General features: G+C 40.7%; 1 protein-coding gene across 1 annotated transcript; it reads left to right on the forward strand.

Moving 5' to 3' along the window:
• The first annotated feature begins 12,944 nt into the window (after window positions 1-12,944).
• Window positions 12,945-112,419, forward strand: ADGRA3 (adhesion G protein-coupled receptor A3). The gene is made up of 19 exons (XM_090267020.1): window positions 12,945-13,189; window positions 41,916-41,987; window positions 47,287-47,358; window positions 52,337-52,408; window positions 56,093-56,164; window positions 58,476-58,636; window positions 60,306-60,519; window positions 64,862-65,026; window positions 67,842-68,043; window positions 68,989-69,144; window positions 78,643-78,804; window positions 81,081-81,284; window positions 88,508-88,721; window positions 88,922-89,130; window positions 96,434-96,558; window positions 97,649-97,772; window positions 106,849-106,994; window positions 110,583-110,678; window positions 110,824-112,419. The coding sequence occupies exons 1-19, from the start codon at window positions 12,945-12,947 to the stop codon at window positions 112,064-112,066; spliced, it is 3,954 nt and encodes a 1,317-aa protein (XP_090123146.1). The 3' UTR covers window positions 112,067-112,419.
• The last annotated feature ends 31,760 nt before the right edge of the window (window positions 112,420-144,179 follow it).

The following is a 144,179-nucleotide window of genomic DNA, read 5'->3' on the forward strand; positions in this document are numbered from 1 at the left end:
AATAGGTATCCTTTCATTACGCCTCAGTGACAACCGAAGCCCTAGAAATGCCTCCTCTGGTGCCCTCTGGCATGGAATTTTAAGCTGTCTTCTAAAAACTGAGTAGGCACAAAAAGAAAAGAAAACAATCATTCTCCCTTGATTCCTGCAACAGCTGAAAATAAGTCAGCTGGATTTTCCATGCTTATTTGTAAAACTCAGAAACAATCTTATAAAAAGCTTTGTCACCAATGGTAGGGATTCGTTAGCTCAGTGGTGAGAATGGGGCTGGAGGATGGTGCCTCTGGGTGTCCCATGCAGGACAGGTGACTTTTGTACATTTAGCATTGGTGGTTTTTGTTCCTTTGGTGTTTAAATTGGAGTTCACTTCCGTTGGTGTTCCAGAGGCAATTTAAGAAGGGGAGACTTAAAATAGATATTGTTCTTGATAAAGATTTCTTCAAATCTTACTTGTCACTAAGTAATCTGATTAACCATAAAACAAAGAGAAATTAAATGATCATAGAGATTTATCACCAGTCATGTAGTATTACAACATTTGTTTTTCAGATGCCACGCTCAGGCTTTATTCCACTTTCTCTTGTTCCTCTTTCTCTGCTGCCAACTCCTTCTCCTATTCTGTCTCTGCTGCTGTCTTTTCTCCCAAAGTTTAAAAGTTTAATCTCTTTAGGACAGATGCTGGCTAATCCCTTTTCCTTTCTTACTTTTATTATTTATTATATATATTGTTTTTACTTAGGAAATCTCATCCTCACTTATGTTTCAAATACAATTTATAGGCTCAGACAGAAAAAACAAAAACAAAAAACAATGATCCCCAGCCCCTGCTGCAAACTCCAGACTAGAATAGTGCCTATTCAGCACAGCACTTGAATGCTTCCAATGGGCCGAGGTCTCAACATGTCTCAACAGCACTCATGATCCTCCCAGGCAAACTGCTCTTCCTCCAGGGTTTCCTAAATTGAGGAACGACATGCTCAAAAAACTGGGGGCGTGGTGGGGGGGGGCATCTTTGACATCTCCCCCTCTCCAAACAACCAGAAAAGGAGCCTTGTGGTTTCTTAAATATTGTATCGTTCATATATATCCACTTCTCTGCATCCCTATCCCCACCTCCTAGTTTAAGCCACCAGGATAATTTCTCATCTCTGGCTGGAGACACCTAATTGTTTCATAGACTCTGGTCTTGCGCAGTTCCCCCCTGCCCCTCCAACTTCCACATAGGAGCCAAAAGCACATCAAACTGCAACTTGTATTGTGTCTTTCCTCTGCTTTAAACCCTTCAAGAGCTTCCAACTGTTATTAAGGTGAAAAACAACATTCTTAACGAACAAAGACACAACCCCTGCCAGCCCTTACCTTTGTCTACCTCACCAGGCTCAATGGGGGGTGGGGAGGCACAATTCCCCTCCCTTTGAATCCCAGACAAATTGGTCTTTTCTCATTTTCCCAAATGTTCCATTTTCTTTGCAGCTGCAGGAGCTTCTGCCCGCAGTTCTGTCTTTCTAAGCTCAGCTAAAACGTTACAACACAACTCCCTCAAGACCATTTAAGTCTATCAGAGAGATAAAGCCATCGAGCCTCAGAGGGGCCCTGGTCTTCATTCAGTCTCTGTCCCTAAACTCCCAGGAATCTCCTTGGTCCCTATGCAAATGTGTTCACTGTTCCCCCAGTGACCTGATCTGCATTTGAAGGGATATTAAAAAGAGCAGTTTTGGTTAACACATTTTTTTTTTTCCAACAGATGTCCTTAGGGCGATAGATGCTTCTTTTGCTTTATAGTCTTTGCACTTAACATAATCATATTTTTTAAACTTACATAATTAGGAGGCTTTGTTCAAGAGATTCTTCTTGGAACAACAGGGTATATTCTGATGAGTTGCTGTCTACTGGTGGCAAAAATGGAAAAATATATACAATTTTTGCTCTTAGTCTATTTTTAAATCATTTTTCTTTTTCTTAAAAAGTAAATGCAGGTATGTATAGAATTTTTTTAAAAATCAAATATAAAAGAAGGTACACAATGAAATGTAAGTCTCCTCACAGCTTATCTCCCTCCCAAAGGTAAGGTATCAAGTATTAGGTTTCTTTGTGTCTTTCCAAAAATACTCTTTGTACACATAGTACAAACACACACACACATTATTGATTTAGAGAAATGAGGATTTACTGTATCTCTCTTTTCATCTAACCAGATCATCACAGCACACAGGGAACCTCTTATTCTCTTTTCTCAGCTCTTCATTGGAGGTGAAGTATCATCCCTTTGTGGTTTAACATAATTGACTGAACTCATTCTCTTTATCCAACTTGTTAATAGACATATATGTAATTTCCAGTCCTTTGTCATTGCAAAAAACATGTACCATGGTTCCGTGAAATTGCTGTATCAAGGGTATTTGCTGTTAATCTTTCTGAAAGATGCTACCAAATTGTCCTACCAAAAGGTTGTATCCTTAATTTACAGCATGGTGGTTATAGCTAATAATAATATATCATGCTCTTAAATATTGTTAAGAGAGTTTGTTTTAAATGTTCTCACCACGAAAGAGAAATGGTAACTATGTGACAGGAGGGAAGTGGTAACTAACAATTAATGGTAATCATTTTGCATTTTATAAATGTTTCAAATCAAATCGTTATACACCGTGAAGTTACACACTGTTATATGTTAATTATATCTCAATAAAGGTGGGGGAGAAAGACAAAAATGCATCCATTTCTATTGCCTCCAACTATGTAGAAGGTTGGCTTCTTTACCACTGGAAGTCATCAAATATCATCTAACTCTTTAATTATTCCAATTTGATGGGTGAAAACTAGTATCTCAGTTTTTGTTGGTGAGTTTGCTTGCTTCATTTCTTTAATTCCTACTGAGGCTGACCATCCATTCATATTTCATATCTTTCATGTTTCTTTCTGTGAGGTAGCTATTCACACATTTCACCTGTCGAATGTTTTCTTACTGATTTGCAAGTTTTTAAAAATATATAATAAAGAAATTATTCCTCTTATTCCTCTACCATATATACTGCAAAGTGTGATTTTTTTTTTGTTTTGTTTTTAGCAATTTGACTTTTGATTTTGTTTTTATATTATTGGTTAAGGCAGAATATAAAATGTTATGAGATAAAATCTATCTATCTGTGTTTTGTGTTTTGTTGTGGTATTTACATGTACACACACATATACACCTAATGGGTATATGTATATGTGCATATAAACATGCTTTTTCAAATATATTTTATGATTCTTTTATATTTAAATTTTGATATCTCTGTTATGAAAGAAAGAAATCTGTTGATAAGCAGTGAGTAATAATAGCTGGTAACTTTTAAATAGCAATTACCCTTTGCTGAAAGAATTTGAAGACCTTCACAGCAGTAATTAAATGAGTGTATACTTGCCCTCCCCATCTGACAAGAAATACCTTGAAGGTAGCGACCGAGCCTTTTTATTCATTTAATTTGCCCTCAGCACTGAGAAGAGCACTTTACATTTACTCAATAAAAGGAATAAATTCTGAAAATAATCCTTATCTTTAAAATTTTAGTAATTTATGTGCATTCTAAAAAATAACAAACAACATAAAAATATAGAGAACCCATTAAAATTCGTTTGTAAGCCTCTCACCCTGAACTGTGATTAACATTTTGTGACTTCCTATTTTTTTTCTGTGTGACATGTACTATTACATGTAAAGATAGCGCAGCAGACAGTTTTCTTCTGCCATCAAGTATGTATTTGGGGAATTCACCCCATCTGACACTTGGTCCAAGAGGTGTATTTTCAGCCCAGGCCAGGTCAGTCAGAGGACGTCACTGCCCCCACCCCTCCTTCGGGGATGTGACCCAAAACAGGCTAGTCACAGCCCTCACTGGGAACACTGGGAGAAGGGACGGTCGTTTTGCTGGGATTTTACAACATGAAGCAGATGTAAGAGTAGAGCTGCCAGTGACTCTTCCATTACTGGGTGAGTAATTCTGGCCACAGAACAAAGCCAACAAAATGCGAAGAGATGAAGAGAGAGTCCTGGGGACCTGTCTTCAGCTTCTAGATCCAGCTATGCCTGAAGCAACTTCCTGTTCACCTGAACCAGTACTGTATTCCTTTTTGTGTTTAAACCAGTTGGAGTTGTATTTCTATCACTTCACCTGGAATCGCTATGACAAACATAGGAATACTCAGATAGAATTTCCTAGTGTTATGGCAAGGGACCTAAGAAATGCGTGACTCTTGACTATCCACTTTTCAGGGTCCTATTGTGGGGACAAGAAGAAGGGGTGAGAGACGCAAAGCAAAGCAGAGCAAAAGCAGAAAATAGTGTCAGCTGAATGAGGAACCCATAACCCCTGACATTCTCAGGTAAAGGTTAGGGACGGCACCAGACAGCACCCTGAACAGAATCTCCCTCTCCCCTAAGACTCTTTACCCAGGGTGGGGCAAATATAGCTTTACAGTTGGGAGTACATACACAAAACACAGAGTTTACTCTCTTATTATTACTTATTTATTATTGTATTGTTTCCCATATAAACAACTGTAAACGTACTTTTCCCCCACCTTTTATATTGCCATATTAGTTGCCAGACAGGTTGTTTTGATTATACTCCCATCAGAAGGGACTGAGTTTTATATAATGTATATTAGAGAAGCTAATTAAGTGTATTTAGAAGTTAATATACAGAGCTTTAACAGCCAGACAGGCTTCAATTAGGTGAGTAACTCTGCCTCATAGGAACAGACGTGAGAGTCAGATGGCTGGGATTTTACCATTTACAATGTAGCGACGAGAACAGCAAATACTCACATGGTTTTAAGAGGGAACTACAAGTATGAGACGTTTCAATGCACAGTCAGTCAACGGAGGTGAGAGTTGACGTCACAAAAAGAAAATCTGCTTAAGTTACCACACAGCAATTCGACTGTAGTTACTTGGCAGTCGCAAAAAAACACATTCATAAATGAAGAAACATTAGCCATTCTTTGGCTCATTCATTCATTTACTCCTTCATTCATCTGTGAACTTGACAAACACCGATGAAGGGCCTGTTGCACGCCAGGCGCTGGCTCAGGGGCTGGGGATATAGGACTAAACAAGACAAAAGCTTCCCCGCCATGGACCACACCTCAGACACATCTCGGGTACATTAAACTGAATGTGGAATGTCCACATGGTCATCTATACAGAGATGGGTATTCACGTGCAAAGGGATGAGAACAGTTAAGTAATTAGAACGGTAGAAATCAGACTCTGTGGAGACAACGGGCTTGCAGCCTCCTGAATTTCTGCATAATTGCCTCAATTCTCCATTTTGCCTTGCTAGTAGAAATAAAAGTGGCTAAGAATGTTCACAGCAGTTAGTGTGGAGGGATTTAGAAATCTAGAGATAAAAGGAGCTGGTATGAACTTATAATGTAGTGTTACTAGAGATGAAACGGTTTTGTAGTTTATAATGTTTATAATAATATGTTAGGATTACACAGGATGTTTTCCCAGTGATTTATTCCACGCATTACTTCTTTACCTTTCTAATGTTACCAGATCGTCGGGGGCAATTATCGGGCTCCTGATAGTGTAGGTAGGGAAACAGAGATGCCTGGTGAGTGACTTGTTCAAATCATAACTCATGACCAGGTTTATCAGGAAGTCTGATTACTGGTTTAGAAGGGGAACCAACTACACTTGCAAAGTTTTCCCAGCTCTCTGGCTCAGGTTTTCACATGAACCAAGGGTATGAGCTTACACACATTCATTTAACCTCAGGTTTCAGCTGCTTTATCTGAAACATGAGGCAATGGGTTAGATGAAGGTTCAGCTAACTTTCAATAGACACCTATTGTGTGCAAATCATGTGTTAGATGTGTTAGGTTTCAGGGGGTCGAGGGAGGTAGAGAAGGCCAGCAGCCAAATGTTGAACAAGCTGGTTTACTGAGTATGTGACCTGTGGGCTGGGGGCTGGGGTCAGAGGCCAGCAGCTATGGTCAGGGCAAAGTATACGGATAGGCTACACTGCCTCCTCATACGGTCAGCAGGTTGCCGACTAGCCCAGTTGCAACCTCCTGATATCCACCTGGGTCTAGGGCAGCTATGGCGGTGGGGAGGAAGGAGAGCTGCCTCCTGGCAGGCTTTTGTTTGGAATGGCGGGCTTTGGGATGGCTTTTGTTTAGAATGGCAGGCTTCAAAATGGCGGGCTTCTACCTCATAAGATGCTTTTGATGTTATCATATTAAATTCAATTACATTTTAAATTAAATTTAAATTAAAACTTACAACAAATGAAGAGACCTAGGCATCAAGAAGTTAAGTAACCTGCCTAAGGTAACCCAGTTAAAGATAGAGTTAATATACTAATCCAGATAGTATGACTTCAACAATCAATGCTTTGTCCTCTCTGCATCCGCACTTTTCTCTGTTATAGCATTCTATAAAATTATAGAAAACTATACATGCATTTTGGTTTGTTGACATATAAACTAAAACAATCCTATTACCCCAAATATATGTAATCTCAGTAAATTATTAGTAAGACATCTAAATTAAATTTTTAAAGTTTTATTAAGTTTATATGGCCAAATTGTTTATGAGTTAATAATGTCTGAGGCTTCTAAGTGATATAAGAGGGTGTTAAAAGTATATTATAGAAACCCATCGAGATACTCAATGTTTTATTAATATACTGATTCAGAGGTTGATTCAAAGTGCTAATGACTTTGTTGAGAAACGTATAATTTCAAGTATATTTTCCATTCTGTTCAGCTCAACAAATGGATTTTGATGTTACTGACACTAAGGAAGAAAAGCTACTGTTTTTTTTGTTTTTTGTTTTTTTAAATTTAGATAGAAATTTCATGATTGGCATATGCCTATCATTAAAAGTCATTAGTTAGTTGGTTGACAGATTTTAATCATTATATGTAGGTACAAAGAACTAAAACATAATAACATAGATAGCTAATATAACAAGATAGCTTTATATATTAATTATATTTGGGAAATAGATATACAGGAAATACTACTATTTGGGGAAGCTATCTACATCTCTGGTATGGATAATATATCTAAATTTCCCAAAAGTCTGTTGTTTCATCTGTCATGTAACATTTTTTTCTGTATTACTTTAAAAAATAGTTAATTATGCTATCAAAGTAATAGAGAAAAAGGAAGAATAGATGACATTAAGCAGAGAAGCAAATAGCTTGTGAGACATGGTAGACAAAGAAAAAGAAAGAATAAATGTGTGGTGAACAGGTAAAAATGATGGAACAAAGGTAAAAATTACTTCTAGGTGGAAAAGGATGGAAGGACTGTGTATGCACAAATGTTTATAATTTACTAAGTATGCACCAGGCACATGAGGCATTCAATAATTATCGGGCTGAATATCAGCTAGCCATGGGTGAGGTGTCCTCCATCCAAGAAGCACAAATAACAGCCAAAGTTGCTTACCAGGCATTATAATGTCCAGGCACAACTGCCTCAGGCTCTCTCTAACAGAGCAAGAGAGATGCTGGCCCCAGAGATCCTAAATCTGTTGGGTTGACTTGCTCTAACTTCACCTCTGGTCTTTATAACCACCCCAGCAGTGGGGAAGTTTGCTGTGTCTGAGTTAGAAGAGAGACAGACAGATGGATTAACTCAGATAGTTCACAGGAACAAGGTATGACCCAATATTCAGGTGGTGTGATCTCTTATCTGTTTGCATCCTATGCTTTGCGGGTTAATTCACCCCATCACTTTCCCTGATACTCTGTGTTTTAAGTGGATATAAAATAGTGTGTGATTAGAGCACCTTAATTTGGACTGTGAGCCTTCCTGTTCTGCGACCTCTGTGCTAAAATGCCTGGTCATGTACTTGGAAACAACAGTTACATCAAGGTAATTCCCCCATGTGGCACTGCTGGCCAATTTTTGCCTCATTTCTCTTCTTTATTTTACAACGGATGATAATTGCATCGCAGTGGGTAAAGAATATGCCATTTCAGAAAGATATTTGGTCATCTAAAAAAAGCATTTAACTGTCACAGGGCTACGTTTCAGTAATTGTCTGGCTGTAGCACACAAACAAGAGAAGAATTCATGGTTCAGCAGGATAAAATCAGAGCACTTGAAAGCTGGTTCCAATTCCAGCTCTCTCTGAAAGGTGAGATTTAGCGACACGTCAAAGGCCACTATTTCTACTAACTAGTCAGCCAGAACAGGAGCTGAGCTGTCTGGAGAGGCTCGGAGGTTATTTGAGATACTATTGCTGTTCCTGTCTGGGTCCTGGATAATGATCAAGCACACATTCTAGCACATGCTATGTAATAACTAAATATATAAACTACAGCTGTCACAATTAATAGATTAATATTAAATGATGCAAAAATAAACCGAGAATGTCAGTTTATTAACGGGGTTTATGCAAGCGTCACTGAGACACTTCAAGGGCTAAAAATTGCTGTTCTTTGTCCTGTCAACTTCATCATGAAGATACACATTTCCATTTGCTTCTAGAAGATTAAACTTTAGTCAATCTTCTCAAGTTAGTTGATTTTAGCTGGGAGTTTATGCCCAGTTACTCAAAATATTTAATTTTAAAAAGCTTTCACTCATCAGCCAATATATATGAAGAACTGTGTTAGATGTTAGGAATGTAAAAATGAATAAGATTTAAATCATGTGAATCAACAAACACTTTGGATTTCTTTTCATGTGCCAGGCACTGTTCTAGGCACTACAAACCTTCAGTAACGGTGCCTTAGAAGAGAGAATATTCACTGTCAATAAAAATAAGTCCAGAGGCTCGGTTGGTAGCTCAGCTATGACCTCAGCAATCCAAGTGGCTTTTGTCTTCCTATTTCTTCTTTATACTTTGGGCTTTTACTTTGGTCTTTTTGCTTTGTGGTCACAAGACACCTGTTTTGGCTTCAGGGATCACGTCCTTACAATACCATCTCAAAGCAAGAAGAATGAGGATGTGAAAGAGACCTCTTACACCTCTCTTTTTATCACACCAACAATTTCTACCCGAAGGCTTCCCAGCAGACTTCCGCTCAGATCCGCACTGATGACAGAACTTTCTGGGATGTCGAAGCCATTCTATAATTTGTCCTGTCCAAAACAGTACCTGCCAGCCACATATAGTTAGCGAGCCCTTGAATTGTGTCTCATGTGTCTAAGGAACTCAATTTTTAGCTGGATCAAATTTAAAGTGAAATTTAAGTACTCACATGTATCCAGTGTCTACCATATTGGACAGTACAGCCTTTGATTCTTTTTGGCTGGAAGTGGTTAGAGCCACCAATAGCCAGGAGGGTGGATGGGAAATAATGACCTTCTTCAGTCTCTAAGGGAGAAGTTTGGGAATGGCCCCTCGGCAGCATCCAGCAGCGTCTGCCATAGAAAGTAAAGAGAGAGTGTCATAGAGCTGGTATTGCGGTGCAGAGTCCAACAACATACACATGTAAACAGGTATATTTTAAAAGGTAGCTACCTTCAGGTCCCAACAAGCCATGTTATCTAAACTCAGCCTAGATAATTGGTCTAGATTCTGGAGTAACGTAATAAGGAATGACTGCAGGTGGGAGGGAGTAATTTAAGAGGTGGGTTGGGAAAAGCCTCTAGGAGCTCACAGTCTAATAGAGAAGTAAGAAGACTGGCATGTAAAAAATGTTAATAAATAGGGTGGCATATATGTATATGCACACACACGTTTATTATGTGTGTACTTACACACATAGTGAATGCAATGTCTATATTAGTAGGAAAATCAAAGCATCTTTGAGTGTTTCCCTGGCATCTCCTACAAGCCTCACATGACATAGCAAGACAGGATCTGCAGCATAGAAGCTTTGGAATGTCATCCATCTGCCATCCCTACGGCAAGAGTTGATGCAATGCAGCTTTACTGCACTGTGTGTACATGAACATGGTTAACAAGCAATTTCCAAACAGTTCCTATACAATGTTTGAAAGTGGGATGATCACAAACACAGCAAAAACTTTGAAAGGACCTGGTAAGTCCTACCACTTCAAATGGTGTAATGTTCTTGACGCTGGAGGGAAGGATCAGCAGTAGACAGACCTGTCTTGCAAGAGGCTGTCAGGGCTGGGTAGCTTAATTAAAGTGAAGATTTTGGTGGGACCGACCATAAGTGACAGTAAGTTTCAGACAGTATCATCCTCTGAGATCTTTGTGTGTGTGGAAAGGACTACTTGCCATGTCTTATGAAGCATGCTGTACAGAATGATAACTGTGGGTTGTGTGCAATCAAAGGATTATAGTTTTGAAACATATACTCTCTAAAGCCCTTTCCAGCTTTAATATGATTATTTTGTGATCTATGATTTTAATTTCAAAGATGGACTGAGTAATTTCTATATGAGTAGCCAATATTATCCATATAATAAATCATTTCCTCCATATTTTTGGTTGGACTCCTGGCAACACCTAAGATATCTCTTTTTATTCCTGATAATTCTATACTTTATATAACTTTCTCATCTATACTGAAGTAGAATGAAGCTTCTTACCAAATTGATGCAGTATTTGTGGTAAACAAAGTTCAAAAGAGACATGCATGTTTATTTCAACTCTAGGCTGAAACAGACTATGTAAAAATATTTACAGTTTCTAAGTTCCCCTGAGAATTTTTGCCTATGACAATAGTAATAGGCTATTAAAATCTGCTATATTGCTAGAGTAAGAAGTTTTTATCTTTATAAGGAAAACATAATAATGATAAGGATTTTGTTAGGGAATAATAATTCTTTAAATAAACGCAACAGGAATGTGATCGATTTCAGACACTTACACAGAAACATGTTTGTCTTCCAAGCTTACTAATAGATTTAAAGCCATTTAAGGGTTGTGACAACCTCCCACTTTTTCTGTCCCTCAGTATTGAGACTTGCCGTGTTCAACATGGTAGCCACTAGGTACTTCGGGTTATTTAAATTCAAATTTAAATTAATGAAAATAAAGTAAAATGAGAAATAATATTCTTACCTCGCTCTAGCTTTCTTCATATCAAGTGTTAGACCGCTACCCGTAGTTGCCACATTGAACAGCACAGACCTAGGACAATTTTATCACAGGACGTACTATCAGTGAGGACACAGTTATGTTTACACAACTGGACCTAAAAACTGTCGGTCCAATGAAGTGCTATTTAAATTTAATGTAATAGTGTACATTAAGTGAAGGCCATTTACATGCTTTTGAGAAAGTTCTAGTTACATAAATGGATTCCTGGGCATTGGTCCCTAAGATAAACTCTGTAGGGGCCTCAGGCAGTATTGGTCTTGAACCCTTAGACCCAGGCAAGAAAAACCCTGCATTTCAGAAGGCAGCATCTTAGCTCTCCTTTCCACGGGGTGAAAAATCTCCGGGGCCAATGGGTGTGTTGCTCAAGAGCCAGAGTCTCCTGCCTACTTCTAGACCTTGTCCAAGGTACCCAGGCCCCTGGAAATCACTGATGGAAAATTCCCAGGGCTACTTCCAAGCCCTGAGCAGGCCTCTTCCCAGTACTGCCCTCCCAAGTAGAGGTCCGAACACCTGCTGTGTGCACTCACTCCTAAGTCCAAGGGGCAGCCAAGGGGTGTGGACAGAGTTTGGTTGAGTGGGCTGGATGTCCACACATGCAGAAAGCCCCTCATGTTCAGGAACGTAACTGGTACAGGAAGCAAAGGGGTTGGCAATGTGGGACTCTCCTTCCACCATGTGTCAAGGTGGAACTTACTCCAAGGTGTCTGAGAACTCTGTACACAGGCCTGGCCTGACAGGTTGTTATTAAGGTATGTTTCTCAAGGCAGGAGAATAGAATATATTTTACTTGTTAGCTAAATACACTCCTTGGAAATATTTAAGTATAGGGTATGTGAGTCCTGACCTTGCAAATCTTACGGCAGGGGCAGGCAGCCTTCCATAGAGCAGTATGGAATCGATTCAGCTGGGGTTTCTCGGCTAGTGGCTCACTATTGCTCTAACTAGTTATACCTGATATCATTGGGTGTCACAGGGAAATTTCTTTCGAAAGGCAGCTGGTCTAGGGAGGCCCCAGTGCATCCTTTGCAGGGACCAAAGCCAGAGCTGCTGAAGGCCAGAAAGGTGTGAGTCCCCTTTCCTGGTGAGAAACCTGCTCCTAGCTGCGGGGTATTTGAGACAAATGAGATTACTCACGCACGGGGCGGCAGGAGAAGGCTTGAAATCCCTTCCTGCGGAGTGAGATGGGAGGGCGATTACTTTCAAGACAGTTGGTTTGGGACACTTGTCCCTCGCCTCTCTGTTCTCCCAGGAAATTCAGCCCTGCCCTGCTGGCCCGGTGTGCGTGGCCCCTCCGGCGGAATGGGCGGCCCCCAGGGGCGCACAGGGCGGCTTTGTCTGCAGGGCGGCGACAAAGGAGGGAGACTGTGTGCGGGTGGCCACCCCGGCTGGAGTTTGGACTAGAACTTTCTCCCGTCCATGCCACCAGTTACCGTACTCCTGAGGGGTCCCCCACAACTCCAGCCCCGAGGCCCAGGCCCGGGGGTCGGGCCCCGGGGCGGGAGGGCGGGGCAGGTCCGGGAGCGCGCACCTCCTTCCCGGAGCCGCGGGCGGCGGGAGGCGCGGGGAGGGGAGGAGACGAGGCGGAGGCGGTGGCAGAGGAGGAGGTGGGCGGGGAGGGGCCGCCGCGGGCTGCGGCCGAGGTTGGAGGAGGCGGCGACGTTGGAGGAAGCGGCGCGCCCGCCGGGCTGTAGAGCGGCGCTGGGACCCACGCTGCCGTGACCCCGCAGCTCCCTGGAGGCCAGGCGAGGCGGCAGCGGACAAAGGAGCATGCCGGCGCCGAGGAGGGCCCGTCCTCCGGTCGCCATGAGGCTCCGGGCGCCGCCGGGCCCGCGCCGCGTCCCCGCCATCCCGAGCGCCCGGCGGGCCCGCTAGGCCAGCTCGCCGCCGCTCGGCCCGCAGGCCCCAGCCCGCAGCATGGAGCAGCACGGGCGCCGGCGGGGCCGCCCCGCGCCGCCGCCGCTGATGCTGCCGCTGGCGCTGCTGGCGCTGCTGGGAGGTGGCCGCGCTGCCGTGGCACTGCCCCCGGGCTGCAAGCACGACGGGCGGCCCCGAGCGGCCAGCAGGGCGGCGGGTGGCGCCGAGGGCAAGGTGGTGTGCAGCAGCCTGGAGCTCGCGCAGGTCCTGCCCCCGGACACGCTGCCCAACCGCACGGTCACCCTGTGAGTAGCCCTCGCTCCCGGGACCCGCCCTCTGGTGCTTTCTGGGCGCGCCGTCGCTCTCCGCGCAACTTTGGAGAGGGGTCCTGCGCGGGGAGCCACGCGCCTTTGTGTGAATGAAGCTTCAGGCAAGGGTGCTGCTAGGTGGAGGGCTTGACTTGGGCGCCTTTGGGGGAAGGCAAGTGAATCAGCCTCCCAGCTGCCTTCTGGCTCCGCTAGTTTGCAAAGTAAAAGTTTTCGGGTTCCCCGGCGCGCCCCGCGCCGTCCGGGCGCAGCGCTTCTGTCGCGGCGCGGTGCCACGTGAGGAGGCGAGTAAACATGCACAGTTGGCGGAGTTACAGCTCATTCATCCTGCGCCTGGGCTTCCAGAAAACTGCGCTCCATCCCGAGCACATGCCCTTAACTCTGTGCACGGTAATTTACACTCAGGTGCTACTTTACAGCATAACAAAAATATAACAAAACAATACCGGACCCCACGCCCCTTTGTGTGATTCTTTCAACCCCCAGACTATTAATTTGATTTTTGCTATCTTCGTTTTATTACAGTTAAAGAGCACCTTTTAAAATTGAGTTGTTATGAAGGGCTAGAAATATTTGAGACGAAGTCTTGCACTTTCCAGCCCCGTTTTCATGTGCGAGAGCTCAGATTTATAAGCTGAGAACTTTGGAATTGAACACTGTGGGTTTGTTAGCTTTCCAAGTCGAGGGATTGGTTTTCGGATTGAGTTGCCACCTGGAAGGAAAAAGTTTTTGGTCTCATAACTCAGGGTGTGCTGATATTCACGGTCCAGCTTTGCAAGTGTGGTTCTGTCCATTCCAGCTGAACGGTTGGCCCCAATGATTCTGGATTTTATTTTCTGAATCCTGAATTAGTTTGGAAAATCTTTAAAGTGTTCCTAATGAATCTTTTATTGAAATGAAATATGAGACCCTCGGCTCCTCATTCCCCTATGTTGTTTTGGTTGGTTTTCTAAAAAATAATAATAATAAATAAATAAGATAAAACCAAGGCTGCCACTATACTATAAAAACACGAAGGCCAGGGGCGCAGTAGGACCCATGAAAAACTTAAAATACTGTTTTTAATTTAACCCAAATTAAGCAGGATAGTGGATACGATAAGCATAAATCTCTTTACTAACAGCTTTGCTCTTCCGTTTGAGTTAGGAAAGGTTGCACACTGAATAAGCGTGTGTGTGTGTGTGTGTGTGTGTGTGTGTGTGTTTATGGAGGCATGAAAAATGCTTAAAATAGTTTTTGTTTTGTTTGCTTTACCAGCCAACACTTGACCATTTGGTAGTGGCAGCAGCTGTATATATTTCTTAGCCAGATTCTTTGAAGTGGAAATTCAGGGTATGGCACCTTAATTTCAGCCTTGAGCCAACAGGAGAAAACCCCTGTGTTGGAGGTACCCCTTATTACTCTGCAGAAATTAGTCATCGTCGTTTGGATTCTGGATCAGTGATACTTAAGCTGGTTCAAGTTTAGGTCGAGTTTTTCCGAAATGTCAGCAGTACCAGCTGGATTGATCAACCCCTTGTAAATTGTTGATTTTGCTTTGCAGAAAGAAAAAAAAAGATAATGTTGTAGAAAATCACTTTCAGCGTATTATCAGTTAAACTATTTTACTGAATTTCTCATGTGCTCATTAAAAATAAGTGCCTTTAAAATGTCATTTTAATCCAATTTTTTTGCACCGTTTAGTTCTTTAGATGAAGTAGAAATTAATAAACTATTTACTCAATGTCAGGAACTTGTAATTTATTAAAGGATCAAATAAAGCTGATGTCCTGGATGAAGATGGTTCAAGGTGTATTGGAGCCGGGTGAGGGTCTTCTGGGCCAGTTCCTTAATTTTCACTAGGAAATGAATCCGAGGGTCCCTGTGGGTAACTGACTTGCCCAAGTTCTCGTGGTGGTGAATGAACGAGCAGTGGGAGGTCCAGGTCCCAGATTCTTATCCTCCAACTCTGATACTCCTCATCTTTCCCCTCATTGCCTTCATTTTTCTTCTTAGTTCAACACAGTTTTTGTTGAGTGGTTTGGACTAGGTGTTAGTTTCACAGAGCTGTGGCAAATTACCTCACACTGGAAACGTCAATCCCTTCTCTCACAGTTCGGGAGGCCTGAAGTCCAAAATTGAGGTGTTAAAAGGGCTACAGTCCTTCCAAAAGCCCTAGGGAACCCTTGCTTCTGTCAGCTTCTGACCTTCCTTGGATTGTGGCAAATCAGCTGTGATCTCTGCCTCTGTCTGCACAGGGCCTTCTTTCCTCTCTCTGTCTGAAATACTCTCCTTTCTCTTATAAGGACCACTGATCATTGAATCCACCGAGTCCAGGATGATCCCATCTCATGATTCGGAGCTTAATTACATCTGCAATGACTCTTTGCAAATACGGTCACTTTCAAAAATACCAGAAGTTAGGACTTGGACATACTTTTTGGTGTACCCTATTCAAGTCAGTACAGAGTAGAAATATAAACATGGTCTTTCTTCACGAGAAACTTGGAGAAGTACTTGGGGAGAAAGATTTCGTGAATAAGTCTCAGAACATGGTCAATGCTCTAATGTTGGGGTGTGCACGTAGCAGAAGAAACCCAGACCTCCTTCGGGCAGTGTTGGTGAGGTGAGGATCTGAGGATCCTGATCCAATTCCAGAAGGATGAGAAGGATAATTGTGAAGGAAATGGTGAGGGGAGGAAATGAGGGGGTGGAGGGTGGAGACCCCAGCATGCCCCCCTGCTTGGAGGAGGGCAGTGTGGCTTGCAAAGCTATGCAGTTAGTGCTGCTGGAATGTGAATGGCAAGTGACCATTGCCCAGTGTGGTTAGAAGGAAGGCCGTAGGGACCAACTGGAGAACAGGGAGGTCTCTGGTTTGAGTTTTAATCTCTTCGGCATGGCCAACTGTTTTCAGTTGACCATTGATGGGGCTGAGAGGATGACAAGGATAGGATAGGATAGGATTTATTATCACTTTTTTTTAATAATGAAAAATAAGACTGTTTCTACATAGTAGGTGAACTGGACTTAAACATAGCCTGAAGCTCTGGTTTTTCAACCGTCTTCAGGAACAACACTCATTTCCAAAGCCACGTTCAAAGAGAGGTCTGGCAGAAATTCTTGGCATGACCACACTTGTTCTCTGTATCTCATGTAGCCTTTTGGATGAAAGGATTAGATTGCATTTATTATTTTTGCACATACACTGAATAAAAGCTTAACCACATCAAATGTTTTTGTTAGGAATATAGCAAATAATTAAGATTTCCATGTTTTATGTGAAATGCTGCTGAGTATTTTAAGTTATAAAATTGATGAGGACCCCAGCGCTAGAAAGTGTTACAGATTTAGGCCTTGCCTTTCCAAATATGAGTGTTTTCCTCATGGCGATTCTAGACAAAGTTGTTTTTAAAAAACATTATTTATGATTTGTCAGGTAATTCAGGGACAAAGTCCAGATTTTGTCTCTGACCGTTTAACAGACTGAAATACTGCCCGAGTTTTGGTTTTTACTTTATAAAATGTTGTGTTTGTTTGCTATCGACACTGGCAGTGGGGCATCACCAGTGTGTCCGGCTCTGTGCTGGGTGGGTACACAGACAGGGGCGCGTGTTTGTTCAGAAACAGCGTAGTCGGGGAGAATGGACTTGCACCAAAGAAGAAGGCATTTAGGGAACAATTACGGAATGTCTGTCATGAAGTAATAAATCCTGTCCTGCTGACTATTTAAAAGCTTTAGGAAGCCAGAAAAAGGAGAGACCAGTGGGGGGGCTCTGAAGGCCTGGAAGGTTTTCTGTTTTCCTCAAGGCAGGGCTGGAGCGTGGCCTGGGAGTCAGTGGGGAGAGGCCATTCCGGGGTTACAGTGCGGGCTGGTGACTGGCTGGCCCTGCCGAGGTGGGCAGATAGTTTCTGGAACCAGTGGTCATATGCGGCATTTAGAACCCGGGTCTGGTTGAGGTCCCTTAGGGGTGAGTGTGTGGCGGGGAGGAGGAGGTGGCCCTGCAGAAGCACCCTGGGACAGGGCGGGGCCCTGAGAAGGAGCCACTGGTGGGGTGGAAAGCCACGTGGGTGTATCTGCTCCCTGAAGGCGAGAGAAGTCCAGGTTTGAAGACAGGAAAGGCGCCCCAGTGGAGAAATGCTGAGAGATCAAGAACAGTGAGACCAAGGAGGTGACCATCGGGGTTGACAGCCTGGAGCCCGGGTGCCCGCCACGCACAGTAGCCGGGACCGGAGGCCACAGAAGGCAGGTCGGGGCGGCGTGAAGTCAGACGGGGTGAGGATGGCGGTCGCAGCACTGAGATGAGGACGGGGTCTGGTGTGACGGAAGGTTTCTTCGGGAGGGATGCCAGTGTCGGAGCGTGTCTGAATCCGGTTGGCAGCGCTTCAGGAGCGGGAGATGTGAATGATGGGAGGCGAGACGGGCTGGGGGCTGGCGCACGCTGGGCGGAGGGTCGGGCTCCTGGGGGCAGCAGGGACATTTCATCCCCAAGATAGGAGGGAAGGTGGTGAGCAGGAGGGCAGAGGCAGGCAGGTGGGCGGGCCAGGGGAGTAGAGTCCCTGCCCCATTGCTCTTCCTTTCCCAGAGACGAAGAGTCTTGGTGAGGCAGGAAGGGGGCTGGGAGATGGTGAAGAGCGGTGAAGTGGTCCTTTGGGTAGGTGCGGGTTGCAGAAATGTCAACAGGGTGGTGGTATGTCCACTTCTGTCTTGTGATCAGCTTCAAAGGGAGGCGGTCACCCGGTATTTCTCATCAGCTACATTCAGCCTAGAGATGCCAACAGTTGGGGTGCACCAGGCTGCGGCTTTGCCAGGTGAGTGCAGCAGAGGCGAAGAGGAGCAATTCCTTCCCGTGGTCAAGGGTAAGGTTTCTATCTTTGAGTTCAAAGTCTTAAAGTCTTCCATACCTCTGTAGCCTTATTTCCCTCATTTCCAACACTCAGCACAAAATATTATTTCTTTCCTGCACATCGATTGAGGTCCTGTTATGTTGTAGGCACAGCGCTGAGTGCTAGGGGCTCGGGGGTCGGAAGATGTGTGTCTTTCATTCGGGGTCAGGCTTAGTAACCACACGTTCTCTGCCTAACCAGAGTGTGCCTCATTGTCCCTGAGCAGGGTTTGTACACGGCGTCCTGTGCACCTGGACTCCATTGGCCACTGTTGCCTGGAGTCCCTGCTCGGGAAAATTCTGGGTCCTTCACAGTCCAGCTCAACTGCTGTGAGCTCACCTGTCACCTTTCTGGAATTTAGATCCTTCCCTTCTCTGGACCCAGGCAGGGCTTATTTATTGTCTGTGCTCTTGTGTTACTTACCTGATGTCAATGTTACTTTCGTAACACCCATCCTCTTGGAGGGCAGGACCGTGAGGCCTGTCTTAGCAGGTGCCTGCAGTATGTTTGGGAACGAAATTGATCTTTATTGACATGAGTAATGCTAACAAAGATACGGCTGTGTGGTGGGAGATCAGGACAGATGGAGGGATGGAAGAGAGATGTAATTCAAATTTCTACCCCATTATGGCACATCAGAACATTTATTTAGTTAGTTCAGGTCAGCATTTCATGGCTGTGGGGTCCCCAGTTCTAAAATGGGTATATTAACTCTTCACAGTTACATGTGACCCACATGATCTTGTATGTGTGGTGAGCACACCCATGAGACAGTATGTTGGCCATTTGCTCAGAAATTTTGCAGCATTTTGGGCATACTTAGGCATTTGGTCTACAAGTGCAAGTGTTCAGTTTTTCCGATATGATGAGAAAGTTTTGCATGACCCCACCTCGGAATCCTGTTCCTTCTTGCCTGCTTCCAGTCCTCCAGCATCGGAAACGTAGGAGAGAAGTTGGTGGGTTTGGCAGTGGCCCAGAAACCAAAATACCAGTAACAAACAAACACAGGAATGTTTGGAAATCATTGCCCCGGTCTAGTTACAGCTTCTGTTTCCAGAAGTCTATAAAGATGGTTTAAAAAACAAAAACAAAACAAAACAAAGACAAAACACAGAAGTAAAGACACTTCAGAATAACTCAGAAAATGACGCAGGTGAAGTTTCCTCGAAGAGTATTCAGGGACTTCCCCCCTGACCCCCCATTCAGCTGCTTCTCTGAAGGCACTTGTTTTCTGTGTTTATTTATACCTGTGAAAAAAATCTTAAAGGCCAGAGAACATCAGTAGTTTATTATCATTGTGTCAACATTTTTCTCAAACAGATAAAAATTAGGATACGAGATTCTTTAAATTTTAGTGCCTTATTAACTTGGTTTTTGCAAAGATTAGGAGGCTTCAGATGCAGACATGCTCCGAGAGTTTTAGTTGCCTGACTCAGTTTATTACCATTTTGGTGCTTTATGTATGGTTTAGCTTGTGTTTATGTTCCAGTGCAGACAATTTTAGTCTGAAGAGGAAGTTTAAAAAAAAGTAAGCAATCTGTCTCCCAGGCTTGCTGCTTCTTCCATAATGAAACTTTGTAGAAAGTTTGCGTGTCTGGTAAGGGACTCTTCTGCCTGCTGGAGCGGGGTGGGACAGAGATGGAGCAGGGGCCTCCCAAGAGGCATGTGTCCCTCTCAGCCACTTTTCAGCTCCATGCTGAAGCCATGGCACGTATGGAGCTTCTCATCCAGGGAAGCATTTCTGGTGCTCAGAGCCTTCCTGTTCAAGGGACAAATGGGAAGTTTAAGGAATCCGTGTAAAAAGAATCCAGAACAACCCCCACACCACCACACCCCGCCAACAGCCTGGTCTTCTCTTCCTCTTTGCATAAGCCGCGAGCCCAGGTTTGCGACTGGGCCTTCCTCACACAGCATGGGCTGCCCAAAGACCAGAATTTACTTTGAACATTTTACTCTTCTTTAGTGGCTCGCTTGATAACTCATCTCCCAGGTTTTTAAACTGCTTGCTTTTGCATTCGTTCTGCAAATAGATATCCACTGCATACCCTTCCTGTGGTAGATTCAGGTGAGCTTCTGTGGCTTGTCATCTCTGGGCCTGACGTTTTGTGGGGGAGAGTGCTGATTAGACCAGTTGTATCCTATTCTCGTGTGCTAGTATCCTTCTCTGGGACGCTGCCTCTGGCCCTCTAGCTATGCAATAGCTGTGGGATGTCTCTCAGGTTAGACTTGACCATCCGGCTCATTTTGATGAGATTGAACTTGTATCTTTCTCCATTGCCTCTTCTGCTAGGACTGGAAGAGATAGGTGAGTAACCGGTGGGTTTTTAGAAATGATTAAAGGCCCTGGATTTCTAAAGGGAAATTCGCAAGACTGGTTTAGGGACAGCCTTGCTAAAGGGACTGATAGACCTTTTTATTCAGTGACCATCATGGCTGTCCCCGCCCGTCCATCGGTGAGCACAAACTGGCTGGGTGAAAAAAGAGAAGGGGTTAAGTAGCAAGCAAACAAAAAAACACATAGACACACACAACAGTATAGTGATTAACCTGTAACCTGTAACCTGGTTGGTGAGCTTTCTGTCGAGGTTTTCAGTCCAGCGTTAAGACTGGACTGCAGACCACACACTCTAATTTAATTGTTTAAGGATGGGCCTGGGTGTTGGTATTTTTTCAGAGCTCTGCAGGTGATTCTGATGTCACTTAGGTTGAGATACTCTTGTTCAGTAGCCCCGCAGCCCAAAGGGTTAACCATCTTAACCAGGGGTCCTCAGCTACAACAAAAGGAGCTAAAAGAAACAGCAGAGGAACCAATCGAGGGCACCTGCTGCACCTGGGAGGGAGGGACTGCTCCAAGTGGAACGAAGAAGGATCCAAGTCAGGACGTATTTTTAGGGCAGAGCTGAGAGCGTTAGCATTGGGTCTTATTCATAGGAGACAAGAAAAATAACTCTTTGTAAAGTGGGGAGTGATAGGCTGAAGCTGGGTTTAATCTCAGCTCGCGGGGTTAAGGACAGTAAGGTTTTAAAAAACGTCTTGTGCTGCTGCATGAATTAACGGAAAGGGTCTGACGGCAGCCCGCATTTGAGGGCCTGATCCTGGGAGAGCCAGCGGCAAAACATGTGTGGTCCAGCCTTGGGGTAGCTTACATCTTTTAGATTTAAGTAGAGACTCATTACTGGATAAAACTGCATTATTAATATAAAAGCATAAAACAGTGTAGAGAGACGATGAGAAGCCCGATTTTCCAAGGATGTATTTTCTCTGGGAAAATTTTAGTTCAATCTTTCTGAGTCTCACAAGTAAAAAGAGCTTATTTTAATTTGTATTCTGTCTACGAGAAAGAGATTCATATATTTTGATGTGTCTACAAAAGGGCCATTTGTATTTGGCAACCTCTGTAAACTTTTTTTTTAACAACGTTTTTCCCACCACTTGGCACTCTTGAGATGTTGAGAAACAACTCATCATCCAATAGCAAATGTCTTTCGTTGTTGCCACTTTGGTAGGGACTAAGAAGGCGGGACTGTGAGCATCCTTGTCATAGTCTTGATGTTAAGATTGACAGGCATGTTGGGCACACCACACAAGAGATTTCCTCTATCAGGGCACACCACTTTGTTGCTAGGCTGTGAGCCTGCATCAGCTGGTGTATTAGGTATTTGCTCGTTGTTTTTTGCTCATTATCAATCCAGATGACTTACATTCTTGGTTCTTAGTTTAAATAAAACTAAAAACAGACATCTTTTGCCTTCTTCCCATATTCTGCCTTCTTAAATTTAAATAATATAATATTTGTAAACAGTTGTGTGTATTTGAAATCTTTAGTCTCTGAGGAATCGCTGTGGTGGGAGGGGGGGTGGCAGGTCTGTGGAATTTAATTATATGGTCCACACACAGAAGGCTGAATTGTCCATGACCTGCACACTCGGAGTTTTAGCATTGTTATTACATCGTTTGAGCACATGGGTAGCTCTACTTTGTAAGTGCTGCTCCCCCCTATTCAACAATTATTCTTGCAGACGAAGGTGGTTTCCTACAGTGGCTGGGGAGGAGAGGATCCTCGGGATAATCGAAGCTCCCCAATTCCTCCTTACCCCTCATCCCACCAGCACAGGGCATAATGCAGCATATGCATTGTAAATTAAATTTACTCCCTATATGAAGACATTTCTGAAGTGGAAAACGAGGTTCCAAAAATGTGACTTGGCCTCATCCAGAAAATCAGTTCTGTTGAGGTCAGAGCCTTTATTTGGCAGCCTCCTGCAACTGTAGCACCTGGAATAGTGATAGGCATTTAACTGGCACTTCTGTGATGGCCTCATAGTGTGGCAGATGGAAAGCAGGTTGTCAATTGTGTTGTGTGACCCTTGGGTCTAAACCCACCTTAGATTCAATAGAAATTCACTTAGAGTGAGGTGTTAACAGTAATGCAGATCTTTTTTTTTTTTAATGCGATTGCTAAACTTTTCTTTCTATAAGCCTGTTTGAATCTAAGTCTAATTAAATTGATTCATTTCCCATCACGATAAGACTTAAAAGCATTCTTTGTTTTTATTGTGCAATTCTTCCCAACTCTTTTCTCATAAAAGAGGCAAGGAGAAATTGACTCTAGGGTCGTCTGGAGCACTGAGTTTGAGACTGATGTGCTAACTGTTAATCTTCTTTTTAACCTGCCTTTTGTTTGTTTGTCTGTTTGCTCTAAACAAAATCACGCACTGAAAACGCCCTTTATGGCCGAGACTCCAGTGCTGGGCTGACTCTTCATTCCTTGTGACCCTTCCTACCTTGTGTCTGCTTGCATTACGACAGCCGTCACACTGTTGGAAGTTATTTATTTACAGTCCTCACTCTCTCACCAGACTGTGAACTCCGTATGGTGCTCATTTATCTGTGTCCTCAGTGTATAGCCCATAAGCACTCAGGAAGGCTTTGTTTAAAGAAGTCCTATATTATTCCCTGCCTCCTCTCCCCCCAAAAAACTAAGGAAAGAATCTTGCATTATTCTTAACACAGGATGACTCTGTTGGTCTGTCTGTCTGTCTTGGATAAGCCTGAGTCTCTTCCTCTCTTCAAAGCAGAATGAATACTCAACCTACAAGGTCAAGGCTTAAATTCTCACTGTTCATTTGATAGTGGAAAGTGTCCGTCTCTTACCCAGATACATTTATTTTTCCCGTTTCCTGATCCACTTTTCTTCTTCTACTTTTGGAGAAATTATCTTGTATCTTTCCTACATTTTAAACGTCCCCCCTAGTTTGTGATGTTTGTACGTGGCATACATAGCTGTGCCATTTTCTCTGTTAACCGACCCCCCCCGCCAAAACAAAGTCCTTCCTTGTAGCACCTCATCAGAGTGGTTCCTCTCTGTACTTTATAATAAAACTTCTTGAAAAGGAGCTTGAATCCATGTTCATTTACTTCCCACTTAGTTTTGGCCCCTGGCAGGCCCAGTGTCGGCCTAGATTCAAACATCTGGCATTCACTACTGCTTGTGTGCTCCCCTGGCCCTTCAGCTCAGTGGTTGCTGTATCTGTTATCACCTGCACTTCATTATTGAATTTTGGCCACTTACATAGTTTGGGCTCAGACGCTCTTACAAGGATGTGACTGGCTTGACTGCGTGGCTTCCCCACCAGGATAGACCCAGGACATGCAGCACTGCATGTGAGGGAAGGCTCGTGGGAGTGGGTGTCATCCCCTGAGAAAGAGAAGATCGCCGGCTTAGCTGATTCCCTTGTTAAAGAACCCTGGAGAACTACTCTGACTTCATTTTTCAGGGTTCTTTGCTGGAAGTATTTGTGTTCTCTCAGGGATAAAGTTGGAAGACTTGTCCATCAGCTTACCTAGAAATTCGCAACCACAGATCGGGGCCGTCCATGACTGTGAAAACGTGGTCAGACTTTCTTTTTTTTCTTTTAATGAGTGTTTGCAGTTTTATTTTAAATTTTATTTCTTTCTCTTTTTTATTTTTTAATTACAGGTGACATTCAATATTATTTGATGTCGGTATCAGGTGTACAGCATAGTAATGTATTTATATAATTGACAGCGTGATCCCCCCAGTAAGTCTGGTACGCAGCTGGCACCGTACGCAGGGATTACAGTATCACTGAGTGTATTCCCGGTGCTGTCCTTACATCCCCATGACCGTTTTGTAACCACCAGTCTGTGCTTTTCAATCGCTTCACCTTTTTCACCCCGTCTCTCCCTGCTGGCAACCATCGGTCTGTCCTCTGTGTCTCTGGGTCTGTTTCTGTTTTGTTTGTTCAGTTATTTTGTCCTTCAGATTCCACTTTGTAACCACTAGTGTTCTCAGGACTTTGTGTTAGTGTGGCCATCTTCTCCCATATTAGTGATTCTAAGACCTTTTAAATTTCAGGTGTCCTGTGTCTCTGTGTGGCACTGGCCGCAGCAAAGACAGGAGGGGGATAATGGAGATCTTCTACACTGTCTCAGTCTGCCCCGAGTGAGAGTAAATGGTGGCAGCTTTTAGATAGAAAAGAAAATACAGGGAGCCCTGAGCCTTCAGTCCGTGGCTGACAGGCTCCCTTTGTGCAGGAAAAGTATTTCTGGGAGGTGAACATAACACTCTTCGCTCAGGGTCTCTCTTTTTTTATAATTTCTTTGATGTGCAGCTAGTCTATGGAAGTGCGTACACCTTATGGTTGTCCTGTATTCCAACTGAGTTTACGTTCCAGTGATGCATTTATTTTTCTGTTGGGATGCTGTAGGATCGTAAAAACAATATAAAGATTCTAGTCTTCTCGTTGTTTTCTCTTAAGAGAGTATTTCAGAAAGGACTTCGTAGCTTTCTGATGAAAGTAACTTGGTAGACCTGCTGTTTCTAGTTTGATGTAACCTTAATGGGACCGTGGTTGAGTTACATAGTTAAAAAGTGTATCTTTCTGCCCTAGCCTGAGTGACTCAGTTGGTTGGAGTGTCCTCCCATAAATGAAGTGTTGCAGGTTTGATTCCCGTTCAGGGCACATACCTAGGTTGCGGGTTTGATCCCCGCTCTGAGTGCGTAGGGGAGGCAACCAGTTGATGCTTCTCTTGCGTCAGTGTTTCTCTCCCTTCCTTTCTCTCTCCCTTCCTCTCTCTCTCAAAAAAGCAATGAAAAAAAAAAAAGTCTTTGGGTGAGGATATTTATCGATACATATATATAAAAGTGTACCTTTCTTATGTTGGGATGACCATCTAAAATGAATCTCATAAGTATCTTGAACTACCATGAGGAGAGAAACCTAAGGTGTCTATAGAACTTTCTGGTCTTCAGAACTTTATATATAAGCACTCTTAATTAATTTAAATGTTCTAATAACACCTGGCCTTCAGATATTTATCCAGGTACTGTGCGAAATACAACATCACGGTTGTTAAAACAACTTCATGGGGTTGGTACTGTCCCCAGTGTACAGGTGTGCCATCTGAGTGTGAACAGGTAAATTGACCCTTCCAGGTTGCATGCTTTGAAGGCTCTGGCCCAGGATCGTCACCTCTTGACCTGTAATTCTCACTGTCGTTACATCCGTAAAGTCACAGACAGCCTAAATGCTCATTGTGGCAGTAGAGGTGGGGGTGCGTCTTTGTAGAAGGAAAGATAAAAGGGACTTGTTTGTTTACGCTGAATCATTTCTTTCAAGGTGGCTGACTGATGGGAAAAGAGAGTCACTGAGAATTTTCACCTAGTACGTTTGATGTCCTACTAACTAACTGTTGAGGGAAAGAATTTTAACATCTCATTTTGCTACCTACCATCAGGCGGTTATATGGGAATCACCAGGGACGGTCATACTTAGGTCTGCAGTGCAGGGCTATTTATTATTAAATAATCCTTTCTTTTCTTATTGGACTCCTTGAGGTGGGAAATCTTATCCTAGAGTAGTAATAAATGACCCTATCTCAAACCAGGATGCCAAGTGAAGATGAAAGGAATAATAACAGCATCGGGAGGGCAGTTGCATTTTTGTTAGATCTTCATCCAAAGTGAAAAGAAGCTGTACCCACTCTCTGTTTTTAGGGAGGGTTCCCTTCTACGCATCACATGAGTGCTGGGTAGGCAGGGGACTGGCATTACTACCCCTGATTTCATAAGGGGATTAGAATAGATGATCCAGACTAGATGGATGGATACAGGACCTCCAGTTGGCTTTGCTACAGAGTAGAATTGTGACCCTTGGCAAATCATAAGTGATCTAGCCCTCACTTCCCTGAGTAGTAAAATGAGGTTCTGAACGAGATAATCCTAAGCTCTCTTTGCTTAAATTCTATGGTTTTATATGTCCCACAAAACCAAAAGAAACCTGATAAGATGACTGAGGCATTGTTTAAAAAATCCACAGACTTTACAGGTACATTTAGTAAAGTTCAAATTGTGTTATTAGAACTCATTCATTGCATTACAGTAGCAAGTAAATACAGGGGCTGCTTTCTTGGGCAGGCAGCAGTGGAGGGGCGTCCGGTCTGTGTGGTCCTGAGCTGCTTCTGGCCTGCACAGGTCCTGAGCCTTGCATGCCTTTCCCTTCCTCACCACTCTTATCCTAACGGCCCCCACGCGCCTGCTGAGGCCTGCTTGACGTTCCTAGGGTACCTCCTCGTGCTCCCTTCCTGTTAACTGGATTTTAGTCTCCCTGAGTTCCTGTCTTTAAGATCCAAACACTTGAAGAGCTATGTTAGCTTTTGAACTCTGGCTGTCTCTTTGCATATCCCTCTTTCTTCCTCTGCAACAGATTTTTAGGACATCTCTACAGAGAAATACAGATTTTTAAACCCCAGCTCACTGAGTTGACCAGCCTGCTTGTCAGAATTTCTGAGTACCAAAAGAATGCATAGCGTGTCCACAAGGTTTGGAAACAGATTTTTTTTTTTTTAGCACAATAAAGACACCCTTCATGACTTTACACACACACACCAGTTTTTTCCTTTTATTTTCAGACTTTGTGGCCATCCTGCAGCTTCTATAGCACAGGGTGATTTTTCTTGCCTGTGTGCCCCCCACGCCTGTACTGCTTTGCCTGTATCATCCCGTATTTAGTGCTAATCCTTAAACACCAGGGTTCCGGCTGATTCTGCCTCAGGGCAGTTCACTGTTGACTTTTTACCCCTAACTTTCTCCCTCTAAGTTGAACAGGCCAGTTCCTGGTCCCAGTGTGTTTGGGGTCAGAGTTGGCTCTGATATTACTCCTGTAGTACAACCAGACTGGCAAATAGATTTCCCGAAGGTCTGCACCAGTGAATTGGGAGTTAGCCATCAGGAAAGTTGTATAAGCTTATCAGTCAGGGAAGCGTGGGGACCGGATAAGGAATGATCTGGCACGGGACAAGGGGGTGGTGGCACATGTGTCATTGTTTGCCAGTGGCCCTGGAAGCCCCAAACTCTGTTAATGACTTTCTATATATACCAGGGTTGTGTGCTGTTTGAGAGTTTCAACAATAGATTTTATTTCTTTATTTACTTACTTTCAGAGAGAGGGGAATTGAGGGAGAAAGAGAGGAAGAGAAATATCCATGTGTCTGAGAGAAACATCGATCAGTTGCCTCTCCCACACCCGCAACTGGAGACCTGGCCTGCGGCCTGGGCATGGGCCCTGAGCAGCAATTGAACTGGCAATTTCTAGGTCCAGTGCTCAGTTCACTGAGTCACCCCAGCCAGGGCTCAACAGTTACTTTCAAACAGTGGTTCAACCACCTAAACGTACAGTCTTAAGACATTTCTTAACACTAGAATTATTTAGATTCCATACTTAGTAATAAGTTCTTTCTTTGTAAAAATAATTGATTTCACTCCCCAGTAATGAGTTTCCAAACTGTGCTCCCCGAGTACCTTCTAGTACAGGGTGTCTCCCTGCATTTGACCTGCAGCCTGAGGGTCTCTGGGAGATTGTGTTGGAGAAAAATGCTGGTTCCCATATATTAGGAGCTCCTACAGAGTCGTAGAAAAACTCAGGCCTATTAGAAAGATGGGCCAGTAATAACAGGTAATGTTTGCTGAGTGTGTCAGATCCTATCCTAAGTGTTTTAAGTCTTGTGTTAGTTAATTCTCATATTTCCCGGCTGAGGTCATTATTAGTCAGATCCTGAGGGAGTAGGGTGTAGAAGCTCATTAATCCCCTGAGGTCACCCAGGCAGTTAGTGTTGGAAGCAGGATTTGGCCCCAGGCAGTCAGACTCCAGAGTACATGGACGTTCCCAGACTGTCCCAGGAAGGGAACGCAAATTCACAGTGGGAAACGCAAATACATTAAAATTATGAGGCCCCATTTTTCCTAGCTCCTATTGGAGTAAGACTGACAAGAATATGTCAGAGGTGATGCACATACGTCTGTCTCCCCTCCCCTCCCATTAACTGAGGAACAGCCCCCAACTGCTGGTGACCAGGATCTCTGCAGCCAGCTCCAGGGAGCGGAGGACCCACCCCCTCTGCGCCTGGACGCCTGGCCTGCAGGACTGTGAGCCTGTAGTAAATAGTGTTGAGGTAAAGCACTCCGTTTATGGCAACTTCTTAGCAGCAACAGAAGACTCGAAGGCTGGGTTATTATCTCTGTTGAAAAAGATTTTTCCCTTCCTGTCTGCCTTTTGCATTTCAACTCTTTTTTTTTTTTTTAAACAAAGTTCAGAAACATTTTCCCAAATCTCTACGCTTGTCAACAACGTTGGAACTGTTCACTTTGGATCAGTTCCACAACTCTGTGGTAGCACTTGGCACTTAGAAGCATGTGTGGTATTCATCCTTGCGATCTGTGTTTGTATTCTTCATGTCACTCCCAGCACGCAGTAGGTGCTCAGATATATTCTCAGTTAATGAGTACTTGGTCCATTATGAATTCAGCATACAAATCAAAGATCCTAGAAGAACCTCAGTGTGGTCTCAGTAGAAAACTCTGCACTTAAAATGCCAAATAAATTTGCTTTTATTGTATTTGTAAATATTAAGCATCTAGTGTTATTTATGATATACGCACACATTGAAAAATGGACTCCCTGTGCTCAGGGAGCTGATTTTGTTCATAAAATTAGATGATGGGTTATTTAATAAACAGTTTTTCATTTTTAGGCAGTTTTGAAAGATATCTAGTATGGCATAAAAACCCTTCAGTTTTTCTTAAGCACCCAAATGTAATTTAATTATATGTAAACTTATAGTTTAAAGCTAAGGCAGAAGAATAGATTTTTTTCTTTTTACTTATGAAACTGCCAAATAAGGAACCTGAAATAATTATAAGAATAACAGACCTTTAAAAATGTCAGGTCATTAATAAAAATGCCTGGAAACTTGAAAGGTTGTTTAATGAACCATTTGAGTAGTTGACGGTGGCCATAGGCCCAGGTTGACACCTGTTGTCATAGTGTGTATATTAATGGCCCTTCCTTTTATTCTTAGGTGTCTCTTTGATGATAAATTATATTGTGACCCTCCAGTAGTATGTTAGCTGTTGATATGTTTGACTTGCTGTTTCATTTTAAATAATTGTGCACCTTGAGGGAGATAGAAGTTGGAAATCCTATTGCATACATCTTCAAGAAGGCAGTTGACATATATTGAACTCTAGTTTCCTAATTCACCAAATCTATAGAACATACAGGGTAGTGAAAAAGGTTTACAGCTGTGAGTATGTGAAATACTGAGATTATTCTTGTATTATTATTTAATTATTGTATTTTCCATATGAACAACTGTAAACCTACTTTTGCCCCACCATGTCTATTAAAACCAAATAATAAAAACACCCATGTTATCGAGTGTTTGGAAACTTAGAGATCTTTTTCTTTATCATGGAGTTCAGGAATTTTACTAGAATATGCCTGGATGTACATTTTCCTCCCATTAGTTTGCCTTGCACGTGGTTACTTTTTACAAGCCTGCCTTCAAACTGGAGACATGGCTTTCTTTATTACGGCTTCTGTATATATCTTTATTAGACACTCGTTTTTTATTGTAGTAAAAGTATATGTCGCATTTATCATTGTGACCATCCGTAAGTGTCCAATTCCGTGGCATTGGAGACATTTGCAATGTTTTGTAACCATCATCACTATCTGTACCCAGAGACTTTTCACCATCCCCAACATAAGCCCTGTACCCATTCAGTAATAATTCCCCATTCCCTCACCCCCCACAGCTCTTGGTAATCTCCGTTCTACTTTCTGCAAAGACATTTCCTTGTATTCCTTTAATTATAGCCATTGTTGCCCCCTTGGGATTCCTGTTATTTGCATATACTCCAGGTTTCTTCACAATTTGCTTCTCAGTAGTCACTGTCTTTATTTTACCTTTTGAATTGTAAGAGTCAAGTTATGTTTTTCCAAAAAGTTTTAGTTTTTTATGCCATTATCGAATTGCCTTAGGATTATTAATTATCTCTCTCTATTTTTGTGAGGTGTTATCTATGTTCCCATGTGACAGTTCCATGTCATCACAGGCAGACTTTGGATTGCTCCCTCACTTCCCTGGCTGCAGGGTCCTTGGAAGTGGTCATGGCTCCCTTTGTCTCCCTGTGGTCCCCTTCACAGTGCAAAGCTCTCCATTCTCTTGGAGCAGAGTGAACTTGTGAGTGATGGATGGGCTCCGTGGTGCTCTCTGTTTCTGCTGGCAGGTGACACGGGCACTGGCAAAGCCCCCCCTGGGAACTTAAGTGATGTCAGATCCCCATGCCATATAATTTTTGAGTTAATTGATGGCGGGCAAGCTTTGGTATATATATATTTTAAGCTTCTGAAATGATTTTGGTTTGCAGCCAGAGTTGAGAACCAGTGTTCTCTACCAGCAGTGGGCAACTCGTTTCTGTAGTAAATAGTTTAGGTGTGCAGCTACCTAACTGAGCCATAGAACAGTTTATGAATGAGTGAACATGGCTGTGTACCAATAAAACTTTATTTATTACAACAGTTTGCCGCCAGAGTTTGCTGAGCCATGCTCTAAACAAACCAGCACAGTTCTCCCGTTCATGGGTTGCAACACGAAGGGCGGAGAGGGGCTCACGTGATGGCTTGTGATGGGAGGGACAGCACTGGATTCTCAGCCAGACGCCCTGACCCACAGCCACCGCTTCCTGAGGACTTGCGCAGTTGGCTTTTCGCAAAGTGGGCTTGGCAGGCTGTGGCATTATTATCACATTAAAGAGTTTATTGGTTATATAAATCTGAGAGATGCTCAAATAAAGTTGAGTTAGTACGTATATTCCATTCAGGATGACAGTGCACACTTGGGATTTCTGAGAAGGGGCTTAGAGCTGGCAGGCAGTGTTTCCTGAATGCCTTTGTTCACAGAAGTGGGGACATGTTATGTCCTTGAACTCTCCTTCTGTCCCGTGGCCCTTTTGTTTCTGAAAATAGTAGTGCTTCCCAACCTTAGACGTGTGTGTGCCATCATCCTGATGTGTCACTGTAGACCGCTTGTCCTGTTCCTTATAAAATATTGTCTCAATTTTAATTTTACTCATTTTTAGAATACATACATTAAATAGTATTGAGGTAGACTTATTTATTTTAACAATATGTTACAATAGAAAGAAAAGAAAAGAACTAGAACACTGTTCATGAACCTCATCACTACCGTGAGTTAACAGTTGGGTCAGTGGAGCAGATGCCGTTGATCTTGTTAGAAGGCCACATGGTGGCCCAAGGTGGCGGGTCAGCAGCAGACACAGCTCAGTGGAGCCCTGGAGATGTCAGCTTCACCGCTTCCTAGTTGCAGTGCTGTCCAGCAGCTTGGAATTCTCCCGCTTGTGCATTATGTGCTGTGCCACATACACTCTTCACGGAAGGCCTGTGTTGTCTCTCAGAAACACCCAGGACGTCTGTCTTACACGTGAGGCGTTAAGTGGCTGACTGGTTAAGGAACTTGTCCAAAGTCATGAATGAAGCCAGGTCCTGGAGTTACGACTCAAATTCAGGTCCTTGGTAATCCAGAGTCTACCCTCTGCCATCATGGTCTCTCACGCTCCGTAATCATTGGAACAGAGCAGAGGGTAGAAAGTGACCCCAAACAAAAAAATGGGTTCGAGTCACTGGGCCGGGGGACAGGACTTCCCCTTCCTTCCACAGGCCCCGCGTCTGACACCCTTGCTTTACACTTGGCAGTGGGAGGTTGGACCAGGATGGCTGTGCAACTTAACGAGGGAGTGCTCAGGGATACCTGACCTTCACAGACACCCTGGGCTCTAACTTGGGTTGACATATGAAGTATTCTGTTTTAACAGGCCCCTGTGTGATTAACAGCCATTGTTCTGTTAAGTGAAAGGTAATTGAGGTTTTGGCAAAATCCGTAAAGAAAAACATTAGCGAACTTGCGTGAAGGGGACAGGGTGGGCTAGAAACCAAGCCTGCCCCCAAATCATCTAACATCCAGAGAGAGGAGGTCGGAGGGGAAATAGTCCTCTACTTTTTGGAAAAGACCCTTAACCGCCCCCCTCCCCCAAGCGGATATACGTTGAACCATGTTTGTTTACTTTTTCTCCTTTCCTTCCAAAATTCTGTTGAAAATAACAGGAAAAAAACAAAACAAAAAAACAACCCATAAAAATATGAGCAGCCCCGTAACTAACGAGGCTGGAAAATGGAAAGGTGCTCCAGTGGTCCGGAAGCATTGAGGCTGCTGTGGAATAAATAAAACACATGGGATCAGATCGATGGTGACATTACACAGCAAAAGGACATACAACTCAGTAGAGACGAAAGCGGGAATGGCTAGAAAAATGAATTTTCCTAACAGGATCCTGGAAGATTTCCAAGCCTTGAATCTGTCGGGAGTGGCAACAAAAGTGCGTAAGGCGAGCGCTGGGCCCAGGATTAATAAGCCTGAGACAGCTGCTCCCATTCTGCTTCCAGGGAGTTTGGCTTGGTGGCGGGGTTTGCCTGTGCGGGAAGGCCATTCAGCTCAGTTTTCAATAAACTGGGAGCTTTGCCAAGGCAGAATACTGGTGGGGGTGGGGGGGGGAGTTGCAGCTGGAAGGAGAAATCGTGGGGACCCCAGGTTTCTTTTGTGTCCCTGCCTTCCAAGGATATGTGACTTCTGAACCTTGACATAAAGGCATTTTTGTTCCACCTCCTTTCCCTACTTATTTACTGTTATTCTCATGTGTGCTGAAGAAACCCTCCGCAGTCCCTGGCTGGGTGACTCAGCTGGTTAGAGCATTGCCCCGGAACACCAGAGTTGTGGGTTCAGTCCTCAGGTCACATACAAGAGGCAAGGAATGAATGCACGGACGGGTGGGACAGCAAAATCAATATTCCTCTCCCTCCCTCCCTCCCTTCTTCCCTCCCTCGCTCCCTCCCTCCTCCTTCCTCTCTCCCTCTAAAGCGAATTTTTTAAAAATTTAAAAAAAGACAAAACAAAAAACATCTGCTGTAAGGGATCCTCACCAATCAAGACCCCCATTTGACAATGAGAGGAAGTCAACAGAACAATCGGTGCAGAGCTAAGACAGGAAAGTTGTGATTCCTAGTCTCAGGTCCGAGGGAGCAGCAGGAGCACCATGGGGAGGGGATGGGGAGAAGCGGAGGAGGTCTGAGGAGGTTGCCGGGAGGTAGCAACCTTAGGGAGCTCTGGCTAGGGCAGGGGGGTGGGATCAAGAGCAGAACAGGAGCTGCTTAGGTCTTAGAAGAGTGGTCTGGAAAATTGAGCAGAGGATTTCTTCCAAAATTCAAAGCAACAGGTCTAAACTGAGAATTATGAAGAAGAATTAAGAGGTGTGGAGGATGGGGGTAGGGGACAAGTACCCAAGTAAGGAGCAGACGGAGAAGGAAAAGGAGGCCAGTACTTCTTTGATTCTAAGGTGCCAACGAAGCTCAGATGCCTGTTTGCAAATAGCTTGTCAGCTGGGGAGCTGAGAGCACATTTATGAGCTGACTTCCATAGAAATGTTTACTTTTTTTCCCACACCATGAGATGCCACTTTTTTAATACTTAAGTTGGTACCCAACCTTCTCATTTAGAGCTTTTCTGAGTCCCTTGACCGTTCTTGTTAATGTGTAGTACCATTTTATCACAAAGGTTTTTATGATGTTTATTGGAAAATAATGTTAAACTTAGATGAAAGTTAGAAGAATCAGGATAATAAGTAGAAGCCCTATATAGATTCTGCGGTTACTATCATTTTATGCCTTTGCTTTATCAGTGCTTTTACGCCTATGAATGTACGATGGATATGCTTTAATCATTTAGCAGTGTGATGCATATATCATAACCTGCTGAGCTTCTTATAAGTGACCTTGACTTTTTTTTACACCTTTAGTCTTGATAATATCTTTAAATTTTTTTTTAGTTTATTGATTTGTCAGAGAAAGAGAAATATCGATTTGTTGCTTATTTATGCATTCATTGGTTGACTCTTGTATGTGCCCTGACCTGGGGGATCGAACCCACAACCTTGGTGGGTCAGGACCACACTCTAAACAGTTGGGCTCCCTGGCCAGGCCTTAGTCTTGATAATATAATTTGGATATCAGTGAAGATAAGGTTTTGTTTCTATTTTATACTTGGTTAATTAACAAGCTTTTATTTTATTTTATTTCAAATTCGAGCTAACCGTGCATCACTGGAAATTTTAACTGCTTCCCTTGTAAATTAACCAGCAACTGGGAGATGGGAGCTGCTTGCGTGATAATTCTCTTTGGCACGTGAATGAATCCCACCAGCCTCTCCTAAATGTTAACATCTGAGAGACTTAACATTTCTGCTACCTTTCATTATGCTGACTGCCATGTAATATGCAGTCTTCTATTACACAACTTTTTATTTCAGAGCTGTGTCATATGAAACCTTCATGTATAAACATTAAGCCGTAATTAAGGATCACGACTTAAAATTCAACCACAGTTTGAGCGTGTGCCAACATTGACAACCACGCTTAAATTCATAACTTTTCTTTCTCCTAGCAGCTGGAAATTTCTTTTGATATCAATGTTAAGATGGTCCTAATTGTAGGAGGTTTAAAATGTAGAAAAAGTATCTTAGGACACTTTTACTGCCCTATTAAAAGAAGAAAACTAGACCTACTCTGATAGAATTTTTTATTCCCCCTGCCCCCCAAATTTTCCTAAGCCTCAGAAAGAAGAAGGAATGAGAGGGGACTGATATGTGTACTTCTCCTCTGTCCCTCTGGGTCCCAGAACGTTATAGATTTTGTGTCATCGATTCCTTAGAGGGGGGTCTCTGACCATACATAGACCCTGAAACCCAGTCATATTTTTATTTCACTGTTTATTGAACAGATACTGTGGGCATCTTGTCAGTTGGGTCCTCTGGGAAGCACATGCCAGGGTGAGGGTAGAAGGACAACATTTTTACTGGAGAAATGGCTGAGAAACAAAGGGAGGTGAGGGAGACGTGGGCATGGGAAGCCTTGGGACTGGGATGCAGGTCTACCACCTGTAAAAGGAAAGGGGGAAGGAAGGGCCCTTGGGTTAGATGAACCTCAGACCACAGTGCAGCTACGAGAAAGTCTTGGCCAGCCCAACAGGAAGCTGTGGTGCAGGTCACCCATCGGGGAGTCTTTACCGGCCAGGAGCGGAGGGCCTCTTACCTCTGCTGTGCTCAGTCCTTGGCTGGCATTGCCTGCAAAGTGAGTGGCCTTTGCCTTGAAGCTGAGGCAGATCTTGGCAGCTGCCTGGAGATCTGAGCAGGGCGCACACCAGAGCTGTGACAGTGGCCTAAACTCTGCCACTTTGGCACTGTGTGACCCTGAGCAAGTTACTTGAACTTGCACATTTTTGTCACTCCTGTTTTGGTAAAATCACAGTACCGATACCATTGGGTTCTTATGAAGTGTGACTGACTAGTATTGACTGACTAGTATATCCCCATAAAGAACGTCGTTGCACAATGGAATCACCAGATGTTCACCATTATGTCCTTCCTTGTGGGGATGAGGTGATGGTCAAGATCTCTACACTTCTCGGGTTTGACCTTGTCATGGAAAACATGGTAAATACATAGATACCTGAACAAAATGATGTGACAGAGTGAGGGCAAAACATTTTTGACATACAAGAATTAAAATACACCGCCTAGACTTTTTTTCTTCCTGAAGGAATGAATGAGTGAATGAATGAATGCAGTGAAGAAGAAGACACATTGTTGACCAAACTACTACTACTTAGGACAAAATGGGTGTAACTGCCATTGGCATGTGGAATTAAATGTGATTTTAACATAAAGATTATTCACATTGCAGATACTCTCTTATTCTTACTAGCCAGGAAGAATTAATTTAGAAATCGGCACTTGATTTTCATTTGCCTGAAAACAGAGAATACATTGGGACAGGGTATGCTAAAACAGGATTCGACAGATTTTTTTCTTCTAAAAAGCCAGATAGTAACCATTTTAGGCTCTGCTGGCCAGCCAGTCTGTCAGTGCTAACTCAAGTCAGCCATCGTTCCATGAAAGCCGCCGTCCTCCGTCTGTGTTCCCATCACACTTTCAGAACATTGAAATGTGAATTTCACATACTTTTCATGCATCATAAAATATAATTTCTGAAGTTTTAAGCATTTAAAAACATAAAAACCATTGTTAGACCCCAAGGTCTGTCCAGAGAACCAGGTGAGGGTTGGATTTGGCTGCCCCTGGACTAGAACCTGGAAGAATTTATGGAGGAATCAGTTTTCATTAGTGGGATAAATGAAGCACAGCACTAAAGCTTTACTTTTGAGGAGTTAACTTTCCTGATTTTAGCTTATCTCAGGTTGTTCTTAAGGTTTAGTCCCGATGCGCATTGAGGTGAGGGACTCTAAAGCATGGCCTGGCTCTGTTGTCCATTCTTCCTGGACTTGATAAAGATGTAGCAGTGATAAGTATTAGTGTGCATGATAAATCTAATACACAGAATCAAATGGTATTATTACAGTTGGTATTAACTTGAGCAAATCAGAAATGTCAAGGGGTAGAAACTTCTAGTATTTTAATACTTAAATGCATGCATTCAATCCTCAGTGTGTCGTTGACCTTTCTGTGTGAATACCCGAAGAGCTTCTGCCCCCCAGTTCTGCAGCGCCCCATCTGCATGGTGTCCCATTGTGTCGACAACTTTAACCAATTCCATGTTACTGGAACCAGCCTAAATACTTGGTCATTAGCTTTTACAAACAGTAGTATAGTGAACAATATTTTATGTAAATATATAATTGTGCAACATGTAATAAACAAATATCTGCAAATGTACAAGTATGTCTTTTGGATATAATTCCAAAAGGGGAATTAATGGATCAAATATTATACTCGTATATGCATCTGGATTTTTTGCCCTCTATAGTGATTTGACTGATTTATAGCAACATATGAGCAGATGTTTCCCTCTGGGAAAATTAAAAAAAAAAAAAAAAAAGGAAATTGCATGTTTTACCCACCATACTTGATTTTTGGTATCTTGTTTTAGTTTTAATTTACATTTCTTTCATGATTGGGATTGTATATCCCTTCATATGATTCTGATCCATTAATGTTTACTTTTATTGAACTATCTGTTCATGGCTTTTGCTAGGTTTTCTATTGGGGATGTTTTTAAGAGCTCACTACATATTTGAAAAATTAGTGCTTTGTTTCTGTTTTTTGTTTTGTTTCTGTTTTTTTTTTTTTTTTTTTTTTTTTTAATCCTCACCAGAAGATATGTTTATTGATTTTAAAGAGGTGGGGGAGGGGAGAGAACCATCGATGTGAGAAACATGGACCAGTTGCCTCCCATCCGCGTCCTGACTTGGTATTGAACCCACAGCCTAGGTATGTAGGTATGTGCCCTGACTGGGAATCAAACCTGAATGACGCTCCTACCAACTGAGCCACCCGCCCAGGGCAGTCCTTTATTTTTGGCAGTAGTTATACATATTTGTTGTTCATCTTTTAACATTGCTTATGCGTTTAAAATTTTCAAAAATTTTTTTAAAAGTTTAACGTGTAGTCCTATTTGCTCCTTTCCTTAGGTCTTGAAACTCTTTAGTTCTTATGGCTTCTAACTCTGCCCACCATCCATTTTTTTCTTTTTTTCTCCTCCTGAGTCTGCCTTACTGTTCATCTGACCTTCTTTGAGTCTCCTGCCCCTCTCTTCTAAGGACACTTGTCCTTGGGTTTAGGGCCCACCCTAATCCTGGATGATCTCATCTTGAAACCCTTTTTCCAGTTAAGATCACCTTCACAGGTTCTGGGTGGACATCTCTTTCGGAGGGCCACAGCCCCCTCCCCCCCCCCCCCCCACTATAGTAACCCTGCGTAATTGTTTGTCTGCTTTTTCCCTCTGGTGGTTGACTTTAAGAATTATATTCCTAACGTTTGATCTGAATCTTTAATGCTCTTGAAATATATTTTCATTTCCTCTCAAAAGAATTATTCTCTCCTTTCTGCCACCCAGAGTGTGGGTGCTGTTAACAGCCTTCCATTCTGGGACTTGGAATGGCAAGCAACTGAGAACATGTAATACTTAATTTTTATTTCTTTCTGTTTCATAAACTGATTTTATTTTATTTTTTAAGTTTACACAGTCATACTCCTTTTGTTTGTTTTCAGCATCCATGATATACTGAACCAGCTCGGAACTGTTCTGAGTTGTAACAGTGGACATCAAACTTGTCTTCCGGTGTTAAGATTCAGGAGGCGCGAACCCAGAACAGCCTTCCTTAGCATTGTCAATAGATCATGTGTGTTAACACCATTAGTATAGAACAGAAATGGGTGTATATAAGCTTTATAACTTCGGTCAAGTTTTATATTTTTTATTGAGTTACCTCCTAGAAAGTTTGAAATTTCAGAGATGTCAGCAAAAATATTGATTATGAATGGGTTTTCGGTTTATAATGGTACAGGATATTATGCATTTTTAGTTTCACAGTCCTTCGTCTCAAAATTGAGTATAAAAACTGTCTGCAGAGTGGATTTATTCCTACTGATCCTGTTTTCTTGCACAGAATCCTTAAACACGTCAAGTAATGTGTAGACTGAATATATTAACGTGAGGTTGTAAACTATATTTTTAAGGTTACAGTTACAACTTTTTAAGTGTGATGAAATGTCTTTTTACTCTCCTCAATGAAATCTATCATTTCTTGTACTAAAGGCTTTATGACTGAGCAAATGGTGATCCTTTTGCTGAAGCACAGCTGAGCACAGCCAGTATAACGCAGTCACCACCCGGGCGCTCTTTCACGGGCCACTTCCACGTTTGGGTTGCATTCTTCAGGCAGAAACAGGACACTAACTACTGTCACCGCGCTTAGGAAGCAGATTGTGTAGTTTTCCTTGTTTTTGGTTTCTTGGTTATAGATTCTTGGTCACTGTAAAGTTCATCAGCTTTGCTCATGAATAATTATAAAACATTGAAAGAAGTTCAAAGAGATCTTGACTGTCATTCTGGTCTAGTTTTTTCCATCTTAAAAATGAATTCTACCTAGAAAAGTGAAGTGACTGTCACCAAGTACATCGTTTATTACTGATGGGGTCTCAGCCAAAAACCCTGGACTCTGCATATCCTCTCCGTTGTTCTTTGCCCTAGTTTTAGTACCGGATACATTGCAAACAGACACTAAATAAACATTTTTTGAATATAAATGAACGTGAGCCTTTAATCTCAAAGTATAAATAAAACATTATTTTGTGTTGCTTAGATATAATTGTATTCAAAATTAACTCAATTTTAAGCTAGGCTTAGTTATTAAGGAGAAAATATTTTACCATCAAGAGAAAATGTTTAAAAAATAAGAATCACAGACTCGATATTTAAAAGCTACTTCAAGATTATAAAGAATAAGGGAGAAACTAACAGAAGATAGTGATCATTTTGAAGTGCTTCTTCCAACACTTTTTTTTTTTTTTTTCTCTGTCTGGATTCTGTCTAATCAGTGGTATCAGTTTCATTGTTTGCTCTAATTATAACAGTAAGCATTTTTCTTTTCAACAAGTTTCCTTTGAAAGAATCGCTTTTAATGGTGTGTAACCTTTTGGTGTTTGGATGTATCACAACATGTTTAATCTCTTCCTCTTACATAAACTGGCCTCTTTAGCGGTTTCTCATTTTGTCTGCCGTGAATCATGCTTACATAGGTTACTGAATATACGTCTTGTCAGATTTGGTGGCTTGTTAGCTCAGGACTGAGATCTAGGCTCTTGGGTATGCACCACCAGGCTGCTCCCAGAGACGGTTTCAGGGACCGTTGTGGCCAAGTGTCAGTTGTAGTTTGCTTTCGCCCACGCTGACAAACTCACTTCTAAAAACCTTTGCGATTTTGATTAGAGAGCATGGTATTGTATTTTAATTGCAATGCTTTTGATCACCGTGTTTACTTGGTCCCTTTGTCACTGCTTTAGTAACAACTCTGGGCGGGGGGGGGGGGGTGGCAAACACTACACAGTACATAGTACACTTTGATTGCAAGAAACATTAAAATGAGAGAGGATGTGAGTCTTAGAACCAGGGAAACCGAACCTGACTTTTAATGAAGACTCACTGAGCGTGTCGTATGTTTTCCCATTTCCTTTAGCGTTTATGAGGTAGGTATTACCCTTTGCGTTTTACGAATGAGGGGAATATGATAGAGAGATGGAATGACTTGCCCAAGATCAATGTTACTTGAAAATGGTTTAAGGGCTAAGTTTCAAACAGAGATATACTTGATTTGAGGAGCTCCTAGCGATCATCCCGCATAAGAGACTCTGAAATGTTAATCTGCATGAGTAGAGATACTTTTTTAAAATCCACTTATATCAAAAGAAAATTAGATGCCACACAGGTGTTTTTGTTTTCATATATTTTTAGAATGATGAGAGGAAACAAAGTGAAAAGTACCTGAAATGTTATGACGCTGAGGTCGTGTGTTACCGTTTGCACAAACGTAGACCGGTGTGCTCTGCTGCCTCGGAGGGAGGAGGGGGTTGCCTCTCAGGGGTGCCCCTGAAGCTGTGCAGCACCCCGTGTGATGGAGAATTTTCTGCCCAAGATGCCAGTAGTGTTGCTCTTGACCAACATGGGTGTATATTGGAGAACGTGGGGTTTGGAGCAGCCATGTCCTGGCGTCACCATACGGCTCTGTCATTTCCTAGTGGAATCTTGTGCCTTTGACGTAACTCTTCTGTGCCTTGGTTTTCTGATTGTCCTATCTCCCCCCAGTCAGGGAGCTTTAGCATTTTCACTTCATGTATGTAACCTCTTTATTAGTATTCGATCTGCCAAAGGTGGGTAGTTGCAAAGCCTGGAGAGGAGTCTCCTCTTTGGCTGCGTCCTGCCATGGAGGTGGCTCGATTATGACTTCTAGTCAATTTTTCTTTTCAGTTTATTTTTTAAGAACATTGTGTTGATACATGAGGTATAATCTTGTGATACAGCTGTGATCCATGTCTGTATGTGAGTGCATGTGGGAAGTACATTTTCACACATAGATGTGTAGATTGGCATACTGTTAAATTACAAATAATAACATTATTGTAATGATATCTAGAGGGTACTGTATTTCTTTGTAAGGTCAGTATTTTATAGAGCACCATACACATTTTTCCTATGAAGTTTTCAATTTTTAAATAAGTATTCAACTTATGTAATTTGATTAAGTATATAAATGTATGTGCCATTCTGTATACTTATATGGAACTGAGAGCTATTTTGTGTTGATGTCTCTCTATTTTAAACTTTTGCTTCATTGTGACAGGAATAATTTAAGAGGTGACAGATGTGTGAGCTTTTGTAGGTGGTTTTTTAAAGAAAGACAGCTCCTTTTCTTTTTTTTGGTCAGGCAGGCATCTCAAAAATTTGGTGGTAATAAATGACTTAGAATTCCTCATAGGTTTAAATATAATGAGCTAAATTATTTTGATATTGATGGCGTGCACATTAGGCAACTTACAGTTTATTTTTTGTCGTTTTTAGGATTCTGAGTAACAATAAAATATCGGAGCTGAAGAATGGGTCATTTTCTGGGCTAAGTCTCCTTGAAAGATTGTGAGTATCTTTTTTTATTATTATCATTTCTTACTGTTATTTTACTTTACGCATTTCTATTGTAAACCTAGTACTAAACTCCCAACTTTTCAAAATTAAAAAGTGACTTTTTCCAATGTTTTAAGGATTGAATTTTTAAAAACTAGTCATGATTTTACTTATACGTGGAATCTGAAAAATGAAAGGAACAAACTAAACAAACAAACATATAGATACAGAGAACAAGCCAATGGTTGCTAGATGGGAGGGGGTTGAGGGGCTGAGCGGAAAGGGTGGAAGGGATTAAGAAAGTACGGATTGTCAGTTATGAAAACCGTCACAGAGATGAAAAGTAAAGCATAGTGAATATGGTCAGTGATACAGTAATAACTATGTATGGTGTCAGATGGGTACCAGACTTATTGGAGTGGTACCACTGAAAGGTATATAAATGTAACTTTGCAAGGTATATAAATGTAACTTTGCAAGGCATATAAGGTACATAAATTAGTTGTACAATATATATGCGAACTGTAATTGAAAAATGAATTTAAAAAAAAGTTAAAGCAAAGGTCGGCAAACTTTCTGTAAGGGGCCAGATAATATTTTAGGCTCTGTGGGCCGTGTGGCCTTTGTCACCGTGCCTTGACTCCGCCATGATAGTGAGAGAGCAGCAGCAGACAATATGTCAGTGCATTGATGTGGAGGTGACTCTATTTCCACAACAGGCCGAGGACCATAGTTTGCTGACCCCTGGCTTCTAAAGTGGAGATGCTCTTTTGAAGTTCTGTTTTGATGTGTGTATGCCTCGTCAATAGCCAAGCAGAATTGAAAAACGGGGGTGGGGGGATACTTTCAGATTAAACTCTCATATTTTATCCAGATGTGTCTGAATGTGACCATTGTGTTTTGCTTAGCAGGTCGGTACAGTTTTGCTTGTGATCAGATGTGTTACAGGTAGTGCTCATGTTTTGCTTTGCTGAGTTTTACACGATAGGTATTTCATTTGCTTGTTTTCCGAATGCGGTTCTAGGATAGTGTTTCAAATTCCCATGTTACCCATACATTTTGGATAACAGTTCAGAGTACACCAGGGAGCCACACAGTGGCCATCTTTTCTGCTGAACAGCAGACTTGCCTCATTTTCTTAGCTCTCTCTGTTGTGCGTCACTTTCTCTACTCCGAGGTGGCCTTTCCTTGACCAGCTCCCCTGCTGGCTTCTCCCACAATTGAGCGCCCCTGGGACTTCATGGCTTCCATCACTGCTGTGTTAGAAGCATATATGATTGATAGCGTTTGACCCTGTCTCCACCTACGGCCACAGTTTGAGGTATTAGAGGTTAGGACTTCAACGTAGTAATTTGGCGGGCACTCAGTTCAGCCTAGAATTTGAAACCACGTTCAAGGGTGAACTGTATGTTGTTATTAAAAGAATTGTCTAAAATTTATGCTGCTATAAACATTTTTCTCAATTTTTTTGTAAGTTATTTTTGTATTTATTAGAATTTTTAGACTGTTTATAATAGAGAACTTACATTATTTATCTATTTTTCGATGCACCCATTCATCCCTCCTCCCTGCCCTCTATCTTCCCTCTTCATTTTGTGGTCTTGTCATTCTTGGGTTGTGTTCTATATTTGTCAGAAATTAGGGGCACTCACCTGTACTCTAATTGCAGACACCAGAATTGCATCGTGGTCAGTATGTCTGACTTTTCATTGTTCATTCCGCTGGAGATGATGGGTCTAGGTCACCCAAGCATCTCTTTCTCGTGAATGATAGAGCCAGTCCTAGCCCATAAGGAGTGAAGGGTGGTTAGCTTTTAGGCTTCAGAGAATGATTTCCCAGCTCCTGAGGAGACAGAAGAAGAACGCCTCCATTCATTTTCATGACTTTGTGCTTGTAGGTGATTTTTGGACCAGAAATAGGATATCAGGTCAGCCTGAAGGCAGACTTGACTTTGTAGGAATGGGGATATGAGAGATGGATGGAACCAGCCACTAAGGCTGCCTTACTTCTTGATTTCCTGTAATGTCAGGAAATTATTTTCTTTCTTGATGAAGCTGTTTCAAGTAGAGGTTTCTGATACATGCAACAAAAAAGTGTCTTTTCTGATATAATTTGTATTCTTGCCTAAAGGAGCTAGCTCTTTTTCCAAGAGCTATTTAAATATTTGCTTAATTTTGTTTAAGCAGTTTTTGTTCACCTTTTTTCACTTATGTTTTAATAATTCAACATATTCAGATTCAGCTGCACATCCTAACATTAGACTTCTGTTCACTAGGGAAGCTGTGGGTTGGTGAGGGAAATGTTGAATGAGAGATTCTGACTATAAATATCTTTTGGCAATGCCTGATTAATATGACTCTTATTAAATATTATACAACATGTCAAGCAATTTTTCATTATTAAAGAAAAAGTGTATCTTTAAATCATATTACATTACTTAGTTATTCATGAGAGGTACTTTCTAAAAACACATGCAGTACATCATTGACCACAAATTTATGTTGTGCTTTAGCTAAATTATTTCCTGTTGTAGATGTTTTTTAAAATCTGAAAAGGGAAGCGTGTTTTTTTTTAAATGGAACTGACATTATATATTTCTATTTGCTGAGATTTTTAGCTTATTCAATACAAGTCAAACACAGGCTGATTGAATTTTCTCCCAAAATCTACTATTTGAGGTGTAGAAATGGGATCAGTTAGGGAGGGGGAGATAGGAACTAATATGTTGGGCCTGGTGATGAATTGTATTCCTGGGACTTAAAAAGTTTGGGACAAAAGCTAATTTTTATTATGAAAAATTTCAGACATACAGGAAAATTAACATAATAATGTGATAATCTCCAATATCACCAATTTACTTACCCAGATTCAGTAATTATTCACAAGTTGCAGTCATTTTTTAAAAATATTGGACTATGCCTACACATACATTCGTTTGCTAAATTATTTGACGGTCAGTTGAAGACATCATGACCCTCTACCTGCATCGAGATGTGAGTGTTATGAGTGACATACAGTGATCTCCGCATTGTCTGGCTTTATGAATATTCTGATGATTTTGTAGGTAACCATAATTTACTAAAAAGACTGACAGTGGTTTAGGTAAATGTAATTCTGTCTCTCAGCCATGGTTTACTTTTTCATCCATTTATCATCTGCTCTCAGTCTGTTCTGGCTTCTATAACAAAATACCAGAAACCGGGTCGCTTGTAACAGCAGACATTTATTTCTCATAGTTCTGGAGGCTGGAAAGCCCAGAATGAAGGCCCCTGCAGATGAGTATCCTGTGAGGGACCGCTTCCTACTTGGCTGTCTCTTCGCTGTAACCTCACGTGGTGGAAGGGGGAAAGGGAGCTCTCTGAAGTCTCCTTTAGGAGGCCATTAATCTCATCCAGGAGATTCTCTGTTCTCATGACCTTGTCGCTTCCCAAAGCCCCCACCCCCTAATTCCATCTCCTTGGGAGTTAGGTTTTCAATGTAAGAATTTGGGTGAAAGGGGCGAACATTTAGACCATAGCACTATCCACCCACCCTCTCTACCTACTGGGTTCTCTTCCTCTTCCTCTCACTAAGCAAAGAGTCATGAATTCTGCCCCTGTGGAACTTCTGGTCTCTTGGGAAAATGATTTAAGCAATGAAAGTACAGTGTGATGAGGCCATGACAGCGAAAGCACAGGGCACTGGTGTTCGCAGGCATTTTTCTGGAGGAAGGAAGGGTGTAGACTCCCAAGGCCCAAAGATAAGTAGGAGCTAGTCAGAAGAGAGAAGCAGGACAGGGGTGAGCTATGAGGTCGGGGAGACTGGGGTGTGTGTCAAGGACCGGGAATCCTTGGGCAGAGGTCTAGAGGTGAGAGAAATATGACTTTCTAGAAGCATCTCACGATATGACTAGTCTGTATGAAGAAAGACTAACTGAGGGAGTGAGTGTTAAAGGAAGGTGTTGGGACAGAATGGGACGTGAGAGAGTAGGAAGATGGGCAAGGCTGGGGCCATGGATAGCCTGCAAGTTACTCTGAAGAGTTTGAACTTGCTTCTGAGGGGACTTTGGAGCTTTTAGCGGACTTAACTAGACAGGGACGTGATCACATTCATGTTTATGCAGATGTAAATGGGGAACGGTGTAGAGATGCAAGGAGGCAAGTCGGCCAGAACCGTGTGGTATACAACCTGGGCTAGGGTGATGACAAGGAGGAGGGACGAGAAATGGGGGGGCTTTCACACATAGTCTGCAGGTGGGTGATACCACATAGTATAGTTTTGTCAACTTGTTATAAAACTTTTCAAACATACAAAGAGGTTGAAAGAAAATATCTCCTGTACCTTGATTTATTACGGCCAATTTTTTAGTTTGTTTACTTTATCTCTCTCCTTGCTCTAGGTATAAATTTGCTCAGTTCCTTTAGTAAATCGTCACTGTGTCAGTAAGAAAGATTTGTTTGTGTCCTGACATCTGGCTTGGCTACTTATAGACACCAAGACCTTGGCCAGATTTCATCATCTTTCTGCACACGAGTTTCCTTGTCTGAAGCAACAGTAATACCGTCTAGGATTGATTACGAAATCTTAATGGAATGAAAAGTGACAGATAGCAACTTATTGATTTTAGTGATTTGTGTAATTGAGGAGCCCAGAGTAAGAGCTGGACTTCAGGCTTGGCTGGATCCAGGGGCTTGCCCCCCACCCCCCTTCTTGTCTTTGGCTTCATCAGACAGGCTCTTCTGTCACGGTAGCTGGAAAGTCACAGTTCCAGGCTTACATCTGGATCTCTTATCAAACCAATTGAAAAAATGGATTCTCTCTGACCCCTATCTACCTCCTCCCCCAAGGTCTTCGGTTTACTTAGACCAAGGTTACAGTATCATGACAACTGAAAAATCATGACAGGGGTTGTTCAAGTGCCACACCTGGAGGGATGGTGTTGAGAATTCTAGGCACTATCTGGTATGCACCATACACCGTGGGAAAATAGGGAAAACAAGGGAGAAAGCTACAAAAGCAACGATGCTTAGCACAGTGACAGAACGTTAAATAATTGATAGCGATTATAGCAGTTATCGTTGCTAAATTCTGGAATCTTTTATAGTTACAATGTTTTATAGGGGCTGTAGTTTAGTGATTTCTTTTAATTTAAATAATACTAGGACACACATATCTTTTTTGGCATATACCTTTATTCTTCTATTGACCAAAACAAATGGCCGGAGAGCCAGATTCTTCAAATTCAGATTCTGGCTCTCACTACTGGGGCAATCTTGGTTTAATCGTTTCAGTGCCTATATGTAAATAACTGATTTTATTTTATTTTTAACAGGGACCTCCGAAATAATCTTATTAGTAGTATAGACCCAGGTGCCTTTTGGGGACTGTCGTCGCTAAAAAGATTGTAAGTGTTTGAATTGCTGCTTATGAATTTGAACTGTTTCTTTTATAAGTAACTGTTCATCTACTTTAAGCTTTTACATGATAAAAAATGGGCTTTTAATGATTTTGATAAGTTCACTTGGCCAGGTCCATAATAAAAAGCAGAAACTATTTAACATAAGTAGCTCAGAAGGCAGTTTGATTTGTTTGGTGGTTGTGTCCCTCTTATGCTAATAAAATCATTGCTGTATTGGCTTTGCCAGCTGCCATTAATCAAGCTCTGAACGCATTCAGATCCTATCTGTTGTACATTCCGTATCAGTTGACGCCCCTTTCTATTAATGTGGCAGAGTCTTGCCATTTTCATGTGTGCTTTAGCTTATTATATGTTATTTCAGATATATTATTATTTCAAAACCTAAAGACCAGCCTTTGTCCTGAAGCTGAAAACTCCCCACCCCACCGTCCCCTTTTGCTCTTTCACAGTTGTTGGGAAGTAACCCTACACTCAAGCCATGTGTACTGTCTGTGCCACCAGCCTTTATTCCTCCTAGAGACATTTATTACGTGCTGGCTGCCTGCCATCCTCTGACTTCTCTGGAACAGCTCACAGACACTTGGGGTGGGGGTGGGGGTGGGCAAATAGATGGATAATGAAAATGCATCATGCATATGTGCTATAACAGATACAATAATAATCATCTGCCAGGGAAAGGAGAGGGGATGGCCAGCCACGGGAGCAGCGAACATCGAGATTTGACCTCGCGCCTTGTGTGCAGACAGAAGCACAGACGGAGGTGTGAAAACATGTCTCTTGGGACAGTAGTTAATTCCTTGGCCACAGCCTAACGTAAAAGAGGGAAAAGAGTCCTGGGATGCTCAGAGCGGGCTAGGCTTCTGTAGATGTTGATGACCTCTTGCCAGGCTTTAAAAATTCCACATCTATTGTTTAGATGAGGAGGGGGAACAAGCATAACTTGATGAATACGGAATTGACATGATCAGATTTGTATTTCAGAATATTTCTGATGACAGTGAGGAGAAACCCCTTACGTGCAGAGAATCTGGGACAAAAGAGAGAGTCCCAGTTCCATGCTTGCATTCTTTTTCGTCACCCTTTGAGTGTCTGTCTGTCTCTCTTTTGCTTCTGTCATCCTTTCTTTTTATCCGTTTATTTAAGAGTTCAAGGGGCCTGAGTATTAACTATGTCTTAGTTGTTTTTCATAGTCATAAAACCAGCTACATTTGTTCTTAGTTGAATCATGCCATGTCCTACTTAAATGTTGACACTGACCTTCCATCTTGTAGCTCTTTTTCTGTCATTCAAAACCTGCTCATTTTTATAGTCAGATCCAGTTGTAAGAGTTGGTCGTGCTAAGTTTTCAGTTGTTTTTTTTTTTTTTTTTTTTTTTTTTAAATTAGCCTGTAAACTTGTCGTTCATCTAAACCTTTTTCTCTCCAGGTCCCTCAGTTCCTCCTCGTGGGCAGCCTCAGTCAGAGTAATTGTGGTTAGAAGACTCTCTCTTAGTCGTGTGAAATTTAACATTTCAGCCAGACTCTAGAGAAGGGACTAGATGACCGCGGTCTTTGTTGGAGGTGGGGATGAGTCATGGTGCTTATCTGGCTTTGCCCGCCCCCAGAGGAAGAGGCTCGGGGATGTGCGGGGGAGGTCGGTTTTCTTCCTCCCCGTTCATGCTGCTGTCGCTGTTTCCAGGGAAGCCTTTCTAGGGAAACAAGGAAGAAAAGCTGACCCATTGGGGAATCAGTCAGGGGGGCATGGAAACCAGAGTTCTAGTTCTAGAGAAGGACGATCAGAGTTGGGGGGTGGAAGGCAGTCGGCAGGCATCAGAGTTGCAGTGGGTCAAGTTAGAGGTCAGTAACAGCGTGTCGGCCAGGTTCAGTAGTAGGTCAGGTGCACGCACGTTCCTCGTCTCTGTTCCTTGCCCAGCAATGAGCCAGGCTCCAGAGACACCAAATGATCTTGGGAACTCCTTGAAGGTTTGCAGTTTGGTGGAATCATGCACACTGACCAGGAGCCTACATAGGGACTGACTTGGAATCCGTGAAGCCATGGCTAGAGTTTAGCTGCTAAGAGTCTTGGCAGCTGTTAGGATCCAGCCAGACTGGCCCAGGCCAGGGTGTGGGGCACAACTGCAAACAGACAGCAAATCTCTCCTGAAGCAGTTGCTAGGGAGCAGAGGGGGGCGGCTAAATGAGCTTGACGGACAACAGCAACTCACATTCTCCGTGCCTCTTACCAGGGGCAGACTGACTCCATGTTTGGATGGGTCCCAAAGCAGGACGCAGGGGTGTCGGTGCTAGACCTGCCCCGCCAGAAACTCAGGGGCTAAGGTCAAATCATCTCTGGTTTAACTGTCCCTCCCGGTGGGTCTGATGCTGAAGTGTGAGAACTTCTAGAGAATTTGAAGATTTTTCCCACCAACTTTTTTTTTCCCAAGGGAAGCAGGGTGACATCATACTGCCAGATAAGATTGCTTGTTTTTGTCCTCTGTGATCCACATGATCCATAGATCCACACCATTGTAGTCACAGCTTTTCTGGAAGGAAGCTTTTCTTAAAGAAGAATGCTAACAGTATCTCCATGTCGAGACAGAAGTTGAAAGCTGGACTGTTAAGAGAAAGCAGTTCCATAAGGATGTTTTAAGGACACTGCAGACTGTCTTTGGTTCTCCATCTAGTTCTCTATCCTTCGGTAAATAAGTTCTCAATTACTGCCACCCAAAGTAAATATATAAAATTTCTCGTTCAGTAGCATTTAATTACTGATATTGTACCAGGCATTGCCTTAGTATTTTGCATTGCATTACACATTAAGTAGTCTCTTGTGCTCCTGCCTAGGAAGATAATTGCCATTTATAATGTTCTTCCCACTAGAAAATATAGTCTTAATTTCAAACATCTGACTCGTAACAGAACATACAGTATACAGCCTGCAAGCCGAGAGTCTTAGATGTAAACTCAATGAGATATAAAGATATTCCGCAGCAGTAGCGGTTCACAGTTGCGTCTAGATACAGGCGCTTTTTCTTATGGGGCCTTAAATCATTCATTTCAATTGCGCATTTCACTTGACAGCCTCAAGATAAGTGTTTTTGTAAGTGTACCATGCCTTTGCCTTTATTTTGTAGAGAATTTGAATCAGGAGGATTAAGTGGCTTTCTGCAGAATGAACTGCCAGAAGTAGGTAAAACCTGGGCCCACTCGGTGTTGGTGTCTGTCTTTGCTTTATCAACAAATCCCTGCCGATTCTCAATCTAAATGAACACCCATTACCAATACGTAAACACCATTTTAAATAGATATAGCTATAATGAAATTGTTTCCTGAAGAATCAATGGTAATTACACCATTTAAAGCTCAGAATTGGGACAAGAGAATAAACAGAGCCCAGAAATGCTTGTTTAAGCAATAACTCACAAGATGACGCCTCATTTTCTTAACCAGTAAAACCTAGAAATAAAAGGAAGATCGGCTGGAATAGGGAAAAGAAAAAAGGGGGGGGCTGCACTATTAAATACTTAGCTTTAATAGTCTGAGGAGCTGGAAAATAGCAAGTGTAGATAAAGACTTATATTGCTTAAGATTCTTTTATCAAAAGTTGACATAAGAAAGCAAAGGCAAAATATGAGATTACAGAACACCAGGATTACCCAAGCTAGAAAATACCTAAGTGAAAAATTTAGTAAGTTCAAATGTTGTGTCCTTAAAATTTCTCATCAGACTAATGTGTTTTCTTCTATTACCAAGTATACAATTTAAAGTCCAATGATTTTAGTTTAGAAGTAGGTGGTGCAAATCACTTCTCTAAAGAGGGCAACACAGAGTATACCTCAAAGGAGGGTTAAATTCTCTTATATGGACATTAAAGAAAATGTGATAAAAATCGTTTTTGAGAGTCTGGTTTAGAAAGCATGTTCTCATTCTTTTTTATCAAAATTTAACGTGATGTGTAGTTCTAACTCTTCACAACTGATAAAAATTAAGATTCATTGTTTTATGGTTTTCTTGCAACGTTGTTTGCTAAGTCCACTGATAAATGATGAAGGCCATGCCATCTTATTGGAATGTTCTAGAAATTATCATTATCTCCCAGTTAAACTGTAATTGCCAGATTAAAATGTAAAATTGTGTTCACTGTCCTTGGTTGGAGAACAGTAGTGAAGAAACAATAAAATACAAAGGTGGACAAAAGTAGGCTTACAGTTTTGAGTGTTTGAAACACAGTTTATTCTTATATTATTATTTATTGTATTACAACTGTAAACCTATTTTTGCCCACCCCTGTATTTACTAAACATTTTAGATAAATAAAAAGGAAAAGGTTTCATGGATTGAGAGGAAAAAATATTTTGAAAGTAACATTTGTTGGGAACTACAAGATTTTGAGAGTGTTGGGGGAAAAAATAATTGGGCCATTACCTAGATATTGTTAAAGGATATTATTATTACTTTTTATGGAGAGTAAGTGATAGATCTGTGAAGTAAAAGCCAATTCAGGTGTGTTTTCCTTACATTGAAACCTTCTGAGTATTTAAAGAGATCAAAGTTCCAGCATTTATTTTGATAGTTTGTCCACTTAACCTATTATGTGAGATGTTGGTTGAGTTGGGGCTCTGCTCCCTCACTTTTCCCAGCATAAAGCTGTGTAAGTCATCTGTGTAAATAGATGTTCTCATTTGTACTACTACTCTAGTTGTGTCTTGAGTCATTTTATAGGAGTCAATGCTTGAAGTATGAAGAGCACTCTAAATACATAATTAATCAGAGTTAGTCTGCACATGCCAGCAGTAGGTGAGGGCAGGGATTATTCCCTCTCCTAGTGCCATTGTATTGGTATTTGTCTTGAGGTAGGTACCTCAGAGATGCTGAAAAGAAAGGTTTTGTATGGTACCTGGCTGCTGTTTTACAATATTGAATGTATGAAACCTTCATTAACCAAGAGAACTAATTGAAGACATTTTTTCCCCCTTTATCCTTAGGGATCTGACAAATAATCGAATAGGTTGTCTGAATGCAGACATATTTCGAGGACTCACCAATCTGGTTAGATTGTAAGTATGTTTTTCTTTCCTACTAAGAGATAAGGAAACATTTGAGTCAGTACTCATGTATCTATAAATACCTATGACATGTTTAGAATTCAAGTACCAACTATACAATAGCAACTAAAGTGGTAGGAGGGTAGGGAGCTTGGAATCTAGACATGGAGACACTTATAATGTCATCAGAACATGGTATCACCTGACCGCACACACAGAGACACACAGACACACAGCATAGTACAGGCCCTAGGCAACATGTTCACAGTGAGAAAGATGATTGAAAGCTTTGATATTCTGGCGACATTCCCTGGAAGAAGTGAAAGTTGAGCTGATGGCACAGAAGATTGCGGTGATTTGGATCTTTAGAAAGGAAAAGAAACCCAGCAAATGATGCTTGGAGGTGGGGATGAACGAGATCGGTTTGTTGAGATGAAGGCCCGTGATATTGGGATAAAACGACCATTGAAATCATGCCTTGTGACCTGGTGATTTTGAGTGGATTTTTGAGCTTTTCTCTTTTTATCTGCAGGTGGCATTTATAGTGCCTTAACGTGATTGATAAAGATTAGTTAAAATTTGAATTATCTGTATTTATTTCTCTTTTAATTCATGTATGATATAAATGTAGAACTTTGTATAATTCATCAGATACATTTTAAATTTTAAAAAGGAGAGGCTCTGTTTGAGAATAACTGGAAATAATGCCGATGATTTATAATGGAGCTTTGTATGGGAGTGTATTAAAAACAGAGGCATAGAACTGATTCAACAATAGGAAGCCACTGAAAGACATTTATGTGGGAAAATGGCATAAAGTCATGTTTTACAGAAGAGCAGTTTGGGAATAGGGTGCAGAATGAAATATGGGATTTGAGGTAGAGTTTCTAGTATAAGAATTATTTGTGCCTGGCTCTTTCTCTCTGTAGCTTTTTAGAATGTTTCTTCTATTTCATTCAAATTGACTTTGAAAAAGCTATTGGGGCTTAAATAGTGAGATTATTTCACTACCTGTAAAGGAGGGGACTTCAAATCAATTGTTAGTGTAGAACAAAGTATTCCTGCTTCTTAGAAAATTGTAGTATTTTTCAGTGTGTCCTTTAATTTGTGGGGGAAGATATATGTCCGAATTTATATTTCTAAATAAAAGAGTGATTTGGTGCACAGTTTTACTCAGAACTTGAAATTAATTAAATCAGTTGCATTTTTCTGTTTTGTAACTGGATTGCAAACAATTTTATTTCAGTGCTTTCATTATCTCTTCTTCAGAGTTTTGTATTTTTAGTTTTGCGGACTGCATAAGAATTGGTAAAATGGGACACCCATGAAGGAATAAACTTGTTGTATTTTTGTTTAGCTGTGACTTAAGCGATGAAGAAGAGTTTGGAGTTGCCTGATTTGTTGATTTTAGTTCCAGATGGATTGATAATAAGCGTTGGCCTGGGTATTTGACCCCATTAGAAAATGTTTTATAAGCAGAAGAGCAGGGTGGAAACTATGTTTATGTTAGGACAGATGACTATTTTCTTATCATTTCTTTTGATTCCTGCCTCAAAAACTAAAGTTTTTGGAAGTTCTGGACCTTGGGTCATCTCTCTCTTCCATTTTTTCTTTTTTCCCAATACTCTGATACCTGTCATGAGAATTTATAAGGTCAGGGAACATGATGGACATTTATCCAAGTGAATCATTGCACCGTAAAAAGCACACTACCAAATGGTGATGGAAGGAGACTTGACTTGGGGTGGGGAACACACAGTGCAGTGTGCAGATGATGTACTGTAGAATTGTGTACCTGAAACCTGTATAACTTTGTTAACCAGTGTTACCCCAATAAACTCAATAAAAAGGAAATAAAAAAAAATGCCACCTACCAAAAAATATCCACCTTCGCTGTCATCCTGCTCTCTGTCTATGAGCCTGTCTCTAGTTTGCTTGTTAGTTCAGTTTGTTCATTGGATTCCACATACGAGTGAAATCGTGTGGTCTTTCTCTGACTGGCTTATTTCACTCAGCATAATGTTCTCCAGGTCCATCCATACTGTAGCAAAAGGTAAAATTCTCTTCTTTTTTACAGCCGGGTAGCATTCCATTGTGTAAATGTCCCGTCGTTATTTTATCCACTCATCTACTGATGGGCGCCTGGGCTGCTTCCATGTCTTGGTGATTGTAAATAACGTTGCAATGATCATAGGGGTATTTATGTTCTTTTGAATAAATGTTTTAGGTTCCTTTGGATCCCAGAAGTGGAATCACTGGGCCATACGGCAGTTCCATTTTTTGTTTTTTGAGGTATCTCCGTATTGCTTTCCACAGTGGCTGCACCAGCCTGCATGCCCACCAGTGGTGCAAGAGGGTTCCCCTTGATACCATAGGAGACACAGACCTGATCTTGTGGTGGGTGGGTCATGCTGCCGTTTTTCTGGAGCCCTCAGTCCCCTTCCTGGTTAGAAGCCTCCTGAAGCTGAGCCTCACCTCCACCGAGCACCTCCTGTATCCCTCAGCGTGATGCTGGCTGCCGGGCCCCTCCCCTGCTGGAGTTCGTAGTCAAATGTGGAAAAAATACTTCCATGAAGTCATTACGCGTGTAACAGACTACTCAAATTGTCGCGTGGGGTGTTTTGGAGTTTTAATTCATACAACACTCTGCACGGGTTTAGACAGGTGTTTCTAAAGCCATCTGATACAGGGGAAACGAGAGAAAAAGCCAGCACCGAATTACAGCTCACGTCTTTCACTTTAAATCCCGGACTTGCTCCGCTCTGCTGATGTTTTTCCTCGGTTACTGCGGGTTGCTGCTGCTGATCATGCAGGCCATTGTCCTTTCTTTTCCCTCCCTTCCTTCCTTCCTTCCTTCCTTCCTTCCTTCCTTCCTTCCTTCCTCCCTCCCTTCCTTCCTTCCTTCCTTCCTTTCTTCCTTTTTTCTTCCTTTTTTCTTCCTTCCTTCCTTCCTTCCTTCCTTCCTTCCTTTTTTCTTCCTTCCTTCCTTCCTCCCTCCCTTCCTTCCTTCCTTCCTTCCTTCCTTCCTTCCTTCCTTTCTTTCTTTTTTCTTCCTTCCTTCCTTCCTTCCTTCCTCCCTTCCTTCCTTCCTTTCTTTCTTTCTTTTTTCTTCCTTCCTTCCTTCCTCTCTCCCTTCCTTCCTTCCTTCCTTCCTTCCTTCCTTCCTTCCCTCCCTTCTTTCTTTTCTTTCTTTCTTTCTTTCTTCCTCTTTCCTTCCTTCCTTCCTTCCTTCCTTTCTTTCTTTTCTTTCTTTCTTCCTTTTTTCTTCCTTCCTTCCTTCCTTCCTTCCTTCCTTCCTTCCTTCCTTCCTTCCTTCCACTCTTGCTTTCTTAAATGACTCCGAGGGAACACATGAAGAGTGCATCTGGTTGCAATGAGAGCATTACTAAAGATCTAGCTCAGTAAGGTAACTTCCAGACTCACCTGACATTTGATAGAAAAATCCTTATTTAGCAGAAATAATTTTAAAACAATTTTGTTTACTGTTTTATGTAAGGGTAAGAACTTTTTTTTTTTTTTCCCAGCCTGGGACAAATATTTACTACTTATTCCCTCTTTATAAGACCTAAACAACTTTTATAAATTCTTTGTAATATTTAATGATTATAGTATACTTTAGGAAATATGAAATAGTATAAAAAGATATATTTGTTAGTCTTTTTAAAAGTGAAATTATTTTCTTTTTTTTTCTCCCAGAAACCTTTCCGGGAATTTGTTTTCTTCATTATCTCAAGGAACGTTTGATTATCTTGGCTCATTACGATCTTTGTAAGTAAGGATTTTTTCCTTCTGTTTCTATAAATATATCTTAGGTTTTGAAAATTAAACTTATTACATGGTTTAAGAGAGTTCCTGGGGAAAATCTTGTGATTTTGCAGAAATTAGAATCTTTCTTGAGAGTATGCATTCACACTGAAAACCATACTGTAAACCTTAATATAATGAGTTTCGGATGGGGACAGACATTTTCTCTTTAGAATATTTTATCTGTCAAATCTGTATTTCAAGTAAATACATTGGTGATTCTTTCTCTTTGACTTTGTTTTCAAATTAGAAAATATTTTCTTCTTTGACTAATTAAATCACCGAAGTGTAAAATGTTCCTCTCTCTGAAGAATTTGTGCTTAATAATTTTTTATACTTTAGGGATTTAATTTTATCCTGGAACCTCTTTGCCAAAATGAATTCACAACTTAATACATTTCTAGGAATGTTTATGTAGAATGTCTGCTTTATGAAGTCAATATAAGATCATATTAACACAGTTCTCTGTAGCTTTAGCATTGACTAGATTTTTTCTTCCAAAAACAGTTTTGTTAACTCTATGATTATACAGGTGTTACTTTTAAAAGTAACTGTATTTACAGATAAACCTTAATATAATCCAAACATTCAGTTATCCTGGTTTTTATTGGAATTATAGTTAAATATAGTGTTTTTCAAGATTTTATTTTGTTTAACTCATGGGATTAAGCCTTTTTCCAGGGAAAATTGTCTTCCCTACCAGATGCCTGTGTTCTGTGTTGACTAACTTCTCTTTGCCTTCCTTTTTTCCCTTCCCTTCCCTTCCCCTTCTCCCCTTCCTGTCTCCTCCCCTTTCCGTTTCTAAACCTACCACTTAAATCTCATTAGCAGTTTCCCTGGGCTGTGCCTGCTATGTTAGGCACCCGTCTGGCTTCTCGCCCCCGTGGTGGACATAGTTCTAGTGTCAGTGGATCCAACACCATCTGGTCTCTGTTTCTGGTGCCACTACTGCTCTTATCCAAAGACTGCTTTTTACGGGAAAAAAAAAAAAAAAAAAAATCTCCTTGTGGCATATTTAGTGGGCTCAAGACAGTCATTATTGTGAAGTTTAGGAAATAAAAAAGACTGCAAAGAATAATCTGGCTTTTGAGACCCTGAGTAACAGGAATGTGGGAAGTATTTCATCCCCAAATTGGGGAAAATAGCCTGTGTTTTTATTTGGTGGTGCTAGACATTTACCAGGAGCCGGTGCTTAGGAATTAGAAGTCAGTTCGGTCATCCTTTTTTGGTACTTTTTTTTTTACAGTTACTTCTGTTGGCTGTATCTCATTTCAACTCCACCCAGCCCCACCCCCCTTATTGCCAAAACCTAGATGAAGCCTCTGCCAATGCACGGGCTGAGTTACAAGCACACATGGTTATATTTACTCTTTGCACTTTGTCGGTTTATTTGTATGGGCCATGTTGCATTCTGTTTTTGTTATATTTACATTTCATCCCCCATTACATAATGCCTTCCAGGTTGGCAGGGGGCAGCATCTGCGTCTGTTTTGTCAGCTGGACTTAGTGAAAGGCTTGGCACGTGAATAGTCCGTGCTTTGTAAAACAAGTGCGCACGAGATTATTTCACTTATATCGAAGTTATGTATGTCCTGTCTTCGTTTCTTATATCCACGTGCCGAATTATAACACTTCTTCCCACATATAAAGATAATTCGCTATTTTCTTTGATATCAAGTATGAAGTCTTATATTTTTGTTTGGTTGAGCCTATATCCCTTAAGTTTGTGAATAATTACACTATCTCTTGGCATATAATAAATGTCAAAAGTAGTTCCCATCCTTGAGGGATTTATACTCCAGTCAGACAGATGAATATGACCGTGTGAAACAATCACATAATTGCTTTATTTTACTAAAATTAATAGGAGAGTTTGTGGGCATTTAAGCCAAGAACATGGCACTAATGGCTGGGAAAACTGGAAAAGGCTTCCAGAGGCAGTATTCGTACTCCATGTTTTAAGATGAATTGGCAAGCCTTTGGTAGACAAAAAGGATGGAGCGCTGGTATTCCAGAACCCTGGGATTAAGGAGCTTGTTGCCTGGATGAGGGCTAATGAGTAGATTTTGTTTGCAAAGCAACGTTGGTTGAAAGCAGCAGGAGTCCAGGATCAGTGAGGGACCGTGCTGGAGCCAGACGCTCTGGAAAGGAGACCGTATCCGGTTGATGGTGTAGGTGAGCCGCAGCGTGCTTCCCACCCAGAGTGGAAGCCAAGGGAAAAGCGCTGTTTCATTTTGTTCACCATAACCTCCAATTTGCATTATGTACGCTCCAGGGAATTTCAGACCGAGTATCTCTTGTGTGATTGCAACATACTGTGGATGCATCGCTGGGTGAAGGAGAGGAACATCACTGTGCGGGACACGCGGTGTGTTTACCCGAAGTCTCTGCAGGCCCAGCCGGTGACGGGCGTGAAGCAGGAGTTGCTGACATGCGGTAAGGGAGAAAGAAAAGCAGAGAGCATGTACTGTGTTTTACCTGCCACCATGTGTTTCTGGATAAACTATAACATGGAACTGAATACAACCATTCAACGTCATGGATTCGAGAATATTTAATTTATGCCAACAATTAAGTCAGCATAATGGAAAAACATTTTTTCAATTGGTGTTTAAGGTTCTTAGGTTCTGAACAGCTTTATAAAAACCAAATTTGAAGAGTAACAGAGACCTTCCAATTTTCTATCATTTGACACATTAGGAATTTGTTGATAGTAATAAAATGTCAGGATGCAATCACTGTTTGTTCATGGGAGAGTGAATTGATAGAGCTTTTTTGAAGTATAGTTTAGCAATATATATCAGTGTTCTTAAGAAATTGATACAGTTTGATCCAGTAATTCTGTATGTAAGGGTTTCTTCCTAGAAAATGATCAGCTATGTGTGAAAATCTTCAAACTATTTAAGTGTATCTGAAATTCTCAAAAATAGTCGATTGGTTTTCTTATTTGTGACACATCCATTCCTATTATGTAGCTATTGAAGAATGATTTTGAAGAATAGCAAAAGACTTGAGGGAAATAATGCACTTACCTTGTGTTAAATGAAAACACACACACACACAAAACAAAAACAAAAAGAATCCTTAAGATGATGGGAGAGTTTATCTTAATCTTTGTGTTTGGAAATAAACAGTCCTATCATTTTTTTCCTTTTCTCTTTAAATTTTTATTATTGTTTCACAGGTAAAATATGCTCATTTGATAAAAATTGAAATTTATGAAAATAAATAATGTATATGTACATCAGACCATGATATATACTTTAAATATTTTATAAATTTTTTGCTAATTATTATTCACAGTTTGCTAACGTCAAAGACACATTGGTATATTACCTTCTGCACATTTTTTCTGTGTTTTGACCAAAATAGTATATTTTCATGCTTTTGTAACCCTTTTCAGTTTGAAATGAGGTAAACTTACTTATTATATAAAATAGAAGCATACCAATCCATTATATAAATGTAACCATAACTTGACAACTTCCTTATTATTGCATATTTAGGTTGTTAATAATTTCTCCATAAATGGTGCAAGGATTAATTTTCTTCTATACATCTTTGCATACATGCTATTATTCTTTTGGGTAGAGCACTAAAAGTAGAATTGTTGTGTGAGATTTTTTCCCCCTTTTGTTTAAATGTTCTAAATTTTCAGAAATTGGTATGCATTACTTTTTATAAGCAGAAACCAATGGTTTAATCAAAGGTAATATAGCCTCCAAAATGGGTTTTTAAATTGTGTATATATCGGCATTAACTTATCACCAGTTTCAGTCTCTGGATTTAGGTATTATTTTACAATTTTTCCTTTAGTATTGCTTCTGTGATCATCCGATAGCCCTGTAACGCCGCCAAGGAAGAACAACTCCGAATGTCAGAACTGATTATGAAATGATTTCATTTTCATTTTTCCAATTTTGTTTTCATCTGGGCCCCACTCCTCTCAGCAGCAGCCTTGTTTGTGCAGGCATTAGAATGCTCTTCACTGAGGAGTATTTGTTTTTCCATTTTTTAAGTTCTAATTGGGATTTCTGTAACTTGTCATTCTGGAGCATGCGATTAGTGCTGTGTTTGTTTACCGAGTCGGCTTCCCTGTCTCTAGATCCTCCCCTTGAATTACCGTCTTTCTACATGACCCCATCTCATCGGCAAGTCGTGTTTGAAGGAGACAGCCTTCCCTTCCAGTGCATGGCTTCCTATATTGATCAGGACATGCAAGTGTTGTGGTATCAGGATGGACGAATAGTTGAAACTGACGAGTCACAGGGTATCTTTGTGGAAAAGAACATGATTCACAACTGCTCCTTGATTGCAAGGTAAACTTTTTTAACTGAGGAATTGCCTCTGTGGATTTTAAATATTTATCGTTTGAGGATTGTGATATGTAGTTGGAATTTGAGTTAGTATTTTATCTTCTTGCATTTAAAACTGCCAACATCTGGTTTCCTGATTGGCACTCATCTTGTAAAATTAAATAGCCATCTTTTCCATCCAGATTTCTTTGGGGAGTGGGGGGGAGAAAGTACAGGATAAAGGGAGCCATTGTGAGAAAATTGGAGAATTTTTTGTTTCAAATTTTAGAAGGAAAATTGTAAACTCACAGTGCCAAACTTAATTTCTAATCATTTCCTGCTGCTAAGCTCAGATTTTCACTTTTAGAAATCAGCCAGTTTTTACTGTGTTATGATTAATGCTACATTTTAAGATACTTCCTTTCTCTACCCCACTGGGATAAAAGAATATAACTCTTGTTAACCCCATGACTAGTGTGAGCACTAAAATATTTAATCCAAATGAACTTTATAAAGTATAAAAAGCAGAGTAAAAATATACATATTATCATTCACCATATATTATATTTTGGTAAAATCTTAACCTATAGGCATTGGATGGTCTTTCCTGTGTCTCTTTGTCCCTTTCTGTGTCCCTTTTCTTTCCTTCCTACCAATTTCTTAAAGACAGAATTCTGCTTGAATTTTTAAGAGTAGATAGATCTGTAGTTTCCAAACTGTGCTGGGACATCCTAGGGTAGTATCACAATAGACCCACAGAAGTGACGAAAATATTATCAAGAAACTAAAAGTTCTCAAGAGTCGAAAATCATGTCTGGGAATTGCGGGAGTAGGATATTCTATTTTATAATTTGATTGTCTACTGAGATTTTTCTCTCTGATTATTAGAAGCATGTTTTTATTTATGTCTTCTAACATATTTATACTAGATGCTTTTACATCTTTGCCCGCTAATTCTGACATCTGGGTCATCTTGTGATTTTCACCACTGACTACTTTTCTTTTGCATATGGCTTACGTTTTTCTGTTTTTTAAAAAATATATTCTTTGTATGTTTAGTAATGTTGGATTGTATCCTGGACACTATGAATGATTCATTATAGAAGAGAAGTTGGCCAAGTACAGCCTATGGGCCAAATCTGGCCTGCTGGGCCTATGATCTGAGAACATTTTTTAATAATGTTTAATAGTTATATTTCAAATGGCTAACATTAAGTGCCAGTATAATATCCTCAATGTTGCCTCTCAGCCTTTGAAAAAACAGTCTGACCGCTGACTCTGGATTTTGTTCTGTTCACCTGAAGAGAGCTGATTTTTGTTGCCTCAAGCTTTTAGCTTGACTAAATTCAAACTCACAGCTCTGCCTTTTCTGTGGGAGGCTGCATCTGGAGTCAGCTGGTGTCTACCTACCTGCGTGTAGGTCAGGGTTGGGCTTGAGATCTTGGGTAGATTTGACATGCAGAAGCTTGGGCGTACAGCCAGCCTCCTTTCTCCCTTTATCCTCTGAGTTTTCAACAAGATTGTGAATTTCTATTTGAGGAGGGCATGTCCTTGGACAAAAGCCATTAAAAACAATTTTATGATTACTTCCCAGTGACAATCCCTCCTTCCTAGTGTCAGCTCCTCTCCGGTTTCTGCTTGCTTTGGATCACCCTCAGTGTGTTCAGATAGTAGTCATTTTGTTGTTAGTCCAGAGCTTATAATCATTAACTGCAGGGAGGGTGGTTTGATAGGCGCTCCTCAGCTATTGCAGGAAGCAGCGTTCCTTCCTTAGATCTTCCAAGATTGTTAGAAATAGTTTATCAGGTCCCAGGGAGAAGACTCTAATTGTTACATTATTTTTACTCTGGTGATAATTTCATAAGTCTGTACATGTGTTAAAACTCATCACTTGTGCACTTACACGGTTATTATGTCAATAGACAAAAATTGGCATATAATACAATAGAGCTTTAAAAATACATGGAACCTTTATCTGAATAAAAGAGCTTTGAGTTAGAGCCCTTAATTTTGATGACTATAAAGTAACTAGATTAACTTGATAAATTTGTATCTGTAAATCACACTTTAAATTCTTTTTAAAAAATATTTTCATTATTTATTTTTAGAGAGAGGAGAAGGGAGAGAGAAAGAGAGGAAGAGAAATTCTCATCAATGGGTGGTTGCCTCTCGCATGCCCCTGACTGGGGACCTGGTCCGCAACCCAGGCATGTGCCCTGACTGGGAATCGAACTGGCCACCTTTTGGTTCACAGGCGGGTGCTCAATCCACTGAGCTACACCAACCAGGGCAAAATTCTTTATAGGAGTACAAAAAATTCTAAGGTTGGCCACCTTGCCTAGTATTTTTTGTTGGTAGGGACACTTGACTAAAATGAAAATCTGTCATATGGAGACTGGGAAGTCCTTTACCCAGAAAAGTTCTAGAAAAAGAAAATATGGTTATTGAGTTGGTACCTGAGATACCTATTGATTCTTCATTGGTCTCCTCATATCCTTGATTCTTGATTAGAAAGATGGGAAGAGTTTCTGGTTTTCCTTAAAGATTAAACTGAAGATGCCTCTTCTTCCTGACATCTCCAAGTGTGCTGTCTTGAGAACACCTGACATTTTTATTCTGATAATTCATCGTTTTAGGTTTTGGAGTTATTGATAAAAGTGATCTTTAAAAAAATGTTTACAAAAAACATGAGGACCATAGCTCCCAACAGGTGTGTTAAGGTACCCTGGGCGGCACAGTGCGTTCACAGGGGTGCTGGGGGTGTTTTAAGTTTTTGATGAAGAATAGCAATATTTGACATTCGTCAGACTTCATGCAGCTGTCAGCTCCAGGCAGTTATGGTGTCGCGTTAGATCACGTTAAGTTCGAATTCCTTTTGCTAGTGTCATACTTCGGGATGTATTTGGTCCCTAGCTTTGATACAAAGCAAGCACCACGTGAGAAATCACTGTGGAATAAGGAATAACAGTATCCCTGTCTGATCTGTGTCTGATGTTTGATTAATTTTGTAGTGCCCAACAGGCACACGCAAGCCATTGAATGTAGTTATTTAAGAATGAAACGTTTATTTCAACTTGACGTGTGCAGTTTTTTTCAGATGGCTACTAAATTATTAGGACCTAGATACACAGTTTGGAGATTCAGTTTGGTAATTAATTTGTTAATTAGAGCCACCATCGGTATTTCTTTTTGTCTAGGGGCACCATGAAAAAGTTATCTAGTCAGTGAAGGCGCTGTGAGCCAAGACAGTTTGGGAACCAATATGATTACAGAAGGATTTCATGGCCAATTTTTTGGGGGGAGATATATAATTCTTCCTAGTTCAATAGAGTCATATTAAGTAGAAAGTTTGATAAATGTCATGGTTATTTAAATTTAATGTCAGACTCTTGTGTCGCTTTATCTTGGAATATATTTATTACAGTATATTGGTTTACCCACTTAGTAAAGATGATAAACATTTTCTTTGATTCAGCATAATAGTGCCTCAAAGACTTCATTAAAACATTCAGGGTGTAGCCATGGATGGCTGAGGTGACTAGAAAAATGTGCATTAAATTTTAAGACATTATTTTGTAAGTTACTTAAAATGAATCTTTATGTCTAATTACTTACCATTTGTATCTACTTAAAAGCAAAGCCTAATTTGTCCTGTGGGGGTGGGGAACAAAGGTTAATTAAATGTTCTGACATTTGTTCTTTAATTAAAGGTTTTATGTTAGACAATTATGACTTCATCGTGCCAGTTATATTTACTTGATAACTATTGAGAAATATAGCTGTTTTGTAAATTGAAGTATACCTTTACATGGGAACTCCTTTTGTTAAACTATTAATTAGTAATTTACTTTATCTTTTTAGAAACTTAAGTTGTTTCCTGTATAACTGTTCTTTCACAAAATATTTTACCTTAAATGTTTTCTTAATTGCAATTACGTACTTTAAAACATTAATCTTTGTTCGTGCTTAAATATTTCCTTAGAATCAGTAAAAAGGTAGATGTTGCTTAGGCATGTTCGTTGGTTTTGCTGAAGAACGTGCCACGATGCTTCTGCCTTTGCACTTGCTGTTCCCCCTCCTTGTTGTGCCTGCTCTCCCTTCTTCTGGGAGGAGAAGTCTCAGGCGTTAGGTACCGTTGCGCCTGACCCACATGTCAGTTGCTCTTACCATAGTATTTTAAGTCTCTTTACGTGCTTGTCTGGACTTGCTGCTGAAGTACTGACATGGAGGGACATTTAAACTCTAGCAAGTGCTTGGCCCGCAGTGTGCGTTCAGACGTCTTTGCTAAATGAGTGACGGACGCCCGTGTTGTTTCCCTTTTCGCCTAATCGTATTTTCTCTCTCTTTAACATCTCTCTTCATGCAGTGCCTTAACCATTTCTAATATTCAGGCTGGATCGACGGGGAATTGGGGCTGTCACGTCCAGACCAAGCGTGGGAACAACACGAGAACTGTGGACATCGTCGTGTTAGAAAGCTCCGCGCAGTACTGCCCCCCGGAGCGGGTGGTGAACAACAAAGGCGACTTCAGGTCGGTGGCGCGGGAAGCGCTGGAGACGCATCATTGGCCCGTGTCCCTCTCTGTCCGCAAAAGCACCGGAGTGGTCTCCTGTCCTCCATAAGAATAATGGAGAGATATGTGTGTGTGTATAACCTCTTTATATATCTAAGGACTGTCCTTTAGAGCAGTGATTTCAGAATCATTTACTGAGACTAAAAACAAACAGAAGAACAGGTGCCTAAACTTTATCTCAAATCTGTTGATGTATGAGTCTCTGAAGGTAGAGCCAGAAGTGTTCACTTTTAACAGGTGGTTTTGTTCTAAAACTTAAGAACCACTACTGGGGGGAAACATTTTGGAAATTCCACTAAAATAGTATTAAATTCAGACAGGCTAATGGTGTTTCTTATTTGTTTGTTTTCCTCCAAGGGCTTTTTTTTTTTTATGGATGATCTTTGGAAAGTTTTGTATTGCTAAGTCACCTGTAACTATTGGCGGTTAAGTAGACACCGTATCGGGAGAAACGCATGCAATTTCCCCCCCCCCCCCATTTGGTTCTTCTGTCAGTTACGCAAGAAAAACCAAAGGAGTAAGAAAATTGGATATGTGTTTATCTTTGTTTTTTTTTTAATTCTCCTTGACTTGAGTACGTGGAAACCAGCGTTCATTATTGCCAATACGTAAGTCTTCGGGACATGAAAACTGTTGGTGGTCTGACACTAGAGCGCCATTGGGTTGGGCTTAGTTAGCATAAGCAGACGAGTGAAGTGATTTTTGTAGGAAGTTCAGAATTTGTGAGAGGTAACACCTTTTACCTTAGTCTCTCTTTAGTTTCAAAGTTGCTTTAAAACATCTTTAAATATATTATTTACTTAATGTTTTTTAATATTCAGGATTTTCATAACGAGTTTGTGATATAAATGAAGGGAAGTATGTTACTTTTAAGAGCGGCGTAAAGATTGTTGAACACCAGTTTGTACTGTTTGTGATTGGTGCTGGTGCTGCCTCGCGCTGTCAGACCAGTTTTTAAGGATAAAATCTTTTGGTGTTAGTCTTTCAAGTTCAAGGTGAAGAAGCAATAACATCTTTAGCTCAGCTACTTCTTCATTGTTTTATAAAAAAGTTATCTTTCTAAAATTTTCCTAGACATGAATGTGGAAATCAGCATTTATTATTAATGGTGGATATCTTTTTTTTTTTTTTTTTTTTAAGATTTTATTTATTTTTTAGAGAGAAGGGAAGGGAGGAAGAAAGGTGTGTGTGTTGGGGGGAAGATACATTGATATGCAAGAGAAACATCAATCTGTTGCCTCGCACATGCCCCAAAGCGGGAACCTGGCCCGCAACCCAGGCCTGTGCCCTGACCTGGAATCAGAATGGACGACCTCTCAGTTTGCGTGCCGGTATTCAATTCACTGAGCCACACCAGCCAGGGTGTGCCTAATCTTTCACATGAATTAAAGATCAATTTATAATCCTTATATCATGTACCTTAAATTGAAATAGATAACATTTCTGAATTTTGTTACATTCAGAATCTTTTATTAAATCATAATACAGTATTTTCTGTTTATGACTGATTTTCTATTTTAACTCATAGTGTTTGAGTGTTACATTTTTAAAAATAGAAGAGGAATCTACTTATTTAACTGATTAATAAATTATTCATCTTTTGACATGCTTTAAGTCATTATTCAGTTAAACTTCCACTGCGTTAATAAGCATTTCATTTAGTGTGGCTTGATCTATTTATACAAATTTTGGTAGTGAATTATATTTTGGTGTGACTGATACTATAATTTAGCCATTCCTGTGTTACTGGCCAGCTGTAACTTTTACTACATATGTTCGGTTCCATTTCCAGTTTTGGAAAAATTGAGCTAAAATAACACGGATTTTTCCAGGCCAGTTTGTATGATCTTTGCCAACATGTTTGTGTAGTCACGTGCATAAGGAGGGGCTTCTCCCAGATAAATTCTGTTGTGTACTGTGTTGGAGATTTTTAAGACCACCCCCAAGTGCCGAAGGACGCAGGATTCAGCATTGAGTTGAAGTGACAGCTAAGATGTGTTATAATAACATAGTAAGCTACACAGCTGTATCACAGAGAAAAGAGACGCAGGCAGGTTCTGGGGGGACCCTAGTGCAGGCTTCTCCGTGCTCTCTCCTGCCATGGGGTCACACAGGGCCTTCTCCTCTCCAGCTGTAAAAAGACAACAACCTCCAGGCTGTGTTTTTGCCTGGGGAAGCCCATTGGGTTCTGACACCCAGAGTTCTTTTTGCTGGTCATATAGGCACCCTCCTACTAGCACACACCAAAGTTTCAGATCCCAGGAAGAAAGCAGGTGATCTCATAAACCATATTGCTTATGCAATTCCTGGATGCCGCTGCAGGGCCGGTGCTGCACGCAGGCCTTTCTGAAGACGACAGTCTCTGGCCTGCTTTCAAAACTATTTTTCCGCACATACACTCACTCTACTTTTGCAAAAGGCCGAATTCTAATTATATTGGAGAAGATTCTGACTTCATATACCTAATGGTTACATAAGCCAACAGTGTATTAACAGTAATTGAAAAGAAACACGAAACTGTTACATCATTTTTCTTTTTTGCTGCCTAAGCTAGTTTCCCTGTGTGTTTATAGCAACATTTAGAATATTTTAGGAAAATATTCTATTCTGTTATGCTATTAAAATATACTTGGCTGATAGTTTTAAATGGATGAGTTCATGTTAACCTTTTTTTTTTTTTTTTAATATAATTTAGTCTTTTTAAAAAATATGTTATCCTGGATTTTGCTCCACTATTACTGTCTCTTATGCTATTTTGTCCTCCTGCGTCCAGGTGGCCCAGGACATTGGCAGGTATCACTGCCTACCTGCAGTGCACTCGGAACACCCACGGCAGTGGGATCTATCCCGGAAACCCACAGGACGAGAGAAAGGCTTGGCGCAGATGTGACCGAGGTGGCTTTTGGGCAGACGATGACTATTCTCGCTGCCAGTATGCAAACGATGTCACTAGAGTTCTCTATATGTTTAATCAGGTAACTAGAAGTTCTTCAGATTTGTCGAGTCTTCAGATTTACTGAGGTTGTTGATTAAACATGGGGTTCAAACCAAGTACGTAAGATCATTTTTTAAATATTAGTCAAGCTCATGGATTTGGCATTTCTACTTCCCCTGACTGATCTGTCTTCAGAATAAGGTCTCATCTTCGCAACTGCTATTCAGGGTCCTCTGTAGCGTCACTCTTTCCTGTCACCGCCTGACATGGTGCCTTTGTTTGAATACCTTTATTATCTGTATCCGCCAGGCAAAACTCCCAGCCATCCTTCACGTCTGCCTGGGAAGCCGCCTCTTGGGTTCCTTTTTATAATCCATTTGTCACAAGTGATCCCGTGCCATACCTGTGTCCCTCAGATGCCTTTTCCTGTCTTTGCTTTTATGTGTCTTTTATAAACCATACCAGCTGGAAGGTAATTTCTGTGTTACACATTTTCTAATGACCCTTAGCACCTAAGATGCCCTCTTTTTGCAATGGTTGGTGCCGAGTCCTGTGTAAGTCAATAAATAAACAAATGTAAAACATTGCTGGCAGTGCGCAGTGATACAGGTAAGTGCTAAATAAGTGACTCAAACTCCTTTGTGGGTTGGTATTGATCTCTCCCAGCTGGAGTGCTCCGGAAAGACTTTACCAAGCAATTGAGATTGAGTCTGGGTAGAATTTGGATAAGCAACGAGGAAGAGATGGTGGGGCATGCTTATATGATGTAGTTTTATGTATTATTACGTTTCATTCCGAGTTTTAAAAAAATTCCCCTCAGGTTAGTTTCCATTACAATTTTATTTTTCTCTGGTTTGAAAAAGCATTTTAAGGAGGTTATGGTGAATAAATGTTAAAAATTTAAATTCATTGCAGTGTTTTGAAATGTCAAAAATTTCGTTGATCAACTAGTTTGCTAAGTGCTTCTTTTGCCTTTTCAATGTAGATGCCTCTGAATCTTACCAACGCAGTGGCCACAGCCAGACAGTTACTGGCTTACACTGTGGAAGCAGCCAACTTTTCTGACAAGATGGATGTTATATTTGTGGCTGAAATGATAGAAAAATTTGGAAGGTTTACCAAAGAGGAAAAATCAAAAGAGGTATTTTTCTGGTTCTGAGTGAGTTCCGTATCGCAAGGCAACACATGGTCACGTGATAGACTTGAATCTCTATTTCTGAAGCCTGCTCATGGTTTGCTTTATTTGAACTAAATAAATACACTTCTTATGCCAAAAATTGTCATTGAGCAACTCATGCTCTGCCTGTTAGTGACCTTTCATTGGGAGGCCTAGAGGTGAACTACCAGTTCTTGGCCATTGCGGTACCGGGAGAAAGAACATTTGCCCCAGGTGGGCTTCCAGATCTCCCTTCTCCACACCCCTCTGTTCACTCTTTTTTAAAAAACAAATATTTATTTATTTGTTTGTTTATTTATTTATTTGTAGAGAGAGGGGAAAGGAGAAAGAGAGAGAGAGAAACATCGCTGTGTGGTTGCCTCTCACTCGTGCACCCAACTGGGGAGCTGACATGCAACCTAGTCATGTGCCCTGACTGGGAATTGAACCAGCAACACTTGTCTCAAAGGCCAATGCTCAATCCACTGAGCCACAGCAGCCAGGGCTTTGTTCACTCTTCTTAATAAGGTTTAGTCACCCAGATTGTGTGTTAAGTCACTTCATTCCTTTTGTAATGTCCCGGAGAAGTGCAGGTCTGTTTTAGGAACTTTCTTGACATTTCAAATGATTGGAATAGACAAGTTATGAACGCTGAGTGGCTTTGTAAAGCATTACATTTTAACAGGCCCTTTCTAAAATCTCTGACATGCCTGCCCACGTGATACCCTTTAAGGGAAAACATCGACTACAGCAGTTTTCAGAACGAATAAGCAGCAACTCATACTTTGAATGAGTTTGAAGACAGAGATTAACACATTCTTAAGCTTTTAAGTTCCCATCTGTGTGTGAACTGTATATATACTGTTTCTTTTGTGATGTAATTATTTATATAAAAGTGAATTTTAGAGGTAGGAGAAACCTAGGTCAAGTCATAAACTGAAGCCTAAGTGAAATTAAGTGATTTTCCCCCCAAGGTTATATAGCTAGGTTAGGTAGGGTGGGGCTGAAAACAGAAGCCAAGAAGCTTGACTGCCTAATCCAGGTTCCCTGCAGTTTCTCATCCACTTTCTAGTTCAGTGTTGCCCTGTCGTGATATTCCAAAATTACTCAGTATACACCTGTGAGGAAAACACTGTGTTAAACTAATTCTAGGTGTAGGACATCTCAGAACCATGAATATATTAAAAGATAAAAAGTAAGCCTTCTTTTCCTAAGTCACTTAAGCAAGGAATTTTTTTGGTAGGGTATCTTTTAATATCTTGCATTTCGAAGATACATTTTGAAAGTGCAGCCCTAGTATATTAGGCATTCTACTTGATAGGATGTAGCTATTAAGGGAAGGAAAATAGGTGTAGGTACATAAATAGGACTCAGGTAAGCACACCACTCGATAATGAGACAGCGTGTCGGGGTTGTTATCTGAACTTGAGACCACGATTTTGTAACGCACTCACCTGCTTTTGGACTGTGTCTCTGGGCCGCAGCCTGCTCCCTGTGGTAAGTCTTCTCGGCCCTGGGAACAGCTGTCTGGATCCTGGCTCTGGGGGAATTCTCTCCATTGTTGAGTATAATCACAGGCTAGCTGCCCGCATGATTACACGTCATTTGTGGAAGTGGGATGTTTTGAGTCTCTAGAGTAAGTGGAATGACATTTGGAATGTGCACATTGGAAAATGATTTTGCCACCAAACAATATGTGTGTATTCCCACGCCTCCCTGTTTTGATGGGAGGGACCTTTGCTCACCTCCCAGCACGTGAAGGGCAGAGCCGCGCCCGGAGGTGTATGCTTCACTGTGTTTGCTCGTGTGTGGTGTGAACTGTCTGCCTCTTTGGTGTGTGCTTAGGGGAAAGGCTCTTGATGATGACCGAAAGTGAATTGGGTTTCATGAGTTATTACCTAACCTTGGGCCCTTTACATTAAAAATGGGCATGATACCTGCTCTGCTGAACTTGTAAAATGTGTGTGCACGAGTGAGAAAATACAGGTTAAACTGATTTTGAACAATTGTTGCAAAGCTAGGATGTCATTTTGTAGGGTTAGGAAATTTAACACTGATGAACTCAGATACTAAGAATGAGGTCTTTAAAAACAAAACAGTGTTTTAGTTACTTCTCTAAAACTTAGAGCTTAATGTAGAGTATTGTCACTTTAATTGCTTGACAGGGAAGGTAAAGTTTGAATTACAGTCTCTGGAAACAAATGATGATAACTTTATTAAGTATAAATAGGAGAAACAGGAAATTATTCATGCAGGTTTGAAAAACTGAAGTATAAATGTAATATTACTCGTGATGCAGTGACGGGCATCCTGTTTGAATCTTTGCAAAGTTAAACCAAAGACCATAGCTTTCCCCTTTTATTAGTATCGTAAAGCGAAATCATGAGGGTTAAGGAAGGCATCATTTTAAGTTCCTTACTACCGCATAAAATTATGCCAAGGTATCCTAAAATGCGTATAGCTTAATTAGACAAATAATGAAATTGATTTTTGCTTTATGTCCAAAAAGTTACCTTGCTGTGGCTAATTTCACAGCTGAAATATTGGGAAGCAGTTGCCTTTTAACCTGGGGGTGAATCTTGCCAACCCAAGCTGGCCTTCTGTGGTGAGGGTGGGTACTAAAAGCTATCATGCTGCCGGGCCTAAGTGCTGTATTTAGTGGGGTCTTTTAAAAGCAGCTGAAGGCTGTCAGGTAGAGTAAGCGTCTGTTCCATGTTCAGGAGGGTGATGAAAACATTATGTATCCATTTCAGTAGATGAGAAAGTATTAGAGATTAGATTTGGTTGCATTATAGTCCCCTTGCTGTGCCCCAACTGAAATACAGCACTGGGGCACGCACCTACCACTGGTTTACTCCAGAGTCCGTTGGGCACATTTTTACGCACAGGTTTAAAAAATATATAAAAGTACTTGTATTTATTCATTTTCAAATGTAATTACTTCTGTATTGGCCATTTTGTTTCTTGTCTATTTTCCATGTTTCCGATTTTTTTTTTTTTTTCCTTCATCTTGTCAGACTTTTCTGTATTGTTCAGCACTTCAGAGACCCAGCTTCCTGGCTTCGTGATCCTTTTCAGAACGCTGTTTCTCACACTTGACCCTGCTTCTGTACCACCTGCAGGGTGTGTTGAACAAAATTTGCAGTGGGGCCTGAGAATTTGCGGGTCTAGTTAAGTTCCAGGTCATGCCGGGGCAGCGTGTCTTTGAGAAAGGCAGAGGCTTGGAGAACCACTAGAGTATCTTCGTATTCTATAGGTACCTACTTCAAAATGTTTTCCTTTGGGGTTAACTTTTAAAAACTTTTCAGACACTTTTTTATTGGAACATTATAAAAGTATAGGAGAGAGAATATTTTTGTTACCACCTATGTTATATCTTTCACCTTCAACAATTTTCAGTATTTACCAGTCTTATTTCATTCATCCATTTATTTCCTTTGCCTTCTATCCTGCCTTTATTTTTTCATGTTTTCCCCCCCTTTCTCTTTTTTTTCCCTTCTTTCCTTCTTCTCCTTCTCTCTCTCTGTCTCTGTCACCCCCTCCCTCCTTCCCTTCCTCCTTCCTACTCTTCTCCTTTCTTTTTTCCATTCTTTTTCTGGATCATTTAATAGTGAATTCTGCATGTCGTATTTTATCCATAATTTTTCTACAGTATAAGGAGCTTTAAAATAGAATCATGATATTATTATGTCACCAAAATGAGCCTCTAAGTTCTTAATATCAACTATCTAGTCCATGTTCCGTTTTCCTTGATGATGTTTTTTCTTATATGTAGACCTTGTTTCTGGTTACCTCATTTGGTGTGTGGGATTTGTAGACAGACCGTTATGTCACCAGAAAATAACAGTCAGTTTTTCTGTTCCTATATAAAATGATTTTTGTTTTTGTTCTGGTTATACTTGGGTGATAACGGATAGAAATGTAAATGGTCTAATTTGTCATTTTTAAGAGTGATAGTTGTTTTATTCTGCCAAGTGCCAAGGGTCAGGGTAACAGATCACTTTAACATTGGTCCTCAGCTTGAAGTTTTTTAGACCATGGAAGTCATATGAAGTCTGACCTCAGTCCTGTGTGAAGGTCAACTTGACTTTATAAGTTGTCAGGGAAGTGACTTTTTACTGCCCTCACCCTTGGGCCAAGGTCAAAACAGGCACTTAGCAAGTTTCCTTGATGTTCTCTTTTGTCTGTGGGCTGATTGCGCGCTGGTTTGCCCTGACCCTGAGGTACTGTCCTTGGTTGTCAGCTCTGTGCACTGACTTCTCCTGTAAGGCCTGTGTTGGCGGGTCCCAGGCCCTGTATGGACATCACAGTGTAGTTCCTGGTCAGCTGGGTTCAACCCCAGAGTTTCCACATTGGCCTCTGGAGGAGTCTTTGTTTCCTGCCTGGTCAGTGACGCATTTAAAAAGATAACTTTCTCCCCTTCAGCACTTTTCTCTTTTAGCAGGAGAATTGTCCAGAATACTTAGTTGGCTATTCTTCCAGAAAGGGAGATGCACATAGCTTTTTGTAATCAGAAAAAACAAAATCTGCTTCCAGTGGGAGAATTGGAGGAATCTAAGAGGTTAAGCTTTTCCATTTGTTGTGAAGGTATGGCTGAGGTCAGTTCCCACAAAATCCTGCCTCTCTGGACCACTGTACCTCACATGTCCTAGAATTTGTCACAAAAGTAACTCTGTCTGCCTGGGGGAAATGTTCCCCTTTCTGCTGATAATTGTAAAATTACCTTCATTGCCTTGACTAGAAACATACCAAGAATTGACTTTTCCCAGTCACAGCAGCTCTGCCATTGATGCATATTTTTAACTTGCCTCTCTTTTTTTTTTCTCTCTCTCTTTTTTAAATCTTTACCCAAGGATATGTTTATTGATGAGAAAGAGAGAGAGAGAGAGAGAGAGAGAGAGAGAGAGAGGAACATCAGTTGATTGCCTCCTGTACATGCCCCGAACAGGGGACTGGGGATCAACCCTTGGGTGTACAGGACAATGCTCCAACCGGAGTCACCTGGCCAAGGCTCTTTTTCTTCTCTTATGTCTGTATTTCCCACTCTTTATTTGTGTGTTCTTATAAAAAAAAATAATTATTTCAAAAACTTTACTAGACTACCTCAGATCCGTTCTAGAAGGTATGGAAGAATAAATGCAACATTATTCTCAGCATCTCATCTTTCCCCTCTTCCTTTCTCTCTTTTTTCTCCAGTTCCATCATCATCACCACCTTCCTGACTTCTGTCTCTTTAACTATACAGAGGTTTACTGTTTGCCATAGGTCCTGACGGTTACCCAGTAAGACCTCTTATTGACTGTAGACAGCTCAGCCAAGCAGCAGCTGCTGAGAAGCTAGTCATGCAATCCCCACACCCTCAGGACACCGGAGCTTGTTAAGAGTGACATAAACACACTTCTAAAACTTGACTGTCACAAAAGAGCAGTTTCTTCATTTAAAAGTAATCAAAGCAGTAACATACCTTAAGATAGGCGTCATCTCAACATGATCATTTGTAACTGGGAGAAAATAATGAAGAATACTTGAACTTTAATAACATCAGCTGCTATTATTGTTATGATTTAGTCAAGTTGGGACTACACGTCAGTTCCCGTGGGTCCCATTCCCATCTTAGCTGCCCCGGAACCACTGCCTTGCTTGCGGCCTCAACCACGCTTGTGTCTGCAGGTCTTGCTTTTGTGGTTATGAGGATCAACAAGGGTACCCCCTGCTACTCTAGGCTTGAAAGAAGAAGTCTGGCGAGGGCCTACAAGGGTCTAGATCCTTCGGTTTTTCTCCAAAAAAGGCGTGGATTGCTTAATGCCGTTATCTGTCTTCTGTTTTATTTTTTCTCTTAAGTTGCTATGTTATGAGATGTTCCAAGCACTTTTCATAGGATTCTTGATCTCATTTCACAAAGGAGCAGACTGAGTCTTGGAGAGGCTAATAATTTGCTCATGGACATCTAACCTGTGACACAGTTGAAATCTTAACCCAGGAATATTTAACTCCCAGACACATAGACATTCTGCCTTCACCATGACATTACACTCCTACTACATTAAAATGAAATATCAAGTTTAGTAGTATCTTATGTATTTCATATACGAGTATATAAAATTTATGAAATTTACAGATGATTCTGGTCTTGTTTTTATCAGAATTTCAGTCATATGCACAGGGGTGGGCAAAGGGAGGTTTACAGTTATGACTACATGAAACAGAGTTCATTCTGCTCTTGTAATTATCTTAACCTTCATGTCTTTTTCCATACGAACACCTTCTGCCCATCCCTGTATTGAGAACAAGAACTGTTCTGTCTCTTAAAACAGATGACATTTAACATTTTCCTTGTTACTAATGTGGCATTTTCATCCTTTACCCTTTATCTTTGATCAAGTGTGTTCGCACGTATTTTCATTTGATCCTGACCGTTCAGTGTGACAGGTGGAAGAGCAGGTGCGTGCTTCCTTCTGACCTTCTGTGGTGGGAATGGCCTTCAGGGAATGAGGTCAAGGAGAAACAAATGCTTTCTGATGCTGGCCGCAGTTTTTAAGCTCTCTGTGTGTGTCCCATTTCAGGAGCACGTTTTTAGCCCAGTGTGATTTTTCATGCACTATTATCCCTTCTGTGCCCTTTTTGTCACTATGAAGGATTCAGAGCTGCTTCCCTAACCCGGCTACACAAGCACACAGCACTTCATGATCACCTGCTCTAGGGAAGATGTTGGCATCAAATCTTTTTCTTTAGTGCTTAGCCATTTAGAATGAAGTAATGAGAAACGTAGCTTCTTCTCAGCTAAGACAATCACTCTAGTTAACTGCATACCTGCTTAGAGATGTTTCTTTTCTTTATAATTTTTAACACCTTAAATTCCATCACTGGCATTATCGGGTGAGCCTTAGCAGCAATTCTTTGATCATGTAATAATCACAGTTTTTCAGTAGAGATGCTGTATCTATCAGGTTTCATGTTGCATCCTTATAAAGTTTGTACATTCAAAACTTTTAAGAAAGTATAAAACAATAAGTCTATTTGTAATTGTGCTAATTTGTAAATGCTTCCTTAGAGTAGAATCGGGATTTTCCTGTACTTTTTCTTTTTAAGTTTTTGTAGCCAATGGGGATTTCTTTTCCTGAGAGCCAGAGAGCCTATTTTACCACATCATCTCTTTTACCCTGTTTATTTTTTTGCATAAAAGTTTGAAATAACAATAGGTAAAAATAATAAAGAAAAACTTAGCCAAGTTATTCCTTTTGCGAGGTGGTGGTTATTTTTCTAATTGCTGTATAGACAGCAGATTGACATATTCAGTAACTGGCATATCGGAGCTGCTACCCACTTTCCTAACTTCAGAAATAAGGGCTTCTGTTAGAATGATATTCAACCCCATGCCTATTTATTAGGAATCAGTACTAGGATGCTAGTGTCCCCTGAACTGTGCAGGCAGGCTCGGAATTCTGCAAAGCTTCGTTCTAGGCTCTTCCTAATCCTCATCAGTTGACACTATTAATGTCTTGGGTTTGGGGAAAATGCCCCTTGAGAATGTGCAAGTCCAGTAAAATAGGGGGTTTGAATTAAATTCCATTACTTTTCATCGTACGTTACTCTGCTTATTTCCTTCATTGCAGTTATAATCTAAATCACCTTTTAAAAATGTATTGACTTCATATTTTCTTCACTAGATTATAAGCTCCAAAATAGAGCTTGTGTCTTCCTTCCTCTGTTCAGAACAGTGTCTCTTCGGTCCTCAGTAAATATTTCGTCAGTGAGTGAATGAGTATTATATACCTATAGACTTTTTATACCAGGGGTTGTACTAGTGAATGAGGATATAAATGTAAGTAGGACACTGAGTTGCCCCTGCCCTCAAGGTGTTTACATTGAAAATAAAATAAGGAAAGAACTGTGATGCACTGTGTGAAGGGCAATACAAAGTCAGTAAACTTCTTTTAATGGGGTGAAGTGGCAGGATGAGGAGGAAGAGGCAGTTTTGCTGGGCACATTGGCCCTGTTTATATATGAACACAGACTTCAAAAATGCTCCCTTCTAACACTTCTTGATCCTGTTGTCTTCAAAGAGAGCCTGTATTGTGATTCAAATGGTTAAAAAAAAAGGAGCAATAAAATTACCAGGAGAGCTCACATTTTTTGAGTGCTTGCCGCGTGCCAGGCATGGTTTCAGGAGTCTTATGTGTATGATTGGAACTTAAGCTGCACAATATTCAGAACAGACAGGATTGTTATTTTCCACATTATACAAATAAAGGCCAGTAAGCGAGGATACGTGGCCAGGGAAGTTAGGGGTTGGGGTTTGAAGTCCTGTTCTTCGTCCCGGTACTTACTATAGTTATTTCAATCCGTGGTTTCAGGGTTGGTGTCTGGTGGGTTTCCACAGGCCTGTCTTTGTGAAGGACTCTGGGTGGGATAGACTGAATTTTTTCCAGGCCCACCTCAGCCCTCATAATTATACATCCTGGGAAGATGAGTAGATGCAGAACGGGCGGGGAAGCTCCCCTGGGATCTTCTGTGATGATCAAAAGACTTCTGCTGAAACAGCCTTGGCTTTCTGGCTCAGCTTTGGGGCCTCACACCTTTGATGCATACGTCTTGATTAGAGAACCAGCCAGCTCCTAAATCCTCTGAACCCACCCCTGGAATGCTTTTGTTGTTCTTTCTGCTGTAGATTTCCCTCTTATGAACATTTTGCTCAATACCAACCCCCCCTTGACACTGGTCTGTCTCATTAGCCTACACGTTCAGTGCATTTCTCTGACATGGGACATTCAAGTCAGCATCAACAATCGTCCATAGACAGTTCACTGGCATTGCTGAAAGATGCTTGAATCTCTAAGTTATGAACTAAGCTAATGACAAGAATTCAGTCCTAGCTCAGTCCATAACTCAGTAAAACAAACAATGCAAAAGTGAACACCTCTTCGGATCCATTCATTTCATGGCACTGGGTCTTAAAGGGAAGGGCAAGTTCATTCAAGGTAGAGGAAGCTGCATGTGCAAAGACATGCAATAACCCTGCATAGGTAGGAACTTCCTGTGGTTGGACACATCTAGAGTTTTGAATAGCACCGGATACTAAAGAGCTGGGCAGTGATTATTTCTTAGTAATAATACTAAGCTAACAGGCACAAAGAAGTGTTCATAAATGATTTTCCACACAGAGTTTAGATCTTTTTATATTGGGACCATGTGATGTCTTTTCCATCCTCTTGATTAATTTGTCTTCCCCCTTTCTTGATTCAAGTACCACATGCCAGTCTTTTCACAAATGATTTGGTGATTATGTGACCTAAATATTACCAAACGACCGCCATCGAAGGGGCTGTTCATATCCGCAAAGGTTTTAACGAGAAGCAAGTACAGTGCCTGTTGGGTTTTCACTGGGAAATTTAGACTGCAGGCCGGTCTGGGTGTCTCATGAGGATGTTGATGGCGTAAAACAGCCTGTGTTAGATGCTTCTTTTCCCTCTTCACACCTGCCAGCTCGGTGACGTGATGGTGGACATTGCAAGCAACATCATGCTGGCTGATGAGCGCGTCCTGTGGCTGGCGCAGAGGGAGGCAAAAGCCTGCAGCCGGATTGTCCAGTGCCTGCAGCGGATCGCTACCCACCGCCTGGCCAACGGAGCACACGTTTACTCCACAGTAAGCACACCGTCATTCTGGAATCCTAAGAAAAGAAGCCCTAGGCTTAAAAAAAACAAAATTTTAAGGGGACTTTGTTCATGTTTGGTAATTAGAACCATGCCTTGCCTGTGGAGTAGGCATGGACTTAATAACCATCCTTAAAACTGGGGACGTTGTGTGGTCCTCAGACCTCACAGTAAATGTTGGCATCTTCCTGGATGTGAAAGGTGAGTGCCTTCCTGTGCCCTCTCTGGCCGGGTTCTGATGGACGGGAATGATGCTGGCAGTCCTCCAGACGTGGGGGAGGCATCCGTGTCAGCATGTCCTACATGTGGTGGACCTCTGAGTTCAGTCTCACTCTCGAATTTCTTAAAATTGTTGGGGCAGGTGCCATCTTCTTTCTGGTGATTTTCTGGCTTACTTTGAGCATCTTTTCATCTACTACTATTTAGACTAGCACCTCCCTTTTCTTTCCTTTTTAAAAATTTTTTAATTGAATTTATTGGGTGACATTGGTTTGTAAAATGATACAGGTTTCAGGTATTCAACTCTATATTACATCTTCTGTATATTGGATTGTGTGTTCACCACCGCAAGTCAAGTCTCCCTTTATCACCATTTATTCCCCGTTGACCTTCTTATACCTCCCCTTGCCCCCTTTCTGTCTGGTAATCACCATACTGTTGACTGTGTATACCGTGTATATGAGTTTTTGTTTTTTGGTTTTTGGGTTTTTTTTTTTTTTGCTTTATCCCTTCACCTTTTTCACCCATCCCACCGACCTCACCTCTGGCAGCGTCGGTCTTTTCTCACTCTCTATGAGTCTGTTTCTATTTTGTTTGTTCGTTTATTTTGGTAAGTAGATTTCACATAGAAGTGAAATCATACCACCGGTATTTGTCTTTCTCTGACTGGCTTATTGCGCTAGCATAATGTTCTTCGGGTCCACCCACGATGTTGCCAAAGGTAAGATTTTTGTTTTTGGTGACGGAGTAGTATTCATTGTGTAAAGGTACCACAGCTTTGTATCTACTCATCTTTTGATGAGCACTTGGGCTGCTTCCAAGTCTTTGCTATCCCTAAGCAATGCTGCCATGAACATAGGGGTGCATCATATTCTTTCAAATTAGTGTTTCAGTTTCTTTGGATATGTTCCCGGAAGTGGAATCTCTGGGACATAGGCAGCTCTATTTTTAATTTTTTGAGGTAGCCCCACACTGCTTTCCACAGTGGCTGCACCGGTCTGCATTTCCCCTGACAGTGCATGAAGGGTTTCTTTTCTCCACATCCTCTCCAGCCCTTGTTTGTTGATTTGTTAACAATGGCCATTCTAACAGATGTGAGATGATATCTGCTGGTGGTTTTAGTGTGCATTTCTCTGATGATGAGTGGTGTTGAGTATCTTTTCATTTGCCTATGGGCCGTCTGTATGTCTATTCAGGTCCTTTGCTGATTTTTTCATTTGATTGTTTGTTTTTTTGGTGTTGAATTGTATAAGTTCTTTATAAATTTCGAATATTAACTCCTTATCAGTTGTATCATTGCAAATATGTTCTATTCAGTCTCTCACAATTTTCTGAAGTCAGTCTTTTACATCCTTGGTATTTTTCCTAGGTATTTGTTGTGGGGGGGGGGCAATTATAAGTGGAATTACTTTTTTTAGTTTCCCTTTCTGATAGTTCATTATCAGTGTATATAAATGCAACAATTTCTGTGTATTTATTTTGTATACTGCTACTTTACTGAGTTTATTTATCAGTTTTAGTAGTTTCTTGGTGCAGTCGTAAGGCTCACTATATAGAATATAATGACAGAAGCCCCTTTGGAGTGAGCCTGTGTAAAATTTTTATCTGTGCAGCTTAGATCACCCTGTAAAAGAAAAAAGTGACTATGTCATGAAGCGCTGAACAAGGCGACTTTTCAGTGTGTTTCGCAAACCCCTATTACTCTTCCTTAGTACTGTGACCAGTTACAGGGATCCACTGATATCTCTAGCTGACCTTTTAATTGACTTTGAATTTATCTGATCCTCCACACTTCCTGGCCTGTTCTCTTCCTCTTCACTGATATCTTTATATTTTGGGGCATCCTTAATTTCCAGCATCTTTTTTTTTTTTAATTCTGCCATCTATCAACATAGAGTCTTTGTTTTATAAGAACCTGAATTCTTTGTTTAGTAAGAACCTGAGTTCACTTTTAATGTATGTACTGTTTCATGTTTGAAAATTCATTGAAAGTGCTTTTTCTCCCGTTTTATAAATCTTTTATAACTCCTGTTTGGTTGACTTTTGAAGTATTCACCCAACATTGCTCTGGAAGCTTATGTCATCAAGGCCACTGGCTTCACTGGGATGACATGTACCGTGTTCCAGAAAGTGGCTGCTTCTGACCGCACAGGCCTCTCAGACTACGGGAGGCGGGATCCGGATGGAAACCTGGATAAGCAGCTGAGCTTCAAGTGCAATGTTTCAAATACATTTTCAAGTCTGGCGCTCAAGGTATGTTGATGGTCTAGAATCATTTAAGGCCTTTTACAGTTGAATAGAATCCTCAAAATGTTTTGCTTTTGCAAAGTAACCTTATTAAAAGTTACTTCAGGGGAGAGATTTTTGGTATTTGTTTTGCTGTTGTTTTAAATAAATTCAGACCAGGAAGGAACACATTACGACTTTCATGGGCCTAGGCATTTTGGCCCTTTGGACTGCTTTCTCCACACACAAAAAAATCAAGTTATATTTTACTGCTGGAGCGGTAAGAAGATGAATATATTAATGTTACATATTAAAACATTTTCTCTGACCTTAAATTTTATTTTTATTGCTCCTGATTTTAAAGACATGAAAATATTGAGTGCCCTTGGCATTGTGCCTATTGGACCTAGTGGGAAATCGGCCTGAGATAGGGCAGTTAATCAGGCAGTCCGTAAGTCAAGATCTTTGGCAAGGAAGTCAGATGTGATATGTCTTCAGAAAATGTGTGTTTTATTGCAGTAAGCAAAATTAAAAGCTTTTTTATTGATTTTTAAAATGTTGGGTTTAGACGTGTTTCATTCAACTACACTGAAGCTCGCCTGGAACCACATTTTCTCCTTCAGCTCGGTGTGGCCGTGTGCAGCTGTGTGCTCTGTGGATTTTAATTACTAAGTACTTCCTTTGTTTCTATCTTGTTTTTGAAGTATATCACAAACAGGACTGCAGTCGCTTTGAGGGCTGCATAATAATTGATGAACTAGGTGTTAGGTGTCGATGCATTGTGCGAGCTCAATAATATTGAATGAATGAATGAGTGAGTGAGTGAAAAATTAATGCATTTTGTCATACCTTACCTGGTGACCTCCATAGGGAAAGCCAATTTGCTAAATTTAGAAAGAGCCCATTTCCCCCACCACGCAAGGCAATCTCAACTAGGTCAGAATGTCTAATGATCATAGTTTTACTTGGTTCCATATACTCAGAGGAAAAGTGTCAAGATGTATTTGTTATTCTTTTTCTCTGTGAGAGTACTTGCTGTACCCAGCAATGCTACTGGAGACCTGCTCCTTTCCTTAACACATTTTTTACTGGTAAAGACATCCACACAAGGAATAGAGCCATGGTGGGTATGGCTCAATTGAGTGCCGACCTACGAATTGAGGGGTAGCCGGTTTGATTCCTGGGTGGGGCACAGGCCTGAGTTGGGGAAGGGGGGCCCAGTTGGAGGTATGCGAGAGGCAACCGATCGATGTATCCTCTCACACATCAATGTTTCTTTCACTTTCTTTCTCCCTCCTTTTCCCTCTTTCTAAAAATGGATAAATAACTTTGTTTAAAAAATTCTTTTAATTTTTTTAAAGGAATAGAAACAGCATCACAACAAGCCCATCAGAGGAAGGTGTGTGTCTTTGAGAAGCACTTAAAATAGATGAATCGTTCTATCTTAGGGGATCGTAGTTGGTAGAAAGGGATTAAAAAAATAGTGAAATCCTATACATTTAATCAATTTCACAACCTACCTGTCTGGGGAAGAAAAGTTTCTACTTACTAAAGTAGAAAACTTTAAATGAACACCCAAATTTGTCAATCTTGTACTGTTCTATCCTTCTAAGATCATCTTGTGGCCAGAAACCAAGGACACGTTATGTTATTATTCATGCTTCATATATGGACGCGATTAAACTGAGAAAAAGGGGAATGTATCTTCCGTGACACAAAACCGGTTCAATATTTTAATGTCAACAGCTCAAAATGCTTTAGCACTTAAACAGAAAACTTTGTATTTATACTAGGACAATTTATACTCTGTGTGTTTGCTTTTTTTTTTTTTTTTAATGCCTTGAATATAGCACTAACTAGACAACTCGAACATCCAATAATTGATTATACCACCTTCAGTGGGAAAATATGCTAGCATAGGAAGCTAAACCCTTAAAAATGCAGTCCTTAGCAATATGGGAACCTTACCTGAGCTGCTTTCTACATGTTTCTTGAATCTCTCTCTTTCCCTTTTTACTGACCATCCCAGCCTGGTTTGGAGACGCTTCCATTCTCTGTTGACCAAACCACTGTTACCTGTTGAGTCTCTGTCTCCAGGCTGTTCCGTAAACATTCATCCTTCTCACGTAGTTTAGTCTACCTAGGGCTGCTCTTTGGCCCACCAGTACCCGTACAGCCATGCCAGTTAGTAAATCACTGAAATACTTCCTTACCTCTAGCAAGCAGCTGTTGCCACGGGCATCCCGAGTGCCGCTGCAGCCCCGCTCATCCTTCTCCTGGGGACACCGCCCAGAGCTGTCTGGCGCCTGTAGGGCCGGGCATCTGGGAGCCTACCCCACCGTGGGGTTGGTGTGTGTGTGCATCACTTCAGGGTGTTCATATTGTGAACATTGTCCTGGATCTACCCAACATGGACATTGACCTTGTCCCCTCCCTGATAACTACCTCCTGTCTTTCTGGAGGCCGGCTCTCGGTTGGCTTTGCCCCTTGGCATTTACCCCTTGCTCCATGTCTCTTCCTACCTCCTCTTCCGTTTTGCCAGTGACAACAAACTTCCCTTGCTTCCTCTCCCAACCACTGGCCATTCTCAGGCCGGGCTCCTGCTACTGCATCTGCTAGAATTTTCTCTTCCTTGCCTTCCCTCCTCAGCTCCTCGGTTGTGTGTTAACACCCAGCAGAAATGTTAACCTTCAGAGAGTCTTAGCTAACTCCATCCTGTCTGTCCTTACCTCTCCCGTCCTTATGTCCTTTATTTTTGTACCTCACTCTGCTCCTAACACTCTGCTCATCTCTCCTCCTACACTGGACTGAGGATTATACGAGGTCAGAGCTAGTGCTAAAGTCAGCGATGATTCCAAGGCCTGGCTCAGGTGTCCCGCCAGTTTGTCATGACTCTCAAAGCACCAAATGAAATATTTTTTGTAACCAAATACTTTTCTTCGACTATTGGCACCGTAATTCAGATATGTTAGTGTCACAAAACATTACCTGTTTTTGATGTACTCCTAAAAGCTTTTAGAAATTTTTGGTGTTTTGAATTAAGGTGTATTGTATCCAGAAAGAACCAGTTCTTTAAACCTTTCTTGGCTGTAATTTAGAAATTAGTTTTTCTCTACGTATCTCCTATTTCCCTCGTGTCAGACATCTAGGGCTTTAAAGCCCACCTGAAGTCCTTCTAATTTTACAGACCGGTTATGTACGTCCGTTCACTTTCTGCCCTTTTCGGCGCCCTCTGCACCACCCCTGCTTGGTGAAATTCCTGCTGCCCTCCCTCTAAGAGTTCTTCCTCAGCGTTCATCACTGCCTATTAGTCCCATGATGCTTTGTTCATTCTCCAGGATAAGTAGAGGCTGATGTGATGGTGAGTTGAATTATAGGGAGACTAAGAATGTGACCTTTATCTGCAGCAGGACAGCCTAGATTCACATTCTGCTGCCCCAGGTAATAGTTGTGCAAACTTGGGCAAGTACTTCACCTCTCTGATGTCAGTTCCTCGTCTGTTCCACAGGAATCGTGAAATGGTGCTTCAAGGGTTACTAAGAGGATTAAATGAGGCAAATGTATAGACAGTTACAACAGTCCTGGCCCAGAGTAAGAACGTAATAAATGTTAGCTCTTCCTATTACCATTTTCTATTATTGTGGTCTCTCTCTCGTTAAATTGTGACTCTCTGAGGGCAGGCAGTATGGCTTACTTCGTTGTGTATCTAGATTCTGCACAGTGCCAAGCACAGAGTAATCAAACATTCAGTAAATGTTATTGAATAAAAGTTATCATCCATACTTAATTAGCAAAGAAAGGCAGTTAAAAAATTAATTCTAAAGGCAAACATAATCCCTGTTCCTCTTGAGCAGTGAGATACTCAGAAGGTGGCATGAAGTTCAAAACTAATTATAGACAAGAAAATAATTAGGATGTGTCATTATATCTACCTGTTTAAATTTGAGTGTGTAGTCAAAAAACATGGAGAAATTAGTATTTTATTCTTTTAAATCAGGTGGCTCTTTGACTCTTTTCTAATTTTATTGCTAGAATTCTATAGACTTAAACAAATTAGGATTTGAGGGAAATTTAATTTATTAATTACATGGTGGTAGGACTCCAGATTGGTTTGTACGGAATGACGTTAAAATCTAGAAGTATTTGAGTTAACATCACCTATGATACTTACCATTTTCTTCTTTGCTTAATGTCATTGTAAGACAAGAAACACACAATGAATTTAGCAGTTTAGCAAATAAATTCGTAAGAGCTCTGTGATCACATTGATTTCACCTGTGTTTGTCTTTTGTCAGTGTTCAGTATTGGCATTAATACTAGGATTGTAGAAGAAGAAAATGGGATGAGGTTCTAGATTACGGGGAAGGTCGGTTACTTCCTCGCTTGGCTCCCCAGCCTCCAGGTAACTGCTCGCCACGCTGCGGCAGTGATGATAATAAAAATACCACCGACAGTTCCATAGCCTTTTGTCTTTGTTGTGGTTGTGATTCCACTGGGTCCTCACGTCTGTTAGAAAGATCAGTAGCTGTGCTTGGCAGACGAGACTCAGACAGGCAAACAAGGCTGGGCAGCGTTAGGCAGCTACCAAGCGGTGAAGCCAGGGCCCAAGTCCTGGTTTCTTGCTTCCGGTCGGTCCCATGTTCCTTTCCCCGTGGAGGGCATGTCAGCTTCCAATAATAAATATTAGACACCAAAAGCATGTACTTCCCGAAGGATTTTCAGAGATTTTCCTCATTTATTAGCTGTAATTCATGGATTTATATATTTCCATTGCTGTAACCCATACTTTAAAAACATTTATATGTTTAAATGAAATTATAAACTCTGTGATCCTTAACTTAAGGCCATGAGGCAAAAGGTATAATCATGATAAATGTAAAAACGCTTTTCTCAGTTATTTTTTTAAATTAGATTTTTAACCTTTTCCTAATAAATGATCAACACTTCTTTCAAAAAATTAAATATACAGGTATTATCTTCTTACTATAAAACTCTAAACGTTATTGATCCAGCTAAAGTTTGCTTCTCTGGCACCCCTAGGCTACCCTCTCTCCATCACAGGACCCTTTAATTATTATTTAGTGATATTCTTTATTGGATTCAGAAGGATAGTGTGGAAGCCATCGGTACAGAACAGCTTTGAATGGAGCGCTCATCTGTCAGTGCGCTGTCCATACACCTGGGTTCTTTTCAATTATTGTTCTTTGGTTGGTTTTACACGTTGAAACTTGTGAAGCAAACATGTTTGGACTTCTGGAAATTATAGATGACATGTCCTTTTTCAGTTCCCTTTTAGAAAATATTACTATGATTTTAAAAAAATTTTGATTTGTCCTGAGTAATACTTGCCCAGATAGCTATGCTTTGTTTTCAGCTCATTTTGTATTTAAAAATTTTATAATACTTAAGTCTGAATAAGTATCTAGTATGTAACACTTTGTCAGTCCCCCCACCCCCTTTAGTTGTTATGTTGGTGTTTTTCCCTTTTTGAATGCCTCATTATATACTTAAAATAAATGCATACACTTAATAGAAACTTACTAGGTTAGTGAATGACTTTATAATACATTTTTTTCCCCCACGAGATTGTATTTGTGTGAATAGTAGAAACCTTCTAGTGCCTTTTTTTAGGTGAAATATTTCTAATATTTTCTTGACATCTTCAGTTTAAAAGTAAGATTCAAACTGTCAGCACTCAAATTTCCAAAATGCTTTCATTCAACAGGTATTTGTGGGTACCTGCTCTGTTCAGCATTGTTCTAAGCACAGCAGTCCAAGACTAATTCTAAAACTTACTCTCTTGCATAAGTAGAACCTTTAAAAAAAAAACACGTCACACAGACTTATTAATTTTATAAACAGTGGTCTACCTTTATCAAATACGACTGCCAGGGACTATTAGTAACGTGAGGAAGGGGTCTAGAAAAATAACTGAGACTATCTGGTTGAAGGAGCAGTGAGTCACACTGTGATACTGCAGAATGTTGCATGACTCCGGAAGAGGGACCCACTAATTGTAAAGGCAACATACAGAGGACTAGACATAATTAATCATCCAAAAAAAAAGCCCTATTTATAAAGGACTTTGTAAAGTCCTTCTGTTGGCCGTCAGCCTTTCTCATCCTGACCTGCCCTTTACCTTGCCAACAGAATTGTCTTGCTAAACATCAAATCTGCCTTGTTTGAGTTTGCCAGACAGAGGATTTCAGCCAGGGAAACTGGCATGTGCAGTATTTACTGTGCTGTAAAAAATGAAAGAGGGCTCAAAAATGGAGAAATCCACCCTGGCTGGATTATAGGTTATGGTATAGTGAGTGTTAAAAACTGAATCTGAGACGGAGTTTTATCCAAATTGTATGGTGTACTTAGGACTTGGGGGCAGTATTCTCTAATCATTCGAGAACCGAGGTGTTATTTAAAATTAAATAACATGATCATATTTCTTAAGAGGTAATTTTGTTGGCAGGAAGAATATTGGATTGGGGGGAGAGAGGTTGGTTCGTGCCAATGGAAAGACTGATAAATTCTTAAAGTAGAGAATTTTGTTTTAGGTAATTATTTGCCTCCTGGGATTATAGGTTTATTTTTTAATTGAATATTGAATAACTTATAATTTTAAAATTCCTAATAAAAATGTCTGAAAAACATTCGGTAATCAGCCAGCATCTTCTGTTGTTTTTATTTACTGTTTCTTAGTCTCAGAGAAACTTCTAAAAGAAGAATTTACTGAATCTAAGCTTCTACTGTGTTTGCATAATTTTGTTTTTGCTGTTTTACATTTTGAACCCATCATAAATCAACATAAAGTTCCATAAGCCCAGATTAATTATACTAACATTTGTGATATGCTACATATTTACTAATTTACCAAATTTTGTCATCGTAAAAATTGAAACAAAGAGGGATCAGAGATTCCTGGTCTGTTTAATGCTATCTACTTTAGCAATATATATTATCACGGGGAAATTCACACTGGTCGAAGTTATTTCTTATTCATCTTTAACTTGGAAATAGAGTTACATTTCTCTTTATTTTATACTTTTTGCTTCTTTGCTTTCATATGGTGGTCAGCCATTTCACTGAACTGTTAAATTGTTTTAACTATTAAATTTTATCTACACATTTTTAAAAGTATTCACCATAAAATGAGTAAACAGTTTGAAATTGTCTAAAATATTCTTTCTTGCTGGTTTTCACATACTGATACTCATACGCAACCTTTTGCTGTTTTGTTTTTGACATATTTTCAGAATACTGTTGTCGAAGCTTCGATTCAGCTCCCGCCATCCCTGTTCTCGCCAAAGCAGAAAAGAGAGGTCAGACCGACTGACGACTCCCTCTATAAGCTCCAGCTCATCGCGTTCCGGAACGGAAAGCTCTTTCCAGCCACGGGGAATTCAACCAATCTGGCCGATGATGGAAAACGGCGGACGGTGGTTACCCCGGTGATTCTCACCAAAATAGGTTTGCATGTGGCCTATGTTACCCTGTCTTCACCGGACAACGCGGCTGTCGTATTCACTGCTCCTTCGCGCGCTGACTGTCGTTCCTTCTTGTTTCCATGCGCTGCTGCGGACGGAGGCCACGGCACAGTGCTGTAGGCTGACATCCAGTTGTGCGTGGAGTGTGTTTCAGGAATCCTTTTCTTCCCCCTCTTCCTCCAGATGGTGGGACCGTCCACAGCCACCGCATCCCCGTCAATGTGACGCTGCGCCGGATCGCGCACGGAGCCGACGCGGTGGCCGCCCAGTGGGACTTCGATCTGCTGAACGGCCAGGGAGGCTGGAAGTCGGATGGCTGCCATATACTCTCCTCGGACGAAAATATCACCACCATCCAGTGCTACTCCCTGAGCAACTATGCGGTGCTGATGGTATGGCAGCTGTTCGCTTTGTGCCCGGGCACAAGGGCTTCCTTCCCACTTTTTCCTTGTGCGAAGTGAAACTCAGATGAGGATTAAGAAACACAAAGCTTTTCACATAGATTGCTTCCTGGAAGTAAGAGGCGATGTTTGGTGTCGTTCTGGTTATAAAGGGAAACTGAGTTCCGACCAAGTGAAATAAAATGGGATTGAATTTGGGCTAGGAATTGTCGGTAAGCTTTGTAAGGGAATCAGGTCACCTGGATTTTGACCTTCAGGTGTGGAGACATCTCGAGGTCTGTACAGTCCGGCCCCGAACCCAGGCATTCACCCAATTTCCCAAAGATAAACAGTGAAGGGTGATTTTTCTTTAGGCTTCTTTTGAATGAGGGTAATGGTAATCATTTCAGTTTAGTCACTGCACACAACAGTATTGACACAGATCATGTCTTTTCAATTTTAATGCTAATCAAGCCAATGTGTTTTGTTATTTATCATGATTAATATTTGTTAAGGTAACTAGTTATTAATGTATAGGGACAGGTCTTTTCATGAATGAATGATTTATGGGAATCTGATTCCTGAGCTAATCATTATGAAATCAACCATGCTAATTTTTATTTTGTATTGGAGTTGTTCTAAGATACTAACATCCTGGAGTATCTATACATGTATTTAGAGTACAGTGGAAGGAATTACTAATGAATCTGAAAGACACTTCTCAGAAATGGCTCGAGGCTAGCCTGGGAATGGGGACGTCTACGTTTTATTTCTGCCTTCAGCTCTGAATCTGTTATCTAGACACCATTTCATGAAAGCATTAACTAGTCTTGAAATATGACACATTTTTGCTTTTTGTGATTTATTCTTTTCTTGAAAAAAATTAAAAGAGCCTTCACCATTTGAAATAATCGTAAAGCAAGCATGAATTAGAATAGATTCTCCTTAACTTTTGTTTTGTTTTCCCCTTTGCTCCTCCATTTGATACGCCTTCCCTGGCCTACCTGTCGACCAGGAGGAGTAAATAGATTATTTAGCAGGGTGTAAGACTTGTTTTCTCAAAGACATCTTTTAATGTGTGCTCTTCATCCCAGGGGACAGTAGGCACAGTCATAGTATTTAGGCTCAGCTGTGTTTATATGAGTCATTTATCAGTTTGGGTTTAGAGTTTGTGTTGATGGTTTAGGCATCTCCTCACAAATAGATGTTTAATTTCTGGTAACCGTGAGTCTGGTTTCTGTTAAGTTCACATTTTATAACTTGTAGTAACCTTTCAGATTAAATCATCAAGCATTAATGAAAATATGAAGCATTTCTCTTTCAGTTTAAAAGTATTTTCTCATTCAGGTTTTTGTTATAAAATAACCAGACACTATAAAGTACCGAAGGAGAAATAATAGAGATACAACATTGTCTGAAATTTATATGATGGTTAATTAGAAAAAGTTGGGAAAAATAAATGAAACACAGAACACACATTTAAAAAAGGCATTTTAAAATCTTCACTGGCAAAGACATGATACTATACTATGTAAAGCTTTTATTTTTATTTAATCTAATACCAGTTTAAAGCATCTATTTTTGAACTTCCTAGCTGTTCTTCTAAACTATTTAAATTAGTATAATCCCTTTCCAGAAGAAATAAGCTATTCTTTTATCTTTCATACTTTAATCTTTTAAAAATGCAATATACAATTCTTACAAGCTGAAATATAGTACTAAGATTTTTTTCCTACTTATTTTCAAAGAATATTCTTTCTTTTGCCTTTCTTAAATATTACTGTGCCATCTAGAGGCAGCAATGTGAAATGTACCTAATATAGTTGACAAAATTCTAATAAAATTAGTATGTGGGATTTTTAGAGTTGCTAATTAAAGATTCAGGGCAGTTAAATGAAATCATACCTACTCTCAAATAAAGTAATATCTAAAATAGAAGAAATATATTTTAAAAATTGGAAGTCAACATCTTGTTTCTTTACCTGACACTATTTCGAGTAATAGATAAAACCCTATATCTTAATATATGGTTTTAAATAGTAAGTCCAAATTTCTGTTTTTTTCAAATAGCCCATAAATCTTTTCCTGATCTGGTTTTAAAGGATGTTGTATTGAAACTTGAGACAAAAAGAATATTTTTGTTTGCCTATCTGAAATAAATACTGTAGTTTGGCTCAGTAGACTTCCTGCCATAATCTGTTAGAGCCTGTGGTCTCTGTGGGAGCCGTAGAAAAAGCTAAAAGTTGAGCAGAAATCGGGTCTGTTTGAATTGGACGATCAGAGGGACCCAGCTGGGTCAGGAAGAATTCTAGGCGCTGGGCCAGTAAGAAACAAGAAATTTAAATAGCAAGAAGGTAATGATTAGGGTCAAACCAATTATGTAGCACTTAATACTTTAAGTGGTAATAGTAGTGAAGGTAAAATAATCTCTATACTTTCATTCCCCTTTGTTATTGTAGTCACCTAGAAATATATAAAACTAGAGAGCGCTCATTTGTTTTTACATCTCTAGTGTTGCTTTTAAATATTGTTTATATAACACTTGCTGAATGAAAGCAAACTTTGGTTTCATTTGCTCTGTAATTGAACATGAGTGCTAGTCATGTTTCTGTTAAATAGGTACTAATTTATTCTACACAGTGATGTATAGTGAAAACATTACTCCCCTCTCTCCCGTCACGTTCTTTACAACGTAGGTAACCACTAATATCAGTCTCTTGAATATTGTTGAAGAGAGTTTCAGGTTTATTGAAACAAAATGAATACATTTCCTTCCGTTTTTACAGGAAGGTTGCATGCTACACACATTGTCTCAAACCATGCTTTATTTTATTTTATTTTTTTCATGAAACTACATTTTATGATGATGGTTTCCATGAACTAATCGATTTTCTGTTGAGGCCTTAGGATGACCCAATGGGGACGGTGGTGATGGCAGTGGCTCCCTTTCATTAAGCGCATGTGCTAGGCCCTGTTCTGAAGTCCGTGTATGCATTAAATTATTTGGTCATCATCACAGCCTCATGAGCTGTAGTAACTGTTATCATCCCCCCCATCTACAGATGTGGAAACCGAGGTATAGAGCGCTTAAGGTCCATGCCCTAGTTTACAAATTTAATTACTGCTAGAATTGAGACTTGAATTCAAACTTCAGAAATTTGTGTTCTTAATAGCTTTTACTAAATCTCCTTTCCAAAAGTCTTTTCATATCAATATAAAAGAGCTTCCTTATTTGTTTTCACCTTTCAATCTTATTTTATGTCCCTACCATAATTTATTGAGATATTCCTCTATTTTGTTTGTTTCCAATAATTTGCTTATAAAGTATTATTTTGCACATTAAATAGAAAATCTGCAGGATAAATTCTTGAGTGGAATCTCTAATCAAAGGGGACCAACACTTTTTTTCTCCCTTTATCTCTCTCTCTCTTTATTGTTGGTGTTGAATTGAGATATTGAGCAAAGTGCACAGGTATTACATGTATGGTTTGCTGATACTTTTACATTGAAAGCACATATTTAGCTACCATTAGAATCATGGTTCCTACTTGGGCACTTGGTCGCTCCCCCGTGTTTCTTTCTAGTTAATTCCCATCATCATCTCAAGAGAGATGCACCCTTCTGATGCTGATCACGACAGCTGAGTTTTGCCTCACTTAATTAGGATCATGAAGTATGTACTTTTTTGTGTCTGGTGTCTTTCCCATCACTTACATCTGTGAGAGTTATCTTTATTTTTGCACATAGCAGCATTTTATGTAGTAATTCGTTGTGTGAAAGTACCCAAACTTGTGCGTTCTGTGGATGGACATTGGGTTGTTGCTAGGTTCTGGCTCTCAAGAAAATGCTGCTATGATTATTCAAGTACATATTTTTTGATGGAATAAAATTATTGGATTGTAGGCTATCCCTGTCTTTAGCTTTAGTAGATAATACCTTAGAGTTGACCAAACTGGTCATATTGGTTTTATGGTCTGTCCTGTAATGAGAGTTTTAGTTGCTTCACATTCTTACCAGTGCTTGGTAGTCCAAGTCTTTAATTTTAGTCCTCGGTGGTGGTATTATGATCTATCATTGTGGTTTTAATTTGCCTTCTTCTGATGACTGTGATGCTGAGCACCTCTTTATTTTCTTATTGTCAGTTTGGGTATCCTCTTCGTGACATTCTTATTCAAGTCTTGCCCTTTTTAAATTGATCTTTGACCTCTTTTTATTTTAGTTTTATTGAGACATGATTGACATACTGGTAAACTTTTTATAATTCTTTATGTTCTGACAGAGCATACCCTAATATATATATATACACACACACATTTTTTTAAATTTCTTTAGATCCTGGCAAGATTAGATAATTACTGACATATTTATCCTTGTTATTGATATGATGCTAATGGATTCTTTAAAACTGCCAGTAACTTTATATATAGGAATCCTCAGGCTAGAAATAACTTGAAAATATATGAATCTTTGTCAGTGAAACAGATTTTCAATTCTTCTTTCATTTACTTGAGTCCTTAGTAATAATCATCTTTGTGATTTTTGACACACCTTCAATTGTTCTAAAACTGCTTAATGTCTGTGGACGTTATGTTTCAGTTCCTAGCTCAGTTATTTTCTTAGACTTTCCCATATGGAAGAGTGACTGAGATCACCATTTAGTTCGGTGACAGTCTGTTGTCCTGTAGACACTGGCGGCAGAGCCTTTTTGTCTTACACGGATCTCCCTTTTTCTTCTCAGGAGTGTCTCCTAGTGGCCATTTTTGGACAGTGTATTTAGTAATGTTTTGGTTATAGTATCACAAAGATTATATTTGTTTACTAGTATAATTAACAACGATTTTGATCCAGATTTCTGCTCCACCTCTTTTGTTTGAGATCTCTAACATCTTTTCTATCCTAATTTTCTCAATTGTCTTAAATAGTCTTATATTCTCGAGAATTCTGTGCCATCGGGATATGTTTTTCATCTTGTTCTGTTTATACCAAGGTCTGTAAACGCGAGCCGACGTTTGACCCACAGGCTCAATTTAGGCATTGCTGGTTTTGTTTTGTTTTGTTTTAATGCTGGAAAGCTAAGAGTGATTTGAAAATTGTTTAATGGTTAGTGGTTAATAAGTACCTACATAATAGCCTTGGTTTGTCTCTTGGCATGCAAAGCCTAAAACATTTACCGGCTGGCAGGGGTTCTCTTGCATTTGGGCAGGTTGGTTTGTTGTGACAACCAGAAATGTCCCTGGAGAAGCAGTGCCCTCTGTGACCAGTGACGTGGGACTTGTGCTTTTCTCCAGTCGTGACTTTGAATTAGGGAGTCATTGCCCTCTGTTTCAAAATCCAGTTTCTGTCTCGTACTATGTCACATTCATTGGACTTTTGAAAAATATTGATTTCTTTTAAACATAAATAGTACTTACAATATATGTTTTGGGAACTGAATGGGGACTTTGTCTGATGTCTTATTAGATAATATCCAGCCACCTGGTGCTGTATTACTCTCTGCCAAGCACTGTGGGAGGCGTGTGCACACAACCTCCTCTGACCCTTACCCCAAATCTGACAGACACTGCTGGTGTCTCCAGTTGTAACTGCCCCTAAATCGCGCAGCTAGCAAGAAAGTAGCCACGTGTTACTGAACAGTTCCTCGGGGAATGTAAAGCAGCCAGTGCATGGAACTAGCCTGGAGGCTGAATCCTAGGTATTGAAAGTTTATTCTCTGTTATTCATTTGCACTGGAATATTTGCTCCTCATAGGAATTGAGAGACGATGTGAGTTCTCTTACTAGTATCTAACTGGTTCTCATTGCCCCCATTTTTTAAAAAAAATTTTCTCCTAACAATCTAGACTGTTACCAGAATGCAAATACATTGAGACCACATACCCCAGACTAATATCTCAGAAGGGCCAGTTGTTCTGAATTCCTGGTGATAGACTTTCTCTTGTGTTTTCCTATTCAAGTACTTAGTTTACAAACTTCAGCCCTCACGGGCTGTGACTACCTTCTGTATTGTCCTGCATATCCGGTGCTTGGCGCAGCACCTGGTCACGGTGGGCACTCAGCTAACGTTTGTCTGCTGCGTAGACGTGTTCCAGGTTTGAGACTCATCGCGGTGTCGTGGAGCACAGTTTTCTGGGCTGTGCCCTCCGTTGCCCATTTACTGTGACATTTGTCAGGCTCCGGGCACCTCTGTTCATCATGTGGGACAGGGAGGGACTTGTTAAGGTGTTCCAGCTTGATCCCGTTGAGCTCTGTAATGATATACTGTCAACTTCTGCTTCTTTCATGGAAAGATTTGCCTCTCTCTTTCCTACACGGTGGGGGCCGTCTTCAGTTTCCCTGTGTGTCATCTGTTCACATCCTTTTTGTCACCTAGCCTTTCTCCTTTCCGCTCAAGCTTTCGGAGTCAGTTTGCAAAGGTAATCGAGTGGCGGGATGTGGTGAGTCTACAGCTGTGACTCCTGCAACGCCAGGTCCCTGGCGCGATGGCCGTGGCCCTGGGGGAGGCTCCTTCCCACCCTGCTTTTGTCCTTTATGAGGAAGGACGCCTTCAGATGTCTCCTGCCCCCTTTTTGGAGGTGCTTTCTACACTCTGTGGGGGAGCACAGACTTGGCATCCACCCTCCTCTGGATTGAATCCTCAAGCACTTAACCTTTTTGTGCTTCCGTTTTTCAGGCTATAGAGTGGGGCTAGTCCTCTGTCTGGTTCCTGGGGTTACTTTGTATGAAGTGCTTGCACAGTGCCCAGATCATGGGAAATGCTATGGAGGTGCCTTGCTCTAATTGTTCACTCGGACTGGTTTTTTCAACCGTTCTCTCCCATACCCATCTTCAGACATTGTTGTGATCTCATGGTGTACCTGTCTCCCCTTGTGACTTTCAGCTCTTCAAGGACAGGAACCATGTCTTACCATTATGTCCCCAGCGCCTCACACAATGTTCAGTCCATTCATATTTGTTGAACTTGACTCCAGGCAGTTAGCGAGGTCTGGTTGGGCTTTGTTGACTTAGAGAAACGGCTGTCTTCTGCCGCATCAGCTGGTGAATATGCAGAGTGGCAAGTTGGTTAAAAGGGCATTAAAGAGGGTGAAATCTGTAGTCAGCCCTTCTAAATCACCCGCACGTGGGCTCCTGTTCTCTCTCCGTTGACCAAGTAAGGTGTGAAGAAAATAGCACAAAACATCAATCCGTGAATACAATGAAGAAATATAAGGACTGGAGTTTTGTTTATCAGTGCGTTTTAATTCCTGGAGGAGATTTCAGTAGTTCCACGTCCAGAAACATGCAGCAAGGATGATGCTTTTTTTCTTCTCCCCACTCAGGATTTGACAGGATCTGAACTCTACACCCAGGCCGCCAGCCTTCTGCACCCTGTGGTTTATACCACGGCCATCATTCTTCTCTTATGCCTCTTAGCGGTCATCGTCAGTTACATGTACCACCACAGGTAAGAACTGAAGCTTGACAAAGTGTAGGGCTTTTATTTAGAGGCGTTTCCTTCACATTTCATGAGGATAACACTGAGTAATATACCATGCCATCTTTCCAAAGTAAGAACATTTCCTTCAGAATACATACAAGCTTTGTTCATTCCGTGAAGTTTGAGACATAAATAAATTATTAGTCCATGAGATGGACTAATCCAGTCAGTTTTCTGGGTGTATCAGGGACAGAATGTGGCAGGTCTGGCTGGGAGGCTGCGGGGTGGGGCAGGAGAGCGACCAGGGGCCAGGGAGTGCGGTCACCTGGAGAGGCACCGTCCAAGACCGGACTGTGCTATTATGTCTGGTTTATGACTTTTATCCTGTTGTAGTATTCTTTATTTTATAGATGGCATTTTTAAGAACGTTTGTGGCATTTAAGCACAGGATATGGTTTTTATTAATTGGAGGCAGATCTACAGAAACTTATTTTATGATAGGATTCATGAACTGAAGGAATTCACTAAGCAGAAACTTACTTTTTAAGAAGTTTTGCTAGAATGTATTTTCCTATTTAAGCTGAACCTCTATGGCATTTCTTGACATTTAGTTAAGAAACAAGAGGAGATTTTGATATTACAATAAAAGAAAGAAAGAAAGATTTCAACATTTTATTAGGAAAGGCCAAGAAGAAAGGCACTGAACAATAGGAGGTCAGGAAAATAGATTGGCACCTTGTAGAAATCTCTAGGAAGCAAACAAGTAATTCATCTGTCATAAGACATCGGAACTCACAAAAGCCTATGCTTCTTTCTTATTATGGAGAATTTCTTTAGCCTTTAGTGGGGGCAATAGTTCCATATATGGCTTGTCTTTTTTAGTGCGTAAAGTTAAAGGTTAAGAAACTGTATTGAGTTAAATGATTTCTCAAAACATGTGCACCTGTCTGTCTGATCATATATATATATATATTTTTTTTTTTTTTTAATAAAATTTTTAAGCATTTAAATTTGGTGTTTTATGCTATTGGAATTGTTTACTTGAAGGCAAATGTTGTAGTGTCTTGCTTCAAATGGACTAGCCTGAATATAAATATTTTCCATTTTCTTTTAACAGTTTGATTAGAATCAGCCTCAAGGGCTGGCACATGCTTGTGAACTTGTGCTTCCATATTTTCCTGACCTGCATGGTCTTTGTCGGGGGAATAACCCAAACCAGAAATGCCAGCATTTGCCAAGCGGTAAGTCCTACTGAAAAACTGAAATGGAGAATAAAGTTTGGATATTGGGAAGTAATTTCATATGTTTCATAAACTTCAAAAGGAAAATTGTTTCTTTAAAGTTTTTTTTTTTTTTCTTCTTTAAGTTGAACTGAGTATCTGTCACTTAAACAGTTTGCCAGTGTGCTTTAGGTTTTGGATCGTCAAATGTAATATATGACTTACAGAGCTTGTCTCTTTATCTCTGGGAATTCAGTGCTACTCGTTATGTCTGTTACAATGCTAAGCATTTAATTTAAAAATTTTGCCAAATCTTGACTTTGCCTGAAGGAGAAGCAGCTTTCTCTGAAAGTAGCATTTTAAATATTACTTCGTTTGTTGATGAAAACAATAGAAATTAGAAAAATATTTAACTGTAAGATATAAAAAGAAGCTTCTTAATGTGGTAAATATGAAGAATTAAGAAATAGTCAACTTTTAATTTTAAATAAATTTATTATATAGGTAGCCTTCATGAATAGTATTCTTGCAGAATAAGTATAAAAAAGTGAAGCTACTTAATATATGAATAGAAACTATGTAAATTTTAAACCTGTATTTGCATATTGTTTTGATATGCATGATAGCAAGCAACATAGTAATTAAGAGTTCAGACTGCCTAGATTTGGATCCGAGTTCTGTTTACTAACTGTGCTTTTATGGGCAATATGTCCTTTTTTTTTAATTGCGAAAAGCATATAACAAGATGTATTCTCAACAGTTTTTTCAATGTACATTATAGTATTCACTGTAAGTATAACTTTTTCAGCTCTACCCCCACTGACTAGCCCCTCCCTAGTTCCCTCTCTCCCCAGCTCCTCGCAGCTACCTGTCTACTTCCTGTCTCTGTCGCCTTGACTACATGGATCCCTCCTTTCTGTGGAACCATGAAGTATTTTTCTCCTGTGACTGGCTTGTTTCACTTCACATAATGTCCTCGAAGTTTGTTCACATTGTTGCGTGTGACAGGGCTTCCTTCTTTCTCAAATAGCTGAATAATATCCCATCGTGTGCATATACTACATTTTCTTTATCCATTCGTCTGTCTATAGACTTTTAGGTTGTTTCCACCCCTTGGCTGTGTGAATAATGCGGCTCGGCACAGAGGGTACAGATATCTCACTGAAGTCTGCATTCCAGTATTGCACTTCTCTGTGTCTCCGTTTTCTCACCTGTAATTTGCGAATAATAATTGAGTTGTTGTCAGGTGATAAGATTATTTATGTAAAAAAAGACCCTAAAGTAATTTACAGGAAAATTATTTGAAATGACAAGAAAGTTTAGCATACAGTGAATATAAGTTTATTATAAAATTTTTTTCTGCTATTCAGAACTGCAATTTGGAGAAAACATAATTAATGAAAAGATACTATTTATATGGTATCAAGTACATAGAAATAATAAAAGATGTTCAAGATTTACAGGTTAAATTTTAATATGTAGTAAGGAGTCAGAAATGGAAAGATATACTAGACCTAAAGATAGGAAGAGTTACTATCAGAAAGGGACAGGTTCTGCTAAATTTGTTTATTTACACACACGCATATATGAAGACAATTTTTCATGAAATTCCATAAAAGGGTGTTTGTACACATAGACCCAGGGAAAAGCTCGAGACTGAAAATCGGCCTCCGTGAGTGGAGGGCAGGGAAAGATGGAAGAGCAGTACAGGCCACTCCAGTCCAGCAATAAACGGATTTAATTAAGGGGAACTCACGTACACGGTGTGTTTTGGGTGGCTGCAGATGACTTGACTACCCTCCACACCGCTTGGCAGGCACCAGAAAATTATAAAGCAGGACAAGTTAGACAGAGGTACTGGTATGTGGCCAGTCCCAGGTACGGGAAAATGTCTTACATGGTTGACCAGGACTGGCCAAGGTCCTGTTCCAGGAACCAGCACACCGTGGGACACAGGACAGGGACTGGTGTATGTCAGCAGGAAAGCATCCAGTACAATAGGTCGGACAGTCTCTGAGGAGGTGACAGGAAGTAGTCTCCATTCTGGCCCCAGTCTAGTTCATGGGTCCAGTAGCAATCACATCCCGAATAGTCCCTCTTCCACAAATGGTTTTAAGATTTATATAAAAGTAAAGGAACAAAGATAGCCAGGACACGGCTGAAAAGGGTTGAGTGAAAGATTGTCCTTCTAGTCATCAGGGCTAATGAGGCTCCTGCAATCGAAACGGTAACATTTGGTTTAGGAATCATAAATTAATCAATGCAATGAAGCAGACAGGTCAGAAACAGACCTGTGTGGAGCTTGGGTATAAGACAGAGAGAGGCTGGGTATAGAGAGCCCACTGTATAGTAAAGGGAGCTGGGGACAGTCCATTTGGAAAAAAATTAAAATGGATTTATACCTCATGGCATATTAAAAAAAGAAGGAAAAAAAGAAGTTAACTCTGAGTGGATTAAAAACTTACATGCCCAAACCAAAATGTTAAATTTGTATTCAATGATATCACACAGTTCTTGGATAAGGGGAGGTTTCTTTAATATGAGACTAATAACACATTGACTAGAAAAGAGATAAATTTGATTAAAATAAGGACTTTTCTTTGTTAAGATTCCTTAACAAAAGTGAAAACACAAGACAGTGTTCTCCATACATACTACCGACAGCATTAGAATAAAAAATATATTAAAAAATATAATTAATGAGAAGAGCCCCTAAAACCCAGAAGGAAAAAAGAAAAACGACATGACTAAATACACAGGGTCAGCATACACATAAATAGATGTTCAACATCATCAGTGGTCACAGAAATGCAAATTAAGACCACAGTTACTATTTTAAGCCTTTTCTGTGGGCAAAATTCTAGCCTGACAATGATGAGCATTGAGCATGTGGATGCACACGCTCTTTTTATATGTTGTGTGTGGGAATGTACGTGGATGATTCTGGGAGGCTTTTCCTCCGGTTAAGCATTCACATACCCTGGGACACAGCATGGCCACTCCTGCGCGCAGGGAGTACACATGCCCTTATGTAACAGCGGTGTGCATATGAGTATGCGTGTGCATATGAATATTCATAGCAGCACTATACACGGTAGCAAAAACCTGGAAGCAGCCCAAATGCCTATCACTGAGAGAGTGAATGAATAAACTGTGATATTATACAAGAGTCAAAACTAATGCATTACAACAGTGCAGAACTATGAATATGTCTTAGTATCATAAATTACATTTGCTGGTATCTTTGTTCATAAAGATAAAAGTAACTAAAATGAAACGGTACACTTTTAATGTAGCGTGCAGTAAAACTGTCAAGAAAGGAAAGCAATGGGATGGGATGATAAATATAGGAAGGATATAAAGTGGTGGTTACTTTTGGTGAAGGGGGTCGTGTGTTTTCGTAGGGGTTTTTGTCAAGGGTCTTTTTTTCTGTCTTGCTGGTAGATTCTTGAATATATATTATTAAAAATAACTAAGTAAATAATGAATTAAAAGCAGGCCATCCTTCGCCCCGATCATTAACCTGTTCCATGAACCTAAGGCAGATTATTTACCCAGTGTTGTATATCGGAGATATAATTTAAAACGTCAATGTGAATAAAAACTGTTAAGAGTATTCAATGACTGGACAGCACCTGGCATATAGTAAGTGCTCAATAGATGTTAGCTCTTACTCTTCCTGTTCTTATTGAAATTTCCTCTCAGCTATATGGACATTTCTGTATGTTCTGTCTTAGGCTGTTACTATACGTTGGAAAACAGCCTTGTTTGGAGCCTACAGAGGAGACAGGTGCTGGATCTCACTCCAGTCAACTTTGTGCATGTACAGAAAGAAGACAGAGCTTCTGTTTTCTAATTTTCCCCTCTTCACACAGCTGACTACTACTTGTCTTCTAGGCCTCAGTTTACTGTTACTGTTTCAGAGATGCTCTCCTTCACTTCCCCTCATTATCCTGTGGTGCATATTAAAATTCCATGGTGTCTACAAAACTTTGTAATTGGCCGGTGTTGACCTGCTTATTGTCTCTGGCCTCTAAGCTCTGCAGGGGCAGGAATTACATTGATTTGATTTAAGCATCAGCACAAAACCTGGCTTAGTAGGTGTTTAGCAAATATTTGTTGGGTGAATGAACAAAAAGCCGTCTGTTTGCAAATAGTAGAAACCATTCTATCCTGGAGCCCTTTTGAGCATAAACTATTAGGAGAGTACTTAGCACACCATGGTAGTAATAGTCTCAATTGTGTCAGAAAATATTCATTGACTTCTTGAAGCAGGCACATGCATTTATTTCACTAAGGACATGAATAGAAAAACACCATTGAACAGGTGACTGCCCTTCATTGTCCCCAGTGGTATTTTATACCATTTCTAGAAAGAAAAGGAGAAGAATTGCAGTGAGTTTCCAGGGGCTAGAACAAATACCCATTTGTTGAAGATTTACATGAAAAGGGAAAGTACAAGTCTTTAAATGTTTGTGCATGTCCTTCAGTTTTTACAGTGTCCTCCCTTTCTATGAAAGACAGAACCTCATTCTTGTTATTTCTGACTCAGACATGACTTGCTTCACTTTCCTGATATAATTCATACTTTATGCGGTGGGAAGCCCGCCGAGAGGGGAGTGGTAGAATGCAGGAAGGAGCAGCCTTGAATTCCAGACACTAGTTGGTCGGTTCTAATTCTGTGTCTTCAGAACAGCCTCTATGGCCAGTCTTGTTGGAGCTCAGTGTTTCCGCTCTAAAATAATGGGTTGGGCTAGTTAAGTGATCATGAAGGTCCCTCCATCTCTAGAACTGAACCCTAAATCATACATATTTTACATGCAGTTGTATTTGTACCCATAATTGGTATAGTCTTGTTTTTCCTGTCTCCCTTTTAGAGCTCCCAGATTCTATGAACAGTGTGAGGAGGCCCTAGTATAGTTTTCACCCTGCAGTGATTGTGTTGGGTTATGAAAGGAGCCGCCAGCCAGGGGCTTCCTCCTGTGTACTTTAGGCAGTTCCAGGTGGTACCTGGGGTGCTTTCAAGAACCTTTAACTCTCTTCCTCAAGAGGAGCCAAGTGAGTGATGATGGAGTAGCAGGGGTCGTGGACTCGCGGTTGGAAGGGATCTGGGTTCCTGATCATGATGTACCGCCAACTAATTTTCTGGTCCCTGGTTTCCTTAGCTACGCAGTGAAAGGATTTGGCTGGATCTCATTTCAGCGACCTTCTTGCTCTACCACTCCATGATTTAATCAACTAAATACAGTGCCCGCTGACCTTCTGAGGTGTCCTCTTCTATCTGTTATCTCGGGGACTGCTGCAGTGGCATGTGAGCTGCGTCGGGACAAGTTTAATCAGGGCATAGTGCCAGCTTTCTACTTGCCAGCTACTGCAAATGTGTTACCTTAACTTTCATATTAACCCTAGCGCGTACTTCTACCTCATGTATTTTATAAGGACAGAAATAGAGTCTAAGAGATTGAACCAACCTGCCCCAAATCACTAGGCCTATTAGGTGGCAGAGACATAACTTCAATGCCAGTCTCTGATTTTGAAGCATCCCTCACTTCCCTTCGCTATGCTTTACTGTTTAGTGAGGACCAGCATGGTTAATAGCAGGGCCATGGGCTTGGGAAACCAAAGATACTGAAGCCTTTCAGTTGAACAGTTATTACCAATAGTGCAATTTGAGGAGTCTGATATCATCAGTCACATAAGCAAATCACCAAATACTCTACAAGAACCAGATTAAAGAAGGAATTTTAGGAGTCTGATGTTCTGAGCTGTGGTCCTGCCTCTGACCACATGACCTCTGGCAGATAATTTAACGTATTTCAGCCTCAACCTCCGTGTCTGTAACTCATGGTTATTACTACTAACGGAATGATGCTGCTTAGAGGATAGAATGGAAACACATACAAAACTATCTAATACGTTTTGGGGCACATATCAGTCAGTCAGTAGTGGAAGCTGTTAGTATTTTAATTTGTATGGATTCTTATAGGATTATATGAGTATTAAAGGTCATCTCTTGCACACTTGCTATGCATGCTGCACTATCTTATATTTGTTGGATGGTTAAAAATACAATTGTTATAATGTATGGTCTCCAGTATAGGAGAGTTTATTGTTACATATATATAAAATACAGTCCTTTAGGATAATTAATTTATATCCATTTTGCTGCTTTCGAAATTGATGTCCCAAGGGAGGTAACAAGTAGTAATCTGTTACATTTAATGAATTACGTGCCCTATGAATTAGATTATGTATTGCCAAGCCGTTTGCAGACTTTTCACATGTGTTTCTGACAGATCTGGCAGAGACTGTGAAAAGGAAGTTGTATTTAAAGTGTAGCCTGAGTATCTGATAGCAAATACAGAAGGAGGAACCTCATTCCAAAATATAGGATAACCTCTGTATGATGTCTTAACTTTCGCCTTTATATATTTGTGTAAATGCTTTATATATTTTGGAAATTAACCCTGGATTAGAGGCAGGTATTTTCCCCCATTCAGTAGGTTGCCTTCTGTGTTGTTGATGGTTCCCTTCCTGGGGCAAAGGCTGTGAGTTTGATGTCATCTCCTGTGTGTAGTTCTGCCCCTGTCGCTCTTGCCTGAGGAGACCGGTTGCTGAGAACCATGTCAGATTGTTTGCAGCCTGTGTTTTCTCCTAGGAATTTTATGGTTTCAGGTCTTACATTCAGGTCTTTAATCCGTTTTGAAGTTTTATATGTAGTTTAAGATAATGGTCCGGTTTCATTCTTTTGCATGTAGCTATTCAGTTTTCCTAATACCACTTGTAGAAGAGACTGTCTTTTCCCCATAATATTTTTATATACCTTTTTTATCATAGATTAATTGACCATATGTACATAGGTTTCCTACTGGGCTCTCTGTTCAGTTCCATTGGTCTATGTGTCTGTATTCCTCCCAGTACCATGTTGTTTTGATTACTATGGCCTTGTAGTATAGTTTGAAATCAGGGAGCGTGATACCTCCAGTTTTGCTCCTCTTTCTCGAGGTTACTTCGGCTATTTGGGATCTTTTATGGTTCCATTAAAATTTTGGAATTTTTAGGAGACAAACTGATAGTTATCAGAAAGGGGAGAGGTTTGGGGACAGTCAAAATAGGTGAAGGGGATGAAGTACAAACTCCCAGTTACAAAAATAAATAAAAACACGGGGATGTGATATATAGCATAAAGAATAAAGTCAGCACTGTAGTAACTTTCTATGGTAGAAGGTGGTAACCAGACTTACTGTGGGGATCATTTTGTAATGTATATAAACATTCGGTCACTATGATGTACACCTGAACCTAAGAGGATATTGTATGTCAGTTGTACATCAATAAAAAGAATTTTCTATCTTGTACCTCCTGTGCTGAAAGTGTTTTTAACTTCTACTTCTAATTTACTTTACAGCCCTGTTTCATTCTTTTGACCTGTGCATTAGAGAAAACTCCAGCAATAGTAAGAGCCTGACATTTTCAGTCAGTCTCAGCGCTTTGTCTTGAATGTTTTTGTTCCTATGTATCAAATTCACTTATGCTATTTTTACTTACAGTATTTGGGGTGACTCCAGATAACTCAAAGTGTTATTTTATGCCTTTTGTTCCACTTCGGTCCGTAAATTTTGCTTCTACAGTGCCGTCAGTGAAACTAACGGGAACCAACAAGCCACTTTTCTCCGGAAGAAGAATATTAGAACTCTGACTTTTCTCATTTAGCCCTGCTGGATCCGCCCTCTCAGCACTTTTGAGTCCTTGCAAGGACAGTGACGACCCTGGCTTTTGCCCTACAAGATAATATTTGAGCTTTCATGTCACCAAGTTTTACCTGCAGCCTGGCTCTAATTAAAATGAACTTTGAGCTGTGTCGAAATGCTATTATTATTAACCTAGGTTTGATAATGTCAATCAAGTTGATTTTCTTGAGATTGGAGAGCCATCCTTTTTAGAGTGAAAAAATTTTTTCTTGGAGATTTTTATTAATAGGATTTTACCTATAATAATTATATAAGAAATGATCAAAGAGATAGTAAGTAATTAGACAGATAAGAAAGCTGAATTAGGTCCTTAATGCTTCGATTTCATGTACATTTATTTATTTTTTTAATAGATTTTAAAGCTCTTTAAGCCACAGATACACCTTTATCTAATTGTATCCTTAACTACGTTTGTTTCAAACACAGGTCAGCCCTCTCGAAGAGGCTCAATTAGTGTAACCATTTACATATATTACAGTGATTCATTATTCATTGAACACTTACTGTGTTTCAGGTATTGCCCATGCAGTCCCTACAGAAACCCTAGAGATGGTTTTGATAATCCCCCCACTGTTCACACTCCTAATAAATTATAGTAAAACTCTGTATCCTTTCTATTAATTGCTTCTCATGTCCCAGGCAGTGTGCCGAGTGCTTTATATAGCACTGAATTGAAATCCCATAGTACTTGCAGGTTATTCTCAGTTTACCCATGAGGAAAACAATGCTTGAGATGTTAGGCGATTTGCTAAGGTGTCGCAGCAGGTAAGGGGTGGGTCAGCAAAATCTTTTGATTCCAGATTTCTCCCTCCTGACCACCGATGTGTTCTGTTGCTCTCTTGCCATTATTGTATATAAAAGCTCTGAATTAGAACTTAGGTCTCTTCCTCTAAAGCTTATTTTGTGTGCTGTGACTTTTGCCCTCTAGTTACCTTACCCCCTCTATTACTCCTTAAAATGGGCTTTAGAAGCTGAACTCTATTTTATAACATTGCATGTGTGAGAAACACGCCTTCGGTTTACTGCTGTCTGGTAGCCAGTTCCGTGGTGTATGGAGGGTCACCTTGAGTATCAGTTGTAGTCTGTGGGCCTCCTAAATGCAACTGTTGGTTTGCTTTTAAAAAATGTAATCCTCTCTTATATGTCATTTAGAGTGCTTTCTTTGTTGCATTAGCAAAGGAGTTGATCATTAAGAATACACCTTTATACAGTTTTTGAATTCGATTTTTGAAAGTTGCTTACCGATCTTTGTGATAAACCTTACTAGCAGCTACTACGCTTTATGATGGAAAAGGGGAATTTCTTTTTGTCTCTTTAGTTTATGTGTTTTTCAATCTTCTTTCTAGGTCGGAATACTTCTTCATTATTCCACCCTGGCCACAGTGCTGTGGGTGGGGGTGACAGCCCGAAATATCTATAAACAAGTCACTAAAAAAGCTAAACGATGCCAAGATCCTGACGAACTGCCACCTCCACCAAGACCCATGCTCAGGTAACTGATACCTCTGCTCAGTGCATTGTGGTAACGCTCACATTTAATGAAGCGTCATCAGCACAAGACTCCTGAGTGCATTTTGGAAGGTGAACGAGTGGACTTGGGAGCCTGGCTTCCTGGTTCCGAATACTGCCTCTGTCTCTTCCAGCCAGGAGCCCGTCGTGAAGTTCTGACCCTCTATGTGCATCACCATCTCCTCTCCAAAGTGGGAACGGTTCTCCTCGTAGCGCCATAGCGAGGAAGAAATGCGTTCATGTGGAGGGCAGTTGAGAAGGAGCTGACCGTAGGATAGGCTCTGTGAAGAGGCCAGCTGTTTTTATTTTCCTGGGGTCAGGTTATAGATTTTAATCTGCCCAATTATGCGCCTGTTTTATTCTCTGCAAAAGACAAAATAGTTTTGGAGGTATGCCCTTTTTACCCACAATAATTAAAAAATTGTCAGGGGGTTATCATGCTTGATGAGTAAAAAGGGATCAACGTCTCTGAGCTTACTGAATGCCGCGTATGTACTGGTCTTATAGAAATCCTCCCACCCTTGAGGAGGTTAGTCTTTGAGGAGACAGATGCTTAAGAGAACTGACTGTTGACAGTGTGAGAACTGACTGTAGTGGAGATACATTCTTTGAAAGTGCAAACAAAGCAGCCATTAATGGGAGATGGGGGGAGGGGGGCTGTTACTCATTGTCTGACCTCTGGCATGAACCTCCATTAGTGACTAGAGCAAAGGGCAGAGGTAGCTCTTTGGATCCAGGATTGTGTGGTGAGCTGAGGAGCTTGGAGAAATGCACTTTGGCTGGAACTGAGGGGAATGACCTAGAGGAGCCTACGTACATTCAGGGTGAAGGCACAGTTTCAGGCCTGGGGGGGTGGGGGGGCATGTGAGAATGAAGGAGACTGTTGAAGATTTTTCACTAAGGGCTTATAACCCGACTACCGACTTTTTAGAAGGACAGCATGTATTAGTCTGGAATATAAATTGGGAATGCCTGAGACGAAAGAATCCCACTGAGGCCATTGGTGAGGGGCGGGAGGTATGAGGGCTGAAAGCAGAGCAGTGACATAGAAGATAGAGGGGACACATGTTCAGGAGACTTGGGGCTGCTTCTCTAGGGTTGATGACCAACTGGATTTAAGAGGTGAGGAAGGGAGAGAAATACAAAGATGCCTACAGGTTATCTGCTCCAGAGAGCTACGTTGCCTCAGCCGATGGTGCTTGTATCCACTGAGAAAAACCTGTAAGAAAAGTAAATGGGGGATGGGGATGGGTAAGCTCACCACTACCGTCTCATGGAAAGTGGATGTTTTTGGAAGTCTGGTGCTCAGCAGAAAAGACGAGCTGGACATACTGTAGATGGGACAGGAGACATTTATGTGTGTGGTCATGTAAACAAGATTCCCAGGGAGAAGGCGGTTAAGAAGAGAGTGATTCTTGGGCCATGTTTGTGTTTAATAGACAGGCCATGGAAAAAGAAAAGGAAGAATTGTGTATCATAGAAATGTACACATGAAGCCTATATACAGTATTCTTATTAAACAATGTCACCCCAATAAATTTAATGAAAAATAAAATGAAATAAACTTTAAAAATAAATAAAAATAATGATGATAGAAGAAAAACTTGAAAGAGAACACCAGAGGACGTATAAGATTATGGCAGTGGCTCTAGCACCAAGGGACAGCAGCGGTGCCTGGCCGGAGTCAGAGTGTGGAACACGGGGTTTAGCATCTCTGTCACTTGCATTGCCAGAACTGGGAGATGGTATTTGGCTAAGAGACTTGGGAATCCTGTCCTCAAGCAGCTGTTCCTTTCTGTTGGGTTCTCAGAAAAAAACACGACTGGTTAAGTCAAAGGCAGTGTGGTCCCCAGACCCTATGTAGTCACTGAAGGAGACTCACAAGCACCCCTGTTAGCTTTAGACGGTGCAAGCTCCTCCCTCTAGTACAGTGGTTCTCAGCCTTCCTAATGCCACGACCCCTTAATACAGCTCCTCGTGTTGTGGTGACCCCCAACCATAACTAAAGCATAGTCATGGATCACAAAAACAATATGTAATTATATATGTGTTTTCCGATGGTCTTAGGCGACCCCTGTGAAAGGGTCGTTGGACCCCCAAAGGGGTCATGACCCACAGGCTGAGAACCGCTGCCCTATGACGTCCTTCTTCCCCACAACCTGGAGCTTGAGGGAGCTTCAGCACCCTGGCCACCTGGAGATGGGCAGAGGGAGCCCGAGTCTCTCCTGGCCCCAGAGAGGGCAGTTGCAGTGGCTCTAGAGGGAAACAGCCTCCCAGTGAGGTAATGAAGGCAAAGCAGATGCTGCTGTTAATATTCCCAGGAGCTCCTCACGGAAGGGAGAGAGAGAGAAGGCGGTCGGTCGAGGAAAGTTTTAGACGCAAGGAGAAAACTTGGACATAGTATAGGCTGAAAGTAAGAGGCAGTGAAGATGTTTAAGCTGCAAAATGAGGGTTCATTATTAACAGGAAGTCCTGGCCATATCGGGGGTAAGAGTGGCAGAAAGGGATGCAGAACCTAAGGTTAATTTGGGGAATGATGCCTTCTTCTCAGAGAGGAAGCCCATGGGAAACAGTATAGCAGGAAGGGGGAGGGTCACGGAGGTTGGCCTCCCTCAAATGCGTGAAAGAGAAGACAGGGTTATGATTTTACAGCGTAATTGTCTTTTTTCAGCAATACTAATTAACACCATATTTAAGAATTTTAGTACCTGGGAACATGGCTAAGAAACAATCTATGGAAAAAATGTGTTATGAATGCCACCGTTATCCAGCCAATTCAGGATTCGGGCTGTGCCCCAAGAAGGAGCAAATGCAGAATTAAGATTCTGGCTGTACCCAGGGGTCCCAGCCTGCTTTTTTCACCCAGGGTGGAAAGTAGCCTGTTTCTCTTTTCAAAGGGCTCAAAGAAGTTCCCTCCAGGAAGAGAAGTTTTTGTACCTAGGACTCTGTCTCCCTCTGTTCCTCGTGAACCATCATTTGTTTTCGCCTCCTTAACTAGTCTGTGGGAGGGGGGTCAGGCCGGGTGCTAGCGCCGTCGGAGGCTGCTGGGGCGCAGGTGCCTTCCTAGGCTGATCTCAGGTGACTGGGAATAAATGCAGGCGTAGCGGGACATCAATCAATAATTAATATGTCATTACGTAATTTGTCTGGACTAGGACGCAGTGAGAGCCGAAAGTCCAGTTCATAATGGACTGACTTTCCAGTTCACCAGCTGAATCTTGAATAAATAAAAAATCCAAACCAGTTCCCCGTGAAAGAAAAGGTATGAACTAAAACCCTACCTGCTGCAGCTGCCTGTTCCTTTGCTTGTCCACAGGGTGGCAGACGATGACCAGCTTCCCTCAACTCCGAAACTTGGTAGACCCATGCTTTGAAAAAAAGAAATCAAAACAAAAATTTAATAAAAAAATTTAAATCATTATTGCTAATACAGCAACCTCTAAAAGTTAACCTTGCATTTACTATTGGAACAGGAATAATACTCTTTAAGGAATGACTTTTGCAGGAATGAGATGCAGGCACTGTAACTCATTGGATGATGAGCTGTTCCTTCTTGTCTTCCTCCTGCTAGGTTTTACCTGATCGGGGGCGGCATACCCATCATCGTGTGCGGCATAACAGCGGCCGCCAACATCAAGAATTACGGCAGTCGGCCAAGTGCACCCTAGTGAGTAGTTTGCATTCTCTCTGTACCTGACCCAATTGCTCCTCTTGTAACTATTTCCCAGGCAGGGAAACGTATACTGCAGTTGCGTAAACAGTCTGTTGACCTATGTAGCATCTGAGCTGGTTCACGGTTTTCTCTCCTGTAGTTGCTGGATGGCGTGGGAACCCTCCCTGGGAGCCTTCTACGGGCCTGCCAGCTTCATCACGTTCGTAAACTGTATGTACTTCCTAAGCATATTTATCCAGCTGAAAAGACACCCTGAGCGCAAGTATGAGCTGAAGGAGCCCACCGAGGAGCAACAGCGGCTGGCGGCCAATGAAAATGGCGAAGTCAGCCAGCAGGATTCAATGTCTTTGTCGCTCATCTCCACGTCGGCGCTGGAAAATGAGCACACTTTCCGGTCTCAGCTTTTGGGGGCCAGCCTCACGTTGCTCTTATATGTCACTTTGTGGATGTTTGGGGCCTTGGCTGTCTCTTTGTATTACCCTCTGGACTTGGTATTCAGCTTCTTTTTTGGAGCCACGTGTTTGAGCCTCAGCGCGTTCGTCATGGTTCACCACTGTGTCAGTCGGGAGGACGTCAGACTTGCGTGGATCATGACTTGCTGCCCGGGCCGGAGCTCGTACTCAGTGCAGGTGAACGTGCAGCCCCCCAATGCCACTGGGGTGAATGGAGAGGCCCCGAAGTGCACCAACAGCAGCGCGGAATCCTCATGCACCAACAAGAGTGCATCGAGCTTCAAAAATTCCTCCCAGGGCTGCAAACTAACCAACTTGCAGGCTGCGGCAGCTCAGTGCCATACCAACTCTCTCCCTTTGAACGCCACACCTCAGCTTGATAATAGTCTGACAGAACACTCGATGGACAATGATATTAAAATGCACGTGGCGCCTTTAGAGGTTCAGTTTCGAACAAATGTGCACCCAAGCCGCCATCATAAAAACAGAAGTAAAGGACACCGGGCAAGCCGCCTGACGGTGCTCAGAGAATATGCCTATGACGTCCCCACCAGCGTGGAAGGCAGCGTGCAGAACGGCTTGCCGAAAAGTCGGCCGGGCAATGGCGAAGGCCACTCGAGGAGTCGAAGAGCTTACTTAGCCTACCGGGAGAGACAGTACAACCCACCCCAACAAGATAGCAGTGACGCTTGCAGCACACTTCCCAAAAGCAGCAGAAATATGGAAAAGCCAGTTTCAGCTAGTAGTAAAAAAGATGCATTAAGGAAGCCAACTGTAGTTGAACTTGAAAGTCAGCAGAAGTCTTATGGCCTCAACTTGGCCATTCAGAATGGACCAATCAAAAGCAACGGGCCGGATGGGCCCTTGCTGGGTACAGATAGCACTGGCAATGTTAGGACTGGGTTATGGAAACACGAAACCACTGTGTAGCGGTGGTGGGCTTCCTGGGCAGAGATCCCTACGGGCTCTATTGGTCACATTCCTTTAAGCTATGAACGTGTGAAAAACAGACTGTTTACAGCCACCTTAGGGATTCAAAGGAATTTTGAATAAACTTCAAAGTTTTGGATTTTACTTGTTTTGTACCCCCCCCCAGTTGTTGCATTTTTATGAATTAAAAAAAAAAAAAAGAAAGAAAACCTCTAAAGCATTGTTTTAGTTGTCAAAGCACCAGCACGATATTTTGGGAATCTGAAATGTAATTTTTTTTGAAATCTGTAATATTGACTTAGCATTTCAGACTTGTATTTAATACAATAAATAGGTGTTTGTCATTGTGTCGATCTTACGTTGTTGTAATTTACAGTGGACGCATCTAGTTCTATTTTAATGATGTTTATTCATTGGGATAGTTTAATGAGATGTATGCATAAGTCAGTTATCAGATTTTTCCATGATTAGCTCCCCTGATTATGGCATATAAATCCTAGGGCTTGGATTGATGTATTTTATAAATATAATTTTAAATGCTACAAGGTTTTTAAAAAGATTTTACAGAGTGTTTTTTGAAAATATAAATGCCTAAAAAGCTCGTCCTAAATGTCATTACTTTTGCCTTATCAATTAGATCCTATTAATACTATTTTACCACTTTTGTAGCTTTTCAGTGATTTATTTGGGGGTTTAATTTTCTTATTTGATGCTCTTTTCTTTTTTTCTAGCATTTACTCGTAAATGTAAATGAAGAGCTGCCACATAAGGCTTACATTCACTTATTCTGGATTCTTCAGTACTGCTCTCATGTTGGCTACTAATTTGTTCTTTAAGTGAGGACATTCCTTAGGTTCCTGCTAGAGTACTGATTTTTCAATTCTCTTGCAAGAGTCAAAGCAGGTCTAATCCAAAAGTTAATATTGGTCATCAATGCACTCCAGTTCTTTTCTACCCGCACCCCCCAGTCTCACTGGGGTCCATTTTTGGAACTCTTGAAAGGTAGGCTGGGTCTGCCCTAACCCTTTGTACATTCAATCCCTCTGATACGCAAAACAATGCCTGAAAAGATTGGCACACCTTAGATCTGTTTTTTAAAAAATTGATTGGGGTGAAATTGGTTCATAAAATTATATAGGTTTCAAGCATACAATTCTATAATACATCATGTGTATTGCATTGTGTGTATTTCTGTTTTTGACAGCAGTCTAAAGATGTAAATGAGGTCAGATTGAAAAGTATTCATTCAAGAAATGCTAAAAGAGTCAAGCTTATGTTGACAAACCTCAAGATCTGAGTGACTGCTCATTTTCAGAGTAGTTGTCATAGATACCACAAGATCGCCTATTAGAGTATAAATGTTCTTTTCAGTGGTTACGGCATTAGAAAGAAACAAATTATTTTTCTTCGCAATAATTCAACTGGGCGTTCTAGTTAAGCCTTCGGTCAGGTGTTAGTTTTAGAGACATTCTTTTTGGTGGGGGGAGCAAGGCCACCAGATGGATAGATGTGCTGCTTGACATTGAACCACTGCCTGGCCCAAGGTCTCCTGACAAGTTGATGTATATGTGCAGGATGACGTTTAGAAATGACGAAAATAAACTAATATGAAATGGAGTCAATAATTACTTCTATTGTTATCTAGTTTTGCTCTTATTTTGCAATTCATTATTGCAATGTTTAATCTGTGTCTCTGACCCGTAAGTCAATACTACACAGGGAAAGAACTGCTTTCTTTTTTTCCTTCCTCTTCATGGGAAGTAATGGATTTCCCTTCCTGAAACTATTTGTATTCAGTAAGCGCATTTACTAATATAAACGTAACTTTCTGTAGGTAACGGAAGGAATTGAACCTTGGGGCAGGGGGGTGGAGGAGTGGGGAAAAAACTCAAGTATTTGGAATAAAATGAAGAGTCCACAAAATATTCAGTGTTTTGATATTCAAAGCAGAAAAAGTGGGGAGTGATGAGCATTGTGTTCTTCGTATTTGATTGAATTAAATTAGGGTGTTTGTGAGTAGGAAGCGGGTCACACATTGCATCCTCCCATCTTTGTCATTTACGATTTGTAGTTTGTTGCTAGTAGAGGTTTCTCAAACTCTTAAAACATGTTTCAGTTTTCTTGGAGATCGGCTAATATCTTTGCCTCTAAAATTTTTGGCAAGTGAGGTCAAAAGAATTTCTGACGAGCTGAATGTGCCAGCAGGTCACGCCACATGTAAGACGAGGACCATTTCCAGGTGCCGTGGCCACTGCCTCCCCCCGACCCCTGTCTCATTGTTTCTGTGGAGGCAATAACTCATTCCCTTCCTGGTGCTTATTATCTATAATTTATCAAACTTTGTTCTCATCCCAGTGATGTTGTTTGAGTTTTAATTTCATAATGAGGCATATCTATTTAAGGACACACATGTGACTTATTCTTATTGCATGAAAGAATTTTAAATCATTTTGGTATGTACTATAGAATGTATAAAACATACACATATCCGTAACTGGATGTGATGGGCTTACCTATATTTTAGGTGATCATTAGAAGTCAGGTTTGTGTGTGTTTTTGTAACTAGATTTATATACGTGTGTAAATTATGTTATCTCAGGTCATTAATAGGCAGCAAGTAATTTCTAAATCTCAGCACATGTAACTTAATGTAGCTCTATCCATGTTCAATATATTTATATAAATGGATATAATTCTCTAAACAGATGGCACCTTATATATAGATACTGATATTTAGATTGTGCTCATCATTGAGAGAGAACAATGTTAAAACCTTTAGATCTGTGTGTTTCAGGCATTGAGTTCAGGTGCTCACACTGGAGTTGTTTAAAACCATAAAAACTGAGGAAGGAAAACATTAACGGAAAGCATTTAATGTAGAAATTAAACTAATCACGCCAAGGGAAGTGGTTTATACAACCGCAATCCAAAATTTAAAGCATATGTTAATTTTGTTCTTCTTTTCAGATTGGCAGAATCATTTAATTATTATTGAGTTATTTTAGTTTTCACTTCAATCTCTTACCTAAGAGATGACTTGATAATTCTTAACGACTTAGGATAACGTTTCCCGAAGTTGGGTCATTCCAGCCCTTCTGTCAACATTGCTGTATGTTTCCCAACATTTATATTAATAATGTCATGTGGATCAACTCACTCTTTTTCCCTGAAGTATAAGTAGTAATAAATGAAGCAAACTCTTCAAGGACAAATTTATAACTGTTGATAAACTGTCAATACTAAAAATCTGATTACATGGTGCTGTGCTTGGGGTTAGACAAAGATGAGATTATACTCAATGATTCTGGTTTTTAAGTTTGGTATTAATTGTTTTGAGTGGCTTCTGTCTAGAACTACGCCTTATATTGGTCATTAAAGCTCCCAGCAAGTCATGATATTGTGGTACAGGAGGCATAGATTGCTCAACACTAATACGGCGAGTATTATACTCATTTAGTCACTATACAGTGATTAGTCCTGTCTTTCTCCCTTCCTTGGTGTCCCCAGCTCCCTACGCAATGGCAGCCTTTGGTCAGAGGTTATTTTTGGCCTCCTTTCACCGGGGATGCCAGTGGCTCACAGGTGGGTGCTCAGTGTGATATTAAGAAACCCCCATTTATATATCAACAGTGGACCGCCACTTTCACTAAATTTCCGGCCGAAACCTTACTCATTTTCTGTTAACTTTTGTTTCATGTTATTTGAAAAACGTATTGTCCTAATTGTGTCATGTTTACAAAATGGTAAAAGATGAGAGAGAGAGAGATGGGGGGAGAGACTCAACAGTGCCCTCTGGAGGAGCAAGGAGGTCTCACCAGGAAGAGTCTGGAGGTATGCCGTTGACTTGATGTTGTTAAGGATGGAATTCTAAATGGCCATAAGCATCCATCTAGGTCAAGGAAACTAGAGAGCCCAAGGCCAACATATGAGTTCTGACTCAAGTAAAACTTCTTGCCTCTTTCTCCAAAGTGTCCATTCTGTTAGAAGCTAAAGTTACCTTCAGATAGATGGGGGCGACAAGATGCAGAAATGGAGAGCTGTCCTATCGCAGGCTCTAAAGTATAGTGGTTCCAACAACCTGCAAGAGAGTAGAAGATTGGACAGGAAAGCAAACTTAACAGCTTTATGATCTGGGACTGGACTTACTAATTACTTAAGGAATTTTAATGGTGTAAAGGGACCGTAGAAGCTTCCAGAATTTTCTTCTAGGGAGTACTTTTGTCTCTCACTGAATAAAGTATAAACAGAGTAGGAGACAAACTACAGTTACATCTTTTAAATTATATGAATGTTTTCAAACGTAATAATAGTTTGAATTCTCTTACAGTCTTAATTATGTCATTCTTGCCCCCAACCTAAATTTGTATGTCAAAGCCCTGATCCCCAATGTGACTGTGTATTTGGAGTTAGGGCTTTTAGGAGGTGATTAAGGTTAAATGAAGTCCTAAAGATGGAGTGTTAATTGGTGTCCTTACAAGAGGAGACAGAGAAATCTCATGCACACACTGGGGAAGACCCATGTGAGGGCACACTGAGAAAGTACCCATCTGCAAGCCAGGTAGTGGGAGTTCACCCTAAATCGACTGTGCAGGCCCCCTGATCTCAGACCTCCAGCCTCCAGAACTGAGAAAATAAATATTTGTTATTTAAGCCACCCTGTCTGGTATTTTCTTATGGCAGCCTGAGCAGATGAACACACCTACTAGCCATGTACCATGTTCAGTAATTATCAACATTATGTCATGCTTCCTTCCTCTCTTCCTCTCATGTCTTTCCTTTCTTCCTTCTCTTTTTCGGTAGACTTCATATCAAACTTAGACGTTATGTCATTTTAATTTCTAAATATATCTTCATATATCTCTCAAGGACAACGATGCTTTATTTAAAACCTAACCACTGCGGTATACATACATCATTACTATTCATTAGGATCTTCCAGAACCTTCTGGGTACACTGGAAGTTGTGAATTGTGGGCGCGTTATTTGCTTTCACCATTGAAATGAGAACAGTAGTAACATGTATCAGCTACTACTCTGTAATAAACTATCCCAAACCTTAGTGGCAGAAGAGACATATCATTTCTCACAAGCTGTGGGTTGAGTGGGCATTTCTTTTGGTCTGAGACAGATTGGCTTAACTGTAGTCAACTGGCAACTTGGTTCTGGCTGGATAGTGCAGGATGGATAACCTCAGTAGGCATGACCTATTAACCCCATGTATTCTCTTATTAGTAAACTAGCTCTGGATTCTTTCTATATTGGTCACGAATTTCCAAGAAGCATGCAGAGAAAGTAAACTCCAATGAATAAATGCTTTCCAAGCCTTTGCTCCTGACACACTTAATAATTTGCTCCCTTCTGCTGCAGTAAGTCCCTTGGCCAACCCCAAATTCAAGGGTAGGAAAAGAGACTCCATCTCTTAACAGGAGGAGCCTCAAAGTCCTATTTCAAAGGAGTGTGCATATGGGATGGGAAGACTTGGGGGCCATTTCTGAGATCTCCTACAGGAAATCCGAGGCTCTTCCTGAGCTATGATTAATGGAAGATTTTGTTTTGAATAGTATATGGGGATGCTGGCGAATAAACTAACAGTTGACAATTGGCAGGGGAACAAAGCAAAACAAGAACAGGAAAGGTAAAAAGGAAACAGTTTCTAATTGTTTATTGATAGTACATAGAAAGACAGTAAACTTTTACATATTGATTGTCCCTACCAACTTGCTAAATTAACACTTACAGTAACACTTTTTGTACATTCTTTAGGATTTTTTATGTAGGTGGTCATGTTGCCTGCAATTAAAGACAGTTTTAATTCTAATCTGCATGTGTTTCATTTATTTTTCTTTCTTTATGCTCATTCTTAGTGCAAAAGCATTTAGTCTTTCACCATTAAATATGAGTTAGGTAAAAGTTGTAGTAGGTACCTTTTATTAGGTCAGGGCTTTTCCCTTCTGTTTTCATGGTGGAAACTTTGTTCCTTGATATTAGACCTTCTTTCCTAGTGTAAACATTTAGAGCTATAAATTTTCTTCTAAATTCTTCTTTGGCTTCATCTCCCCAATTTTTTCACTTTCAGTCATTTAAAAATATTTTCTAATTTTTCTATGACCCATGTTTTGCTAGGAGTGTGTTAGATTTTTCCATATATCTTTGTTATTGATTTCTAATTCAATTTTTTTGTTACCAGAGAACATACTTTATATGTCTTCGGTCCTTGAAAATTTGAGACTTATTTTATGCCCAGCCTATGACCTATCTTGTTCAATATTTTAAGAACATATGTAAAGGATATGCATCATGTTGTTGTTCACTAAAATGTTCTATAAATGTAAATCAGATTAATTAGCTTGTTGGTGTTTTCCAAAGTGTTATTCTTACTGATTTCTATCTGCTTGTGCTAACGTTTGCTGAGAGAAGGGTATTAAAATTTCCATCCATAATTTTCAATCTGTCTGCTTCTTCCTGTTCTGTCATTTTTTACCTTCATGTATCTGAAACTGTAATTCGGTACATAAACACTTAAGACTGTCATGTCTGTTAATGAATTGATAATTTTATTATAAAATGTTTTCTCTGACTCTGATTACTTTTAATATTTTTCTCTGTTAATTTTTAGCAATTTTATTTTGATGTGTTGCTCGCTGTGGTTTTCTTTATGTATTTCTTGGTGTTCATTGTTTTTATCAAAGTTATAATATTTGCAGCCTTATTTCTTTGAATATTTTTCTCCATTTTTGAATATTTTTCAGCTTGATATTGTTCAAAAATCACTGAAGTTCTGTTCATTTTTTGGTCTGTTTTTCTCTGTTCTTTAGTTTGGGTAATTTTTATCACTGTATTTTGAAATTCACTAATCTTTTCTTCTTCAGAGTCTAATCTCTATTAAGGCCATCCAGTGAATTTTTCATTTCAGGTCATTGTAGTTTTCATCTCCAGAACCTATTTCGGCTCTTCTTTGCATTTTCTATTAGGTGTATATTTTTCTTTAAACTAAAATACGGCTCATATTTATAATAGCTCTTTTTACGTTTCTGCCTGAGAAGTTGATCATGTAAGTCATTTTTAGTGTTCTTTCCTTATGACTGACGTTTTTTTCACCTGGTAACTAGATCACATTCTTCAGCTTTTCAGTCTGTTACTTCTAACTGAAGGTTGTGCGTTGTGATTCTTATGTTGTTGAGTGTGGTCTTTCTTATGGAGCTTTGGGTTTGTTTGTTTGTTTTCTGGAAGGCAGTTAAATTGCTTGGGAATTTGCTTAATTTGTAATAAACTTGCTTTTACGGTCTTGTCTCATGCAGCGTTTGTTATAAGTCCAGTGTACACCTACTCCTCAGCAATAATACTTCTCAGGCCTCCACTCTAGGGGGGCAGCACAGCCTCTCTCCTCACTGGCTGCTTAAAACTCAAACATCTTTCAGTCCTGTGTGAGCTTTTATAGTTAATCAGTTTTCTTTCCTGCTTTGTGAAGCTTCACCCCATGTGTGCACAGCTTACTGTCCAGTATAGTCTGCAGCAAGGCCCTATGCAGATTCCTGACCCTCGCTCTTTATTATAGCCTTCGCACCTCTGATTCTCTCCTACAAATTCCAGCCATGCGAGCATCCCTGAATTTCAGTCCTCCCTTCTTGGACTCAGTGACATGTGTCTGCTCTGCATGTAGTCTCTCTTTCAGCCTGGTCGGTGAAGTGCCTCCAGGCAGAAGGCTGCGGTGATGGTTGTTTCTTCTCTCTTAGGGATCATAGTTCTTCATTACATGTTCTCCAGGGTCCAAAAATAGTTTCACATATTTTGTCCATTTGGATGGGCAAGTCTGGTCCAGATACTGGATGTGAAGTCCCCCCATTCCATAATATTTTAAGACAATTTACAATGTGGTTTATTAATTTGCTTCAGATATAACCAAGGTATATCAAACTTTTGCTTAAAATGTATTTCCTATTCGTAAAATAAAAATTCTATCAACTCTAGAAAATTAGAGGAGCTGAGTGTGATAACTATAGATCTTAAGGTAGGAATGGACGTGTCAGTTGCTATTAAGTATGTTTCTTAGTTAATAAGAAAAAATCACATAATTAAGCACCATTAGATGGCCTGTGGGAGCATCATTATTAAGGATCTGTGCTTTGCTGCCTTATAATAATGTCACTGATTTTCATCATTTTTTTTTAAGTCTGAGCTTGATTATATTTTGGGGCACCATTAATTCTTGGTTTATATGGCTTTTTTAGAAACTTATTTTTCTGAACCAATTTGTGTAATTTGAAATGATATAAATTTCTTTTCTTTCTTTAGCCTTATTTAAAGACCCTAAGGGGACATTAATTTGTAATCATTCATTGAGAGAAATCAAAGCAAGCCTGCTAGAGAATTGGGTTCTTTTCTTTTCATCTTTAGTATGGAAATTCCATTTTCACAAATTTTTTAAACATTAGACACATAATAAGTGAAAGTATAAAAGGCTAGACAGTTTTAGGTGAAGGAAGGAGACTTTAGAGTTAAAGGAGCCCGTTTTGCTATAGATATAAAACAAGTACAAACCAGTAAAAAGGGCTAATAAATATACCAGATTCTGTATTTAATGCCATACCCATTCTCGACATCTTAAACCTGATATAAATCTCTTAATTTAGTGACTTTAATAATAAAACTCAACTTTTACCCTGCTGCCACTAGTGTGGACACAATCAGCCAGGAATAATTATTAGAACCAGAAACAAATCTACCCAAGAGTCAGATATAGCACTCTTTAATGGCTCAATTATTTCCCGTGTTGCCCAATATACAGAATCCTCTCTGGAATAATTGTGGATGTGACTTTTAGGGTATGGCATAAACCCAAGTAATTTTCATAGGATGGGTACCTAATTTTTTTTTTTTTTTAATTATGCTAGGAGAAGGACTACCAGCTAGGATTCAAAAGGACAGAGTTGAAAATGAAAAAAGGCCTCTGGGATTTCCACTTTTCAGAAGTCTGAAAAACATCATCCTCTGTAAACATGAAACATTTCTCATCGAAAAGTAATATTTCAGAGGGAGAAGACAAGAATTTGGAAGGAGGAACAGAGAGCAACCACTGCCAGGGAGAATAACTGGGCCCCAAGAAAGTACAATTTCCTGCCAGGTGACAAGGTTTGCTTGGCTGCCTTCCAGCATTGATATATTGATAGAGCAGGGACTGCTATTTGTCTTCTGATTTCCCTCTTTTTGAGTGGGAGTGTCCATACTGGTCATCCTGTTCTTTTCTCACCAACGCCTGTTCACTGACAGGAGGCCGACACCTTCTCTTTTTAGTTCATCAAGGTTCTGGATCAAGAAGACCTTCTCTTGATCATTTGCATCCAGGCAGCCTCATCTGCATCGCGACTTGAAATAGGTCTTGAGATCATGGACTTTGAGCTTTATGCCACAACTGACTGAGACTCTTGGGACTGGGGATGCAAGTTTACTTACTTTCCATCTGGGAAGGTTGGAAGTGATTTTGGCTAGAGGATAAACACTGGCAGATTGCGAAAGGGTCATGATGTTTTAAAGCCTTTTCCATCAAAAGATGGAGTTATCTATCTACCTCTTAAGCTTAGCAATATGACTCTGGGAAATTAGCAAAAGTGACTGAGCGGGGTATTTCTCTTAACCGTTGCTGAAGAGTTCAATGACTTGAGATTTCAAAAATCAACACAAGGATTAGTTAAGAAGGACCGAACCTGGAATACAGAACAACGTATATGCCACTCATTTATTCAATAGTTAATGCAAGCAAACGTACATACTGAACATTCAGGCAGCGGCTGATCTGAAGAGGGAACAGAGCCAGGTGACCAGCCGTCTGTCCACGTGCGACCTGCATCTGCACTAGAATTCTCAGAGGAGCTGGTTTAAAATACAGACTTGGGCCCTGCTCAGATTTAATGAGTCAGAATCTCTGGGGGTGTCCAGGAATCTGTATTCTAAAGACATGATTAGCTGTTTTGAACGTATAAGCTAGAGATTGAGAATTACTGTTTCAGTCACTGCTAACATTAAGGGGAATGATTCTATAGAGAAATTCTGTGGGAAATGAAGAGATCATTACCAATTTTTAATATTTCCTCAGTAACTCTTATTTTTATCCATGGAAGATTCTCTCAGGAAGACTTCACATGGACATTGAGATAGTTACAGTATATTTATGGAGGTAACTGATTATCTACCTGAGAATCCGCCCTGGCTGGTTTGGCTCAGTGGATTGAGCGTCGGCCTGCGAGCTAAGTGTCGCTGGTTCGATCTTCCAGTCAGGGCACATCAGAGAAGGAAAACTCTGACTCCAAAAAACCTCCGCTGCCTTGCGGCATACCTCTTCAGGGGAAAGGCTAAGGGAGTAAACCCCGACAGAAAATCCGGAGCCGGAGTCCCTAAGGCGGTTTGACGTTGTAGTCAACACCGGCAACTCCTGCGGCGCACCTGAAGCCAAGCTGTATTGACTCCGTCTTTCCCTTGGACCCTCCAGCTGTGAAGAGAGGGGGGGTCTGCTGCATGGGCAACAGCAGACCCTCCATATCACCCTGCCCAGGCTCTGTAGCTTCAGCTTCACTGGAGAGGACACTCCAGCGCCATCGCAAGATGTCGATTCAACACGGGAGGAGACAGATACCGTGTCACTCCCGAGTCGGACTGCACAGCCATTCTCGGCGGTGCAGATAGACTCTTAAGAAGCTACACCATCGTCTCTCGAGACGGACGGCTGCCGACGACGACCGACGACCTGAGAATCCACATGGCATAACCAGACTATGCATCTGCAGATAATGTTCAAATTACTCACTTAATGTGTAAAGCAGTTATTTAAAAGCTTGATTGGAGTTCTACAACTGAGACAAATCTATTCTGTCTATTTCCACATTTTTCCAGGTATCTAACAACCCCCTAGACACTTTCGCAGCAAGCTATAGGTGGTTTTGTAAATCAGGGTAATTAATGTAACTAGGTACTGTTGTACCACTCAGAATCTAACAGCAAATATTCTCAGAATGATTGCATTCACCAGACATCAACATTTATACTTTGTTCTTGTGTAACCAGGCTAATAAAGAAGCCAAAGAATCTTGATTTTTAAAATACCTGTTTTTGAAATATCACCCAAAACTATTGTAATCAGAGAAACAATATTTCAGCAAAACTAAGACCGATTGTACCCCTGTAGTATGGTTTGCCGATTAAGTGTTGACTCTGGAACTAACTGGACCATCTAGATTCAAAATTCCAGTTCTTAGCTTCTTAGCTGAGTAACCTAGGGCAAAATATTAAACTTCTCTGTGCTTCAGTTTTTTAATCTGTAAAATGGCAAACCTAATTGCACCTCACTCATGGGTTTGTTTTGATGATCATGCATGCATATGTATGTGCTGAGACCAATGTATAGCACATAGGAAGCTCTCAATAAAGGTAGCCATTATTAGTCTGTTTAATAACATGCCAGAATTATTTCACTGGTCAATAATATATTTGTTTTTAGTATATTTTTCTACCCCCTTTTGCTCTCAATAGTACCTTGAGGGTTATTTATTTATTTTAATTGAGGTGTAACTAACATAACATTGTATTCGTTTCAGGTACACGATGTAATGATTTGAGAGTTGTATATACCATGAAATGGTCACCAAACTAAACCCAGGTAGCATGTCACCGTACATAGTTACAAAATTTTTCTTGCAGTGAGAACTTTCAAGATGCTCTCTCCTAGCAACTCTCAAATAGGCAACACAGGATTAACTACGGTCACCATGCTGTGCATGACGTCCCCATGGCTTCTGCATTGTGAGCAAAACATTGATGTTTCCTTTCTTCATTTCCTAGCATTTTATTTCCTCCAGCAGGATCATGGATAAGCCAATCATTCCAAATTTAGCACGTTGGAAAGGTCTCATGTTTAAATCACACATATTTCTATGGGTTTTTGCCTTCTGCTATATATATCACATATTTTGTTTCAGGTAACATTCTGAATGACAGCTGTTTCTTCTGCATCCACACTGGGGATGATGCTGAACTCTCACAAATGGCCAGGTCATAAATATGCCTTGTATTCTTTAAATAGAGTTCAGTGAGCCTTGGGATTCGCAAACTGACTGTCCCCTCTCCCCTCTAGCCACCTTCCTTAGATTGTAAGTGACTCATACGACCCATCAGCATCCTGATCCTACTTATGTGACTGACTAATGCTGGCACAGAATGGGGCTATCTAACCTGGAAACTGTCCTTGAACTTGTAGGGAAAGCAGACATGGGGACGGGAAATTTTAGTTGAAGGGAAATTATACTTTCATTGTTAACCCTTTTGAAATATATGGTACTAGATATTTCCTGTGTCTTGGGGATTACATTTTGAATCCTGGTTATAGTTCTAAAGCCTTACTGTGGAGTAGATGCTCTTGTACTGTGTTGATTATTAGCCGATCCCCTGGTATAGAAGTCCAGGGAGTGGTCATGCAGAGAAACGATCATAAGATGGAGAGGCAGATAAATGACAGAGAACTGACACCCCCAAATGACCAAGGAGAACTGTGTCATCAAGTTCTAGGGCTTCTTGGATGCTGGGCATGAGAGATGAAACTGAAAGGGAAGAAACTGAGTACAGGCCGGGCTGGAGGGGAAGGGGAAGGGAGCAGCAGGCACGAGGCAGGAAGAATGGGGACGTGGACGGTATTCTCAGCGAGTCGATTGCAGCTCTCTCACGATGCCTTGGTAGTTTGATCCACATTAAAGCTGCGGGATCAGGCGAATACTGTATTACAGTGCTGTTACATAATACTTAAGAATGATTCACTCTCTTTAATTGAGGGGCACTGCATTAGGCATTAGGGTTACAAATAATGATAATGATCATCAATGTGATAATAATAGTCATAAACGAGCTGGTATTTACACAGGGCTTACTTGTACAGTGTATATTGTGTGCCAGATACTTTTCTAAGGCTTTGCGGTTATTAACTCCTTACAAGTCTATGAAAGCCTTGCCATTTGCTTGTTGGTGACTGTGTTTGCTTTTCAGGTGTTACCATTCTAATTCCCATCTTATGGATGACGAATCAGAAGCACCTAGAGGGGAAATGTTTGGCTCAGTGTCGCTCCGCAGGTAAGTGGTGGAATCACGATTCAAACGCCAGGAAGCCTGGCTTCCGAGTCTGCAGTAAACTAACGTGCTCTTAGGTGGGGAGGCAGGAAATGTACACAACCAGAGAAATGATTGTATAACCCACTTCGTCCTGAATATTGAATGCGTGCTATACACGCAAGATGCCTCAGAGGTTTGCAGCTGGGAGAGAATGCCGTGGGGGGCTATTTGTAGAGGTTATATGACTTTAGGGATTGAAAAATCAAACTCAGACTTACATAAACAAAGGGAATTCATCAGCAATAGAACTAAAAAACCCAGTTTACCTTCTGGGATGCTGTATCCCAAGACATAAATGATGTTACCAAGAATATTTTTCCTTCCTTATCTTGGAATTTTTTCTTCTGGGAATTGTCCCCACCCAGTTCCAAATTACATTGTGCCCACTTTTCACCTGATCCTGCTCCACGTTACCAGAAACCGTTCCAGAACTAAGGCTCACTGATTCCAATTTCCATGGCTTTAGTGACATATTTGCTTCCCCAGCTAATTATTGTGTGTTCATCTGGGTTAATATGGCACCCCTCACACCAAAAGGGCGCCTCTCCCAAAATTATGTGGAGTAAAAGTCTAGGAGAAGCCTTTTCCCAAATGAAAATTTAAATGCAGATGCAAGAGGAAGGGAAATGATGAACTCGGTGGGGGGGGGGGGGGGGGGAATAAAGCAAAACAACAGATCCCTACTCCCTGTATTACCATGTGCTATATTGAGGAACCAACAAGACAGGTATACAGATAACTAGAATAAAAGCAGCATGTACAAGTGCCTAAACTTATCCTGGCTGGGTGACTTATTGGTAGAAGTGTCGTCCCGTACACCAAAGGACTGCAGGTTCAATTCTCAGTCAGGGCACATACCCAGGTTGTGGGTTTGACCCACAGTTGGGGTGCCTATCAATGTTTCTCTCTCACATTGATGTTTCTCTCTTGCCCCCTTACTCTCTGTCTCAGAACATTAAACATATCCTTGAGTGAGGATTTAGAAATAAAAGTGCCCAGACTTCTTGGGAAGGCAGAGGAGAGCTTCATGGAGAAATTGGGGTAGAACTGGATTTTAAGGACGGTTTTGAAAGGTAAGGCTGGGAAGCATGAAGGGAAAGTAGAGGGCCTCTGCAGTATATAGAAAGGCAGTATCAAAGCTATATAAAGAATAATAAAATACGTTTTAGAAATGGAAGATAGTTCAATGTGACTGAAAGTAAAGGGGATAGAAAAGGTAGAATTGAAATTTTTTGTTTTGGCCAGAATGTGGAGAGACCTTGAATGCCAAGCCAAGAAATGTTTAGGTTTTATTTTGGAGGCAATACCTTGGTCAGCACTGTACATATTTCTGCAGAGAAGTAAATCAAACACTAATTTAAGATGATTAATCTAAAAAGGATGACTAGCAGATCATGGATTCTCAAATCATTTACTAATACCATGATTGACAGTCTCCATGCATCTGTGATTTGTCAGGGAAAAATCATACTATTAGGCAAATAGATATATCGATGAATTTATATTCATTAACTTCTAGTGGGTATACAATGTTGCTGGACAATCCTAATAGCTTTCTTTAGGACCTCAATTCTGAGGTACTGAACTCAGTCTAAAGTCTGACCCTTCATCCAGCCCCAGGGCCTTTCCTCCATCCTCACGGCCACACCTGTCCAAACTCCCTTCCACTTATACGTGGACTTTATATACCTGTTCAGAGACCCTTGATTCTGCCTTTGTTTTGCCTTCACCCCATCCTGCAGCTCTAGCACAAATATAAAATACTACTATGTGGTGTGGTATTGGTGTCATTAAAAAGTAATTGAATGAAGTCCTAGAATAAGGAAAGGAAAGAAATAAAAAGGCAGATGGAAGGATATAAACATGCTTTGGGGCCAAAGACAAGAAGCCAGTAAAGAGATTATCATGCAAACAAACAAACAAACATAAAAAAAAAAAAAAAGGCGGGGGTTGATTAATAGAGCAAGACTCCAGAGTAGAGAAATATTCTGATATTGCAATAAAGACACGTCTTGCACTTAAGCAGAGGAAAAGGAACAGAGACTTGTTGAGTGTTGTAGTTGAGAAAATGGTAGATTTACTTGTGCCCCAGACTTCCGACCTTGAACTCAACTCTGAAGTTGCTACGGATTCTGTAGGACTAGAGAAATTTATTCAATACTTCGCTTCATCACCTTCTAGGTCTTTCTACACCTATTGGAGTTTGACACTGACTCATTGAATGTGAACCCTTGTAGAACGTATGTTGTATTCAGAACTGAGAAACTAATGTAAAGACTGTAAGAATCTTCTGGGAGATATCAGGAAGAATATAGAGTGACATGCATGAGAAAGAGGTTGGGGAATCTTTCCAATTTCTGCTTTTAAGTTGGTGGCTTGTTGTTTATGCCTGCGGCCCCAAAGCCACAGATCTAGCCCAGTACTGGCTAGAGTTCATGAAGTCAAGTTTAAGTGGGGCCAAAATTCAGCTCAGTTTGGGAGCATTGACCATCAGAAGCAGGCAGTGTCAGTTCCAACAGCAGCACTGCTATAAGAAGACGGATGGTGTTTTAAGACACGTTTCTTAGAAACTTATTGATCAAACAGACATTAAGCAAAATAGAAGATTTGAATAAACTAATTATATAATATCCCCAGGATAATAGATTTATACAGAAATCAATATGTAAAATGTACATAGAAAAATTTGAGTATTGTTGAATGCCCATAAAACATTCACAAAACTGTACAAATACTTTTTGATAAAGAAATTTCAGTAAATAAAAGAATCAACATTTGCATAGATTAATTTAATGAAATTAGAAATCAAGGACAAAAGGAGAGTTAGAAAACTGGAACATATTTGGAAACTAAAATCTCTATTAAAAACCTTGTGGGTAAAACTACAAATAATGCTGAAATTATGTAATAATTAGAACTGATACAGGAAATTATTACATAAAATTTATGAAATATAGCTAAGTCTGTATTCAGTGAAAATGTATAGCTTTAAAGACATTTACTCTAATAAAACTGAAGTCAAATGAACTGATTGTTCAGTTAAGAAAAGAATTAAATGATGTACAAAAGAGTTAAGAGCAAACAAGAAATAAAGAAGAAAATTAAAATATATGTAACATTTATTGACCCAGGCATTGTTAATACTTAATTGATTCACAATAATAAAGACAAATTCATAAATCAATGAAATTGAGTAAAAATAATAGAGGACATTAATCAAACCAAAAGTTAAAATAATTGTTTTAAACTAATAATTCAAAATAAGATATTTTCTAAGTTCTATCAAATTATCACAAAACAGTTCATTTCTACCATAGTAATTTTAATGTGTCATCTTAACTGAAGCAGAAAATTCATTTGATAGCACCCAATTCCTATTATGATAATATATATATATATATAACTATATGTATAACTAGAAGTAAATGGAAAATCACTTAACTTGATAAAAACCTACTACAAACATTACTTAATGCTACTTAATCATAAAAAGATCCCCACTCCTATCATTATTTTTCTTGAACTTCCCTCCCTAATTTTTTTTATTGCTGTTCTATTACAGTTGTCCCAATTTTCCCTGTTGCTCTTCCCTGCCCTACCAATCCCCACGCTCCCAGAGTCAGCCCCCACCCTGCTGTCCATGTCCCTGCATCCTTTATTCTTGTTCCTTGACCAGGCCCTTCCCCCTCCTCCCTGTTATCTCCCTTCCCCCTCCCTTCTTGTCTGTCAGTCTGTTCCTTGTTTCCATGCCTCTGGTTCTATTTTGCTTATTTGTTTATTTTGTTCATTAGGTTCCTCTTACAGGTGAGATCATATGGCATTTGTCTTTCGCTTCCTGGCTTATTTCACTTAACATAATACTCTCCAGTTCCATCCATGCTGTAGCGACGGGTAGGAGTTCCTTCTTTCTGCTACATAGTACTCCATTGTGTAAATGCACCACAGTTTTTTGATCCACTCATCTACGGATGGGCACTTAGGCTGTTTCCAGCACTTGGCTATTGTAAATAGCACTGCTATGAACATAGGGGTGCATAGGTTCTTCTGAATTACTGTTTCAGGATTCTTTGGGTATAATTCCAGCAGTGGGATCACTGGATCAAGAGGCAGTTCCATTTTTAGTTTTACAAGGAAACTCCATATCGTTTTCCGTAGTGGCGACACCAGAAAAAAATTCTTATAGTGGCCTTTAATGTTCTACACTATCTACCCCTACAGCCAGCTCTGTGGTTGTCAGGAAATTGTATCTATTTCCATCACATAAAACAATGTCTAGTTTGTTGTAGTACTTTGTGGTCGAGGGCACGGAGGCAATTCCAGCAGACAGAATGTGGGACCGTCTGAGGGCTGCCGCTCGCTCAGGCAGGATCAGCACTGAGCAGGGCAAGCACCTTCCTTGTATTGGATTTTGAAGATATGCAAATCAACAGGGAGGGTCCAGGAATGAGCTCACAGGCACATTCCAGGAATGATTACAATGTACTTGAAACTTAAAGGATTAACTGAAGAGAACGCTTGCTGATAAACAAGTCTATATATCCTCTATAAGTTCAGAAACAGAAAAACAGAAATCCAACCATCTATTCTTTTAAGACTAAGGAACGGGGATGCACTGTTCCTTAAACACTAACAGAAAACAATCACGGTTAAACACCATTTGTGCTTAGTTTTGTTTGATTTCCTTATCAACATCAGGGAAGATGGAGTACTCAGTAAGATTCTTTTTAAGTCACAGGATGTCTTTAATATCCTGAGGCCTGAGCAGTCAGAGACTGTCCGCACCAGCGAGTCCAGCTCGCTACTCAGATCATTAAACACCTGGACCGAGAGGCATGTAAACATACCTCAGATCAAAAGTCTTGACTTCCAGCATCATAGTTATAGTAGGTGCTCAATAAATATTTGTTAAATAAATTAATTGATAATAGAATAAAAGAATTTGAAATGGCCAATGAAATATAATGGAGAACTCAGAATCTACTTTTCATTAAATGATACAAGTTGCACCAAAAATCATGGGGAAAGGAAGGGCTTTTTAGTTAATGTTGAAGGAATTAGCTTTTTCTGTGGGAAAAATCAAATTTGGAATTTTAAAGTCTGCACCAATTAGAAAGCTAATTGTTAAAAATATTATTTTTGGAAAAAACTCTAAAATGCACACCCTTAAAGTCAACAGTAGGTTGGGCAAAGCTGGCAGAAGGGAAAAAATAGTAAAGATAAAGCAGAGATAAATGAAACAAGGAATAGAAAACAGTAGGGGGAAAATGAACAAAATCAAGAGTCGGTTCTGTGTGAAGATCAATAATACTGAAGTTGAGGCATATCAATGAGGTATCTGGAGGCTGGAGTCCCAGGAAGGAAACCTGTATTTTCTGCTCAACAAAGTAGAATAGGATTGGGGTTATTATCATTTGAATAGTAAAAGAAGTATGACTTAGTTTTATACACAAGCCAATGAAGAGGGCATAATGGTTACTGATCTTATGAGTCATTTCACATTAAATAAGATCATAGTATACATGCTGTTTTGTAACTGCTTTTTCCCTTTAACAATATGTTGTGGATATCTTTCCATGATGTAGATGCATTAATGTAAAAAAATAAAAAAGAAATCTCATTTAAAAAAGTGAGTTGGATTTTGATGACATGAAATTAAAGATTGTTGTCAGTGAAAGACATGGAGGTTAAAAAACAACTGAGAAACTGGGAACCATATTCGCAACATTAAAAACCAAGGGGTTATTATCTAGAACATAATAGAAATATATGTTAATCTGCAATTAAACTAAAACAATAGAAAATAATCAACAGATGCGAATTGGCAATTCACAGACAGGGAAACCTAAATGTCTTATACATATGAGAGTTTCTTACCCTCAATAATAATCAGGAAATGTAAATTTAAAAAGTAATGAGATAATTCTTTATACTGCTCAGACTGGTAAGAATTAGAAATTAGGATAACAGCAGACACTGGTAATGAACTTGGAAGCCTCAGACTCTGCTGGAGAAAGTGCAAACTGGCAGAAACACCGGAGGAGAGAAATCTGACAATACCTCATGAAATAATATATGTGTGAACCCCCAATGCTCCATAACCCCGCAATGGATTATAAACTCCTCTTTGACAAGCCTAGGATGTTCATGGCAGGCATTACTGTCTGTGGGAATGAGGAACTGGAGGGATTATCAACAGGGAAAGAACAAGCAAAATGAGGCAGATGCACACGAAGACCTGTTACGTGGCATTGAGAAGCAGCCCTCGGAGTGCTACATGCAGCTAACTATGTACATCTTGAAAGTACATTGTTGAGTGCAAAATAATAAAGAAATAGAGCCAGATTTATAGGTCAATACAATTTATGCGAATTAATAAAGTAAGACCCTATGTTCACGTAACACAACCTCTATAAAGTTACAAAGTGGCCGTGTATGTCCAAGGACACATACACATTGGAGGTGCAGGAGCCAGAGGAAGCAGAGGGAAGGGGAGAATTCAGTGGAGAAGGGTCTTGTGGAGCCTTATGATTATGCTGAGGCGTGAACATCCACTGTTGGGGGAGGGGGAGTGAGAAAGGTCAGCTCACAGATACAGTTCTGGCTCTTCAGTCTTCAGTCGTCCTGCCTCTGACGAGTTCCTAGGGTGGGAAGCCTCCAACTCCAGGACTGGGCGGCCAGGGCCACATCTGATGTGTTTCTTGTGGCTGAAGATTCGAGGACTGTTGAGAAAACCTCTTCTCTTTAGTTAGTGCAGGTAACAGCCCTGGAAAGACACCATAGGCATCCTCAGAGTCCCTTAGCATAGGGTCCCTTCAGAAATGTGGAGAAGTACAAATTCACCAGAGACCCCAGTTAGGGCCAGAGAAGATACTGAAATCGTAGAAAAAACATACATCTAAGTAAGCAAAAGGAGCCACAATTTGAAACCTTTACAAAGTGCGGTTCCTAAAACCACCACCATGGTGTCTTGGGTTTTCAGACCTCAACCACAGTCTTTGACCTTTGTCATTCTTAAACTGTAGCTTCTGTTGCCAACACTCTTACTATGCGCTGGCAAACACAGGCTATCACCTCCATCTTCTGTCCATATTTCAATAAAACCAATGTAAACAGTTCATACATTGCCTTGTATACCTGTCAGAACCTGTCTTTGCCGGTATAATCTGTGATTAGACTTGTATTGGAAATTGTAAATCTCTAGTATTATAGGCAGGTCTCAAATTATAAACCCATTTCATTTTGACATTTATTTTATGACCTGATTGCTTGGAAATGAGAATGTTGTTAACATCAAAAGAATGTTATAAATGGTTTATTCCACTTTCCTGGGCGCTGGGCCCACTCAGAGTGAAAATTTGAAATGCTTGACATTTATCCTTGGCGGTTTCTCTGTAATAATCCCGGGCTCTGCTTCATTCGCCTGACACACCTGCACACAACTGCACACCAGCACACGGGGCGTTCTGCTGATTCTCAGGCTCAGGAGGTCCTGGGGAGGAATGCAGGCAAAGTAAAGAATAGAGATCTCTTGTTTCCCTGAAATGCTGCATCTCAATCCTCTCTGGGTATTGTAATCACCCCTAAACATTTTTCAAAAGAGGAAGCCAGAATCCCAGCAGGGTCGGTTTCAGGTGCAGAAGCTGCCCGGGTGCAGAGCAACACCGTGGGAACCCCAGTTCTCTGCTCTCGTGCTTGTCTGCCATGCCAACCCATGCTGCAGGAGCAGCCAGCAGCACCAGGGGGCTTCTGGCATCTAAAATCCTTCACGCAGGTGGCCTTCAGACCTCATCCTTTTCCTGGCTGGGTAGCTCAGTTTGTTGTAGCGTTGTCCTGATAACACAGCAATTGCAGGTTTGATCGCCGATCAGGGTACATACAAGAAGCAACCAATGGATGCATAAAGACGTGGAACAAAAGGCTGATCTCTCTCTCTCTTTCTCTCTCTCCCTCTCTCCCCTTTCTCTCTCTCTAAAGCCAATAAATAGAATTTTTAAAAAGACCCTATCCTTGCTAGTTTGTTCAATCTGTCATATCCCCAGACTGACATACCCGTACCTTCACCTGGTGTGTCTAGTCTAACACTGAGATTCTCATAAAAGTGACAACTCCTTTTGGTTTAGCAATAAGTGATGGTATGTTTACTTTTGCTTTGATGAATATAAAAAAGTGAAACCACAGTGTCTGAAGGGAGACGGAGTAGGTCAAATCCTGAAACAGGTTCTATTGGCAGCCAGGCTGTTATTTGTTCATTCATTCAAGCATTTTGTCCACAAATACTGAGAGTGTTCTGATCAGCCACTTCTCTGGGTTCTGGGGCTTCCTTGGGGGAACAAAACAGGTGGAAGTCTGCTTATAAGAAAGTAAAATATGTAAAATGTATGTTAGATGGCAGATAATGAGAAAAATAAGGAAAGGCTTAGGGGGGTTTTGGAGGTGGGGGGTGTATAAAGAAAACCCCACAGGAAGGTGATATTTGTGTGAAGCTTTGAAAGGCTGAGGGACCAGCTATGTAGTGATCTGTGGCAAAGGCAGGTGACATGTCTGGGACAGTGGAGGTGTGTCGGGGAGGCTGTACGCCTGAGTGGAATGAAAGCGGGAGATCTTGAATAGAAATGACGAGATGAGAAATGAGAGATGAGGTTTATTTGACTTTGAAAACTCCCCCTTTACAGACAATGAAAGGACATGATCCCCTCTCTCATCACCCTCTCCAAGGGTTAGAGAGCCTCCTCTCCAAGTCTAAAATGGTCTGGGTCCCTATTTACGTGCCTTGATAAGGAAGTCTATTCAATTTATCTAGAACTTCTTCAGCTTTCTCCCTCAAATACCCCATATCCCCTAAAATATTTTTCCCTCTGCCTTAAACACTATTCCTTGTTTCCATGAAGGTAAGAATAGCCATGTGTTAGAAGAAACCAATCTAAGTTAGTTCTCACTAAGGAGCTTGGCACTGAGACCAATCTCTAATCAATGTAAGAACCATGAACTGGGAGGGAGGAAGAGTTCCTGAAATGTTGCCATCTCCTAGGGGTCAGCTCCAGGGTCAGGGGCCTTCATTGTTCACATGTTCCCTCCGCTCGCTCTGGAACCTACAGGTTCCTCAGTGCCAGGACCTCTGCTTGGTGTGTCTTTGGAAGAGATGCCACAAGTTTGGGGGTGGTTCAGGCCTTGGGGAGAAGGATCCTGTATGACTTGGCATTTTCCCTCCGGTTCACTTAGGAGCTTAGCATGGCCTTTTGAAAGAACACTTACCAGAATGCCCCGGGCTTTTTCTGTTGGGGCAAGGTGAGTCAGGGCGCAGGACATGGGGGCAGCAGCTGGGATGCAAGGCAGAAGAGAGAATAAATTAGCCCACAAAACAGCAGGCCATGGGTTCCAGAGGAGCTGTCCCTCTGCCTGCTGCTTAGAAGTGAAAAGTGAAAGAGAGCAGGCAGCAGTCAATGGCTCAAAGGGAGAGAGAGGTGAGAGAAGAAATACTCTCAGGAGCCTCATCAGCACCAAAATAGGTTTTCATTCAGGCTGACCCAAACCCAGATTTAGACACTGTCAGGTCAGACACACACACACACACACACACACACACACACACACACACACACACACACACACACACACACACACACACACACACACACACACACACACACACACACCCCTACCTCACTCTTTCCTTCTCCCTCTCTTTTTCATCTATTGATCTATTACCTAGTATCTATAGGTTTTCTTCTGGTTTAGCTCAGTGGATTGAGCGTCGGCCTGCGAGCTAAGTGTCGCTGGTTCGATCTTCCAGTCAGGGTACATCAGAGAAGGAAAACTCTGACTCCAAAAAACCTCCACTGCCTTGCGGCATACCTCTTCAGGGGAAAGGCTAAGGGAGTAAACCCCGACAGAAAATCCGGAGCCGGAGTCCCTAAGGCGGTTTGACGTTGTAGTCAACACCGGCAACTCCTGCGGCGCACCTGAAGCCAAGCTGTATTGACTCCGTCTGTCCCTTGGACCCTTCAGCTGCGAAGAGAGGGGGGGTCTGCTGCATGGGCAACAGCAGACCCTCCATATCACCCTGCCCAGGCTCTGTAGCTTCAGCGTCATCGCAAGATGTCGATTCAACACCGGAGGAGACAGATACGATGTCACTCCCGAGTCGGACTGCACAGCCATTCTCGGCGGTGCAAATAGATTCTTAAGAAGCTACACCATCGTCTCTCGAGACGGACGGCTGCCGACGACGATGATAGGTTTTCTTCTATCTTCTTAGCTACCTATCTATGAAAAGGAAAAGTCAACCTACCTTATCTGGAAGGAGAGGAAATAATAGGTCAAATCCTAAAATCCATTCCTTTGGCATTCAGACTATAATTAAGAGATTCATTTTATCAAAAAATATTTATTAAATGTCTGCTTCATTTCAGAAAATACAGAGAAGGTTATTATCACTTTTCATTACAATATCGGAGAAACACACACACACTCAAAGACCCAAGGTCACTCTAGGAACTCCTGAAAAGTTAGACTTTAAATTAATTTTGCTTTTTATAAAGTATATTTTATTGAATATGCTGTTACAGTAGTCGCAATTTCTTTTGCCTTTGCTCCCCTCTGCCCAGTATCCCAGTTCCCTCCAGAAATCCCACCCCCCTTCGTTCATGTCCATGGGTCATGCATATAATTTCTTTGGCTTCACCCTTTCCTGTACTGTTCTTAACTTCCCTCTGTCTATTTTGCACCTACCAATTATGCTTCTTTTTTTTTTTTTTTTTTAAGTATATTTTATTGATTATATTGTTACAATAGTTCCAATTTTTTTTTTTCCCCTTTGCTCCCCTCCGCCCAGCAACCCCCTTCCCCAACAATCCCCTCTCCAAGTCCATGCCCATGGGTCGTACATACAAGCTCTCCCGCCTCACCCTTTCATATATTCTTCTTCTTTTTTAAAATTAATTAATTAATTAGTTAAATATTTTAACAATAAAAAATAACAATTCCTCCCTCTCAGACTTAAGACCCTTTACAATCTTATAAAGGACAATGGATGAAGGTCTCGAGCTCCTCTAGCTGCTTCAAGCTGGACATGGTCGTCGTCCTACCTACCCGTGGGTCAAGAAATCCCTAATAAGAGTGGGGATGTGGAGGGGAGGGTGGCCTTCCCACAGGGGGAAGGATCGTGCAGACTCCAGGTTGGTTGGCTGTCTCTGGACAACGGCGTGCTTGGTTTGACAGGCTGGCATCCTTGTTGTATTCTGGGGGCAACAGGGTTAAAGGACATCATTTAATCCGTAACCACTAGATGACAAAAGACAGGTATTAATTTTTCAATGTCCCACATTAGGGAAAAGAAGGGCTTCTTTGGAGGAAGGTGTGCCAGGTACATCTCACCTGTCCAAAACCCTTTTGCCCATTATACTTATTTTGGACTGAGGGAAATATTTTAGGTTTCCCCCATCTCAGGCCTCTGGGCTTTTTCTGTCCAAGCCATTAGGATAGAAAAGAGAAACCAGTTTTAAAGTGAAGCCCACAGACCACCCCGTTCTTCACCAACCCAGCCACTTAGTTCAGCCAAACCATTGAGTCTCAGGAGGCAGCAATGCAGACAGGATTAAGTGAGGCCTATGCATACAGATAATCACTCAGGTAATGAGATTGTAGGCTTATGCCCTTTGAAAACAGAAAACACATGTTAATTTATGTAACATAACCCACATACAAGTCTCTAAATCTGTAGGACTGTCTTATCGGAAGGAAAATCCTTGTCCTTCTAATATTCACTGAACTTGCATTTCTATTCTTTATATTTTTATTCCCCCCCCACTAAAAAATTTTCTGTTTGTTTGTTTTTCCACTACAGTTGTCTCACTTTTTTTCCCCCCTCTTGCTTCCCTGCACCCTGTCCCCCCCCACAGTCAGTCCCCACCCAGTTGTCCATGTCCATGGGTCATTCATACATGTTCTTTGACTAGATCCTTCCCCTTCTTACCCCTTCTCTCCCTCCCATCTCCCCCTTTGTTACTGTTAGTTTATTCCTTGTTTACATACCTCTGGTTCAATTTTGCTCATTTGTTTGTGTTGTTCATTAGTTTCCTGTAACAGGTGACAGCATAAGGTAATTTTCTTTTGTTGCCTGGCTTATTTCGCTAAGCATAATTCTCTCTAGTTCCAATCATGTTGTTGCAAATGGTAGAAGTTCCTTCTTTCTTTCAGTACTTATTCATTGTCATTTTCCCCCTTTGTACTCGTGTTCCTCTCTGTCTCTCTGTTTCTTCATCTTCTTAAAGCAGACCCTTTAGCATCTCTTGCAATGCTGGTTTGGTGGAGATGTATTCTTTTAGCCTTCTTTTGTCTTGGAAACTCCTTATTTCACCTTCCATTTTGAATGAAAGCCTTGCTGGGTAGAGTATTCTTGGTTGTAGGCCTTTGTTTTTCATTGCTTGGAATATTTTTTGCCATTCCCTTCTGGCTTGTAGTGTTTCTGCTGAGAAATCTGATGATAGCCTTATTGGAGCTCCCTTGTATGTTATTAGTTGTTTCTCTCTTGCTGCTTTTAGGATTCTCTCTTTGTCTTTGAATGTTGCCATTTTAATTATGATGTGTCTTGAAGTGGGCCTGTTGAGGTTCATCTTCATTGGGACCCTCTGTGCTTCCTGGACTTGCGTGACTCTTTCTCTCGTCATGTTAGGAAAGTTTTCTGTCATTAGTTTTTCAAAGAGGTTTTCTATCCCTTGCTCTTCTTCTTCTCCTTCTGGAATTCCTATGATACGGATATTATTACGTTTCATGTTGTCCTGCAGCTGTCTTAGAACCTCTTCAGTCTTGTTCAGTCTTTTTTCATTTTGTTGCATTGTCTGGGAGTTTTTGTGTAGGTTGTCCTCCAGCTCGCTGATCCGATCTTCTGCTTCCTCTAGCCTGCTTTTAATTCCTTCTACTGTGTTCTTCAATTCAGAGATCGTATTTTTCATTTCCTCCTGGCTCTTATTGATAGCTTCTATGTCCTTTTTCATGCTCACGTAATTTTCTGTGAGTTCCTTGTAGTTTTTCTGGAGTTCTTTGAAGTTTCCGCTGAGCTCATTCAGCTTCTCCATAATCCATGTTTTGAATTCCATATCTGATAGTTCGCTCCCCTCTATTTCATTTAGCACTCTTTCTGGGGATTCTACCTTTCCTTTTGATGGGAGGTTGTTTCTCTGTCTCCCCATTTTTTTGACTCCTATTGTTTGTTGGTGCTTCTTGGAATGATCTGCACTTCCTGGATCTGCCTCTGGTGGCGTCAGATCATGTACCAGTCTGGCCCTAGGCAGCCTGTTGGAGACTTCCAGGGATCTACTGCTGTTGTCTGTCTTCTTTGATTGTTAATCTATTCAATCTGTGATTAGCTGTCAGGCTTAAGGACTGTGGGTGTGGCAGCTTAATTCCTGTAGGCAGGGCTTTTGCTTCCCCTCAGGCTGACGCCACTTGGAGGGGAATGGTCTACCCGCAGTACTGGGGATGAGTCAGCACTGGGACCCAGTCAGCTGCTCCTCCAGTTCTCCCCTCAAAGCCACCGTGCCAAATTCTCCCCAAGTGTCTCCAGCCCTCTCTGCCTTCCGTCTGCTTGAGCCCAGGGTAAGTGGTGGCCAAAATATTTTCGTATGTGATCCACTTAAGAGCTCTTTTTCTCCTGCTGTTTCTCTCCGGCTAGCAAGAAAGCCTGTGGCTTTTCGCTTTTCACAGCTGATACTATTTTACTTTCCACTCTGTCGCTGTAGGCTGGGAAGCCCAGCTGGGGGTTTAGACCCTGCCCTTCTCAGGGGGAATCCCCGGCTGCTGAGCTGTTTCTCAGCCCCTTCAGCTGCCACCCGTGGGAGCCCAGCCAGCCCTTCCACGTCTCCGCACTCCCTACCGGTCACGTTGTGATGTAGCGGCCTTTTCTGTCTCTCCGTGGTTATAAGACTTCTCTCCAGCTGGTGTTTGGTTCGTTATTCCAGATGATTTCTCCAAAATTACATTGTAAATCCAGACTAGTTCTAGGAGGAAGTTAGTGTAGCTTCCACTTACTCCTCCGCCATCTTGTTTCTCCCCAATTATGCTTCTTAATCCCTGCATCATTTCCCCATTTCTCCCCCTCCCCCCTCCCAGCTGATAATCCTCTAAATGATCCTCATATGTATGCTTCTGTTCCTATTCTGGTTGTTAACTTAGTTGTTTTGTTTTTATTTTTTAGGATCTGTTGTTAATAGTTGGGTGTTTTCATTTTAATGTTCATAGTTTTGATCTTCTTTTTCTTAAGTTTCTTTAACATTTCGTATAATAATGGCTTGGTGATGATGAACTCCTTTAGCTAGGAAGCATTTTTTCTGTCCTTCCCTTCTAAATGATTGCTTTACTGGATAAAGTAGTCTTGACTGTAGGTCCTTGCTTTTCATCACTTTGAATACTTCTTTGCCAGTCCCTTCTTGTCTGCAATATTTCTTTTGAGAGATCAGCTGATAGTCTTATAGACACCCATTTATAGGTAACTCTCTTCTTTTCTCTTGCTGCTTTTAAGATTCTCTCTTTAACTTTAAACTTTGGCATTTTAATTATGGTGTGTCTTGGTGTGGTCCTCTTTCGTTATAGCTTGTTTGGGGCTTTGTGCTTCCTGGACTTGTATGTCTATTTCCTTTGCCAAATTAGGGAAGTTCTCCTTCATTATTTTCTCACATAAGTTTTCAATTTCTTGCCCTTCCTCTTCTCCTGGCACTCCTATGATTCTGATGTTGGCATGTTTAAAATTGTCCCAGAGTTTCCTAAGCCTCTCCTCTTTTTTTTTTTTTTCCTATTCTTGTTTCCTCCATCTGTAAAAGTTGACTTTTTACTTATTTCTTATGTTCCAGATCATTGATTTTAACCCTGATTTCCTTCCCTTCATGACTGATTTTGTGTGGATCTTCCTTTGTTTTACTTAGCATAGACTTCATTTCTTCCCTTCTGCATTTGTCGTATTTAATCTTTTCTGTCAAGTCTTTGAGCATTATAATCACCAGTGTTTTGGACTCTGCATCTGTTAGGTTGGTTATCTCCTCATTGCTCAGTTCTCCCACTGGAACCTTGATCTGCTGCCTCTTTCGGGCCATACTTCTCTGTCTCCTCATCTTGAAAGCCTCCTGTGTGTGCCACTGTGTCTCAGAGCTGTCACACCTGTTATGTTGTAAAGTATGGAGCCTCAGATATTCATCAGTATGAGGTGACCCATTTCACTATGCTGTGGCACTGTATGTGGGGGAGTGGCCTGAGAGGAAACAATGCTGCTTACTGAGTACTCGCCCTTTTTCTAGGCACTTCCCCCACGTTCCATATCTAAACAAGATCTAAACAAGTAGACTCTACTGAGAGATGGGCAATTTCCTCCACCAACCCATCAAAACATGGTGGTTGACCCACAGCAGTTGCTGAATGCCATGTTGTCCACAAAGCTCACAATCACAATTGCCTGAAAAATGGACCAGAAATGTGCTTTTAGAATGCAATCCCACAGAAGCTATTTTGATGTGAACATACATATGTAGATGCTAGATGCTTCAGGTATTTACAGTTTTGGGTGGTGGGGGAGGGAGAATAATTTTACCTGTTCTAAAGTGTGGCACACTCAGGTAGCAATGGACCCTGTTCTGATAACACATTCTTGAGGGGTTCTGCTTACCTTTGCCCCTTTGTGAATGAGAACTCGGACTGCCATCATCAGACTGGCTATTTCATTTCAGGTATTTTTCTCAGTAATACCCCAATGGCGGTGTACTTGGTACATTACAAAGACAACAATAATTAGTTGTAAAGAATTAAACCTACACTTAGAAAGAAGCTATGTATAGTAAATAAATTAATAAAACAATAAATAACCTATGAAGTGCTTTTTCTCAGTGTGCCATACTCCTTGGGTTAAATCAATTCCTTCTCCCTAGGAACTGGTAAAACCTTTACCAGATGTGGCTAAGGGAGTTGTTTCTATTCTGATTCTTGTCTGGGCCCTTGGATTATCGTCTGTTTCTGCATCATGCATTAGTTTAGGGTAGGATATATATTTTTTCAGACTTGAATGACAAAATTTATTTACTGAAAGTATTCCAACAATAAAGATTGTCTTATAAAAGAATGCATGTAAATTTCAACATCATCAAGCAAATCCAGATTCAGTTATTTCTTTCCCTTATTTCTTATGCCTTTTTTTCCCCTTTTTATTATCAGCAACACTTTAACTAGCAGGAAGTTTCTCAGACATTCCTATTCACCTTTGTCACCCCTGATATTTATGATAAACAGGAAGAGCTTCCTCCTAGGAAGATCGCTAGTTCTAGGTTTAGATGAGTTCTAACTCCGTAATCCACAAAAGAAGGATTCCTAACACTACATCACCCGACTCATGCCCCACCTCATGTGGGAGGGCTGCTAAATGCAGTGAACATTGTGTGATGAAGTAAAAGGTTGAGTGAGGTTGTCTGCATCCAGCCATCTTGGGCAAAGTACAGTGCTCGCCAAACCAAGCTGGGCACACTTGCTTGGGGCAGGAAGGGCGGTTGCCTGGGTGGGCTCTGGAATGCTTCCGAGTCCTCCTTGCTGCCAAAGAGTGGCGGCCCAGGGGGGTTGGGTATTTGGATCCAGATGTACTTGGGTTTGGATTCTGGCCTGCTTCTCACTAGAAATACAGTTCTGAATAAGTTCCTCAACCATTTTTGAGCTGTAGTTTCTTTAGCTAAAAGTGAGGATAATAAGCCTACCTTATGGGATGATTGTGCGAATTCGTGATGGTAAATATAAAGCTTCTGGTGATCTGTGTTTCCCAGAGATAACATTTACAAAAAGATCTAATGAATAACGCTATTGTTACTATTATTGCTATTATTTTTATTATTACCTTTCTTTGTGTCCCACCCTACTGTGTGACAGATTGATCAAGTCCTGATAGATAGGAGATGTAGAATTCACAGCCTGCATTGGCTCAAGTTTCTAGCTATAAACCACAGAGTTCTCATCAGCCCCATTCCCCATCTTAAATTTTGTGTTTCTGTAGTTTCTGGTATATTAGCTACTGTGAAGCTGATGCTGAAGGAAGACCAGGAATTTTTCCAATGTATTCTTTAATGCAATCAGAGAATTATTTCTCTGTGTGTTTGGTAATGGCTGTGTAGGTGGGGATTTTATAGAACACGCTGGTTAGAAAAGGGAAAAAAAACAACAACTCAAGACTGCATGCTACATCAACACGTCTCCTCTCATTAATCAAAAACTAACCCTATGTTTTTCAGTATTGCATTGCTTTTTATGTCTGTGGGCTGAACCACCTGGGATTTTGTGGTTCAAACATTTTATTTTCCTATAAGTATGAGATACAGTGAAGCAAAGAACAACAAAAACAGTAAGCTGTATGGGGCGAGTGCCGTACTGAAATAGCAAGGGCTGTACGGTCCCAGAAACTTCAGTCTCTAGTGGTCAACTGTTGTAAGAAGTGACTGTTTGATTTGTTACTAGCACCTTTAAATATCAATGGCACTCTCTCCCAAGATATTAAATTTAAATCCTCCCAAGATTTTAATAGTTTATTCCAAAATACTCTTCTCATATATATTGTATGGACCAACGAAGGCATGTAGGTAAAATGCTCTATCACATTCAATTCCATTTATTAAATAAAGTTCTATTGAACCTCTACTAAATTCAGAGGGCCTAATCTAAGCACTGTGGGGAAACCAAAGATTTCAGTTCATAAACAGCTTATTTGCTTTCTTGTCTACATAAAATATAATTTTTTCACATAAAGAGGTTTCTCTTAATTATGGCACATCCAAATTGCAGTCATAACTTTTAATTTTACATGGCATGTGTTTTCCTGTGTGAATAAAATAGTTCATAAATCAAGGTAGAAGGATGTACAGTACTCAATTACACAAAACACTGCTTTTCAAAGAAGACAAGTAATTGGACTTGAAACATTTTACTTTGCTCCATGAATTATTGAATAAGTATGTGTTGAGCACCTACTATGCACCAGATACTTTGGTAGTATCTAGGATATTAATATAACAAGATCCTTATTTTCCAGGTATTCAAAATCCATTAAACAAGTTACAAAAACCATGGGATGCCCATTGTGTTTAAGATGTTAAAGAGGCTACTCTTGGTATAGAAGAGAGAGCTGGGGAGGGTCAGATCTCTTGACTTTCAGCTCTTGACTTCCCCCAAAGAACATGTCCTCCCATTGTAGTCTCAGGTGGTAAAGCCAGACATCTAGGCATCATCCACAAATTGGCCCGTTCCTTGGGCTCCCACGTTCAATCCATCATCTGGTCTAGCCAAACACTTCTGTATTTTAAACTTGTCAAGTTGTCTCTGTCCAAAATTGTTGCCCCCCAAATTCAGGCTCCCATTGAATCTCCTCTGGTCCTATGCAATAATCCTTTCCCCTGGTCTTCCCACTTTCATTTTCGCCACTCCACAACACACTCTCCACACAGCAGTAAAAGCAATCTTTCAAAAACCTAAATCAAAACATATCATTCTACTGCCTAAAGTGTTTCAGTGGCTTCCCCTTCCATGTCTGACTAAGATCTGCAAGGTCCAACATGATCTGTCCCATGCCTTCCTTTTCCTTGTCTTCTCCCCTTGTCAGGTCCCCTTTATAATAGCCAGGGAATATGCAATTACTGCATCATCCTGGTTGCTACAAGTTCTTTTAATGCGGCTGGGTGTACATCAGCCTTCCTTCTGTTTTGAAATGCATCTACCTTGCACTCACCTTAAACTTTCTGAATGAAACTCTCTTCTTACAAATATGCCCATGAATCACTCCTTGTTTTCTTACAGATCTTAGAAGTCACTCCTAACCCTCTAATAATTCATTCATTTTTTTTCTTGTTCTGAATAGTACTGACCAATACCTGAAATTGTCTTGGTCTTATCATTTGTTTTCGTTTTTTTTCTTACCAGTGCCTCTTCACTTCATCCTCCCCCAACACACACTCACTGA

This window comes from Furipterus horrens, unplaced genomic scaffold, assembly GCF_987537825.1.
Source record: "Furipterus horrens unplaced genomic scaffold, mFurHor1.1.pri manual_scaffold_2, whole genome shotgun sequence".
Classification (NCBI taxonomy): domain Eukaryota; kingdom Metazoa; phylum Chordata; class Mammalia; order Chiroptera; family Furipteridae; genus Furipterus; species Furipterus horrens.

Coding starts and splice junctions, on each gene's coding strand:
- ADGRA3 (XM_090267020.1), top strand. CDS start 12,945: ATGGAGCAGCACGGGCGCCGGCGGGGCCGCCCCGCGCCGCCGCCGCTG. Junction 88,722..88,921: donor GGTGATTCTCACCAAAATAG/GTTTGCATGTGG, acceptor CTCTTCCTCCAG/ATGGTGGGACCGTCCACAGC. Junction 97,773..106,848: donor ATGCCAGCATTTGCCAAGCG/GTAAGTCCTACT, acceptor TCTTCTTTCTAG/GTCGGAATACTTCTTCATTA.